Genomic DNA, 144,179 nt, shown 5'->3' with positions numbered 1-144,179 from the left:
AGTTACGCGGTTACGGTTGACTTTTTCTTATTCGAAATCTGATTCTCTATAAAATGCACCTAATGGTTTCCTTTTAGCTTGAAATTTTTTTTCTCGAAAATCCACAGTACCCTTCCTTGCAAAAATGACTCCGAAAAATCATGGAATTCGAAACAGATTTTTTCGATTTTTTTCTCACGGGTACGAGTTACGCGGTTACGGTTGACTTTTTCTTATTCGAAATCTGATTCTCTATAAAATGCACCTAATGGTTTCCTTTTAGCTTGAAATTTTTTTTTCTCGAAAATCCACAGTACCCTTCCTTGGAAAAATGACTCCGAAAAATCATGGAATTCGAAACAGATTTTTTCGATTTTTTTCTCACGGGTACGAGTTACGCGGTTACGGTTGACTTTTTCTTATTCGAAATCTGATTCTCTATAAAATGCACCTAATGGTTTCCTTTTAGCTTGAAATTTTTTTTTGTCGAAAATCCACAGTACCCTCCCTTGGAAAAATGACTAAGAAAAATCATGGCATTCGAAACAGATTTTTTCGATTTTTTTCTCGCGCGTACGAGTTAGGCGGTTACGGTTGACTTTTTCTTATTCGAAATCTGATTCTCTATAAAATGCACCTAATGATTTCCTTTTAGCTTGAAATTTTTTTTTGTCGAAAATCCACAGTACCCTCCCTTGGAAAAATGACTCAGAAAAATCATGGCATTCGAAACAGATTTTTTCGATTTTTTTCTCACGGGTACGAGTTACGCGGTTACGGTTGACTTTTTCTTATTCGAAATCTGATTCTCTATAAAATGCACCTAATGATTTCCTTTTAGCTTGAAATTTTTTTTGTCTAAAATCCACAGTAACCTCCCTTGGAAAAATGACTCCGAAAAATCATGGCATTCGAAACAGGTTTTTTCGATTTTTTTCTCACGGGTACGAGTTACGCGGTTACGGTTGAGTTTTTCTTATTCGAAATCTGATTCTCTATAAAATGCACCTAATGGTTTCCTTTTAGCTTGAAATTTTTTTTTGTCAAAAATCCACAGTACCCTTCCTTGGAAAAATGACTCCGAAAAATCATGGCATTCGAAACAGATTTTTTCGATTTTTTTCTCACGGGTACGAGTTACGCGGTTACGGTTGAGTTTTTCTTATTCGAAATCTGATTCTCTATAAAATGCACCTAATGATTTCCTTTTAGCTTGAAATTTTTTTTGTCTAAAATCCACAGTAAACTCCCTTGGAAAAATGACTCCGAAAAATCATGGCATTCGAAACAGATTTTTTCGATTTTTTTCTCACGGGTACGAGTTAGGCGGTTACGGTTGACTTTTTCTTATTCGAAATCTGATTCTCTATATAATGCACGTAATGGTTTCCTTTTAGCTTGAAATTTTTTTTTGTCGAAAATCCACAGTACCCTCCCTTGGAAAAATGACTCCGAAAAATCATGGCATTCGAAACAGATTTTTTCGATTTTTTTCTCACGGGTACGAGTTACGCGGTTACGGTTGACTTTTTCTTATTCGAAATCTGATTCTCTATAAAATGCACCTAATGGTTTCCTTTTAGCTTGAAATTTTTTTTTCTCGAAAATCCACAGTACCCTTCCTTGGAAAAATGACTCCGAAGAATCATGGAATTCGAAACAGATTTTTTCGATTTTTTTCTCACGGGTACGAGTTACGCGGTTACGGTTGACTTTTTCTTATTCGAAATCTGATTCTCTATAAAATGCACCTAATGGTTTCCTTTTAGCTTGAAATTTTTTTTCTCGAAAATCCACAGTACCCTTCCTTGGAAAAATGACTCCGAAAAATCATGGAATTCGAAACAGATTTTTTCGATTTTTTTCTCACGGGTACGAGTTACGCGGTTACGGTTGACTTTTTCTTATTCGAAATCTGATTCTCTATAAAATGCACCTAATGGTTTCCTTTTAGCTTGAAATTTTTTTTTGTCGAAAATCCACAGTACCCTCCCTTGGAAAAATGACTCCGAAAAATCATGGCATTCGAAACAGATTTTTTCGATTTTTTTCTCACGGGTACGAGTTACGCGGTTACGGTTGACTTTTTCTTATTCGAAATCTGATTCTCTATAAAATGCACCTAATGGTTTCCTTTTAGCTTGAAATTTTTTTTTGTCGAAAATACACAGTAAACTTCCTTGGAAAAATGACTCCGAAAAATCATGGCATTCGAAACAGATTTTTTCGATTTTTTTCTCACGGGTACGAGTTACGCGGTTACGGTTGACTTTTTCTTATTCGAAATCTGATTCTCTATAAAATGCACCTAATGGTTTCCTTTTAGCTTGAAGTTTTTTTTTGTCGAAAATCCACAGTACCTTGGAAAAATGACTAAGGAAAATCATGGCATTCGAAACAGATTTTTTCGATTTTTTTCTCACGGGTACGAGTTACGCGGTTACGGTTGACTTTTTCTTATTCGAAATCTGATTCTCTATAAAATGCACCTAATGGTTTCCTTTTAGCTTGAAATTTTTTTTCGTCGAAAATACACAGTAAACTTCCTTGGAAAAATGACTCCGAAAAATCATGGCATTCGAAACAGATTTTTTCGATTTTTTTCTCACGGGTACGAGTTACGCGGTTACGGTTGACTTTTTCTTATTCGAAATCTGATTCTCTATAAAATGCACCTAATGGTTTCCTTTTAGCTTGAAATTTTTTTTCTCGACAATCCACAGTACCCTTCCTTGGAAAAATGACTCCGAAAAATCATGGAATTCGAAACAGATTTTTTCGATTTTTTTCTCACGGGTACGAGTTACGCGGTTACGGTTGACTTTTTCTTATTCGAAATCTGATTCTCTATAAAATGCACCTAATGGTTTCCTTTTAGCTTGAAATTTTTTTTTCTCGAAAATCCACAGTACCCTTCCTTGGAAAAATGACTCCGAAAAATCATGGAATTCGAAACAGATTTTTTCGATTTTTTTCTCACGGGTACGAGTTACGCGGTAACGGTTGACTTTTTCTTATTCGAAATCTGATTCTGTATAAAATGCACCTAATGGTTTCCTTTTAGCTTGAAGTTTTTTTTTGTCGAAAATCCACAGTACCCTCCCTTGGAAAAATGACTAAGGAAAATCATGGCATTCGAAACAGATTTTTTCGATTTTTTTTCTCACGGGTACGAGTTACGCGGTTACGGTTGACTTTTTCTTATTCGAAATCTGATTCTCTATAAAATGCACCTAATGGTTTCCTTTTAGCTTGAAATTTTTTTTTGTCGAAAATACACAGTAAACTTCCTTGGAAAAATGACTCCGAAAAATCATGGCATTCGAAACAGATTTTTTCGATTTTTTTCTCACGGGTACGAGTTACGCGGTTACGGTTGACTTTTTCTTATTCGAAATCTGATTCTCTATAAAATGCACCTAATGGTTTCCTTTTAGCTTGAAATTTTTTTTTGTCGAAAATCCACAGTACCCTCCCTTGGAAAAATGACTCCGAAAAATCATGGCATTCGAAACAGATTTTTTCGATTTTTTTCTCACGGGTACGAGTTACGCGGTTACGGTTGACTTTTTCTTATTCGAAATCTGATTCTCTATAAAATGCACCTAATGGTTTCCTTTTAGCTTTAAATTTTTTTTTCTCGAAAATCCACAGTACCCTTCCTTGGAAAAATGACTCCGAAAAATCATGGAATTCGAAACAGATTTTTTCGAATTTTTTCTCACGGGTACGAGTTACGCGGTTACGGTTGACTTTTTCTTATTCGAAATCTGATTCTCTATAAAATGCACCTAATGGTTTTCTTTTAGCTTGAAATTTTTTTTTGTCGAAAATACACAGTAAACTTCCTTGGAAAAATGACTCCGAAAAATCATGTCATTCGAAACAGGTTTTTTCGATTTTTTTCTCACGGGTACGAGTTACGCGGTTAAGGTTGACTTTTTCTTATTCGAAATCTGATTCTCTATAAAATGCACCTAATGGTTTCCTTTTAGCTTGAAATTTTTTTTTCTCGACAATCCACAGTACCCTTCCTTGGAAAAATGACTCCGAAAAATCATGGCATTCGAAACAGATTTTTTCGATTTTTTTCTCACGGGTACGAGTTACGCGGTTACGGTTGACTTTTTCTTATTCGAAATCTGATTCTCTATAAAATGCACCTAATGGTTTCCTTTTAGCTTGAAATTTTTTTTTTGTCGAAAATACACAGTACCCTCCCTTGGAAAAATGACTCAGAAAAATCATGGCATTCGAAACAGATTTTTTCGATTTTTTTCTCACGGGTACGAGTTACGCGGTTACGGTTGACTTTTTCTTATTCGAAATCTGATTCTCTATAAAATGCACCTAATGATTTCCTTTTAGCTTGAAATTTTTTTTGTCTAAAATCCACAGTACCCTCCCTTGGAAAAATGACTCCGAAAAATCATGGCATTCGAAACAGGTTTTTTCGATTTTTTTCTCACGGGTACGAGTTACGCGGTTACGGTTGACTTTTTCTTATTCGAAATCTGATTCTCTATAAAATGCACCTAATGGTTTCCTTTTAGCTTGAAATTTTTTTTTCTCGAAAATCCACAGTACCCTTCCTTGGAAAAATGACTCCGAAAAATCATGGAATTCGAAACAGATTTTTTCGATTTTTTTCTCACGGGTACGAGTTACGCGGTTACGGTTGACTTTTTCTTATTCGAAATCTGATTCTCTATAAAATGCACCTAATGGTTTCCTTTTAGCTTGAAATTTTTTTTTGTCGAAAATCCACAGTACCCTCCCTTGGAAAAATGACTCCGAAAAATCATGGCATTCGAAACAGATTTTTTCGATTTTTTTCTCACGGGTACGAGTTACGCGGTTACGGTTGACTTTTTCTTATTCGAAATCTGATTCTCTATAAAATGCACCTAATGGTTTCCTTTTAGCTTGAAATTTTTTTTTGTCGAAAATACACAGTAAACTTCCTTGGAAAAATGACTCCGAAAAATCATGTCATTCGAAACAGATTTTTTCGATTTTTTTCTCACGGGTACGAGTTACGCGGTTAAGGTTGACTTTTTCTTATTCGAAATCTGATTCTCTATAAAATGCACCTAATGGTTTCCTTTTAGCTTGAAATTTTTTTTTCTCGACAATCCACAGTACCCTTCCTTGGAAAAATGACTCCGAAAAATCATGGAATTCGAAACAGATTTTTTCGATTTTTTTCTCACGGGTACGAGTTACGCGGTTACGGTTGACTTTTTCTTATTCGAAATCTGATTCTCTATAAAATGCACCTAATGGTTTCCTTTTAGCTTGAAATTTTTTTTTCTCGAAAATCCACAGTACCCTTCCTTGGAAAAATGACTCCGAAAAATCATGGCATTCGAAACAGATTTTTTCGATTTTTTTCTCACGGGTACGAGTTACGCGGTTACGGTTGACTTTTTCTTATTCGAAATCTGATTCTCTATAAAATGCACCTAATGGTTTCCTTTTAGCTTGAAATTTTTTTTTTGTCGAAAATACACAGTAAACTTCCTTGGAAAAATGACTCCGAAAAATCATGGCATTCGAAACAGATTTTTTCGATTTTTTTCTCACGGGTACGAGTTACGCGGTTACGGTTGACTTTTTCTTATTCGAAATCTGATTCTCTATAAAATGCACCTAATGGTTTCCTTTTAGCTTGGAATTTTTTTTTCTCGAAAATCCACAGTACCCTTCCTTGGAAAAATGACTCCGAAAAATCATGGAATTCGAAACAGATTTTTTCGAATTTTTTCTCACGGGTACGAGTTACGCGGTTACGGTTGACTTTTTCTTATTCGAAATCTGATTCTCTATAAAATGCACCTAATGGTTTTCTTTTAGCTTGAAATTTTTTTTTCTCGAAAATCCACAGTACCCTTCCTTGGAAAAATGACTCCGAAAAATCATGGAATTCGAAACAGATTTTTTCGATTTTTTTCTCACGGGTACGAGTTACGCGGTTACGGTTGACTTTTTCTTATTCGAAATCTGATTCTCTATAAAATGCACCTAATGATTTCCTTTTAGCTTGAAATTTTTTTTGTCTAAAATCCACAGTAACCTCCCTTGGAAAAATGACTCCGAAAAATCATGGCATTCGAAACAGGTTTTTTCGATTTTTTTCTCACGGGTACGAGTTACGCGGTTACGGTTGACTTTTTCTTATTCGAAATCTGATTCTCTATAAAATGCACCTAATGGTTTCCTTTTAGCTTGAAATTTTTTTTTCTCGAAAATCCACAGTACCCTTCCTTGGAAAAATGACTCCGAAAAATCATGGAATTCGAAACAGATTTTTTCGATTTTTTTCTCACGGGTACGAGTTACGCGGTTACGGTTGACTTTTTCTTATTCGAAATCTGATTCTCTATAAAATGCACCTAATGATTTCCTTTTAGCTTGAAATTTTTTTTGTCTAAAATCCACAGTAACCTCCCTTGGAAAAATGACTCCGAAAAATCATGGCATTCGAAACAGGTATTTTCGATTTTTTTCTCACGGGTACGAGTTACGCGGTTACGGTTGACTTTTTCTTATTCGAAATCTGATTCTCTATAAAATGCACCTAATGGTTTCCTTTTAGCTTGAAATTTTTTTTTCTCGAAAATCCACAGTACCCTTCCTTGGAAAAATGACTCCGAAAAATCATGGAATTCGAAACAGATTTTTTCGATTTTTTTCTCACGGGTACGAGTTACGCGGTTACGGTTGACTTTTTCTTATTCGAAATCTGATTCTCTATAAAATGCACCTAATGGTTTCCTTTTAGCTTGAAATTTTTTTTTGTCGAAAATCCACAGTACCCTCCCTTGGAAAAATGACTCCGAAAAATCATGGCATTCGAAACAGATTTTTTCGATTTTTTTCTCACGGGTACGAGTTACGCGGTTACGGTTGACTTTTTCTTATTCGAAATCTGATTCTCTATAAAATGCACCTAATGGTTTCCTTTTAGCTTGAAATTTTTTTTTGTCGAAAATACACAGTAAACTTCCTTGGAAAAATGACTCCGAAAAATCATGGCATTCGAAACAGATTTTTTCGATTTTTTTCTCACGGGTACGAGTTACGCGGTTAAGGTTGACTTTTTCTTATTCGAAATCTGATTCTCTATAAAATGCACCTAATGGTTTCCTTTTAGCTTGAAATTTTTTTTTCTCGACAATCCACAGTACCCTTCCTTGGAAAAATGACTCCAAAAAATCATGGAATTCGAAACAGATTTTTTCGATTTTTTTCTCACGGGTACGAGTTACGCGGTTACGGTTGACTTTTTCTTATTCGAAATCTGATTCTCTATAAAATGCACCTAATGGTTTCCTTTTAGCTTGAAATTTTTTTTTTGTCGAAAATACACAGTAAACTTCCTTGGAAAAATGACTCCGAAAAATCATGGCATTCGAAACAGATTTTTTCGATTTTTTTCTCACGGGTACGAGTTACGCGGTTACGGTTGACTTTTTCTTATTCGAAATCTGATTCTCTATAAAATGCACCTAATGGTTTCCTTTTAGCTTGGAATTTTTTTTTCTCGAAAATCCACAGTACCCTTCCTTGGAAAAATGACTCCGAAAAATCATGGAATTCGAAACAGATTTTTTCGAATTTTTTCTCACGGGTACGAGTTACGCGGTTACGGTTGACTTTTTCTTATTCGAAATCTGATTCTCTATAAAATGCACCTAATGGTTTCCTTTTAGCTTGAAATTTTTTTTTCTCGAAAATCCACAGTACCCTTCCTTGGAAAAATGACTCCGAAAAATCATGGAATTCGAAACAGATTTTTTCGATTTTTTTCTCACGGGTACGAGTTACGCGGTTACGGTTGACTTTTTCTTATTCGAAATCTGATTCTCTATAAAATGCACCTAATGATTTCCTTTTAGCTTGAAATTTTTTTTGTCTAAAATCCACAGTAACCTCCCTTGGAAAAATGACTCCGAAAAATCATGGCATTCGAAACAGGTTTTTTCGATTTTTTCCTCACGGGTACGAGTTACGCGGTTACGGTTGACTTTTTCTTATTCGAAATCTGATTCTCTATAAAATGCACCTAATGGTTTCCTTTTAGCTTGAAATTTTTTTTTGTCGAAAATACACAGTAAACTTCCTTGGAAAAATGACTCCGAAAAATCATGGCATTCGAAACAGATTTTTTCGATTTTTTTCTCACGGGTACGAGTTACGCGGTTACGGTTGACTTTTTCTTATTCGAAATCTGATTCTCTATAAAATGCACCTAATGGTTTCCTTTTAGCTTGAAATTTTTTTTTCTCGAAAATCCACAGTACCCTTCCTTGCAAAAATGACTCCGAAAAATCATGGAATTCGAAACAGATTTTTTCGATTTTTTTCTCACGGGTACGAGTTACGCGGTTACGGTTGACTTTTTCTTATTCGAAATCTGATTCTCTATAAAATGCACCTAATGGTTTCCTTTTAGCTTGAAATTTTTTTTTGTCGAAAATCCACAGTACCCTCCCTTGGAAAAATGACTCCGAAAAATCATGGCATTCGAAACAGATTTTTTCGATTTTTTTCTCACGGGTACGAGTTACGCGGTTACGGTTGACTTTTTCTTATTCGAAATCTGATTCTCTATAAAATGCACCTAATGGTTTCCTTTTAGCTTGAAATTTTTTTTTGTCGAAAATACACAGTAAACTTCCTTGGAAAAATGACTCCGAAAAATCATGGCATTCGAAACAGATTTTTTCGATTTTTTTCTCACGGGTACGAGTTACGCGGTTAAGGTTGACTTTTTCTTATTCGAAATCTGATTCTCTATAAAATGCACCTAATGGTTTCCTTTTAGCTTGAAATTTTTTTTTCTCGACAATCCACAGTACCCTTCCTTGGAAAAATGACTCCGAAAAATCATGGAATTCGAAACAGATTTTTTCGATTTTTTTCTCACGGGTACGAGTTACGCGGTTACGGTTGACTTTTTCTTATTCGAAATCTGATTCTCTATAAAATGCACCTAATGGTTTCCTTTTAGCTTGGAATTTTTTTTTCTCGAAAATCCACAGTACCCTTCCTTGGAAAAATGACTCCGAAAAATCATGGAATTCGAAACAGATTTTTTCGAATTTTTTCTCACGGGTACGAGTTACGCGGTTACGGTTGACTTTTTCTTATTCGAAATCTGATTCTCTATAAAATGCACCTAATGGTTTCCTTTTAGCTTGAAATTTTTTTTTCTCGAAAATCCACAGTACCCTTCCTTGGAAAAATGACTCCGAAAAATCATGGAATTCGAAACAGATTTTTTCGATTTTTTTCTCACGGGTACGAGTTACGCGGTTACGGTTGACTTTTTCTTATTCGAAATCTGATTCTCTATAAAATGCACCTAATGATTTCCTTTTAGCTTGAAATTTTTTTTGTCTAAAATCCACAGTAACCTCCCTTGGAAAAATGACTCCGAAAAATCATGGCATTCGAAACAGGTTTTTTCGATTTTTTTCTCACGGGTACGAGTTACGCGGTTACGGTTGACTTTTTCTTATTCGAAATCTGATTCTCTATAAAATGCACCTAATGGTTTCCTTTTAGCTTGAAATTTTTTTTTCTCGAAAATCCACAGTACCCTTCCTTGGAAAAATGACTCCGAAAAATCATGGAATTCGAAACAGATTTTTTCGATTTTTTTCTCACGGGTACGAGTTACGCGGTTACGGTTGACTTTTTCTTATTCGAAATCTGATTCTCTATAAAATGCACCTAATGGTTTCCTTTTAGCTTGAAATTTTTTTTTGTCGAAAATACACAGTAAACTTCCTTGGAAAAATGACTCCGAAAAATCATGGCATTCGAAACAGATTTTTTCGATTTTTTTCTCACGGGTACGAGTTACGCGGTTACGGTTGACTTTTTCTTATTCGAAATCTGATTCTCTATAAAATGCACCTAATGGTTTCCTTTTAGCTTGAAATTTTTTTTTGTCGAAAATACACAGTAAACTTCCTTGGAAAAATGACTCCGAAAAATCATGGCATTCGAAACAGATTTTTTCGATTTTTTTCTCACGGGTACGAGTTACGCGGTTAAGGTTGACTTTTTCTTATTCGAAATCTGATTCTCTATAAAATGCACCTAATGGTTTCCTTTTAGCTTGAAATTTTTTTTTCTCGAAAATCCACAGTACCCTTCCTTGGAAAAATGACTCCGAAAAATCATGGAATTCGAAACAGATTTTTTCGATTTTTTTCTCACGGGTACGAGTTACGCGGTAACGGTTGACTTTTTCTTATTCGAAATCTGATTCTGTATAAAATGCACCTAATGGTTTCCTTTTAGCTTGAAGTTTTTTTTTGTCGAAAATCCACAGTACCCTTCCTTGGAAAAATGACTCCGAAAAATCATGGAATTCGAAACAGATTTTTTCGATTTTTTTCTCACGGGTACGAGTTACGCGGTTACGGTTGACTTTTTCTTATTCGAAATCTGATTCTCTATAAAATGCACCTAATGGTTTCCTTTTAGCTTGAAATTTTTTTTTGTCGAAAATACACAGTAAACTTCCTTGGAAAAATGACTCCGAAAAATCATGGCATTCGAAACAGATTTTTTCGATTTTTTTCTCACGGGTACGAGTTACGCGGTTACGGTTGACTTTTTCTTATTCGAAATCTGATTCTGTATAAAATGCACCTAATGATTTCCTTTTAGCTTGAAATTTTTTTTGTCTAAAATCCACAGTAACCTCCCTTGGAAAAATGACTCCGAAAAATCATGGCATTCGAAACAGATTTTTTCGATTTTTTTCTCACGGGTACGAGTTACGCGGTTAAGGTTGACTTTTTCTTATTCGAAATCTGATTCTCTATAAAATGCACCTAATGGTTTCCTTTTAGCTTGAAATTTTTTTTTCTCGAAAATCCACAGTACCCTTCCTTGGAAAAATGACTCCGAAAAATCATGGAATTCGAAACAGATTTTTTCGAATTTTTTCTCACGGGTACGAGTTACGCGGTTACGGTTGACTTTTTCTTATTCGAAATCTGATTCTCTATAAAATGCACCTAATGGTTTCCTTTTAGCTTGAAATTTTTTTTTCTCGAAAATCCACAGTACCCTTCCTTGGAAAAATGACTCCGAAAAATCATGGAATTCGAAACAGATTTTTTCGATTTTTTTCTCACGGGTACGAGTTACGCGGTTACGGTTGACTTTTTCTTATTCGAAATCTGATTCTCTATAAAATGCACCTAATGGTTTCCTTTTAGCTTGGAATTTTTTTTTCTCGAAAATCCACAGTACCCTTCCTTGGAAAAATGACTCCGAAAAATCATGGAATTCGAAACAGATTTTTTCGAATTTTTTCTCACGGGTACGAGTTACGCGGTTACGGTTGACTTTTTCTTATTCGAAATCTGATTCTCTATAAAATGCACCTAATGGTTTCCTTTTAGCTTGAAATTTTTTTTTCTCGAAAATCCACAGTACCCTTCCTTGGAAAAATGACTCCGAAAAATCATGGAATTCGAAACAGATTTTTTCGATTTTTTTCTCACGGGTACGAGTTACGCGGTTACGGTTGACTTTTTCTTATTCGAAATCTGATTCTCTATAAAATGCACCTAATGATTTCCTTTTAGCTTGAAATTTTTTTTGTCTAAAATCCACAGTAACCTCCCTTGGAAAAATGACTCCGAAAAATCATGGCATTCGAAACAGTTTTTTTCGATTTTTTTCTCACGGGTACGAGTTACGCGGTTACGGTTGACTTTTTCTTATTCGAAATCTGATTCTCTATAAAATGCACCTAATGGTTTCCTTTTAGCTTGAAATTTTTTTTTCTCGAAAATCCACAGTACCCTTCCTTGGAAAAATGACTCCGAAAAATCATGGAATTCGAAACAGATTTTTTCGATTTTTTTCTCACGGGTACGAGTTACGCGGTTACGGTTGACTTTTTCTTATTCGAAATCTGATTCTCTATAAAATGCACCTAATGGTTTCCTTTTAGCTTGAAATTTTTTTTTGTCGAAAATACACAGTAAACTTCCTTGGAAAAATGACTCCGAAAAATCATGGCATTCGAAACAGATTTTTTCGATTTTTTTCTCACGGGTACGAGTTACGCGGTTACGGTTGACTTTTTCTTATTCGAAATCTGATTCTCTATAAAATGCACCTAATGGTTTCCTTTTAGCTTGAAATTTTTTTTTGTCGAAAATACACAGTAAACTTCCTTGGAAAAATGACTCCGAAAAATCATGGCATTCGAAACAGATTTTTTCGATTTTTTTCTCACGGGTACGAGTTACGCGGTTAAGGTTGACTTTTTCTTATTCGAAATCTGATTCTCTATAAAATGCACCTAATGGTTTCCTTTTAGCTTGAAATTTTTTTTTCTCGAAAATCCACAGTACCCTTCCTTGGAAAAATGACTCCGAAAAATCATGGAATTCGAAACAGATTTTTTCGATTTTTTTCTCACGGGTACGAGTTACGCGGTAACGGTTGACTTTTTCTTATTCGAAATCTGATTCTGTATAAAATGCACCTAATGGTTTCCTTTTAGCTTGAAGTTTTTTTTTGTCGAAAATCCACAGTACCCTTCCTTGGAAAAATGACTCCGAAAAATCATGGAATTCGAAACAGATTTTTTCGATTTTTTTCTCACGGGTACGAGTTACGCGGTTACGGTTGACTTTTTCTTATTCGAAATCTGATTCTCTATAAAATGCACCTAATGGTTTCCTTTTAGCTTGAAATTTTTTTTTGTCGAAAATACACAGTAAACTTCCTTGGAAAAATGACTCCGAAAAATCATGGCATTCGAAACAGATTTTTTCGATTTTTTTCTCACGGGTACGAGTTACGCGGTTACGGTTGACTTTTTCTTATTCGAAATCTGATTCTGTATAAAATGCACCTAATGATTTCCTTTTAGCTTGAAATTTTTTTTGTCTAAAATCCACAGTAACCTCCCTTGGAAAAATGACTCCGAAAAATCATGGCATTCGAAACAGATTTTTTCGATTTTTTTCTCACGGGTACGAGTTACGCGGTTAAGGTTGACTTTTTCTTATTCGAAATCTGATTCTCTATAAAATGCACCTAATGGTTTCCTTTTAGCTTGAAATTTTTTTTTCTCGAAAATCCACAGTACCCTTCCTTGGAAAAATGACTCCGAAAAATCATGGAATTCGAAACAGATTTTTTCGAATTTTTTCTCACGGGTACGAGTTACGCGGTTACGGTTGACTTTTTCTTATTCGAAATCTGATTCTCTATAAAATGCACCTAATGGTTTCCTTTTAGCTTGAAATTTTTTTTTCTCGAAAATCCACAGTACCCTTCCTTGGAAAAATGACTCCGAAAAATCATGGAATTCGAAACAGATTTTTTCGATTTTTTTCTCACGGGTACGAGTTACGCGGTTACGGTTGACTTTTTCTTATTCGAAATCTGATTCTCTATAAAATGCACCTAATGATTTCCTTTTAGCTTGAAATTTTTTTTGTCTAAAATCCACAGTAACCTCCCTTGGAAAAATGACTCCGAAAAATCATGGCATTCGAAACAGGTTTTTTCGATTTTTTTCTCACGGGTACGAGTTACGCGGTTACGGTTGACTTTTTCTTATTCGAAATCTGATTCTGTATAAAATGCACCTAATGATTTCCTTTTAGCTTGAAATTTTTTTTGTCTAAAATCCACAGTAACCTCCCTTGGAAAAATGACTCCGAAAAATCATGGCATTCGAAACAGATTTTTTCGATTTTTTTCTCACGGGTACGAGTTACGCGGTTAAGGTTGACTTTTTCTTATTCGAAATCTGATTCTCTATAAAATGCACCTAATGGTTTCCTTTTAGCTTGAAATTTTTTTTTCTCGAAAATCCACAGTACCCTTCCTTGGAAAAATGACTCCGAAAAATCATGGAATTCGAAACAGATTTTTTCGAATTTTTTCTCACGGGTACGAGTTACGCGGTTACGGTTGACTTTTTCTTATTCGAAATCTGATTCTCTATAAAATGCACCTAATGGTTTCCTTTTAGCTTGAAATTTTTTTTTCTCGAAAATCCACAGTACCCTTCCTTGGAAAAATGACTCCGAAAAATCATGGAATTCGAAACAGATTTTTTCGATTTTTTTCTCACGGGTACGAGTTACGCGGTTACGGTTGACTTTTTCTTATTCGAAATCTGATTCTCTATAAAATGCACCTAATGGTTTCCTTTTAGCTTGGAATTTTTTTTTCTCGAAAATCCACAGTACCCTTCCTTGGAAAAATGACTCCGAAAAATCATGGAATTCGAAACAGATTTTTTCGAATTTTTTCTCACGGGTACGAGTTACGCGGTTACGGTTGACTTTTTCTTATTCGAAATCTGATTCTCTATAAAATGCACCTAATGGTTTCCTTTTAGCTTGAAATTTTTTTTTCTCGAAAATCCACAGTACCCTTCCTTGGAAAAATGACTCCGAAAAATCATGGAATTCGAAACAGATTTTTTCGATTTTTTTCTCACGGGTACGAGTTACGCGGTTACGGTTGACTTTTTCTTATTCGAAATCTGATTCTCTATAAAATGCACCTAATGATTTCCTTTTAGCTTGAAATTTTTTTTGTCTAAAATCCACAGTAACCTCCCTTGGAAAAATGACTCCGAAAAATCATGGCATTCGAAACAGGTTTTTTCGATTTTTTTCTCACGGGTACGAGTTACGCGGTTACGGTTGACTTTTTCTTATTCGAAATCTGATTCTCTATAAAATGCACCTAATGGTTTCCTTTTAGCTTGAAATTTTTTTTTCTCGAAAATCCACAGTACCCTTCCTTGGAAAAATTACTCCGAAAAATCATGGAATTCGAAACAGATTTTTTCGATTTTTTTCTCACGGGTACGAGTTACGCGGTTACGGTTGACTTTTTCTTATTCGAAATCTGATTCTCTATAAAATGCACCTAATGGTTTCCTTTTAGCTTGAAATTTTTTTTTGTCGAAAATACACAGTAAACTTCCTTGGAAAAATGACTCCGAAAAATCATGGCATTCGAAACAGATTTTTTCGATTTTTTTCTCACGGGTACGAGTTACGCGGTTACGGTTGACTTTTTCTTATTCGAAATCTGATTCTCTATAAAATGCACCTAATGGTTTCCTTTTAGCTTGAAATTTTTTTTTGTCGAAAATACACAGTAAACTTCCTTGGAAAAATGACTCCGAAAAATCATGGCATTCGAAACAGATTTTTTCGATTTTTTTCTCACGGGTACGAGTTACGCGGTTAAGGTTGACTTTTTCTTATTCGAAATCTGATTCTCTATAAAATGCACCTAATGGTTTCCTTTTAGCTTGAAATTTTTTTTTCTCGAAAATCCACAGTACCCTTCCTTGGAAAAATGACTCCGAAAAATCATGGAATTCGAAACAGATTTTTTCGATTTTTTTCTCACGGGTACGAGTTACGCGGTAACGGTTGACTTTTTCTTATTCGAAATCTGATTCTGTATAAAATGCACCTAATGGTTTCCTTTTAGCTTGAAGTTTTTTTTTGTCGAAAATCCACAGTACCCTTCCTTGGAAAAATGACTCCGAAAAATCATGGAATTCGAAACAGATTTTTTCGATTTTTTTCTCACGGGTACGAGTTACGCGGTTACGGTTGACTTTTTCTTATTCGAAATCTGATTCTCTATAAAATGCACCTAATGGTTTCCTTTTAGCTTGAAATTTTTTTTTGTCGAAAATACACAGTAAACTTCCTTGGAAAAATGACTCCGAAAAATCATGGCATTCGAAACAGATTTTTTCGATTTTTTTCTCACGGGTACGAGTTACGCGGTTACGGTTGACTTTTTCTTATTCGAAATCTGATTCTGTATAAAATGCACCTAATGATTTCCTTTTAGCTTGAAATTTTTTTTGTCTAAAATCCACAGTAACCTCCCTTGGAAAAATGACTCCGAAAAATCATGGCATTCGAAACAGATTTTTTCGATTTTTTTCTCACGGGTACGAGTTACGCGGTTAAGGTTGACTTTTTCTTATTCGAAATCTGATTCTCTATAAAATGCACCTAATGGTTTCCTTTTAGCTTGAAATTTTTTTTTCTCGAAAATCCACAGTACCCTTCCTTGGAAAAATGACTCCGAAAAATCATGGAATTCGAAACAGATTTTTTCGAATTTTTTCTCACGGGTACGAGTTACGCGGTTACGGTTGACTTTTTCTTATTCGAAATCTGATTCTCTATAAAATGCACCTAATGGTTTCCTTTTAGCTTGAAATTTTTTTTTCTCGAAAATCCACAGTACCCTTCCTTGGAAAAATGACTCCGAAAAATCATGGAATTCGAAACAGATTTTTTCGATTTTTTTCTCACGGGTACGAGTTACGCGGTTACGGTTGACTTTTTCTTATTCGAAATCTGATTCTCTATAAAATGCACCTAATGATTTCCTTTTAGCTTGAAATTTTTTTTGTCTAAAATCCACAGTAACCTCCCTTGGAAAAATGACTCCGAAAAATCATGGCATTCGAAACAGGTTTTTTCGATTTTTTTCTCACGGGTACGAGTTACGCGGTTACGGTTGACTTTTTCTTATTCGAAATCTGATTCTCTATAAAATGCACCTAATGGTTTCCTTTTAGCTTGAAATTTTTTTTTCTCGAAAATCCACAGTACCCTTCCTTGGAAAAATGACTCCGAAAAATCATGGAATTCGAAACAGATTTTTTCGATTTTTTTCTCACGGGTACGAGTTACGCGGTTACGGTTGACTTTTTCTTATTCGAAATCTGATTCTCTATAAAATGCACCTAATGGTTTCCTTTTAGCTTGAAATTTTTTTTTGTCGAAAATACACAGTAAACTTCCTTGGAAAAATGACTCCGAAAAATCATGGCATTCGAAACAGATTTTTTCGATTTTTTTCTCACGGGTACGAGTTACGCGGTTACGGTTGACTTTTTCTTATTCGAAATCTGATTCTCTATAAAATGCACCTAATGGTTTCCTTTTAGCTTGAAATTTTTTTTTGTCGAAAATACACAGTAAACTTCCTTGGAAAAATGACTCCGAAAAATCATGGCATTCGAAACAGATTTTTTCGATTTTTTTCTCACGGGTACGAGTTACGCGGTTAAGGTTGACTTTTTCTTATTCGAAATCTGATTCTCTATAAAATGCACCTAATGGTTTCCTTTTAGCTTGAAATTTTTTTTTCTCGAAAATCCACAGTACCCTTCCTTGGAAAAATGACTCCGAAAAATCATGGAATTCGAAACAGATTTTTTCGATTTTTTTCTCACGGGTACGAGTTACGCGGTAACGGTTGACTTTTTCTTATTCGAAATCTGATTCTGTATAAAATGCACCTAATGGTTTCCTTTTAGCTTGAAGTTTTTTTTTGTCGAAAATCCACAGTACCCTTCCTTGGAAAAATGACTCCGAAAAATCATGGAATTCGAAACAGATTTTTTCGATTTTTTTCTCACGGGTACGAGTTACGCGGTTACGGTTGACTTTTTCTTATTCGAAATCTGATTCTCTATAAAATGCACCTAATGGTTTCCTTTTAGCTTGAAATTTTTTTTTGTCGAAAATACACAGTAAACTTCCTTGGAAAAATGACTCCGAAAAATCATGGCATTCGAAACAGATTTTTTCGATTTTTTTCTCACGGGTACGAGTTACGCGGTTACGGTTGACTTTTTCTTATTCGAAATCTGATTCTGTATAAAATGCACCTAATGATTTCCTTTTAGCTTGAAATTTTTTTTGTCTAAAATCCACAGTAACCTCCCTTGGAAAAATGACTCCGAAAAATCATGGCATTCGAAACAGATTTTTTCGATTTTTTTCTCACGGGTACGAGTTACGCGGTTAAGGTTGACTTTTTCTTATTCGAAATCTGATTCTCTATAAAATGCACCTAATGGTTTCCTTTTAGCTTGAAATTTTTTTTTCTCGAAAATCCACAGTACCCTTCCTTGGAAAAATGACTCCGAAAAATCATGGAATTCGAAACAGATTTTTTCGATTTTTTTCTCACGGGTACGAGTTACGCGGTTACGGTTGACTTTTTCTTATTCGAAATCTGATTCTCTATAAAATGCACCTAATGGTTTCCTTTTAGCTTGAAATTTTTTTTTGTCGAAAATACACAGTAAACTTCCTTGGAAAAATGACTCCGAAAAATCATGGCATTCGAAACAGATTTTTTCGATTTTTTTCTCACGGGTACGAGTTACGCGGTTACGGTTGACTTTTTCTTATTCGAAATCTGATTCTCTATAAAATGCACCTAATGGTTTCCTTTTAGCTTGAAATTTTTTTTTGTCGAAAATACACAGTAAACTTCCTTGGAAAAATGACTCCGAAAAATCATGGCATTCGAAACAGATTTTTTCGATTTTTTTCTCACGGGTACGAGTTACGCGGTTAAGGTTGACTTTTTCTTATTCGAAATCTGATTCTCTATAAAATGCACCTAATGGTTTCCTTTTAGCTTGAAATTTTTTTTTCTCGAAAATCCACAGTACCCTTCCTTGGAAAAATGACTCCGAAAAATCATGGAATTCGAAACAGATTTTTTCGATTTTTTTCTCACGGGTACGAGTTACGCGGTAACGGTTGACTTTTTCTTATTCGAAATCTGATTCTGTATAAAATGCACCTAATGGTTTCCTTTTAGCTTGAAGTTTTTTTTTGTCGAAAATCCACAGTACCCTTCCTTGGAAAAATGACTCCGAAAAATCATGGAATTCGAAACAGGTTTTTTCGATTTTTTTCTCACGGGTACGAGTTACGCGGTTACGGTTGACTTTTTCTTATTCGAAATCTGATTCTCTATAAAATGCACCTAATGGTTTCCTTTTAGCTTTAAATTTTTTTTTCTCGAAAATCCACAGTACCCTTCCTTGGAAAAATGACTCCGAAAAATCATGGCATTCGAAACAGATTTTTTCGATTTTTTTCTCACGGGTACGAGTTACGCGGTTACGGTTGACTTTTTCTTATTCGAAATCTGATTCTCTATAAAATGCACCTAATGGTTTCCTTTTAGCTTGAAATTTTTTTTTGTCGAAAATACACAGTAAACTTCCTTGGAAAAATGACTCCGAAAAATCATGGCATTCGAAACAGATTTTTTCGATTTTTTTCTCACGGGTACGAGTTACGCGGTTAAGGTTGACTTTTTCTTATTCGAAATCTGATTCTCTATAAAATGCACCTAATGGTTTCCTTTTAGCTTGAAATTTTTTTTTCTCGACAATCCACAGTACCCTTCCTTGGAAAAATGACTCCGAAAAATCATGGAATTCGAAACAGATTTTTTCGATTTTTTTCTCACGGGTACGAGTTACGCGGTTACGGTTGACTTTTTCTTATTCGAAATCTGATTCTCTATAAAATGCACCTAATGGTTTCCTTTTAGCTTGAAATTTTTTTTTTGTCGAAAATACACAGTAAACTTCCTTGGAAAAATGACTCCGAAAAATCATGGCATTCGAAACAGATTTTTTCGATTTTTTTCTCACGGGTACGAGTTACGCGGTTACGGTTGACTTTTTCTTATTCGAAATCTGATTCTCTATAAAATGCACCTAATGGTTTCCTTTTAGCTTGGAATTTTTTTTTCTCGAAAATCCACAGTACCCTTCCTTGGAAAAATGACTCCGAAAAATCATGGAATTCGAAACAGATTTTTTCGAATTTTTTCTCACGGGTACGAGTTACGCGGTTACGGTTGACTTTTTCTTATTCGAAATCTGATTCTCTATAAAATGCACCTAATGGTTTCCTTTTAGCTTGAAATTTTTTTTTCTCGAAAATCCACAGTACCCTTCCTTGGAAAAATGACTCCGAAAAATCATGGAATTCGAAACAGATTTTTTCGATTTTTTTCTCACGGGTACGAGTTACGCAGTTACGGTTGACTTTTTCTTATTCGAAATCTGATTCTCTATAAAATGCACCTAATGATTTCCTTTTAGCTTGAAATTTTTTTTGTCTAAAATCCACAGTAACCTCCCTTGGAAAAATGACTCCGAAAAATCATGGCATTCGAAACAGGTTTTTTCGATTTTTTCCTCACGGGTACGAGTTACGCGGTTACGGTTGACTTTTTCTTATTCGAAATCTGATTCTCTATAAAATGCACCTAATGGTTTCCTTTTAGCTTGAAATTTTTTTTTCTCGAAAATCCACAGTACCCTTCCTTGGAAAAATGACTCCGAAAAATCATGGAATTCGAAACAGATTTTTTCGATTTTTTTCTCACGGGTACGAGTTACGCGGATACGGTTGACTTTTTCTTATTCGAAATCTGATTCTCTATAAAATGCACCTAATGATTTCCTTTTAGCTTGAAATTTTTTTTGTCTAAAATCCACAGTAACCTCCCTTGGAAAAATGACTCCGAAAAATCATGGCATTCGAAACAGGTATTTTCGATTTTTTTCTCACGGGTACGAGTTACGCGGTTACGGTTGACTTTTTCTTATTCGAAATCTGATTCTCTATAAAATGCACCTAATGGTTTCCTTTTAGCTTGAAATTTTTTTTTCTCGAAAATCCACAGTACCCTTCCTTGCAAAAATGACTCCGAAAAATCATGGAATTCGAAACAGATTTTTTCGATTTTTTTCTCACGGGTACGAGTTACGCGGTTACGGTTGACTTTTTCTTATTCGAAATCTGATTCTCTATAAAATGCACCTAATGGTTTCCTTTTAGCTTGAAATTTTTTTTTGTCGAAAATCCACAGTACCCTCCCTTGGAAAAATGACTCCGAAAAATCATGGCATTCGAAACAGATTTTTTCGATTTTTTTCTCACGGGTACGAGTTACGCGGTTACGGTTGACTTTTTCTTATTCGAAATCTGATTCTCTATAAAATGCACCTAATGGTTTCCTTTTAGCTTGAAATTTTTTTTTGTCGAAAATACACAGTAAACTTCCTTGGAAAAATGACTCCGAAAAATCATGGCATTCGAAACAGATTTTTTCGATTTTTGTCTCACGGGTACGAGTTACGCGGTTAAGGTTGACTTTTTCTTATTCGAAATCTGATTCTCTATAAAATGCACCTAATGGTTTCCTTTTAGCTTGAAATTTTTTTTTCTCGACAATCCACAGTACCCTTCCTTGGAAAAATGACTCCGAAAAATCATGGAATTCGAAACAGATTTTTTCGATTTTTTTCTCACGGGTACGAGTTACGCGGTTACGGTTGACTTTTTCTTATTCGAAATCTGATTCTCTATAAAATGCACCTAATGGTTTCCTTTTAGCTTGGAATTTTTTTTTCTCGAAAATCCACAGTACCCTTCCTTGGAAAAATGACTCCGAAAAATCATGGAATTCGAAACAGATTTTTTCGAATTTTTTCTCACGGGTACGAGTTACGCGGTTACGGTTGACTTTTTCTTATTCGAAATCTGATTCTCTATAAAATGCACCTAATGGTTTCCTTTTAGCTTGAAATTTTTTTTTCTCGAAAATCCACAGTACCCTTCCTTGGAAAAATGACTCCGAAAAATCATGGAATTCGAAACAGATTTTTTCGATTTTTTTCTCACGGGTACGAGTTACGCGGTTACGGTTGACTTTTTCTTATTCGAAATCTGATTCTCTATAAAATGCACCTAATGATTTCCTTTTAGCTTGAAATTTTTTTTGTCTAAAATCCACAGTAACCTCCCTTGGAAAAATGACTCCGAAAAATCATGGCATTCGAAACAGGTTTTTTCGATTTTTTTCTCACGGGTACGAGTTACGCGGTTACGGTTGACTTTTTCTTATTCGAAATCTGATTCTCTATAAAATGCACCTAATGGTTTCCTTTTAGCTTGAAATTTTTTTTTCTCGAAAATCCACAGTACCCTTCCTTGGAAAAATGACTCCGAAAAATCATGGAATTCGAAACAGATTTTTTCGATTTTTTTCTCACGGGTACGAGTTACGCGGTTACGGTTGACTTTTTCTTATTCGAAATCTGATTCTCTATAAAATGCACCTAATGGTTTCCTTTTAGCTTGAAATTTTTTTTTGTCGAAAATACACAGTAAACTTCCTTGGAAAAATGACTCCGAAAAATCATGGCATTCGAAACAGATTTTTTCGATTTTTTTCTCACGGGTACGAGTTACGCGGTTACGGTTGACTTTTTCTTATTCGAAATCTGATTCTCTATAAAATGCACCTAATGGTTTCCTTTTAGCTTGAAATTTTTTTTTGTCGAAAATACACAGTAAACTTCCTTGGAAAAATGACTCCGAAAAATCATGGCATTCGAAACAGATTTTTTCGATTTTTTTCTCACGGGTACGAGTTACGCGGTTAAGGTTGACTTTTTCTTATTCGAAATCTGATTCTCTATAAAATGCACCTAATGGTTTCCTTTTAGCTTGAAATTTTTTTTTCTCGAAAATCCACAGTACCCTTCCTTGGAAAAATGACTCCGAAAAATCATGGAATTCGAAACAGATTTTTTCGATTTTTTTCTCACGGGTACGAGTTACGCGGTAACGGTTGACTTTTTCTTATTCGAAATCTGATTCTGTATAAAATGCACCTAATGGTTTCCTTTTAGCTTGAAGTTTTTTTTTGTCGAAAATCCACAGTACCCTTCCTTGGAAAAATGACTCCGAAAAATCATGGAATTCGAAACAGATTTTTTCGATTTTTTTCTCACGGGTACGAGTTACGCGGTTACGGTTGACTTTTTCTTATTCGAAATCTGATTCTCTATAAAATGCACCTAATGGTTTCCTTTTAGCTTGAAATTTTTTTTTGTCGAAAATACACAGTAAACTTCCTTGGAAAAATGACTCCGAAAAATCATGGCATTCGAAACAGATTTTTTCGATTTTTTTCTCACGGGTACGAGTTACGCGGTAACGGTTGACTTTTTCTTATTCGAAATCTGATTCTGTATAAAATGCACCTAATGGTTTCCTTTTAGCTTGAAGTTTTTTTTTGTCGAAAATCCACAGTACCCTCCCTTGGAAAAATGACTAAGGAAAATCATGGCATTCGAAACAGATTTTTTCGATTTTTTTCTCACGGGTACGAGTTACGCGGTTACGGTTGACTTTTTCTTATTCGAAATCTGATTCTCTATAAAATGCACCTAATGGTTTCCTTTTAGCTTGAAATTTTTTTTGTCGAAAATACACAGTAAACTTCCTTGGAAAAATGACTCCGAAAAATCATGGCATTCGAAACAGATTTTTTCGATTTTTTTCTCACGGGTACGAGTTACGCGGTTACGGTTGACTTTTTCTTATTCGAAATCTGATTCTCTATAAAATGCACCTAATGGTTTCCTTTTAGCTTGAAATTTTTTTTTGTCGAAAATCCACAGTACCCTCCCTTGGAAAAATGACTCCGAAAAATCATGGCATTCGAAACAGATTTTTTCGATTTTTTTCTCACGGGTACGAGTTACGCGGTTACGGTTGACTTTTTCTTATTCGAAATCTGATTCTCTATAAAATGCACCTAATGGTTTCCTTTTAGCTTTAAATTTTTTTTTCTCGAAAATCCACAGTACCCTTCCTTGGAAAAATGACTCCGAAAAATCATGGAATTCGAAACAGATTTTTTCGAATTTTTTCTCACGGGTACGAGTTACGCGGTTACGGTTGACTTTTTCTTATTCGAAATCTGATTCTCTATAAAATGCACCTAATGGTTTCCTTTTAGCTTGAAATTTTTTTTTCTCGAAAATCCACAGTACCCTTCCTTGGAAAAATGACTCCGAAAAATCATGGAATTCGAAACAGATTTTTTCGAATTTTTTCTCACGGGTACGAGTTACGCGGTTACGGTTGACTTTTTCTTATTCGAAATCTGATTCTCTATAAAATGCACCTAATGGTTTCCTTTTAGCTTGAAATTTTTTTTTCTCGAAAATCCACAGTACCCTTCCTTGGAAAAATGACTCCGAAAAATCATGGCATTCGAAACAGATTTTTTCGATTTTTTTCTCACGGGTACGAGTTACGCGGTTACGGTTGACTTTTTCTTATTCGAAATCTGATTCTCTATAAAATGCACCTAATGGTTTCCTTTTAGCTTGAAATTTTTTTTTGTCGAAAATACACAGTAAACTTCCTTGGAAAAATGACTCCGAAAAATCATGTCATTCGAAACAGGTTTTTTCGATTTTTTTCTCACGGGTACGAGTTACGCGGTTAAGGTTGACTTTTTCTTATTCGAAATCTGATTCTCTATAAAATGCACCTAATGGTTTCCTTTTAGCTTGAAATTTTTTTTTGTCGAAAATCCACAGTACCCTCCCTTGGAAAAATGACTCCGAAAAATCATGGCATTCGAAACAGATTTTTTCGATTTTTTTCTCACGGGTACGAGTTACGCGGTTACGGTTGACTTTTTCTTATTCGAAATCTGATTCTCTATAAAATGCACCTAATGGTTTCCTTTTAGCTTGAAATTTTTTTTTCTCGAAAATCCACAGTACCCTTCCTTGGAAAAATGACTCCGAAAAATCATGGAATTCGAAACAGATTTTTTCGATTTTTTTCTCACGGGTACGAGTTACGCGGTTACGGTTGACTTTTTCTTATTCGAAATCTGATTCTCTATAAAATGCACCTAATGGTTTCCTTTTAGCTTGAAATTTTTTTTTGTCGAAAATACACAGTAAACTTCCTTGGAAAAATGACTCCGAAAAATCATGGCATTCGAAACAGATTTTTTCGATTTTTTTCTCACGGGTACGAGTTACGCGGTTAAGGTTGACTTTTTCTTATTCGAAATCTGATTCTCTATAAAATGCACCTAATGGTTTCCTTTTAGCTTGAAATTTTTTTTTCTCGACAATCCACAGTACCCTTCCTTGGAAAAATGACTCCGAAAAATCATGGAATTCGAAACAGATTTTTTCGATTTTTTTCTCACGGGTACGAGTTACGCGGTTACGGTTGACTTTTTCTTATTCGAAATCTGATTCTCTATAAAATGCACCTAATGGTTTCCTTTTAGCTTGAAATTTTTTTTTTGTCGAAAATACACAGTAAACTTCCTTGGAAAAATGACTCCGAAAAATCATGGCATTCGAAACAGATTTTTTCGATTTTTTTCTCACGGGTACGAGTTACGCGGTTACGGTTGACTTTTTCTTATTCGAAATCTGATTCTCTATAAAATGCACCTAATGGTTTCCTTTTAGCTTGGAATTTTTTTTTCTCGAAAATCCACAGTACCCTTCCTTGGAAAAATGACTCCGAAAAATCATGGAATTCGAAACAGATTTTTTCGAATTTTTTCTCACGGGTACGAGTTACGCGGTTACGGTTGACTTTTTCTTATTCGAAATCTGATTCTCTATAAAATGCACCTAATGGTTTCCTTTTAGCTTGAAATTTTTTTTTCTCGAAAATCCACAGTACCCTTCCTTGGAAAAATGACTCCGAAAAATCATGGAATTCGAAACAGATTTTTTCGATTTTTTTCTCACGGGTACGAGTTACGCGGTTACGGTTGACTTTTTCTTATTCGAAATCTGATTCTCTATAAAATGCACCTAATGATTTCCTTTTAGCTTGAAATTTTTTTTGTCTAAAATCCACAGTAACCTCCCTTGGAAAAATGACTCCGAAAAATCATGGCATTCGAAACAGGTTTTTTCGATTTTTTTCTCACGGGTACGAGTTACGCGGTTACGGTTGACTTTTTCTTATTCGAAATCTGATTCTCTATAAAATGCACCTAATGGTTTCCTTTTAGCTTGAAATTTTTTTTTCTCGAAAATCCACAGTACCCTTCCTTGGAAAAATGACTCCGAAAAATCATGGAATTCGAAACAGATTTTTTCGATTTTTTTCTCACGGGTACGAGTTACGCGGTTACGGTTGACTTTTTCTTATTCGAAATCTGATTCTCTATAAAATGCACCTAATGGTTTCCTTTTAGCTTGAAATTTTTTTTTGTCGAAAATACACAGTAAACTTCCTTGGAAAAATGACTCCGAAAAATCATGGCATTCGAAACAGATTTTTTCGATTTTTTTCTCACGGGTACGAGTTACGCGGTTACGGTTGACTTTTTCTTATTCGAAATCTGATTCTCTATAAAATGCACCTAATGGTTTCCTTTTAGCTTGAAATTTTTTTTTGTCGAAAATACACAGTAAACTTCCTTGGAAAAATGACTCCGAAAAATCATGGCATTCGAAACAGATTTTTTCGATTTTTTTCTCACGGGTACGAGTTACGCGGTTAAGGTTGACTTTTTCTTATTCGAAATCTGATTCTCTATAAAATGCACCTAATGGTTTCCTTTTAGCTTGAAATTTTTTTTTGTCGAAAATCCACAGTACCCTCCCTTGGAAAAATGACTCCGAAAAATCATGGCATTCGAAACAGATTTTTTCGATTTTTTTCTCACGGGTACGAGTTACGCGGTTACGGTTGACTTTTTCTTATTCGAAATCTGATTCTCTATAAAATGCACCTAATGGTTTCCTTTTAGCTTGAAATTTTTTTTTCTCGAAAATCCACAGTACCCTTCCTTGGAAAAATGACTCCGAAAAATCATGGAATTCGAAACAGATTTTTTCGAATTTTTTCTCACGGGTACGAGTTACGCGGTTACGGTTGACTTTTTCTTATTCGAAATCTGATTCTCTATAAAATGCACCTAATGGTTTCCTTTTAGCTTGAAATTTTTTTTTGTCGAAAATCCACAGTACCCTCCCTTGGAAAAATGACTCCGAAAAATCATGGCATTCGAAACAGATTTTTTCGATTTTTTTCTCACGGGTACGAGTTACGCGGTTACGGTTGACTTTTTCTTATTCGAAATCTGATTCTCTATAAAATGCACCTAATGGTTTCCTTTTAGCTTGAAATTTTTTTTTCTCGAAAATCCACAGTACCCTTCCTTGGAAAAATGACTCCGAAAAATCATGGAATTCGAAACAGATTTTTTCGAATTTTTTCTCACGGGTACGAGTTACGCGGTTACGGTTGACTTTTTCTTATTCGAAATCTGATTCTCTATAAAATGCACCTAATGGTTTCCTTTTAGCTTGAAATTTTTTTTTCTCGAAAATCCACAGTACCCTTCCTTGGAAAAATGACTCCGAAAAATCATGGCATTCGAAACAGATTTTTTGGATTTTTTTCTCACGGGTACGAGTTACGCGGTGACGGTTGACTTTTTCTTATTCGAAATCTGATTCTGTATAAAATGCACCTAATGGTTTCCTTTTAGCTTGAAGTTTTTTTTTGTCGAAAATCCACAGTACCCTCCCTTGGAAAAATGACTAAGGAAAATCATGGCATTCGAAACAGATTTTTTCGATTTTTTTCTCACGGGTACGAGTTACGCGGTTACGGTTGACTTTTTCTTATTCGAAATCTGATTCTCTATAAAATGCACCTAATGGTTTCCTTTTAGCTTGAAATTTTTTTTTGTCGAAAATCCACAGTACCCTCCCTTGGAAAAATGACTCCGAAAAATCATGGCATTCGAAACAGATTTTTTCGATTTTTTTCTCACGGGTACGAGTTACGCGGTTACGGTTGACTTTTTCTTATTCGAAATCTGATTCTCTATAAAATGCACCTAATGGTTTCCTTTTAGCTTGAAATTTTTTTTTGTCGAAAATCCACAGTACCCTCCCTTGGAAAAATGACTCAGAAAAATCATGGCATTCGAAACAGATTTTTTCGATTTTTTTCTCACGGGTACGAGTTACGCGGTTACGGTTGACTTTTCCTTATTCGAAATCTGATTCTCTATAAAATGCACCTAATGGTTTCCTTTTAGCTTGAAATTTTTTTTTTCTCGAAAATCCACAGTACCCTTCCTTGGAAAAATGACTCCGAAAAATCATGGCATTCGAAACAGATTTTTTCGATTTTTTTCTCACGGGTACGAGTTACGCGGTGACGGTTGACTTTTTCTTATTCGAAATCTGATTCTGTATAAAATGCACCTAATGGTTTCCTTTTAGCTTGAAGTTTTTTTTTGTCGAAAATCCACAGTACCCTCCCTTGGAAAAATGACTAAGGAAAATCATGGCATTCGAAACAGATTTTTTCGATTTTTTTCTCACGGGTACGAGTTACGCGGTTACGGTTGACTTTTTCTTATTCGAAATCTGATTCTCTATAAAATGCACCTAATGGTTTCCTTTTAGCTTGAAATTTTTTTTTGTCGAAAATCCACAGTACCCTCCCTTGGAAAAATGACTCCGAAAAATCATGGCATTCGAAACAGATTTTTTCGATTTTTTTCTCACGGGTACGAGTTACGCGGTTACGGTTGACTTTTTCTTATTCGAAATCTGATTCTCTATAAAATGCACCTAATGGTTTCCTTTTAGCTTGAAATTTTTTTTTGTCGAAAATCCACAGTACCCTCCCTTGGAAAAATGACTCCGAAAAATCATGGCATTCGAAACAGATTTTTTCGATTTTTTTCTCACGGGTACGAGTTGCGCGGTTACGGTTGACTTTTTCTTATTCGAAATCTGATTCTCTATAAAATGCACCTAATGGTTTCCTTTTAGCTTGAAATTTTTTTTCGTCGAAAATCCACAGTACCCTCCCTTGGAAAAATGACTAAGAAAAATCATGGCATTCGAAACAGATTTTTTCGATTTTTTTCTCTTGGGTACGAGTTACGCGGTTACGGTTGACTTTTTCTTATTCGAAATCTGATTCTCTATAAAATGCACCTAATGGTTTCCTTTTAGCTTGAAGTTTTTTTTTGTCGAAAATCCACAGTACCCTCCCTTGGAAAAATGACTCAGAAAAATCATGGCATTCGAAACAGATTTTTTCGATTTTTTTCTCTTGGGTACGAGTTACGCGGTTACGGTTGACTTTTTCTTATTCGAAATCTGATTCTCTATAAAATGCACCTAATGGTTTCCTTTTAGCTTGAAGTTTTTTTTTGTCGAAAATCCACAGTACCCTCCCTTGGAAAAATGACTCCGCAAAATCATGGCATTCGAAACAGATTTTTTCGATTTTTTTCTCTCGGGTACGAGTTACGCGGTTACGGTTGACTTTTTCTTATTCGAAATCTGATTCTCTATAAAATGCACCTAATGGTTTCCTTTTAGCTTGAAATTTTTTTTTCTCGACAATCCATAGTACCCTTCCTTGGAAAAATGACTCCGAAAAATCATGGAATTCGAAACAGATTTTTTCGAATTTTTTCTCACGGGTACGAGTTACGCGGTTACGGTTGACTTTTTCTTATTCGAAATCTGATTCTCTATAAAATGCACCTAATGGTTTCCTTTTAGCTTGAAATTTTTTTTTCTCGAAAATCCACAGTACCCTTCCTTGGAAAAATGACTCCGAAAAATCATGGAATTCGAAACAGATTTTTTCGATTTTTTTCTCACGGGTACGAGTTACGCGGTTACGGTTGACTTTTTCTTATTCGAAATCTGATTCTCTATAAAATGCACCTAATGGTTTCCTTTTAGCTTAAAATTTTTTTTTCTCGAAAATCCACAGTACCCTTCCTTGGAAAAATGACTCCGAAAAATCATGGAATTCGAAACAGATTTTTTCGATTTTTTTCTCACGGGTACGAGTTACGCGGTTACGGTTGACTTTTTCTTATTCGAAATCTGATTCTCTATAAAATGCACCTAATGGTTTCCTTTTAGCTTGAAATTTTTTTTTGTCGAAAATACACAGTAAACTTCCTTGGAAAAATGACTCCGAAAAATCATGGCATTCGAAACAGATTTTTTCGATTTTTTTCTCACGGGTACGAGTTACGCGGTTAAGGTTGACTTTTTCTTATTCGAAATCTGATTCTCTATAAAATGCACCTAATGGTTTCCTTTTAGCTTGAAATTTTTTTTTCTCGACAATCCATAGTACCCTTCCTTGGAAAAATGACTCCGAAAAATCATGGAATTCGAAACAGATTTTTTCGATTTTTTTCTCACGGGTACGAGTTACGCGGTTACGGTTGACTTTTTCTTATTCGAAATCTGATTCTCTATAAAATGCACCTAATGGTTTCCTTTTAGCTTGAAATTTTTTTTTCTCGAAAATCCACAGTACCCTTCCTTGGAAAAATGACTCCGAAAAATCATGGAATTCGAAACAGATTTTTTCGATTTTTTTCTCACGGGTACGAGTTACGCGGTTACGGTTGACTTTTTCTTATTCGAAATCTGATTCTCTATAAAATGCACCTAATGGTTTCCTTTTAGCTTGAAATTTTTTTTTGTCGAAAATACACAGTAAACTTCCTTGGAAAAATGACTCCGAAAAATCATGGCATTCGAAACAGATTTTTTCGATTTTTTTCTCACGGGTACGAGTTACGCGGTTAAGGTTGACTTTTTCTTATTCGAAATCTGATTCTCTATAAAATGCACCTAATGGTTTCCTTTTAGCTTGGAATTTTTTTTTCTCGAAAATCCACAGTACCCTTCCTTGGAAAAATGACTCCGAAAAATCATGGAATTCGAAACAGATTTTTTCGAATTTTTTCTCACGGGTACGAGTTACGCGGTTACGGTCGACTTTTTCTTATTCGAAATCTGATTCTCTATAAAATGCACCTAATGGTTTCCTTTTAGCTTGAAATTTTTTTTTTGTCGAAAATCCACAGTACCCTTCCTTGGAAAAATGACTCCGAAAAATCATGGAATTCGAAACAGATTTTTCGATTTTTTTCTCACGGGTACGAGTTACGCGGTTACGGTTGACTTTTTCTTATTCGAAATCTGATTCTCTATAAAATGCACCTAATGATTTCCTTTTAGCTTGAAATTTTTTTTGTCTAAAATCCACAGTAACCTCCCTTGGAAAAATGACTCCGAAAAATCATGGAATTCGAAACAGATTTTTTCGATTTTTTTCTCACGGGTACGAGTTACGCGGTTACGGTTGACTTTTTCTTATTCGAAATCTGATTCTCTATAAAATGCACCTAATGGTTTCCTTTTAGCTTGAAATTTTTTTTTGTCGAAAATACACAGTAAACTTCCTTGGAAAAATGACTCCGAAAAATCATGGCATTCGAAACAGATTTTTTCGATTTTTTTCTCACGGGTACGAGTTACGCGGTTAAGGTTGACTTTTTCTTATTCGAAATCTGATTCTCTATAAAATGCACCTAATGGTTTCCTTTTAGCTTGAAATTTTTTTTTCTCGACAATCCACAGTACCCTTCCTTGGAAAAATGACTCCGAAAAATCATGGAATTCGAAACAGATTTTTTCGATTTTTTTCTCACGGGTACGAGTTACGCGGTTACGGTTGACTTTTTCTTATTCGAAATCTGATTCTCTATAAAATGCACCTAATGGTTTCCTTTTAGCTTGAAATTTTTTTTTCTCGACAATCCATAGTACCCTTCCTTGGAAAAATGACTCCGAAAAATCATGGAATTCGAAACAGATTTTTTCGATTTTTTTCTCACGGGTACGAGTTACGCGGTTACGGTTGACTTTTTCTTATTCGAAATCTGATTCTCTATAAAATGCACCTAATGGTTTCCTTTTAGCTTGAAATTTTTTTTTCTCGAAAATCCACAGTACCCTTCCTTGGAAAAATGACTCCGAAAAATCATGGAATTCGAAACAGATTTTTTCGAATTTTTTCTCACGGGTACGAGTTACGCGGTTACGGTTGACTTTTTCTTATTCGAAATCTGATTCTCTATAAAATGCACCTAATGGTTTCCTTTTAGCTTGAAATTTTTTTTTCTCGAAAATCCACAGTACCCTTCCTTGGAAAAATGACTCCGAAAAATCATGGCATTCGAAACAGATTTTTTCGATTTTTTTCTCACGGGTACGAGTTACGCGGTGACGGTTGACTTTTTCTTATTCGAAATCTGATTCTGTATAAAATGCACCTAATGGTTTCCTTTTAGCTTGAAGTTTTTTTTTGTCGAAAATCCACAGTACCCTCCCTTGGAAAAATGACTAAGGAAAATCATGGCATTCGAAACAGATTTTTTCGATTTTTTTCTCACGGGTACGAGTTACGCGGTTACGGTTGACTTTTTCTTATTCGAAATCTGATTCTCTATAAAATGCACCTAATGGTTTCCTTTTAGCTCGAAATTTTTTTTTGTCGAAAATCCACAGTACCCTCCCTTGGAAAAATGACTCCGAAAAATCATGGCATTCGAAACAGATTTTTTCGATTTTTTTCTCACGGGTACGAGTTACGCGGTTACGGTTGACTTTTTCTTATTCGAAATCTGATTCTCTATAAAATGCACCTAATGGTTTCCTTTTAGCTTGAAATTTTTTTTTGTCGAAAATCCACAGTACCCTCCCTTGGAAAAATGACTCCGAAAAATCATGGCATTCGAAACAGATTTTTTCGATTTTTTTCTCACGGGTACGAGTTGCGCGGTTACGGTTGACTTTTTCTTATTCGAAATCTGATTCTGTATAAAATGCACCTAATGGTTTCCTTTTAGCTTGAAATTTTTTTTCGTTGAAAATCCACAGTACCCTCCCTTGGAAAAATGACTAAGAAAAATCATGGCATTCGAAACAGATTTTTTCGATTTTTTTCTCTTGGGTACGAGTTACGCGGTTACGGTTGACTTTTTCTTATTCGAAATCTGATTCTCTATAAAATGCACCTAATGGTTTCCTTTTAGCTTGAAGTTTTTTTTTGTCGAAAATCCACAGTACCCTCCCTTGGAAAAATGACTCAGAAAAATCATGGCATTCGAAACAGATTTTTTCGATTTTTTTCTCTTGGGTACGAGTTACGCGGTTACGGTTGACTTTTTCTTATTCGAAATCTGATTCTCTATAAAATGCACCTAATGGTTTCCTTTTAGCTTGAAGTTTTTTTTTGTCGAAAATCCACAGTACCCTCCCTTGGAAAAATGACTCCGCAAAATCATGGCATTCGAAACAGATTTTTTCGATTTTTTTCTCTCGGGTACGAGTTACGCGGTTACGGTTGACTTTTTCTTATTCGAAATCTGATTCTCTATAAAATGCACCTAATGGTTTCCTTTTAGCTTGAAATTTTTTTTTCTCGACAATCCATAGTACCCTTCCTTGGAAAAATGACTCCGAAAAATCATGGAATTCGAAACAGATTTTTTCGAATTTTTTCTCACGGGTACGAGTTACGCGGTTACGGTTGACTTTTTCTTATTCGAAATCTGATTCTCTATAAAATGCACCTAATGGTTTCCTTTTAGCTTGAAATTTTTTTTTCTCGAAAATCCACAGTACCCTTCCTTGGAAAAATGACTCCGAAAAATCATGGAATTCGAAACAGATTTTTTCGATTTTTTTCTCACGGGTACGAGTTACGCGGTTACGGTTGACTTTTTCTTATTCGAAATCTGATTCTCTATAAAATGCACCTAATGGTTTCCTTTTAGCTTAAAATTTTTTTTTCTCGAAAATCCACAGTACCCTTCCTTGGAAAAATGACTCCGAAAAATCATGGAATTCGAAACAGATTTTTTCGATTTTTTTCTCACGGGTACGAGTTACGCGGTTACGGTTGACTTTTTCTTATTCGAAATCTGATTCTCTATAAAATGCACCTAATGGTTTCCTTTTAGCTTGAAATTTTTTTTTGTCGAAAATACACAGTAAACTTCCTTGGAAAAATGACTCCGAAAAATCATGGCATTCGAAACAGATTTTTTCGATTTTTTTCTCACGGGTACGAGTTACGCGGTTAAGGTTGACTTTTTCTTATTCGAAATCTGATTCTCTATAAAATGCACCTAATGGTTTCCTTTTAGCTTGAAATTTTTTTTTCTCGACAATCCATAGTACCCTTCCTTGGAAAAATGACTCCGAAAAATCATGGAATTCGAAACAGATTTTTTCGATTTTTTTCTCACGGGTACGAGTTACGCGGTTACGGTTGACTTTTTCTTATTCGAAATCTGATTCTCTATAAAATGCACCTAATGGTTTCCTTTTAGCTTGAAATTTTTTTTTCTCGAAAATCCACAGTACCCTTCCTTGGAAAAATGACTCCGAAAAATCATGGAATTCGAAACAGATTTTTTCGATTTTTTTCTCACGGGTACGAGTTACGCGGTTACGGTTGACTTTTTCTTATTCGAAATCTGATTCTCTATAAAATGCACCTAATGGTTTCCTTTTAGCTTGAAATTTTTTTTTGTCGAAAATACACAGTAAACTTCCTTGGAAAAATGACTCCGAAAAATCATGGCATTCGAAACAGATTTTTTCGATTTTTTTCTCACGGGTACGAGTTACGCGGTTAAGGTTGACTTTTTCTTATTCGAAATCTGATTCTCTATAAAATGCACCTAATGGTTTCCTTTTAGCTTGGAATTTTTTTTTCTCGAAAATCCACAGTACCCTTCCTTGGAAAAATGACTCCGAAAAATCATGGAATTCGAAACAGATTTTTTCGAATTTTTTCTCACGGGTACGAGTTACGCGGTTACGGTCGACTTTTTCTTATTCGAAATCTGATTCTCTATAAAATGCACCTAATGGTTTCCTTTTAGCTTGAAATTTTTTTTTTGTCGAAAATCCACAGTACCCTTCCTTGGAAAAATGACTCCGAAAAATCATGGAATTCGAAACAGATTTTTCGATTTTTTTCTCACGGGTACGAGTTACGCGGTTACGGTTGACTTTTTCTTATTCGAAATCTGATTCTCTATAAAATGCACCTAATGATTTCCTTTTAGCTTGAAATTTTTTTTGTCTAAAATCCACAGTAACCTCCCTTGGAAAAATGACTCCGAAAAATCATGGAATTCGAAACAGATTTTTTCGATTTTTTTCTCACGGGTACGAGTTACGCGGTTACGGTTGACTTTTTCTTATTCGAAATCTGATTCTCTATAAAATGCACCTAATGGTTTCCTTTTAGCTTGAAATTTTTTTTTGTCGAAAATACACAGTAAACTTCCTTGGAAAAATGACTCCGAAAAATCATGGCATTCGAAACAGATTTTTTCGATTTTTTTCTCACGGGTACGAGTTACGCGGTTAAGGTTGACTTTTTCTTATTCGAAATCTGATTCTCTATAAAATGCACCTAATGGTTTCCTTTTAGCTTGAAATTTTTTTTTCTCGACAATCCACAGTACCCTTCCTTGGAAAAATGACTCCGAAAAATCATGGAATTCGAAACAGATTTTTTCGATTTTTTTCTCACGGGTACGAGTTACGCGGTTACGGTTGACTTTTTCTTATTCGAAATCTGATTCTCTATAAAATGCACCTAATGGTTTCCTTTTAGCTTGAAATTTTTTTTTCTCGACAATCCATAGTACCCTTCCTTGGAAAAATGACTCCGAAAAATCATGGAATTCGAAACAGATTTTTTCGATTTTTTTCTCACGGGTACGAGTTACGCGGTTACGGTTGACTTTTTCTTATTCGAAATCTGATTCTCTATAAAATGCACCTAATGGTTTCCTTTTAGCTTGAAATTTTTTTTTCTCGAAAATCCACAGTACCCTTCCTTGGAAAAATGACTCCGAAAAATCATGGAATTCGAAACAGATTTTTTCGATTTTTTTCTCACGGGTACGAGTTACGCGGTTACGGTTGACTTTTTCTTATTCGAAATCTGATTCTCTATAAAATGCACCTAATGGTTTCCTTTTAGCTTGAAATTTTTTTTTGTCGAAAATACACAGTAAACTTCCTTGGAAAAATGACTCCGAAAAATCATGGCATTCGAAACAGATTTTTTCGATTTTTTTCTCACGGGTACGAGTTACGCGGTTAAGGTTGACTTTTTCTTATTCGAAATCTGATTCTCTATAAAATGCACCTAATGGTTTCCTTTTAGCTTGGAATTTGTTTTTCTCGAAAATCCACAGTACCCTTCCTTGGAAAAATGACTCCGAAAAATCATGGAATTCGAAACAGATTTTTTCGAATTTTTTCTCACGGGTACGAGTTACGCGGTTACGGTCGACTTTTTCTTATTCGAAATCTGATTCTCTATAAAATGCACCTAATGGTTTCCTTTTAGCTTGAAATTTTTTTTTTGTCGAAAATCCACAGTACCCTTCCTTGGAAAAATGACTCCGAAAAATCATGGAATTCGAAACAGATTTTTCGATTTTTTTCTCACGGGTACGAGTTACGCGGTTACGGTTGACTTTTTCTTATTCGAAATCTGATTCTCTATAAAATGCACCTAATGGTTTCCTTTTAGCTTGAAATTTTTTTTTGTCGAAAATACACAGTAAACTTCCTTGGAAAAATGACTCCGAAAAATCATGGCATTCGAAACAGATTTTTTCGATTTTTTTCTCACGGGTACGAGTTACGCGGTTAAGGTTGACTTTTTCTTATTCGAAATCTGATTCTCTATAAAATGCACCTAATGGTTTCCTTTTAGCTTGAAATTTTTTTTTCTCGACAATCCACAGTACCCTTCCTTGGAAAAATGACTCCGAAAAATCATGGCATTCGAAACAGATTTTTTCGATTTTTTTCTCACGGGTACGAGTTACGCGGTTAAGGTTGACTTTTTCTTATTCGAAATCTGATTCTCTATAAAATGCACCTAATGGTTTCCTTTTAGCTTGAAATTTTTTTTTCTCGACAATCCACAGTACCCTTCCTTGGAAAAATGACTCCGAAAAATCATGGAATTCGAAACAGATTTTTTCGATTTTTTTCTCACGGGTACGAGTTACGCGGTTACGGTTGACTTTTTCTTATTCGAAATCTGATTCTCTATAAAATGCACCTAATGGTTTCCTTTTAGCTTGAAATTTTTTTTTGTCGAAAATACACAGTAAACTTCCTTGGAAAAATGACTCCGAAAAATCATGGCATTCGAAACAGATTTTTTCGATTTTTTTCTCACGGGTACGAGTTACGCGGTTAAGGTTGACTTTTTCTTATTCGAAATCTGATTCTCTATAAAATGCACCTAATGGTTTCCTTTTAGCTTGGAATTTTTTTTTCTCGAAAATCCACAGTACCCTTCCTTGGAAAAATGACTCCGAAAAATCATGGAATTCGAAACAGATTTTTTCGAATTTTTTCTCACGGGTACGAGTTACGCGGTTACGGTCGACTTTTTCTTATTCGAAATCTGATTCTCTATAAAATGCACCTAATGGTTTCCTTTTAGCTTGAAATTTTTTTTTCGTCGAAAATCCACAGTACCCTTCCTTGGAAAAATGACTCCGAAAAATCATGGAATTCGAAACAGATTTTTCGATTTTTTTCTCACGGGTACGAGTTACGCGGTTACGGTTGACTTTTTCTTATTCGAAATCTGATTCTCTATAAAATGCACCTAATGATTTCCTTTTAGCTTGAAATTTTTTTTGTCTAAAATCCACAGTAACCTCCCTTGGAAAAATGACTCCGAAAAATCATGGAATTCGAAACAGATTTTTTCGATTTTTTTCTCACGGGTACGAGTTACGCGGTTACGGTTGACTTTTTCTTATTCGAAATCTGATTCTCTATAAAATGCACCTAATGGTTTCCTTTTAGCTTGAAATTTTTTTTTGTCGAAAATACACAGTAAACTTCCTTGGAAAAATGACTCCGAAAAATCATGGCATTCGAAACAGATTTTTTCGATTTTTTTCTCACGGGTACGAGTTACGCGGTTAAGGTTGACTTTTTCTTATTCGAAATCTGATTCTCTATAAAATGCACGTAATGGTTTCCTTTTAGCTTGAAATTTTTTTTTCTCGACAATCCACAGTACCCTTCCTTGGAAAAATGACTCCGAAAAATCATGGAATTCGAAACAGATTTTTTCGATTTTTTTCTCACGGGTACGAGTTACGCGGTTACGGTTGACTTTTTCTTATTCGAAATCTGATTCTCTATAAAATGCACCTAATGGTTTCCTTTTAGCTTGAAATTTTTTTTTCTCGAAAATCCACAGTACCCTTCCTTGGAAAAATGACTCCGAAAAATCATGGAATTCGAAACAGATTTTTTCGATTTTTTTCTCACGGGTACGAGTTACGCGGTGACGGTTGACTTTTTCTTATTCGAAATCTGATTCTGTATAAAATGCACCTAATGGTTTCCTTTTAGCTTGAAGTTTTTTTTTGTCGAAAATCCACAGTACCCTCCCTTGGAAAAATGACTAAGGAAAATCATGGCATTCGAAACAGATTTTTTCGATTTTTTTCTCACGGGTACGAGTTACGCGGTTACGGTTGACTTTTTCTTATTCGAAATCTGATTCTCTATAAAATGCACCTAATGGTTTCCTTTTAGCTTGAAATTTTTTTTTGTCGAAAATCCACAGTACCCTCCCTTGGAAAAATGACTCCCGAAAATCATGGCATTCGAAACAGATTTTTTCGATTTTTTTCTCACGGGTACGAGTTACGCGGTTACGGTTGACTTTTTCTTATTCGAAATCTGATTCTCTATAAAATGCACCTAATGGTTTCCTTTTAGCTTGAAATTTTTTTTTGTCGAAAATACACAGTAAACTTCCTTGGAAAAATGACTCCGAAAAATCATGGCATTCGAAACAGATTTTTTCGATTTTTTTCTCACGGGTACGAGTTACGCGGTTAAGGTTGACTTTTTCTTATTCGAAATCTGATTCTCTATAAAATGCACCTAATGGTTTCCTTTTAGCTTGGAATTTTTTTTTCTCGAAAATCCACAGTACCCTTCCTTGGAAAAATGACTCCGAAAAATCATGGAATTCGAAACAGATTTTTTCGAATTTTTTCTCACGGGTACGAGTTACGCGGTTACGGTCGACTTTTTCTTATTCGAAATCTGATTCTCTATAAAATGCACCTAATGGTTTCCTTTTAGCTTGAAATTTTTTTTTCGTCGAAAATCCACAGTACCCTTCCTTGGAAAAATGACTCCGAAAAATCATGGAATTCGAAACAGATTTTTCGATTTTTTTCTCACGGGTACGAGTTACGCGGTTACGGTTGACTTTTTCTTATTCGAAATCTGATTCTCTATAAAATGCACCTAATGATTTCCTTTTAGCTTGAAATTTTTTTTGTCTAAAATCCACAGTAACCTCCCTTGGAAAAATGACTCCGAAAAATCATGGAATTCGAAACAGATTTTTTCGATTTTTTTCTCACGGGTACGAGTTACGCGGTTACGGTTGACTTTTTCTTATTCGAAATCTGATTCTCTATAAAATGCACCTAATGGTTTCCTTTTAGCTTGAAATTTTTTTTTGTCGAAAATACACAGTAAACTTCCTTGGAAAAATGACTCCGAAAAATCATGGCATTCGAAACAGATTTTTTCGATTTTTTTCTCACGGGTACGAGTTACGCGGTTAAGGTTGACTTTTTCTTATTCGAAATCTGATTGTCTATAAAATGCACCTAATGGTTTCCTTTTAGCTTGAAATTTTTTTTTCTCGACAATCCACAGTACCCTTCCTTGGAAAAATGACTCCGAAAAATCATGGAATTCGAAACAGATTTTTTCGATTTTTTTCTCACGGGTACGAGTTACGCGGTTACGGTTGACTTTTTCTTATTCGAAATCTGATTCTCTATAAAATGCACCTAATGGTTTCCTTTTAGCTTGAAATTTTTTTTTCTCGAAAATCCACAGTACCCTTCCTTGGAAAAATGACTCCGAAAAATCATGGAATTCGAAACAGATTTTTTCGATTTTTTTCTCACGGGTACGAGTTACGCGGTGACGGTTGACTTTTTCTTATTCGAAATCTGATTCTGTATAAAATGCACCTAATGGTTTCCTTTTAGCTTGAAATTTTTTTTCGTCGAAAATCCACAGTACCCTCCCTTGGAAAAATGACTAAGAAAAATCATGGCATTCGAAACAGATTTTTTCGATTTTTTTCTCTTGGGTACGAGTTACGCGGTTACGGTTGACTTTTTCTTATTCGAAATCTGATTCTCTATAAAATGCACCTAATGGTTTCCTTTTAGCTTGAAGTTTTTTTTTGTCGAAAATCCACAGTACCCTCCCTTGGAAAAATGACTCAGAAAAATCATGGCATTCGAAACAGATTTTTTCGATTTTTTTCTCTTGGGTACGAGTTACGCGGTTACGGTTGACTTTTTCTTATTCGAAATCTGATTCTCTATAAAATGCACCTAATGGTTTCCTTTTAGCTTGAAGTTTTTTTTTGTCGAAAATCCACAGTACCCTCCCTTGGAAAAATGACTCCGCAAAATCATGGCATTCGAAACAGATTTTTTCGATTTTTTTCTCTCGGGTACGAGTTACGCGGTTACGGTTGACTTTTTCTTATTCGAAATCTGATTCTCTATAAAATGCACCTAATGGTTTCCTTTTAGCTTAAAATTTTTTTTTCTCGAAAATCCACAGTACCCTTCCTTGGAAAAATGACTCCGAAAAATCATGGAATTCCAAACAGATTTTTTCGATTTTTTTCTCACGGGTACGAGTTACGCGGTTACGGTTGACTTTTTCTTATTCGAAATCTGATTCTCTATAAAATGCACCTAATGGTTTCCTTTTAGCTTGAAATTTTTTTTTGTCGAAAATACACAGTAAACTTCCTTGGAAAAATGACTCCGAAAAATCATGGCATTCGAAACAGATTTTTTCGATTTTTTTCTCACGGGTACGAGTTACGCGGTTAAGGTTGACTTTTTCTTATTCGAAATCTGATTCTCTATAAAATGCACCTAATGGTTTCCTTTTAGCTTGAAATTTTTTTTTCTCGACAATCCATAGTACCCTTCCTTGGAAAAATGACTCCGAAAAATCATGGAATTCGAAACAGATTTTTTCGATTTTTTTCTCACGGGTACGAGTTACGCGGTTACGGTTGACTTTTTCTTATTCGAAATCTGATTCTCTATAAAATGCACCTAATGGTTTCCTTTTAGCTTGAAATTTTTTTTTCTCGAAAATCCACAGTACCCTTCCTTGGAAAAATGACTCCGAAAAATCATGGAATTCGAAACAGATTTTTTCGATTTTTTTCTCACGGGTACGAGTTACGCGGTTACGGTTGACTTTTTCTTATTCGAAATCTGATTCTCTATAAAATGCACCTAATGGTTTCCTTTTAGCTTGAAATTTTTTTTTGTCGAAAATACACAGTAAACTTCCTTGGAAAAATGACTCCGAAAAATCATGGCATTCGAAACAGATTTTTTCGATTTTTTTCTCACGGGTACGAGTTACGCGGTTAAGGTTGACTTTTTCTTATTCGAAATCTGATTCTCTATAAAATGCACCTAATGGTTTCCTTTTAGCTTGGAATTTTTTTTTCTCGAAAATCCACAGTACCCTTCCTTGGAAAAATGACTCCGAAAAATCATGGAATTCGAAACAGATTTTTTCGAATTTTTTCTCACGGGTACGAGTTACGCGGTTACGGTCGACTTTTTCTTATTCGAAATCTGATTCTCTATAAAATGCACCTAATGGTTTCCTTTTAGCTTGAAATTTTTTTTTCGTCGAAAATCCACAGTACCCTTCCTTGGAAAAATGACTCCGAAAAATCATGGAATTCGAAACAGATTTTTCGATTTTTTTCTCACGGGTACGAGTTACGCGGTTACGGTTGACTTTTTCTTATTCGAAATCTGATTCTCTATAAAATGCACCTAATGATTTCCTTTTAGCTTGAAATTTTTTTTGTCTAAAATCCACAGTAACCTCCCTTGGAAAAATGACTCCGAAAAATCATGGCATTCGAAACAGATTTTTTCGATTTTTTTCTCACGGGTACGAGTTACGCGGTTACGGTTGACTTTTTCTTATTCGAAATCTGATTCTCTATAAAATGCACCTAATGGTTTCCTTTTAGCTTGAAATTTTTTTTTGTCGAAAATACACAGTAAACTTCCTTGGAAAAATGACTCCGAAAAATCATGGCATTCGAAACAGATTTTTTCGATTTTTTTCTCACGGGTACGAGTTACGCGGTTAAGGTTGACTTTTTCTTATTCGAAATCTGATTGTCTATAAAATGCACCTAATGGTTTCCTTTTAGCTTGAAATTTTTTTTTCTCGACAATCCACAGTACCCTTCCTTGGAAAAATGACTCCGAAAAATCATGGAATTCGAAACAGATTTTTTCGATTTTTTTCTCACGGGTACGAGTTACGCGGTTACGGTTGACTTTTTCTTATTCGAAATCTGATTCTCTATAAAATGCACCTAATGGTTTCCTTTTAGCTTGAAATTTTTTTTTCTCGAAAATCCACAGTACCCTTCCTTGGAAAAATGACTCCGAAAAATCATGGAATTCGAAACAGATTTTTTCGATTTTTTTCTCACGGGTACGAGTTACGCGGTGACGGTTGACTTTTTCTTATTCGAAATCTGATTCTGTATAAAATGCACCTAATGGTTTCCTTTTAGCTTGAAATTTTTTTTCGTCGAAAATCCACAGTACCCTCCCTTGGAAAAATGACTAAGAAAAATCATGGCATTCGAAACAGATTTTTTCGATTTTTTTCTCTTGGGTACGAGTTACGCGGTTACGGTTGACTTTTTCTTATTCGAAATCTGATTCTCTATAAAATGCACCTAATGGTTTCCTTTTAGCTTGAAGTTTTTTTTTGTCGAAAATCCACAGTACCCTCCCTTGGAAAAATGACTCAGAAAAATCATGGCATTCGAAACAGATTTTTTCGATTTTTTTCTCTTGGGTACGAGTTACGCGGTTACGGTTGACTTTTTCTTATTCGAAATCTGATTCTCTATAAAATGCACCTAATGGTTTCCTTTTAGCTTGAAGTTTTTTTTTGTCGAAAATCCACAGTACCCTCCCTTGGAAAAATGACTCCGCAAAATCATGGCATTCGAAACAGATTTTTTCGATTTTTTTCTCTCGGGTACGAGTTACGCGGTTACGGTTGACTTTTTCTTATTCGAAATCTGATTCTCTATAAAATGCACCTAATGGTTTCCTTTTAGCTTAAAATTTTTTTTTCTCGAAAATCCACAGTACCCTTCCTTGGAAAAATGACTCCGAAAAATCATGGAATTCCAAACAGATTTTTTCGATTTTTTTCTCACGGGTACGAGTTACGCGGTTACGGTTGACTTTTTCTTATTCGAAATCTGATTCTCTATAAAATGCACCTAATGGTTTCCTTTTAGCTTGAAATTTTTTTTTGTCGAAAATACACAGTAAACTTCCTTGGAAAAATGACTCCGAAAAATCATGGCATTCGAAACAGATTTTTTCGATTTTTTTCTCACGGGTACGAGTTACGCGGTTAAGGTTGACTTTTTCTTATTCGAAATCTGATTCTCTATAAAATGCACCTAATGGTTTCCTTTTAGCTTGAAATTTTTTTTTCTCGACAATCCATAGTACCCTTCCTTGGAAAAATGACTCCGAAAAATCATGGAATTCGAAACAGATTTTTTCGATTTTTTTCTCACGGGTACGAGTTACGCGGTTACGGTTGACTTTTTCTTATTCGAAATCTGATTCTCTATAAAATGCACCTAATGGTTTCCTTTTAGCTTGAAATTTTTTTTTCTCGAAAATCCACAGTACCCTTCCTTGGAAAAATGACTCCGAAAAATCATGGAATTCGAAACAGATTTTTTCGATTTTTTTCTCACGGGTACGAGTTACGCGGTTACGGTTGACTTTTTCTTATTCGAAATCTGATTCTCTATAAAATGCACCTAATGGTTTCCTTTTAGCTTGAAATTTTTTTTTGTCGAAAATACACAGTAAACTTCCTTGGAAAAATGACTCCGAAAAATCATGGCATTCGAAACAGATTTTTTCGATTTTTTTCTCACGGGTACGAGTTACGCGGTTAAGGTTGACTTTTTCTTATTCGAAATCTGATTCTCTATAAAATGCACCTAATGGTTTCCTTTTAGCTTGGAATTTTTTTTTCTCGAAAATCCACAGTACCCTTCCTTGGAAAAATGACTCCGAAAAATCATGGAATTCGAAACAGATTTTTTCGAATTTTTTCTCACGGGTACGAGTTACGCGGTTACGGTCGACTTTTTCTTATTCGAAATCTGATTCTCTATAAAATGCACCTAATGGTTTCCTTTTAGCTTGAAATTTTTTTTTCGTCGAAAATCCACAGTACCCTTCCTTGGAAAAATGACTCCGAAAAATCATGGAATTCGAAACAGATTTTTCGATTTTTTTCTCACGGGTACGAGTTACGCGGTTACGGTTGACTTTTTCTTATTCGAAATCTGATTCTCTATAAAATGCACCTAATGATTTCCTTTTAGCTTGAAATTTTTTTTGTCTAAAATCCACAGTAACCTCCCTTGGAAAAATGACTCCGAAAAATCATGGAATTCGAAACAGATTTTTTCGATTTTTTTCTCACGGGTACGAGTTACGCGGTTACGGTTGACTTTTTCTTATTCGAAATCTGATTCTCTATAAAATGCACCTAATGGTTTCCTTTTAGCTTGAAATTTTTTTTTGTCGAAAATACACAGTAAACTTCCTTGGAAAAATGACTCCGAAAAATCATGGCATTCGAAACAGATTTTTTCGATTTTTTTCTCACGGGTACGAGTTACGCGGTTAAGGTTGACTTTTTCTTATTCGAAATCTGATTCTCTATAAAATGCACCTAATGGTTTCCTTTTAGCTTGAAATTTTTTTTTCTCGACGATCCACAGTACCCTTCCTTGGAAAAATGACTCCGAAAAATCATGGAATTCGAAACAGATTTTTTCGATTTTTTTCTCACGGGTACGAGTTACGCGGTTACGGTTGACTTTTTCTTATTCGAAATCTGATTCTCTATAAAATGCACCTAATGGTTTCCTTTTAGCTTGAAATTTTTTTTTCTCGAAAATAAACAGTACCCTTCCTTGGAAAAATGACTCCGAAAAATCATGGAATTCGAAACAGATTTTTTCGATTTTTTTCTCACGGGTACGAGTTACGCGGTGACGGTTGACTTTTTCTTATTCGAAATCTGATTCTGTATAAAATGCACCTAATGGTTTCCTTTTAGCTTGAAGTTTTTTTTTGTCGAAAATCCACAGTACCCTCCCTTGGAAAAATGACTAAGGAAAATCATGGCATTCGAAACAGATTTTTTCGATTTTTTTCTCACGGGTACGAGTTACGCGGTTACGGTTGACTTTTTCTTATTCGAAATCTGATTCTCTATAAAATGCACCTAATGGTTTCCTTTTAGCTTGAAATTTTTTTTTGTCGAAAATCCACAGTACCCTCCCTTGGAAAAATGACTCCGAAAAATCATGGCATTCGAAACAGATTTTTTCGATTTTTTTCTCACGGGTACGAGTTACGCGGTTACGGTTGACTTTTTCTTATTCGAAATCTGATTCTCTATAAAATGCACCTAATGGTTTCCTTTTAGCTTGAAATTTTTTTTTGTCGAAAATACACAGTAAACTTCCTTGGAAAAATGACTCCGAAAAATCATGGCATTCGAAACAGATTTTTTCGATTTTTTTCTCACGGGTACGAGTTACGCGGTTAAGGTTGACTTTTTCTTATTCGAAATCTGATTCTCTATAAAATGCACCTAATGGTTTCCTTTTAGCTTGGAATTTTTTTTTCTCGAAAATCCACAGTACCCTTCCTTGGAAAAATGACTCCGAAAAATCATGGAATTCGAAACAGATTTTTTCGAATTTTTTCTCACGGGTACGAGTTACGCGGTTACGGTCGACTTTTTCTTATTCGAAATCTGATTCTCTATAAAATGCACCTAATGGTTTCCTTTTAGCTTGAAATTTTTTTTTCTCGAAAATCCACAGTACCCTTCCTTGGAAAAATGACTCCGAAAAATCATGGAATTCGAAACAGATTTTTTCGAATTTTTTCTCACGGGTACGAGTTACGCGGTTACGGTTGACTTTTTCTTATTCGAAATCTGATTCTCTATAAAATGCACCTAATGATTTCCTTTTAGCTTGAAATTTTTTTTGTCTAAAATCCACAGTAACCTCCCTTGGAAAAATGACTCCGAAAAATCATGGAATTCGAAACAGATTTTTTCGATTTTTTTCTCACGGGTACGAGTTACGCGGTTACGGTTGACTTTTTCTTATTCGAAATCTGATTCTCTATAAAATGCACCTAATGGTTTCCTTTTAGCTTGAAATTTTTTTTTGTCGAAAATACACAGTAAACTTCCTTGGAAAAATGACTCCGAAAAATCATGGCATTCGAAACAGATTTTTTCGATTTTTTTCTCACGGGTACGAGTTACGCGGTTAAGGTTGACTTTTTCTTATTCGAAATCTGATTCTCTATAAAATGCACCTAATGGTTTCCTTTTAGCTTGAAATTTTTTTTTCTCGACAATCCACAGTACCCTTCCTTGGAAAAATGACTCCGAAAAATCATGGAATTCGAAACAGATTTTTTCGATTTTTTTCTCACGGGTACGAGTTACGCGGTTACGGTTGACTTTTTCTTATTCGAAATCTGATTCTCTATAAAATGCACCTAATGGTTTCCTTTTAGCTTGAAATTTTTTTTTCTCGAAAATAAACAGTACCCTTCCTTGGAAAAATGACTCCGAAAAATCATGGAATTCGAAACAGATTTTTTCGATTTTTTTCTCACGGGTACGAGTTACGCGGTGACGGTTGACTTTTTCTTATTCGAAATCTGATTCTGTATAAAATGCACCTAATGGTTTCCTTTTAGCTTGAAGTTTTTTTTTGTCGAAAATCCACAGTACCCTCCCTTGGAAAAATGACTAAGGAAAATCATGGCATTCGAAACAGATTTTTTCGATTTTTTTCTCACGGGTACGAGTTACGCGGTTACGGTTGACTTTTTCTTATTCGAAATCTGATTCTCTATAAAATGCACCTAATGGTTTCCTTTTAGCTTGAAATTTTTTTTTGTCGAAAATCCACAGTACCCTCCCTTGGAAAAATGACTCCGAAAAATCATGGCATTCGAAACAGATTTTTTCGATTTTTTTCTCACGGGTACGAGTTACGCGGTTACGGTTGACTTTTTCTTATTCGAAATCTGATTCTCTATAAAATGCACCTAATGGTTTCCTTTTAGCTTGAAATTTTTTTTTGTCGAAAATACACAGTAAACTTCCTTGGAAAAATGACTCCGAAAAATCATGGCATTCGAAACAGATTTTTTCGATTTTTTTCTCACGGGTACGAGTTACGCGGTTAAGGTTGACTTTTTCTTATTCGAAATCTGATTCTCTATAAAATGCACCTAATGGTTTCCTTTTAGCTTGGAATTTTTTTTTCTCGAAAATCCACAGTACCCTTCCTTGGAAAAATGACTCCGAAAAATCATGGAATTCGAAACAGATTTTTTCGAATTTTTTCTCACGGGTACGAGTTACGCGGTTACGGTCGACTTTTTCTTATTCGAAATCTGATTCTCTATAAAATGCACCTAATGGTTTCCTTTTAGCTTGAAATTTTTTTTTCGTCGAAAATCCACAGTACCCTTCCTTGGAAAAATGACTCCGAAAAATCATGGAATTCGAAACAGATTTTTCGATTTTTTTCTCACGGGTACGAGTTACGCGGTTACGGTTGACTTTTTCTTATTCGAAATCTGATTCTCTATAAAATGCACCTAATGATTTCCTTTTAGCTTGAAATTTTTTTTGTCTAAAATCCACAGTAACCTCCCTTGGAAAAATGACTCCGAAAAATCATGGAATTCGAAACAGATTTTTTCGATTTTTTTCTCACGGGTACGAGTTACGCGGTTACGGTTGACTTTTTCTTATTCGAAATCTGATTCTCTATAAAATGCACCTAATGGTTTCCTTTTAGCTTGAAATTTTTTTTTCTCGACAATCCACAGTACCCTTCCTTGGAAAAATGACTCCGAAAAATCATGGAATTCGAAACAGATTTTTTCGATTTTTTTCTCACGGGTACGAGTTACGCGGTTACGGTTGACTTTTTCTTATTCGAAATCTGATTCTCTATAAAATGCACCTAATGGTTTCCTTTTAGCTTGAAATTTTTTTTTCTCGAAAATCCACAGTACCCTTCCTTGGAAAAATGACTCCGAAAAATCATGGAATTCGAAACAGATTTTTTCGATTTTTTTCTCACGGGTACGAGTTACGCGGTGACGGTTGACTTTTTCTTATTCGAAATCTGATTCTGTATAAAATGCACCTAATGGTTTCCTTTTAGCTTGAAGTTTTTTTTTGTCGAAAATCCACAGTACCCTCCCTTGGAAAAATGACTAAGGAAAATCATGGCATTCGAAACAGATTTTTTCGATTTTTTTCTCACGGGTACGAGTTACGCGGTTACGGTTGACTTTTTCTTATTCGAAATCTGATTCTCTATAAAATGCACCTAATGGTTTCCTTTTAGCTTGAAATTTTTTTTTGTCGAAAATCCACAGTACCCTCCCTTGGAAAAATGACTCCGAAAAATCATGGCATTCGAAACAGATTTTTTCGATTTTTTTCTCACGGGTACGAGTTACGCGGTTACGGTTGACTTTTTCTTATTCGAAATCTGATTCTCTATAAAATGCACCTAATGGTTTCCTTTTAGCTTGAAATTTTTTTTTGTCGAAAATCCACAGTACCCTCCCTTGGAAAAATGACTCCGAAAAATCATGGCATTCGAAACAGATTTTTTCGATTTTTTTCTCACGGGTACGAGTTGCGCGGTTACGGTTGACTTTTTCTTATTCGAAATCTGATTCTGTATAAAATGCACCTAATGGTTTCCTTTTAGCTTGAAATTTTTTTTCGTCGAAAATCCACAGTACCCTCCCTTGGAAAAATGACTAAGAAAAATCATGGCATTCGAAACAGATTTTTTCGATTTTTTTCTCTTGGGTACGAGTTACGCGGTTACGGTTGACTTTTTCTTATTCGAAATCTGATTCTCTATAAAATGCACCTAATGGTTTCCTTTTAGCTTGAAGTTTTTTTTTGTCGAAAATCCACAGTACCCTCCCTTGGAAAAATGACTCAGAAAAATCATGGCATTCGAAACAGATTTTTTCGATTTTTTTCTCACGGGTACGAGTTACGCGGTTAAGGTTGACTTTTTCTTATTCGAAATCTGATTCTCTATAAAATGCACCTAATGGTTTCCTTTTAGCTTGAAGTTTTTTTTTGTCGAAAATCCACAGTACCCTCCCTTGGAAAAATGACTCCGAAAAATCATGGCATTCGAAACAGATTTTTTCGATTTTTTTCTCTCGGGTACGAGTTACGCGGTTACGGTTGACTTTTTCTTATTCGAAATCTGATTCTCTATAAAATGCACCTAATGGTTTCCTTTTAGCTTGAAATTTTTTTTTCTCGACAATCCATAGTACCCTTCCTTGGAAAAATGACTCCGAAAAATCATGGAATTCGAAACAGATTTTTTCGAATTTTTTCTCACGGGTACGAGTTACGCGGTTACGGTTGACTTTTTCTTATTCGAAATCTGATTCTCTATAAAATGCACCTAATGGTTTCCTTTTAGCTTGAAATTTTTTTTTCTCGACAATCCACAGTACCCTTCCTTGGAAAAATGACTCCGAAAAATCATGGAATTCGAAACAGATTTTTTCGATTTTTTTCTCACGGGTACGAGTTACGCGGTTACGGTTGACTTTCTCTTATTCGAAATCTGATTCTCTATAAAATGCACCTAATGGTTTCCTTTTAGCTTGAAATTTTTTTTTTTTGACAATCCATAGTACCCTTCCTTGGAAAAATGACTCCGAAAAATCATGGAATTCGAAACAGATTTTTTCGATTTTTTTCTCACGGGTACGAGTTACGCGGTTACGGTTGACTTTTTCTTATTCGAAATCTGATTCTCTATAAAATGCACCTAATGGTTTCCTTTTAGCTTGAAATTTTTTTTTCTCGAAAATCCACAGTACCCTTCCTTGGAAAAATGACTCCGAAAAATCATGGAATTCGAAACAGATTTTTTCGATTTTTTTCTCACGGGTACGAGTTACGCGGTTACGGTTGACTTTTTCTTATTCGAAATCTGATTCTCTATAAAATGCACCTAATGGTTTCCTTTTAGCTTGAAATTTTTTTTTGTCGAAAATACACAGTAAACTTCCTTGGAAAAATGACTCCGAAAAATCATGGAATTCGAAACAGATTTTTTCGAATTTTTTCTCACGGGTACGAGTTACGCGGTTACGGTCGACTTTTTCTTATTCGAAATCTGATTCTCTATAAAATGCACCTAATGGTTTCCTTTTAGCTTGGAATTTTTTTTTCTCGAAAATCCACAGTACCCTTCCTTGGAAAAATGACTCCGAAAAATCATGGAATTCGAAACAGATTTTTTCGAATTTTTTCTCACGGGTACGAGTTACGCGGTTACGGTCGACTTTTTCTTATTCGAAATCTGATTCTCTATAAAATGCACCTAATGGTTTCCTTTTAGCTTGAAATTTTTTTTTTGTCGAAAATCCACAGTACCCTTCCTTGGAAAAATGACTCCGAAAAATCATGGAATTCGAAACAGATTTTTCGATTTTTTTCTCACGGGTACGAGTTACGCGGTTACGGTTGACTTTTTCTTATTCGAAATCTGATTCTCTATAAAATGCACCTAATGATTTCCTTTTAGCTTGAAATTTTTTTTGTCTAAAATACACAGTAAACTTCCTTGGAAAAATGACTCCGAAAAATCATGGCATTCGAAACAGATTTTTTCGATTTTTTTCTCACGGGTACGAGTTACGCGGTTAAGGTTGACTTTTTCTTATTCGAAATCTGATTCTCTATAAAATGCACCTAATGGTTTCCTTTTAGCTTGAAATTTTTTTTTCTCGACAATCCACAGTACCCTTCCTTGGAAAAATGACTCCGAAAAATCATGGAATTCGAAACAGATTTTTTCGATTTTTTTCTCACGGGTACGAGTTACGCGGTTACGGTTGACTTTTTCTTATTCGAAATCTGATTCTCTATAAAATGCACCTAATGGTTTCCTTTTAGCTTGAAATTTTTTTTTCTCGAAAATAAACAGTACCCTTCCTTGGAAAAATGACTCCGAAAAATCATGGAATTCGAAACAGATTTTTTCGATTTTTTTCTCACGGGTACGAGTTACGCGGTGACGGTTGACTTTTTCTTATTCGAAATCTGATTCTGTATAAAATGCACCTAATGGTTTCCTTTTAGCTTGAAGTTTTTTTTTGTCGAAAATCCACAGTACCCTCCCTTGGAAAAATGACTAAGGAAAATCATGGCATTCGAAACAGATTTTTTCGATTTTTTTCTCACGGGTACGAGTTACGCGGTTACGGTTGACTTTTTCTTATTCGAAATCTGATTCTCTATAAAATGCACCTAATGGTTTCCTTTTAGCTTGAAATTTTTTTTTGTCGAAAATCCACAGTACCCTCCCTTGGAAAAATGACTCCGAAAAATCATGGCATTCGAAACAGATTTTTTCGATTTTTTTCTCACGGGTACGAGTTACGCGGTTACGGTTGACTTTTTCTTATTCGAAATCTGATTCTCTATAAAATGCACCTAATGGTTTCCTTTTAGCTTGAAATTTTTTTTTGTCGAAAATACACAGTAAACTTCCTTGGAAAAATGACTCCGAAAAATCATGGCATTCGAAACAGATTTTTTCGATTTTTTTCTCACGGGTACGAGTTACGCGGTTAAGGTTGACTTTTTCTTATTCGAAATCTGATTCTCTATAAAATGCACCTAATGGTTTCCTTTTAGCTTGGAATTTTTTTTTCTCGAAAATCCACAGTACCCTTCCTTGGAAAAATGACTCCGAAAAATCATGGAATTCGAAACAGATTTTTTCGAATTTTTTCTCACGGGTACGAGTTACGCGGTTACGGTCGACTTTTTCTTATTCGAAATCTGATTCTCTATAAAATGCACCTAATGGTTTCCTTTTAGCTTGAAATTTTTTTTTCGTCGAAAATCCACAGTACCCTTCCTTGGAAAAATGACTCCGAAAAATCATGGAATTCGAAACAGATTTTTCGATTTTTTTCTCACGGGTACGAGTTACGCGGTTACGGTTGACTTTTTCTTATTCGAAATCTGATTCTCTATAAAATGCACCTAATGATTTCCTTTTAGCTTGAAATTTTTTTTGTCTAAAATCCACAGTAACCTCCCTTGGAAAAATGACTCCGAAAAATCATGGAATTCGAAACAGATTTTTTCGATTTTTTTCTCACGGGTACGAGTTACGCGGTTACGGTTGACTTTTTCTTATTCGAAATCTGATTCTCTATAAAATGCACCTAATGGTTTCCTTTTAGCTTGAAATTTTTTTTTCTCGACAATCCACAGTACCCTTCCTTGGAAAAATGACTCCGAAAAATCATGGAATTCGAAACAGATTTTTTCGATTTTTTTCTCACGGGTACGAGTTACGCGGTTACGGTTGACTTTTTCTTATTCGAAATCTGATTCTCTATAAAATGCACCTAATGGTTTCCTTTTAGCTTGAAATTTTTTTTTCTCGAAAATCCACAGTACCCTTCCTTGGAAAAATGACTCCGAAAAATCATGGAATTCGAAACAGATTTTTTCGATTTTTTTCTCACGGGTACGAGTTACGCGGTGACGGTTGACTTTTTCTTATTCGAAATCTGATTCTGTATAAAATGCACCTAATGGTTTCCTTTTAGCTTGAAGTTTTTTTTTGTCGAAAATCCACAGTACCCTCCCTTGGAAAAATGACTAAGGAAAATCATGGCATTCGAAACAGATTTTTTCGATTTTTTTCTCACGGGTACGAGTTACGCGGTTACGGTTGACTTTTTCTTATTCGAAATCTGATTCTCTATAAAATGCACCTAATGGTTTCCTTTTAGCTTGAAATTTTTTTTTGTCGAAAATCCACAGTACCCTCCCTTGGAAAAATGACTCCGAAAAATCATGGCATTCGAAACAGATTTTTTCGATTTTTTTCTCACGGGTACGAGTTACGCGGTTACGGTTGACTTTTTCTTATTCGAAATCTGATTCTCTATAAAATGCACCTAATGGTTTCCTTTTAGCTTGAAATTTTTTTTTGTCGAAAATCCACAGTACCCTCCCTTGGAAAAATGACTCCGAAAAATCATGGCATTCGAAACAGATTTTTTCGATTTTTTTCTCACGGGTACGAGTTGCGCGGTTACGGTTGACTTTTTCTTATTCGAAATCTGATTCTGTATAAAATGCACCTAATGGTTTCCTTTTAGCTTGAAATTTTTTTTCGTCGAAAATCCACAGTACCCTCCCTTGGAAAAATGACTAAGAAAAATCATGGCATTCGAAACAGATTTTTTCGATTTTTTTCTCTTGGGTACGAGTTACGCGGTTACGGTTGACTTTTTCTTATTCGAAATCTGATTCTCTATAAAATGCACCTAATGGTTTCCTTTTAGCTTGAAGTTTTTTTTTGTCGAAAATCCACAGTACCCTCCCTTGGAAAAATGACTCAGAAAAATCATGGCATTCGAAACAGATTTTTTCGATTTTTTTCTCACGGGTACGAGTTACGCGGTTAAGGTTGACTTTTTCTTATTCGAAATCTGATTCTCTATAAAATGCACCTAATGGTTTCCTTTTAGCTTGAAGTTTTTTTTTGTCGAAAATCCACAGTACCCTCCCTTGGAAAAATGACTCCGAAAAATCATGGCATTCGAAACAGATTTTTTCGATTTTTTTCTCTCGGGTACGAGTTACGCGGTTACGGTTGACTTTTTCTTATTCGAAATCTGATTCTCTATAAAATGCACCTAATGGTTTCCTTTTAGCTTGAAATTTTTTTTTCTCGACAATCCATAGTACCCTTCCTTGGAAAAATGACTCCGAAAAATCATGGAATTCGAAACAGATTTTTTCGAATTTTTTCTCACGGGTACGAGTTACGCGGTTACGGTTGACTTTTTCTTATTCGAAATCTGATTCTCTATAAAATGCACCTAATGGTTTCCTTTTAGCTTGAAATTTTTTTTTCTCGACAATCCACAGTACCCTTCCTTGGAAAAATGACTCCGAAAAATCATGGAATTCGAAACAGATTTTTTCGATTTTTTTCTCACGGGTACGAGTTACGCGGTTACGGTTGACTTTCTCTTATTCGAAATCTGATTCTCTATAAAATGCACCTAATGGTTTCCTTTTAGCTTGAAATTTTTTTTTTTTGACAATCCATAGTACCCTTCCTTGGAAAAATGACTCCGAAAAATCATGGAATTCGAAACAGATTTTTTCGATTTTTTTCTCACGGGTACGAGTTACGCGGTTACGGTTGACTTTTTCTTATTCGAAATCTGATTCTCTATAAAATGCACCTAATGGTTTCCTTTTAGCTTGAAATTTTTTTTTCTCGAAAATCCACAGTACCCTTCCTTGGAAAAATGACTCCGAAAAATCATGGAATTCGAAACAGATTTTTTCGATTTTTTTCTCACGGGTACGAGTTACGCGGTTACGGTTGACTTTTTCTTATTCGAAATCTGATTCTCTATAAAATGCACCTAATGGTTTCCTTTTAGCTTGAAATTTTTTTTTGTCGAAAATACACAGTAAACTTCCTTGGAAAAATGACTCCGAAAAATCATGGAATTCGAAACAGATTTTTTCGAATTTTTTCTCACGGGTACGAGTTACGCGGTTACGGTCGACTTTTTCTTATTCGAAATCTGATTCTCTATAAAATGCACCTAATGGTTTCCTTTTAGCTTGGAATTTTTTTTTCTCGAAAATCCACAGTACCCTTCCTTGGAAAAATGACTCCGAAAAATCATGGAATTCGAAACAGATTTTTTCGAATTTTTTCTCACGGGTACGAGTTACGCGGTTACGGTCGACTTTTTCTTATTCGAAATCTGATTCTCTATAAAATGCACCTAATGGTTTCCTTTTAGCTTGAAATTTTTTTTTTGTCGAAAATCCACAGTACCCTTCCTTGGAAAAATGACTCCGAAAAATCATGGAATTCGAAACAGATTTTTCGATTTTTTTCTCACGGGTACGAGTTACGCGGTTACGGTTGACTTTTTCTTATTCGAAATCTGATTCTCTATAAAATGCACCTAATGGTTTCCTTTTAGCTTGAAATTTTTTTTTGTCGAAAATACACAGTAAACTTCCTTGGAAAAATGACTCCGAAAAATCATGGCATTCGAAACAGATTTTTTCGATTTTTTTCTCACGGGTACGAGTTACGCGGTTAAGGTTGACTTTTTCTTATTCGAAATCTGATTCTCTATAAAATGCACCTAATGGTTTCCTTTTAGCTTGAAATTTTTTTTTCTCGACAATCCACAGTACCCTTCCTTGGAAAAATGACTCCGAAAAATCATGGCATTCGAAACAGATTTTTTCGATTTTTTTCTCACGGGTACGAGTTACGCGGTTAAGGTTGACTTTTTCTTATTCGAAATCTGATTCTCTATAAAATGCACCTAATGGTTTCCTTTTAGCTTGAAATTTTTTTTTCTCGACAATCCACAGTACCCTTCCTTGGAAAAATGACTCCGAAAAATCATGGAATTCGAAACAGATTTTTTCGATTTTTTTCTCACGGGTACGAGTTACGCGGTTACGGTTGACTTTTTCTTATTCGAAATCTGATTCTCTATAAAATGCACCTAATGGTTTCCTTTTAGCTTGAAATTTTTTTTTCTCGACAATCCATAGTACCCTTCCTTGGAAAAATGACTCCGAAAAATCATGGAATTCGAAACAGATTTTTTCGATTTTTTTCTCACGGGTACGAGTTACGCGGTTACGGTTGACTTTTTCTTATTCGAAATCTGATTCTCTATAAAATGCACCTAATGGTTTCCTTTTAGCTTGAAATTTTTTTTTGTCGAAAATCCACAGTACCCTCCCTTGGAAAAATGACTCCGAAAAATCATGGCATTCGAAACAGATTTTTTCGATTTTTTTCTCACGGGTACGAGTTACGCGGTTACGGTTGACTTTTTCTTATTCGAAATCTGATTCTCTATAAAATGCACCTAATGGTTTCCTTTTAGCTTGAAATTTTTTTTTGTCGAAAATACACAGTAAACTTCCTTGGAAAAATGACTCCGAAAAATCATGGCATTCGAAACAGATTTTTTCGATTTTTTTCTCACGGGTACGAGTTACGCGGTTAAGGTTGACTTTTTCTTATTCGAAATCTGATTCTCTATAAAATGCACCTAATGGTTTCCTTTTAGCTTGGAATTTTTTTTTCTCGAAAATCCACAGTACCCTTCCTTGGAAAAATGACTCCGAAAAATCATGGAATTCGAAACAGATTTTTTCGAATTTTTTCTCACGGGTACGAGTTACGCGGTTACGGTCGACTTTTTCTTATTCGAAATCTGATTCTCTATAAAATGCACCTAATGGTTTCCTTTTAGCTTGAAATTTTTTTTTCGTCGAAAATCCACAGTACCCTTCCTTGGAAAAATGACTCCGAAAAATCATGGAATTCGAAACAGATTTTTCGATTTTTTTCTCACGGGTACGAGTTACGCGGTTACGGTTGACTTTTTCTTATTCGAAATCTGATTCTCTATAAAATGCACCTAATGATTTCCTTTTAGCTTGAAATTTTTTTTGTCTAAAATCCACAGTAACCTCCCTTGGAAAAATGACTCCGAAAAATCATGGAATTCGAAACAGATTTTTTCGATTTTTTTCTCACGGGTACGAGTTACGCGGTTACGGTTGACTTTTTCTTATTCGAAATCTGATTCTCTATAAAATGCACCTAATGGTTTCCTTTTAGCTTGAAATTTTTTTTTGTCGAAAATACACAGTAAACTTCCTTGGAAAAATGACTCCGAAAAATCATGGCATTCGAAACAGATTTTTTCGATTTTTTTCTCACGGGTACGAGTTACGCGGTTAAGGTTGACTTTTTCTTATTCGAAATCTGATTGTCTATAAAATGCACCTAATGGTTTCCTTTTAGCTTGAAATTTTTTTTTCTCGACAATCCACAGTACCCTTCCTTGGAAAAATGACTCCGAAAAATCATGGAATTCGAAACAGATTTTTTCGATTTTTTTCTCACGGGTACGAGTTACGCGGTTACGGTTGACTTTTTCTTATTCGAAATCTGATTCTCTATAAAATGCACCTAATGGTTTCCTTTTAGCTTGAAATTTTTTTTTCTCGAAAATCCACAGTACCCTTCCTTGGAAAAATGACTCCGAAAAATCATGGAATTCGAAACAGATTTTTTCGATTTTTTTCTCACGGGTACGAGTTACGCGGTGACGGTTGACTTTTTCTTATTCGAAATCTGATTCTGTATAAAATGCACCTAATGGTTTCCTTTTAGCTTGAAATTTTTTTTCGTCGAAAATCCACAGTACCCTCCCTTGGAAAAATGACTAAGAAAAATCATGGCATTCGAAACAGATTTTTTCGATTTTTTTCTCTTGGGTACGAGTTACGCGGTTACGGTTGACTTTTTCTTATTCGAAATCTGATTCTCTATAAAATGCACCTAATGGTTTCCTTTTAGCTTGAAGTTTTTTTTTGTCGAAAATCCACAGTACCCTCCCTTGGAAAAATGACTCAGAAAAATCATGGCATTCGAAACAGATTTTTTCGATTTTTTTCTCTTGGGTACGAGTTACGCGGTTACGGTTGACTTTTTCTTATTCGAAATCTGATTCTCTATAAAATGCACCTAATGGTTTCCTTTTAGCTTGAAGTTTTTTTTTGTCGAAAATCCACAGTACCCTCCCTTGGAAAAATGACTCCGCAAAATCATGGCATTCGAAACAGATTTTTTCGATTTTTTTCTCTCGGGTACGAGTTACGCGGTTACGGTTGACTTTTTCTTATTCGAAATCTGATTCTCTATAAAATGCACCTAATGGTTTCCTTTTAGCTTAAAATTTTTTTTTCTCGAAAATCCACAGTACCCTTCCTTGGAAAAATGACTCCGAAAAATCATGGAATTCGAAACAGATTTTTTCGATTTTTTTCTCACGGGTACGAGTTACGCGGTTACGGTTGACTTTTTCTTATTCGAAATCTGATTCTCTATAAAATGCACCTAATGGTTTCCTTTTAGCTTGAAATTTTTTTTTGTCGAAAATACACAGTAAACTTCCTTGGAAAAATGACTCCGAAAAATCATGGCATTCGAAACAGATTTTTTCGATTTTTTTCTCACGGGTACGAGTTACGCGGTTAAGGTTGACTTTTTCTTATTCGAAATCTGATTCTCTATAAAATGCACCTAATGGTTTCCTTTTAGCTTGAAATTTTTTTTTCTCGACAATCCATAGTACCCTTCCTTGGAAAAATGACTCCGAAAAATCATGGAATTCGAAACAGATTTTTTCGATTTTTTTCTCACGGGTACGAGTTACGCGGTTACGGTTGACTTTTTCTTATTCGAAATCTGATTCTCTATAAAATGCACCTAATGGTTTCCTTTTAGCTTGAAATTTTTTTTTCTCGAAAATCCACAGTACCCTTCCTTGGAAAAATGACTCCGAAAAATCATGGAATTCGAAACAGATTTTTTCGATTTTTTTCTCACGGGTACGAGTTACGCGGTTACGGTTGACTTTTTCTTATTCGAAATCTGATTCTCTATAAAATGCACCTAATGGTTTCCTTTTAGCTTGAAATTTTTTTTTGTCGAAAATACACAGTAAACTTCCTTGGAAAAATGACTCCGAAAAATCATGGCATTCGAAACAGATTTTTTCGATTTTTTTCTCACGGGTACGAGTTACGCGGTTAAGGTTGACTTTTTCTTATTCGAAATCTGATTCTCTATAAAATGCACCTAATGGTTTCCTTTTAGCTTGGAATTTTTTTTTCTCGAAAATCCACAGTACCCTTCCTTGGAAAAATGACTCCGAAAAATCATGGAATTCGAAACAGATTTTTTCGAATTTTTTCTCACGGGTACGAGTTACGCGGTTACGGTCGACTTTTTCTTATTCGAAATCTGATTCTCTATAAAATGCACCTAATGGTTTCCTTTTAGCTTGAAATTTTTTTTTCGTCGAAAATCCACAGTACCCTTCCTTGGAAAAATGACTCCGAAAAATCATGGAATTCGAAACAGATTTTTCGATTTTTTTCTCACGGGTACGAGTTACGCGGTTACGGTTGACTTTTTCTTATTCGAAATCTGATTCTCTATAAAATGCACCTAATGATTTCCTTTTAGCTTGAAATTTTTTTTGTCTAAAATCCACAGTAACCTCCCTTGGAAAAATGACTCCGAAAAATCATGGAATTCGAAACAGATTTTTTCGATTTTTTTCTCACGGGTACGAGTTACGCGGTTACGGTTGACTTTTTCTTATTCGAAATCTGATTCTCTATAAAATGCACCTAATGGTTTCCTTTTAGCTTGAAATTTTTTTTTCTCGACAATCCATAGTACCCTTCCTTGGAAAAATGACTCCGAAAAATCATGGAATTCGAAACAGATTTTTTCGATTTTTTTCTCACGGGTACGAGTTACGCGGTTACGGTTGACTTTTTCTTATTCGAAATCTGATTCTCTATAAAATGCACCTAATGGTTTCCTTTTAGCTTGAAATTTTTTTTTCTCGAAAATCCACAGTACCCTTCCTTGGAAAAATGACTCCGAAAAATCATGGAATTCGAAACAGATTTTTTCGATTTTTTTCTCACGGGTACGAGTTACGCGGTTACGGTTGACTTTTCTCTTATTCGAAATCTGATTCTCTATAAAATGCACCTAATGGTTTCCTTTTAGCTTGAAATTTTTTTTTGTCGAAAATACACAGTAAACTTCCTTGGAAAAATGACTCCGAAAAATCATGGCATTCGAAACAGATTTTTTCGATTTTTTTCTCACGGGTACGAGTTACGCGGTTAAGGTTGACTTTTTCTTATTCGAAATCTGATTCTCTATAAAATGCACCTAATGGTTTCCTTTTAGCTTGGAATTTTTTTTTCTCGAAAATCCACAGTACCCTTCCTTGGAAAAATGACTCCGAAAAATCATGGAATTCGAAACAGATTTTTTCGAATTTTTTCTCACGGGTACGAGTTACGCGGTTACGGTCGACTTTTTCTTATTCGAAATCTGATTCTCTATAAAATGCACCTAATGGTTTCCTTTTAGCTTGAAATTTTTTTTTCGTCGAAAATCCACAGTACCCTTCCTTGGAAAAATGACTCCGAAAAATCATGGAATTCGAAACAGATTTTTCGATTTTTTTCTCACGGGTACGAGTTACGCGGTTACGGTTGACTTTTTCTTATTCGAAATCTGATTCTCTATAAAATGCACCTAATGATTTCCTTTTAGCTTGAAATTTTTTTTGTCTAAAATCCACAGTAACCTCCCTTGGAAAAATGACTCCGAAAAATCATGGAATTCGAAACAGATTTTTTCGATTTTTTTCTCACGGGTACGAGTTACGCGGTTACGGTTGACTTTTTCTTATTCGAAATCTGATTCTCTATAAAATGCACCTAATGGTTTCCTTTTAGCTTGAAATTTTTTTTTGTCGAAAATACACAGTAAACTTCCTTGGAAAAATGACTCCGAAAAATCATGGCATTCGAAACAGATTTTTTCGATTTTTTTCTCACGGGTACGAGTTACGCGGTTAAGGTTGACTTTTTCTTATTCGAAATCTGATTCTCTATAAAATGCACCTAATGGTTTCCTTTTAGCTTGAAATTTTTTTTTCTCGACAATCCACAGTACCCTTCCTTGGAAAAATGACTCCGAAAAATCATGGAATTCGAAACAGATTTTTTCGATTTTTTTCTCACGGGTACGAGTTACGCGGTTACGGTTGACTTTTTCTTATTCGAAATCTGATTCTCTATAAAATGCACCTAATGGTTTCCTTTTAGCTTGAAATTTTTTTTTCTCGAAAATAAACAGTACCCTTCCTTGGAAAAATGACTCCGAAAAATCATGGAATTCGAAACAGATTTTTTCGATTTTTTTCTCACGGGTACGAGTTACGCGGTGACGGTTGACTTTTTCTTATTCGAAATCTGATTCTGTATAAAATGCACCTAATGGTTTCCTTTTAGCTTGAAGTTTTTTTTTGTCGAAAATCCACAGTACCCTCCCTTGGAAAAATGACTAAGGAAAATCATGGCATTCGAAACAGATTTTTTCGATTTTTTTCTCACGGGTACGAGTTACGCGGTTACGGTTGACTTTTTCTTATTCGAAATCTGATTCTCTATAAAATGCACCTAATGGTTTCCTTTTAGCTTGAAATTTTTTTTTGTCGAAAATCCACAGTACCCTCCCTTGGAAAAATGACTCCGAAAAATCATGGCATTCGAAACAGATTTTTTCGATTTTTTTCTCACGGGTACGAGTTACGCGGTTACGGTTGACTTTTTCTTATTCGAAATCTGATTCTCTATAAAATGCACCTAATGGTTTCCTTTTAGCTTGAAATTTTTTTTTGTCGAAAATACACAGTAAACTTCCTTGGAAAAATGACTCCGAAAAATCATGGCATTCGAAACAGATTTTTTCGATTTTTTTCTCACGGGTACGAGTTACGCGGTTAAGGTTGACTTTTTCTTATTCGAAATCTGATTCTCTATAAAATGCACCTAATGGTTTCCTTTTAGCTTGGAATTTTTTTTTCTCGAAAATCCACAGTACCCTTCCTTGGAAAAATGACTCCGAAAAATCATTTCATTCGAAACAGATTTTTTCGAATTTTTTCTCACGGGTACGAGTTACGCGGTTACGGTCGACTTTTTCTTATTCGAAATCTGATTCTCTATAAAATGCACCTAATGGTTTCCTTTTAGCTTGAAATTTTTTTTTCTCGAAAATCCACAGTACCCTTCCTTGGAAAAATGACTCCGAAAAATCATGGAATTCGAAACAGATTTTTTCGAATTTTTTCTCACGGGTACGAGTTACGCGGTTACGGTTGACTTTTTCTTATTCGAAATCTGATTCTCTATAAAATGCACCTAATGATTTCCTTTTAGCTTGAAATTTTTTTTGTCTAAAATCCACAGTAACCTCCCTTGGAAAAATGACTCCGAAAAATCATGGAATTCGAAACAGATTTTTTCGATTTTTTTCTCACGGGTACGAGTTACGCGGTTACGGTTGACTTTTTCTTATTCGAAATCTGATTCTCTATAAAATGCACCTAATGGTTTCCTTTTAGCTTGAAATTTTTTTTTGTCGAAAATACACAGTAAACTTCCTTGGAAAAATGACTCCGAAAAATCATGGCATTCGAAACAGATTTTTTCGATTTTTTTCTCACGGGTACGAGTTACGCGGTTAAGGTTGACTTTTTCTTATTCGAAATCTGATTCTCTATAAAATGCACCTAATGGTTTCCTTTTAGCTTGAAATTTTTTTTTCTCGACAATCCACAGTACCCTTCCTTGGAAAAATGACTCCGAAAAATCATGGAATTCGAAACAGATTTTTTCGATTTTTTTCTCACGGGTACGAGTTACGCGGTGACGGTTGACTTTTTCTTATTCGAAATCTGATTCTGTATAAAATGCACCTAATGGTTTCCTTTTAGCTTGAAGTTTTTTTTTGTCGAAAATCCACAGTACCCTCCCTTGGAAAAATGACTAAGGAAAATCATGGCATTCGAAACAGATTTTTTCGATTTTTTTCTCACGGGTACGAGTTACGCGGTTACGGTTGACTTTTTCTTATTCGAAATCTGATTCTCTATAAAATGCACCTAATGGTTTCCTTTTAGCTTGAAATTTTTTTTTGTCGAAAATCCACAGTACCCTCCCTTGGAAAAATGACTCCGAAAAATCATGGCATTCGAAACAGATTTTTTCGATTTTTTTCTCACGGGTACGAGTTACGCGGTTACGGTTGACTTTTTCTTATTCGAAATCTGATTCTCTATAAAATGCACCTAATGGTTTCCTTTTAGCTTGAAATTTTTTTTTGTCGAAAATACACAGTAAACTTCCTTGGAAAAATGACTCCGAAAAATCATGGCATTCGAAACAGATTTTTTCGATTTTTTTCTCACGGGTACGAGTTACGCGGTTAAGGTTGACTTTTTCTTATTCGAAATCTGATTCTCTATAAAATGCACCTAATGGTTTCCTTTTAGCTTGGAATTTTTTTTTCTCGAAAATCCACAGTACCCTTCCTTGGAAAAATGACTCCGAAAAATCATGGAATTCGAAACAGATTTTTTCGAATTTTTTCTCACGGGTACGAGTTACGCGGTTACGGTCGACTTTTTCTTATTCGAAATCTGATTCTCTATAAAATGCACCTAATGGTTTCCTTTTAGCTTGAAATTTTTTTTTCGTCGAAAATCCACAGTACCCTTCCTTGGAAAAATGACTCCGAAAAATCATGGAATTCGAAACAGATTTTTCGATTTTTTTCTCACGGGTACGAGTTACGCGGTTACGGTTGACTTTTTCTTATTCGAAATCTGATTCTCTATAAAATGCACCTAATGATTTCCTTTTAGCTTGAAATTTTTTTTGTCTAAAATCCACAGTAACCTCCCTTGGAAAAATGACTCCGAAAAATCATGGAATTCGAAACAGATTTTTTCGATTTTTTTCTCACGGGTACGAGTTACGCGGTTACGGTTGACTTTTTCTTATTCGAAATCTGATTCTCTATAAAATGCACCTAATGGTTTCCTTTTAGCTTGAAATTTTTTTTTCTCGACAATCCACAGTACCCTTCCTTGGAAAAATGACTCCGAAAAATCATGGAATTCGAAACAGATTTTTTCGATTTTTTTCTCACGGGAACGAGTTACGCGGTTACGGTTGACTTTTTCTTATTCGAAATCTGATTCTCTATAAAATGCACCTAATGGTTTCCTTTTAGCTTGAAATTTTTTTTTCTCGAAAATCCACAGTACCCTTCCTTGGAAAAATGACTCCGAAAAATCATGGAATTCGAAACAGATTTTTTCGATTTTTTTCTCACGGGTACGAGTTACGCGGTGACGGTTGACTTTTTCTTATTCCAAATCTGATTCTGTATAAAATGCACCTAATGGTTTCCTTTTAGCTTGAAGTTTTTTTTTGTCGAAAATCCACAGTACCCTCCCTTGGAAAAATGACTAAGGAAAATCATGGCATTCGAAACAGATTTTTTCGATTTTTTTCTCACGGGTACGAGTTACGCGGTTACGGTTGACTTTTTCTTATTCGAAATCTGATTCTCTATAAAATGCACCTAATGGTTTCCTTTTAGCTTGAAATTTTTTTTTGTCGAAAATCCACAGTACCCTCCCTTGGAAAAATGACTCCGAAAAATCATGGCATTCGAAACAGATTTTTTCGATTTTTTTCTCACGGGTACGAGTTACGCGGTTACGGTTGACTTTTTCTTATTCGAAATCTGATTCTCTATAAAATGCACCTAATGGTTTCCTTTTAGCTTGAAATTTTTTTTTGTCGAAAATCCACAGTACCCTCCCTTGGAAAAATGACTCCGAAAAATCATGGCATTCGAAACAGATTTTTTCGATTTTTTTCTCACGGGTACGAGTTGCGCGGTTACGGTTGACTTTTTCTTATTCGAAATCTGATTCTGTATAAAATGCACCTAATGGTTTCCTTTTAGCTTGAAATTTTTTTTTCTCGACAATCCATAGTACCCTTCCTTGGAAAAATGACTCCGAAAAATCATGGAATTCGAAACAGATTTTTTCGAATTTTTTCTCACGGGTACGAGTTACGCGGTTACGGTTGACTTTTTCTTATTCGAAATCTGATTCTCTATAAAATGCACCTAATGGTTTCCTTTTAGCTTGAAATTTTTTTTTCTCGAAAATCCACAGTACACTTCCTTGGAAAAATGACTCCGAAAAATCATGGAATTCGAAACAGATTTTTTCGATTTTTTTCTCACGGGTACGAGTTACGCGGTTACGGTTGACTTTTTCTTATTCGAAATCTGATTCTCTATAAAATGCACCTAATGGTTTCCTTTTAGCTTAAAATTTTTTTTTCTCGAAAATCCACAGTACCCTTCCTTGGAAAAATGACTCCGAAAAATCATGGAATTCGAAACAGATTTTTTCGATTTTTTTCTCACGGGTACGAGTTACGCGGTTACGGTTGACTTTTTCTTATTCGAAATCTGATTCTCTATAAAATGCACCTAATGGTTTCCTTTTAGCTTGAAATTTTTTTTTGTCGAAAATACACAGTAAACTTCCTTGGAAAAATGACTCCGAAAAATCATGGCATTCGAAACAGATTTTTTCGATTTTTTTCTCACGGGTACGAGTTACGCGGTTAAGGTTGACTTTTTCTTATTCGAAATCTGATTCTCTATAAAATGCACCTAATGGTTTCCTTTTAGCTTGAAATTTTTTTTTCTCGACAATCCATAGTACCCTTCCTTGGAAAAATGACTCCGAAAAATCATGGAATTCGAAACAGATTTTTTCGATTTTTTTCTCACGGGTACGAGTTACGCGGTTACGGTTGACTTTTTCTTATTCGAAATCTGATTCTCTATAAAATGCACCTAATGGTTTCCTTTTAGCTTGAAATTTTTTTTTCTCGAAAATCCACAGTACCCTTCCTTGGAAAAATGACTCCGAAAAATCATGGAATTCGAAACAGATTTTTTCGATTTTTTTCTCACGGGTACGAGTTACGCGGTTACGGTTGACTTTTTCTTATTCGAAATCTGATTCTCTATAAAATGCACCTAATGGTTTCCTTTTAGCTTGAAATTTTTTTTTGTCGAAAATACACAGTAAACTTCCTTGGAAAAATGACTCCGAAAAATCATGGCATTCGAAACAGATTTTTTCGATTTTTTTCTCACGGGTACGAGTTACGCGGTTAAGGTTGACTTTTTCTTATTCGAAATCTGATTCTCTATAAAATGCACCTAATGGTTTCCTTTTAGCTTGGAATTTTTTTTTCTCGAAAATCCACAGTACCCTTCCTTGGAAAAATGACTCCGAAAAATCATGGAATTCGAAACAGATTTTTTCGAATTTTTTCTCACGGGTACGAGTTACGCGGTTACGGTCGACTTTTTCTTATTCGAAATCTGATTCTCTATAAAATGCACCTAATGGTTTCCTTTTAGCTTGAAATTTTTTTTTCGTCGAAAATCCACAGTACCCTTCCTTGGAAAAATGACTCCGAAAAATCATGGAATTCGAAACAGATTTTTCGATTTTTTTCTCACGGGTACGAGTTACGCGGTTACGGTTGACTTTTTCTTATTCGAAATCTGATTCTCTATAAAATGCACCTAATGATTTCCTTTTAGCTTGAAATTTTTTTTGTCTAAAATCCACAGTAACCTCCCTTGGAAAAATGACTCCGAAAAATCATGGAATTCGAAACAGATTTTTTCGATTTTTTTCTCACGGGTACGAGTTACGCGGTTACGGTTGACTTTTTCTTATTCGAAATCTGATTCTCTATAAAATGCACCTAATGGTTTCCTTTTAGCTTGAAATTTTTTTTTGTCGAAAATACACAGTAAACTTCCTTGGAAAAATGACTCCGAAAAATCATGGCATTCGAAACAGATTTTTTCGATTTTTTTCTCACGGGTACGAGTTACGCGGTTAAGGTTGACTTTTTCTTATTCGAAATCTGATTCTCTATAAAATGCACCTAATGGTTTCCTTTTAGCTTGAAATTTTTTTTTCTCGACAATCCACAGTACCCTTCCTTGGAAAAATGACTCCGAAAAATCATGGAATTCGAAACAGATTTTTTCGATTTTTTTCTCACGGGTACGAGTTACGCGGTTACGGTTGACTTTTTCTTATTCGAAATCTGATTCTCTATAAAATGCACCTAATGGTTTCCTTTTAGCTTGAAATTTTTTTTTCTCGAAAATCCACAGTACCCTTCCTTGGAAAAATGACTCCGAAAAATCATGGAATTCGAAACAGATTTTTTCGATTTTTTTCTCACGGGTACGAGTTACGCGGTGACGGTTGACTTTTTCTTATTCGAAATCTGATTCTGTATAAAATGCACCTAATGGTTTCCTTTTAGCTTGAAGTTTTTTTTTGTCGAAAATCCACAGTACCCTCCCTTGGAAAAATGACTAAGGAAAATCATGGCATTCGAAACAGATTTTTTCGATTTTTTTCTCACGGGTACGAGTTACGCGGTTACGGTTGACTTTTTCTTATTCGAAATCTGATTCTCTATAAAATGCACCTAATGGTTTCCTTTTAGCTTGAAATTTTTTTTTGTCGAAAATCCACAGTACCCTCCCTTGGAAAAATGACTCCGAAAAATCATGGCATTCGAAACAGATTTTTTCGATTTTTTTCTCACGGGTACGAGTTACGCGGTTACGGTTGACTTTTTCTTATTCGAAATCTGATTCTCTATAAAATGCACCTAATGGTTTCCTTTTAGCTTGAAATTTTTTTTTGTCGAAAATACACAGTAAACTTCCTTGGAAAAATGACTCCGAAAAATCATGGCATTCGAAACAGATTTTTTCGATTTTTTTCTCACGGGTACGAGTTACGCGGTTAAGGTTGACTTTTTCTTATTCGAAATCTGATTCTCTATAAAATGCACCTAATGGTTTCCTTTTAGCTTGGAATTTTTTTTTCTCGAAAATCCACAGTACCCTTCCTTGGAAAAATGACTCCGAAAAATCATGGAATTCGAAACAGATTTTTTCGAATTTTTTCTCACGGGTACGAGTTACGCGGTTACGGTCGACTTTTTCTTATTCGAAATCTGATTCTCTATAAAATGCACCTAATGGTTTCCTTTTAGCTTGAAATTTTTTTTTCGTCGAAAATCCACAGTACCCTTCCTTGGAAAAATGACTCCGAAAAATCATGGAATTCGAAACAGATTTTTCGATTTTTTTCTTACGGGTACGAGTTACGCGGTTACGGTTGACTTTTTCTTATTCGAAATCTGATTCTCTATAAAATGCACCTAATGATTTCCTTTTAGCTTGAAATTTTTTTTGTCTAAAATCCACAGTAACCTCCCTTGGAAAAATGACTCCGAAAAATCATGGAATTCGAAACAGATTTTTTCGATTTTTTTCTCACGGGTACGAGTTACGCGGTTACGGTTGACTTTTTCTTATTCGAAATCTGATTCTCTATAAAATGCACCTAATGGTTTCCTTTTAGCTTGAAATTTTTTTTTGTCGAAAATACACAGTAAACTTCCTTGGAAAAATGACTCCGAAAAATCATGGCATTCGAAACAGATTTTTTCGATTTTTTTCTCACGGGTACGAGTTACGCGGTTAAGGTTGACTTTTTCTTATTCGAAATCTGATTCTCTATAAAATGCACCTAATGGTTTCCTTTTAGCTTGAAATTTTTTTTTCTCGACAATCCACAGTACCCTTCCTTGGAAAAATGACTCCGAAAAATCATGGAATTCGAAACAGATTTTTTCGATTTTTTTCTCACGGGTACGAGTTACGCGGTTACGGTTGACTTTTTCTTATTCGAAATCTGATTCTCTATAAAATGCACCTAATGGTTTCCTTTTAGCTTGAAATTTTTTTTTCTCGAAAATCCACAGTACCCTTCCTTGGAAAAATGACTCCGAAAAATCATGGAATTCGAAACAGATTTTTTCGATTTTTTTCTCACGGGTACGAGTTACGCGGTGACGGTTGACTTTTTCTTATTCGAAATCTGATTCTGTATAAAATGCACCTAATGGTTTCCTTTTAGCTTGAAGTTTTTTTTTGTCGAAAATCCACAGTACCCTCCCTTGGAAAAATGACTAAGGAAAATCATGGCATTCGAAACAGATTTTTTCGATTTTTTTCTCACGGGTACGAGTTACGCGGTTACGGTTGACTTTTTCTTATTCGAAATCTGATTCTCTATAAAATGCACCTAATGGTTTCCTTTTAGCTTGAAATTTTTTTTTGTCGAAAATCCACAGTACCCTCCCTTGGAAAAATGACTCCGAAAAATCATGGCATTCGAAACAGATTTTTTCGATTTTTTTCTCACGGGTACGAGTTACGCGGTTACGGTTGACTTTTTCTTATTCGAAATCTGATTCTCTATAAAATGCACCTAATGGTTTCCTTTTAGCTTGAAATTTTTTTTTGTCGAAAATCCACAGTACCCTCCCTTGGAAAAATGACTCCGAAAAATCATGGCATTCGAAACAGATTTTTTCGATTTTTTTCTCACGGGTACGAGTTGCGCGGTTACGGTTGACTTTTTCTTATTCGAAATCTGATTCTGTATAAAATGCACCTAATGGTTTCCTTTTAGCTTGAAATTTTTTTTCGTCGAAAATCCACAGTACCCTCCCTTGGAAAAATGACTAAGAAAAATCATGGCATTCGAAACAGATTTTTTCGATTTTTTTCTCTTGGGTACGAGTTACGCGGTTACGGTTGACTTTTTCTTATTCGAAATCTGATTCTCTATAAAATGCACCTAATGGTTTCCTTTTAGCTTGAAGTTTTTTTTTGTCGAAAATCCACAGTACCCTCCCTTGGAAAAATGACTCAGAAAAATCATGGCATTCGAAACAGATTTTTTCGATTTTTTTCTCTTGGGTACGAGTTACGCGGTTACGGTTGACTTTTTCTTATTCGAAATCTGATTCTCTATAAAATGCACCTAATGGTTTCCTTTTAGCTTGAAGTTTTTTTTTGTCGAAAATCCACAGTACCCTCCCTTGGAAAAATGACTCCGCAAAATCATGGCATTCGAAACAGATTTTTTCGATTTTTTTCTCTCGGGTACGAGTTACGCGGTTACGGTTGACTTTTTCTTATTCGAAATCTGATTCTCTATAAAATGCACCTAATGGTTTCCTTTTAGCTTGAAATTTTTTTTTCTCGACAATCCATAGTACCCTTCCTTGGAAAAATGACTCCGAAAAATCATGGAATTCGAAACAGATTTTTTCGAATTTTTTCTCACGGGTACGAGTTACGCGGTTACGGTTGACTTTTTCTTATTCGAAATCTGATTCTCTATAAAATGCACCTAATGGTTTCCTTTTAGCTTGAAATTTTTTTTTCTCGAAAATCCACAGTACCCTTCCTTGGAAAAATGACTCCGAAAAATCATGGAATTCGAAACAGATTTTTTCGATTTTTTTCTCACGGGTACGAGTTACGCGGTTACGGTTGACTTTTTCTTATTCGAAATCTGATTCTCTATAAAATGCACCTAATGGTTTCCTTTTAGCTTAAAATTTTTTTTTCTCGAAAATCCACAGTACCCTTCCTTGGAAAAATGACTCCGAAAAATCATGGAATTCGAAACAGATTTTTTCGATTTTTTTCTCACGGGTACGAGTTGCGCGGTTACGGTTGACTTTTTCTTATTCGAAATCTGATTCTGTATAAAATGCACCTAATGGTTTCCTTTTAGCTTGAAATTTTTTTTCGTCGAAAATCCACAGTACCCTCCCTTGGAAAAATGACTAAGAAAAATCATGGCATTCGAAACAGATTTTTTCGATTTTTTTCTCTTGGGTACGAGTTACGCGGTTACGGTTGACTTTTTCTTATTCGAAATCTGATTCTCTATAAAATGCACCTAATGGTTTCCTTTTAGCTTGAAGTTTTTTTTTGTCGAAAATCCACAGTACCCTCCCTTGGAAAAATGACTCAGAAAAATCATGGCATTCGAAACAGATTTTTTCGATTTTTTTCTCTTGGGTACGAGTTACGCGGTTACGGTTGACTTTTTCTTATTCGAAATCTGATTCTCTATAAAATGCACCTAATGGTTTCCTTTTAGCTTGAAGTTTTTTTTTGTCGAAAATCCACAGTACCCTCCCTTGGAAAAATGACTCCGCAAAATCATGGCATTCGAAACAGATTTTTTCGATTTTTTTCTCTCGGGTACGAGTTACGCGGTTACGGTTGACTTTTTCTTATTCGAAATCTGATTCTCTATAAAATGCACCTAATGGTTTCCTTTTAGCTTGAAATTTTTTTTTCTCGACAATCCATAGTACCCTTCCTTGGAAAAATGACTCCGAAAAATCATGGAATTCGAAACAGATTTTTTCGAATTTTTTCTCACGGGTACGAGTTACGCGGTTACGGTTGACTTTTTCTTATTCGAAATCTGATTCTCTATAAAATGCACCTAATGGTTTCCTTTTAGCTTGAAATTTTTTTTTCTCGAAAATCCACAGTACCCTTCCTTGGAAAAATGACTCCGAAAAATCATGGAATTCGAAACAGATTTTTTCGATTTTTTTCTCACGGGTACGAGTTACGCGGTTACGGTTGACTTTTTCTTATTCGAAATCTGATTCTCTATAAAATGCACCTAATGGTTTCCTTTTAGCTTAAAATTTTTTTTTCTCGAAAATCCACAGTACCCTTCCTTGGAAAAATGACTCCGAAAAATCATGGAATTCGAAACAGATTTTTTCGATTTTTTTCTCACGGGTACGAGTTACGCGGTTACGGTTGACTTTTTCTTATTCGAAATCTGATTCTCTATAAAATGCACCTAATGGTTTCCTTTTAGCTTGAAATTTTTTTTTGTCGAAAATACACAGTAAACTTCCTTGGAAAAATGACTCCGAAAAATCATGGCATTCGAAACAGATTTTTTCGATTTTTTTCTCACGGGTACGAGTTACGCGGTTAAGGTTGACTTTTTCTTATTCGAAATCTGATTCTCTATAAAATGCACCTAATGGTTTCCTTTTAGCTTGGAATTTTTTTTTCTCGAAAATCCACAGTACCCTTCCTTGGAAAAATGACTCCGAAAAATCATGGAATTCGAAACAGATTTTTTCGAATTTTTTCTCACGGGTACGAGTTACGCGGTTACGGTTGACTTTTTCTTATTCGAAATCTGATTCTCTATAAAATGCACCTAATGGTTTCCTTTTAGCTTGAAATTTTTTTTTCTCGAAAATCCACAGTACCCTTCCTTGGAAAAATGACTCCGAAAAATCATGGAATTCGAAACAGATTTTTTCGATTTTTTTCTCACGGGTACGAGTTACGCGGTTACGGTTGACTTTTTCTTATTCGAAATCTGATTCTCTATAAAATGCACCTAATGATTTCCTTTTAGCTTGAAATTTTTTTTGTCTAAAATCCACAGTAACCTCCCTTGGAAAAATGACTCCGAAAAATCATGGAATTCGAAACAGATTTTTTCGATTTTTTTCTCACGGGTACGAGTTACGCGGTTACGGTTGACTTTTTCTTATTCGAAATCTGATTCTCTATAAAATGCACCTAATGGTTTCCTTTTAGCTTGAAATTTTTTTTTGTCGAAAATACACAGTAAACTTCCTTGGAAAAATGACTCCGATAAAAACATGGCTTTCGAAACAGATTTTTTCGATTTTTTTCTCACGGGTACGAGTTACGCGGTTAAGGTTGACTTTTTCTTATTCGAAATCTGATTCTCTATAAAATGCACCTAATGGTTTCCTTTTAGCTCGAAATTTTTTTTTCTCGACAATCCACAGTACCCTTCCTTGGAAAAATGACTCCGAAAAATCATGGAATTCGAAACAGATTTTTTCGATTTTTTTCTCACGGGTACGAGTTACGCGGTTACGGTTGACTTTTTCTTATTCGAAATCTGATTCTCTATAAAATGCACCTAATGGTTTCCTTTTAGCTTGAAATTTTTTTTTCTCGAAAATCCACAGTACCCTTCCTTGGAAAAATGACTCCGAAAAATCATGGAATTCGAAACAGATTTTTTCGATTTTTTTCTCACGGGTACGAGTTACGCGGTGACGGTTGACTTTTTCTTATTCGAAATCTGATTCTGTATAAAATGCACCTAATGGTTTCCTTTTAGCTTGAAGTTTTTTTTTGTCGAAAATCCACAGTACCCTCCCTTGGAAAAATGACTAAGGAAAATCATGGCATTCGAAACAGATTTTTTCGATTTTTTTCTCACGGGTACGAGTTACGCGGTTACGGTTGACTTTTTCTTATTCGAAATCTGATTCTCTATAAAATGCACCTAATGGTTTCCTTTTAGCTTGAAATTTTTTTTTGTCGAAAATCCACAGTACCCTCCCTTGGAAAAATGACTCCGAAAAATCATGGCATTCGAAACAGATTTTTTCGATTTTTTTCTCACGGGTACGAGTTACGCGGTTACGGTTGACTTTTTCTTATTCGAAATCTGATTCTCTATAAAATGCACCTAATGGTTTCCTTTTAGCTTGAAATTTTTTTTTGTCGAAAATCCACAGTACCCTCCCTTGGAAAAATGACTCCGAAAAATCATGGCATTCGAAACAGATTTTTTCGATTTTTTTCTCACGGGTACGAGTTGCGCGGTTACGGTTGACTTTTTCTTATTCGAAATCTGATTCTGTATAAAATGCACCTAATGGTTTCCTTTTAGCTTGAAATTTTTTTTCGTCGAAAATCCACAGTACCCTCCCTTGGAAAAATGACTAAGAAAAATCATGGCATTCGAAACAGATTTTTTCGATTTTTTTCTCTTGGGTACGAGTTACGCGGTTACGGTTGACTTTTTCTTATTCGAAATCTGATTCTCTATAAAATGCACCTAATGGTTTCCTTTTAGCTTGAAGTTTTTTTTTGTCGAAAATCCACAGTACCCTCCCTTGGAAAAATGTCTCAGAAAAATCATGGCATTCGAAACAGATTTTTTCGATTTTTTTCTCTTGGGTACGAGTTACGCGGTTACGGTTGACTTTTTCTTATTCGAAATCTGATTCTCTATAAAATGCACCTAATGGTTTCCTTTTAGCTTGAAGTTTTTTTTTGTCGAAAATCCACAGTACCCTCCCTTGGAAAAATGACTCCGCAAAATCATGGCATTCGAAACAGATTTTTTCGATTTTTTTCTCTCGGGTACGAGTTACGCGGTTACGGTTGACTTTTTCTTATTCGAAATCTGATTCTCTATAAAATGCACCTAATGGTTTCCTTTTAGCTTGAAATTTTTTTTTCTCGAAAATCCACAGTACCCTTCCTTGGAAAAATGACTCCGAAAAATCATGGAATTCGAAACAGATTTTTTCGATTTTTTTCTCACGGGTACGAGTTACGCGGTTACGGTTGACTTTTTCTTATTCGAAATCTGATTCTGTATAAAATGCACCTAATGGTTTCCTTTTAGCTTGAAGTTTTTTTTTGTCGAAAATCCACAGTAAACTTCCTTGGAAAAATGACTCCGAAAAATCATGGCATTGGAAACAGATTTTTTCGATTTTTTTCTCACGGGTACGAGTTACGCGGTTACGGTTGACTTTTTCTTATTCGAAATCTGATTCTCTATAAAATGCACCTAATGGTTTCCTTTTAGCTTGAAATTTTTTTTTTGTCGAAAATACACAGTAAACTTCCTTGGAAAAATGACTCCGAAAAATCATGGCATTCGAAACAGATTTTTTCGATTTTTTTCTCACGGGTACGAGTTACGCGGTTACGGTTGACTTTTTCTTATTCGAAATCTGATTCTCTATAAAATGCACCTAATGGTTTCCTTTTAGCTTGAAATTTTTTTTTCTCGAAAATCCACAGTACCCTTCCTTGGAAAAATAACTCCGAAAAATCATGGAATTCGAAACAGATTTTTTCGAATTTTTTCTCACGGGTACGAGTTACGCGGTTACGGTTGACTTTTTCTTATTCGAAATCTGATTCTCTATAAAATGCACCTAATGGTTTCCTTTTAGCTTGAAATTTTTTTTTCTCGAAAATCCACAGTACCCTTCCTTGGAAAAATGACTCCGAAAAATCATGGAATTCGAAACAGATTTTTTCGATTTTTTTCTCACGGGTACGAGTTACGCGGTTACGGTTGACTTTTTCTTATTCGAAATCTGATTCTCTATAAAATGCACCTAATGATTTCCTTTTAGCTTGAAATTTTTTTTGTCTAAAATCCACAGTAACCTCCCTTGGAAAAATGACTCCGAAAAATCATGGCATTCGAAACAGGTTTTTTCGATTTTTTTCTCACGGGTACGAATTACGCGGTTACGGTTGACTTTTTCTTATTCGAAATCTGATTCTCTATAAAATGCACCTAATGGTTTCCTTTTAGCTTGAAATTTTTTTTTCTCGAAAATCCACAGTACCCTTCCTTGGAAAAATGACTCCGAAAGATCATGGAATTCGAAACAGATTTTTTCGATTTTTTTCTCACGGGTACGAGTTACGCGGTTACGGTTGACTTTTTCTTATTCGAAATCTGATTCTCTATAAAATGCACCTAATGGTTTCCTTTTAGCTTGAAATTTTTTTTTGTCGAAAATCCACAGTACCCTCCCTTGGAAAAATGACTCCGAAAAATCATGGCATTCGAAACAGATTTTTTCGATTTTTTTCTCACGGGTACGAGTTACGCGGTTACGGTTGACTTTTTCTTATTCGAAATCTGATTCTCTATAAAATGCACCTAATGGTTTCCTTTTAGCTTGAAATTTTTTTTTGTCGAAAATACACAGTAAACTTCCTTGGAAAAATGACTCCGAAAAATCATGGCATTCGAAACAGATTTTTTCGATTTTTTTCTCACGGGTACGAGTTACGCGGTTACGGTTGCCTTTTTCTTATTCGAAATCTGATTCTCTATAAAATGCACCTAATGGTTTCCTTTTAGCTTGAAATTTTTTTTTCTCGAAAATCCACAGTACCCTTCCTTGGAAAAATGACTCCGAAAAATCATGGAATTCGAAACAGATTTTTTCGATTTTTTTCTCACGGGTACGAGTTACGCGGTTACGGTTGACTTTTTCTTATTCGAAATCTGATTCTCTATAAAATGCACCTAATGGTTTCCTTTTAGCTTGAAATTTTTTTTTGTCGAAAATACACAGTAAACTTCCTTGGAAAAATGACTCCGAAAAATCATGGCATTCGAAACAGATTTTTTCGATTTTTTTCTCACGGGTACGAGTTACGCGGTTACGGTTGACTTTTTCTTATTCGAAATCTGATTCTCTATAAAATGCACCTAATGGTTTCCTTTTAGCTTGAAATTTTTTTTTGTCGAAAATCCACAGTACCCTCCCTTGGAAAAATGACTCCGAAAAATCATGGCATTCGAAACAGATTTTTTCGATTTTTTTCTCACGGGTACGAGTTACGCGGTTACGGTTGACTTTTTCTTATTCGAAATCTGATTCTCTATAAAATGCACCTAATGGTTTCCTTTTAGCTTGAAATTTTTTTTTCTCGAAAATCCACAGTACCCTTCCTTGGAAAAATGACTCCGAAAAATCATGGAATTCGAAACAGATTTTTTCGATTTTTTTCTCACGGGTACGAGTTACGCGGTTACGGTTGACTTTTTCTTATTCGAAATCTGATTCTCTATAAAATGCACCTAATGATTTCCTTTTAGCTTGAAATTTTTTTTGTCTAAAATCCACAGTAACCTCCCTTGGAAAAATGACTCCGAAAAATCATGGAATTCGAAACAGATTTTTTCGATTTTTTTCTCACGGGTACGAGTTACGCGGTTACGGTTGACTTTTTCTTATTCGAAATCTGATTCTCTATAAAATGCACCTAATGGTTTCCTTTTAGCTTGAAATTTTTTTTTGTCGAAAATACACAGTAAACTTCCTTGGAAAAATGACTCCGATAAAAACATGGCATTCGAAACAGATTTTTTCGATTTTTTTCTCACGGGTACGAGTTACGCGGTTAAGGTTGACTTTTTCTTATTCGAAATCTGATTCTCTATAAAATGCACCTAATGGTTTCCTTTTAGCTCGAAATTTTTTTTTCTCGACAATCCACAGTACCCTTCCTTGGAAAAATGACTCCGAAAAATCATGGAATTCGAAACAGATTTTTTCGATTTTTTTCTCACGGGTACGAGTTACGCGGTTACGGTTGACTTTTTCTTATTCGAAATCTGATTCTCTATAAAATGCACCTAATGGTTTCCTTTTAGCTTGAAATTTTTTTTTCTCGAAAATCCACAGTACCCTTCCTTGGAAAAATGACTCCGAAAAATCATGGAATTCGAAACAGATTTTTTCGATTTTTTTCTCACGGGTACGAGTTACGCGGTGACGGTTGACTTTTTCTTATTCGAAATCTGATTCTGTATAAAATGCACCTAATGGTTTCCTTTTAGCTTGAAGTTTTTTTTTGTCGAAAATCCACAGTACCCTCCCTTGGAAAAATGACTAAGGAAAATCATGGCATTCGAAACAGATTTTTTCGATTTTTTTCTCACGGGTACGAGTTACGCGGTTACGGTTGACTTTTTCTTATTCGAAATCTGATTCTCTATAAAATGCACCTAATGGTTTCCTTTTAGCTTGAAATTTTTTTTTGTCGAAAATCCACAGTACCCTCCCTTGGAAAAATGACTCCGAAAAATCATGGCATTCGAAACAGATTTTTTCGATTTTTTTCTCACGGGTACGAGTTACGCGGTTACGGTTGACTTTTTCTTATTCGAAATCTGATTCTCTATAAAATGCACCTAATGGTTTCCTTTTAGCTTGAAATTTTTTTTTGTCGAAAATCCACAGTACCCTCCCTTGGAAAAATGACTCCGAAAAATCATGGCATTCGAAACAGATTTTTTCGATTTTTTTCTCACGGGTACGAGTTGCGCGGTTACGGTTGACTTTTTCTTATTCGAAATCTGATTCTGTATAAAATGCACCTAATGGTTTCCTTTTAGCTTGAAATTTTTTTTCGTCGAAAATCCACAGTACCCTTCCTTGGAAAAATGACTCCGAAAAATCATGGAATTCGAAACAGATTTTTTCGAATTTTTTCTCACGGGTACGAGTTACGCGGTTACGGTTGACTTTTTCTTATTCGAAATCTGATTCTCTATAAAATGCACCTAATGGTTTCCTTTTAGCTTGAAGTTTTTTTTTGTCGAAAATCCACAGTACCCTCCCTTGGAAAAATGACTCAGAAAAATCATGGCATTCGAAACAGATTTTTTCGATTTTTTTCTCTTGGGTACGAGTTACGCGGTTACGGTTGACTTTTTCTTATTCGAAATCTGATTCTCTATAAAATACACCTAATGGTTTCCTTTTAGCTTGAAGTTTTTTTTTGTCGAAAATCCACAGTACCCTCCCTTGGAAAAATGACTCCGCAAAATCATGGCATTCGAAACAGATTTTTTCGATTTTTTTCTCTCGGGTACGAGTTACGCGGTTACGGTTGACTTTTTCTTATTCGAAATCTGATTCTCTATAAAATGCACCTAATGGTTTCCTTTTAGCTTGAAATTTTTTTTTTGTCGAAAATACACAGTAAACTTCTTTGGAAAAATGACTCCGAAAAATCATGGCATTCGAAACAGATTTTTTCGATTTTTTTCTCACGGGTACGAGTTACGCGGTTACGGTTGACTTTTTCTTATTCGAAATCTGATTCTCTATAAAATGCACCTAATGGTTTCCTTTTAGCTTGAAATTTTTTTTTCTCGAAAATCCACAGTACCCTTCCTTGGAAAAATGACTCCGAAAAATCATGGAATTCGAAACAGATTTTTTCGATTTTTTTCTCACGGGTACGAGTTACGCGGTTACGGTTGACTTTTTCTTATTCGAAATCTGATTCTGTATAAAATGCACCTAATGGTTTCCTTTCAGCTTGAAGTTTTTTTTTGTCGAAAATCCACAGTAAACTTCCTTGGAAAAATGACTCCGAAAAATCATGGCATTGGAAACAGATTTTTTCGATTTTTTTCTCACGGGTACGAGTTACGCGGTTACGGTTGACTTTTTCTTATTCGAAATCTGATTCTCTATAAAATGCACCTAATGGTTTCCTTTTAGCTTGAAATTTTTTTTTTGTCGAAAATACACAGTAAACTTCCTTGGAAAAATGACTCCGAAAAATCATGGCATTCGAAACAGATTTTTTCGATTTTTTTCTCACGGGTACGAGTTACGCGGTTACGGTTGACTTTTTCTTATTCGAAATCTGATTCTCTATAAAATGCACCTAATGGTTTCCTTTTAGCTTGAAATTTTTTTTTCTCGAAAATCCACAGTACCCTTCCTTGGAAAAATAACTCCGAAAAATCATGGAATTCGAAACAGATTTTTTCGAATTTTTTCTCACGGGTACGAGTTACGCGGTTACGGTTGACTTTTTCTTATTCGAAATCTGATTCTCTATAAAATGCACCTAATGGTTTCCTTTTAGCTTGAAATTTTTTTTTCTCGAAAATCCACAGTACCCTTCCTTGGAAAAATGACTCCGAAAAATCATGGAATTCGAAACAGATTTTTTCGATTTTTTTCTCACGGGTACGAGTTACGCGGTTACGGTTGACTTTTTCTTATTCGAAATCTGATTCTCTATAAAATGCACCTAATGATTTCCTTTTAGCTTGAAATTTTTTTTGTCTAAAATCCACAGTAACCTCCCTTGGAAAAATGACTCCGAAAAATCATGGCATTCGAAACAGGTTTTTTCGATTTTTTTCTCACGGGTACGAATTACGCGGTTACGGTTGACTTTTTCTTATTCGAAATCTGATTCTCTATAAAATGCACCTAATGGTTTCCTTTTAGCTTGAAATTTTTTTTTCTCGAAAATCCACAGTACCCTTCCTTGGAAAAATGACTCCGAAAGATCATGGAATTCGAAACAGATTTTTTCGATTTTTTTCTCACGGGTACGAGTTACGCGGTTACGGTTGACTTTTTCTTATTCGAAATCTGATTCTCTATAAAATGCACCTAATGGTTTCCTTTTAGCTTGAAATTTTTTTTTGTCGAAAATCCACAGTACCCTCCCTTGGAAAAATGACTCCGAAAAATCATGGCATTCGAAACAGATTTTTTCGATTTTTTTCTCACGGGTACGAGTTACGCGGTTACGGTTGACTTTTTCTTATTCGAAATCTGATTCTCTATAAAATGCACCTAATGGTTTCCTTTTAGCTTGAAATTTTTTTTTGTCGAAAATACACAGTAAACTTCCTTGGAAAAATGACTCCGAAAAATCATGGCATTCGAAACAGATTTTTTCGATTTTTTTCTCACGGGTACGAGTTACGCGGTTACGGTTGACTTTTTCTTATTCGAAATCTGATTCTCTATAAAATGCACCTAATGGTTTCCTTTTAGCTTGAAATTTTTTTTTCTCGAAAATCCACAGTACCCTTCCTTGGAAAAATGACTCCGAAAAATCATGGAATTCGAAACAGATTTTTTCGATTTTTTTCTCACGGGTACGAGTTACGCGGTTACGGTTGACTTTTTCTTATTCGAAATCTGATTCTCTATAAAATGCACCTAATGGTTTCCTTTTAGCTTGAAATTTTTTTTTGTCGAAAATACACAGTAAACTTCCTTGGAAAAATGACTCCGAAAAATCATGGCATTCGAAACAGATTTTTTCGATTTTTTTCTCACGGGTACGAGTTACGCGGTTACGGTTGACTTTTTCTTATTCGAAATCTGATTCTCTATAAAATGCACCTAATGGTTTCCTTTTAGCTTGAAATTTTTTTTTGTCGAAAATCCACAGTACCCTCCCTTGGAAAAATGACTCCGAAAAATCATGGCATTCGAAACAGATTTTTTCGATTTTTTTCTCACGGGTACGAGTTACGCGGTTACGGTTGACTTTTTCTTATTCGAAATCTGATTCTCTATAAAATGCACCTAATGGTTTCCTTTTAGCTTGAAATTTTTTTTTGTCGAAAATACACAGTAAACTTCCTTGGAAAAATGACTCCGAAAAATCATGGCATTCGAAACAGATTTTTTCGATTTTTTTCTCACGGGTACGAGTTACGCGGTTACGGTTGACTTTTTCTTATTCGAAATCTGATTCTCTATAAAATGCACCTAATGGTTTCCTTTTAGCTTGAAATTTTTTTTTCTCGAAAATCCACAGTACCCTTCCTTGGAAAAATGACTCCGAAAAATCATGGAATTCGAAACAGATTTTTTCGATTTTTTTCTCACGGGTACGAGTTACGCGGTTACGGTTGACTTTTTGTTATTCGAAATCTGATTCTCTATAAAATGCACCTAATGGTTTCCTTTTAGCTTGAAATTTTTTTTTGTCGAAAATACACAGTAAACTTCCTTGGAAAAATGACTCCGAAAAATCATGGCATTCGAAACAGATTTTTTCGATTTTTTTCTCACGGGTACGAGTTACGCGGTTACGGTTGACTTTTTCTTATTCGAAATCTGATTCTCTATAAAATGCACCTAATGGTTTCCTTTTAGCTTGAAATTTTTTTTGTCGAAAATCCACAGTACCCTCCCTTGGAAAAATGACTCCGAAAAATCATGGCATTCGAAACAGATTTTTTCGATTTTTTTCTCACGGGTACGAGTTACGCGGTTACGGTTGACTTTTTCTTATTCGAAATCTGATTCTCTATAAAATGCACCTAATGGTTTCCTTTTAGCTTGAAATTTTTTTTTGTCGAAAATCCACAGTACCCTCCCTTGGAAAAATGACTCCGAAAAATCATGGCATTCGAAACAGATTTTTTCGATTTTTTTCTCACGGGTACGAGTTGCGCGGTTACGGTTGACTTTTTCTTATTCGAAATCTGATTCTGTATAAAATGCACCTAATGGTTTCCTTTTAGCTTGAAATTTTTTTTCGTCGAAAATCCACAGTACCCTCCCTTGGAAAAATGACTAAGAAAAATCATGGCATTCGAAACAGATTTTTTCGATTTTTTTCTCTTGGGTACGGGTTACGCGGTTACGGTTGACTTTTTCTTATTCGAAATCTGATTCTCTATAAAATGCACCTAATGGTTTCCTTTTTGCTTGAAGTTTTTTTTTGTCGAAAATCCACAGTACCCTCCCTATGGAAAAATGACTCAGAAAAATCATGGCATTCGAAACAGATTTTTTCGATTTTTTTCTCTTGGGTACGAGTTACGCGGTTACGGTTGACTTTTTCTTATTCGAAATCTGATTCTCTATAAAATGCACCTAATGGTTTCCTTTTAGCTTGAAATTTTTTTTTCTCGAAAATCCACAGTACCCTCCCTTGGAAAAATGACTCAGAAAAATCATGGCATTCGAAACAGATTTTTTCGATTTTTTTCTCACGGGTACGTGTTACGCGGTTACGGTTGACTTTTTCTTATTCGAAATCTGATTCTCTATAAAATGCACCTAATGGTTTCCTTTTAGCTTGAAATTTTTTTTTGTCGAAAATACACAGTAAACTTCCTTGGAAAAATGACTCCGAAAAATCATGGCATTCGAAACAGATTTTTTCGATTTTTTTCTCACGGGTACGAGTTACGCGGTTACGGTTGACTTTTTCTTATTCGAAATCTGATTCTCTATAAAATGCACCTAATGGTTTCCTTTTAGCTTGAAATTTTTTTTTGTCGAAAATCCACAGTACCCTCCCTTGGAAAAATGACTCCGAAAAATCATGGCATTCGAAACAGATTTTTTCGATTTTTTTCTCACGGGTACGAGTTACGCGGTTACGGTTGACTTTTTCTTATTCGAAATCTGATTCTCTATAAAATGCACCTAATGGTTTCCTTTTAGCTTGAAATTTTTTTTTGTCGAAAATACACAGTAAACTTCCTTGGAAAAATGACTCCGAAAAATCATGGCATTCGAAACAGATTTTTTCGATTTTTTTCTCACGGGTACGAGTTACGCGGTTACGGTTGACTTTTTCTTATTCGAAATCTGATTCTCTATAAAATGCACCTAATGGTTTCCTTTTAGCTTGAAATTTTTTTTTCTCGAAAATCCACAGTACCCTTCCTTGGAAAAATGACTCCGAAAAATCATGGAATTCGAAACAGATTTTTTCTATTTTTTTCTCACGGGTACGAGTTACGCGGTTACGGTTGACTTTTTCTTATTCGAAATCTGATTCTCTATAAAATGCACCTAATGGTTTCCTTTTAGCTTGAAATTTTTTTTTGTCGAAAATACACAGTAAACTTCCTTGGAAAAATGACTCCGAAAAATCATGGCATTCGAAACAGATTTTTTCGATTTTTTTCTCACGGGTACGAGTTACGCGGTTACGGTTGACTTTTTCTTATTCGAAATCTGATTCTCTATAAAATGCACCTAATGGTTTCCTTTTAGCTTGAAATTTTTTTTTGTCGAAAATCCACAGTACCCTCCCTTGGAAAAATGACTCCGAAAAATCATGGCATTCGAAACAGATTTTTTCGATTTTTTTCTCACGGGTACGAGTTACGCGGTTACGGTTGACTTTTTCTTATTCGAAATCTGATTCTCTATAAAATGCACCTAATGGTTTCCTTTTAGCTTGAAATTTTTTTTTGTCGAAAATCCACAGTACCCTCCCTTGGAAAAATGACTCCGAAAAATCATGGCATTCGAAACACATTTTTTCGATTTTTTTCTCACGGGTACGAGTTGCGCGGTTACGGTTGACTTTTTCTTATTCGAAATCTGATTCTGTATAAAATGCACCTAATGGTTTCCTTTTAGCTTGAAATTTTTTTTTTTTCGTCGAAAATCCACAGTACCCTCCCTTGGAAAAATGACTAAGAAAAATCATGGCATTCGAAACAGATTTTTTCGATTTTTTTCTCTTGGGTACGGGTTACGCGGTTACGGTTGACTTTTTCTTATTCGAAATCTGATTCTCTATAAAATGCACCTAATGGTTTCCTTTTAGCTTGAAGTTTTTTTTTGTCGAAAATCCACAGTACCCTCCCTATGGAAAAATGACTCAGAAAAATCATGGCATTCGAAACAGATTTTTTCGATTTTTTTCTCTTGGGTACGAGTTACGCGGTTACGGTTGACTTTTTCTTATTCGAAATCTGATTCTCTATAAAATGCACCTAATGGTTTCCTTTTAGCTTGAAATTTTTTTTTCTCGAAAATCCACAGTACCCTCCCTTGCAAAAATGACTCAGAAAAATCATGGCATTCGAAACAGATTTTTTCGATTTTTTTCTCACGGGTACGTGTTACGCGGTTACGGTTGACTTTTTCTTATTCGAAATCTGATTCTCTATAAAATGCACCTAATGGTTTCCTTTTAGCTTGAAATTTTTTTTTCTCGAAAATCCACAGTACCCTCCCTTGGAAAAATGACTCAGAAAAATCATGGCATTCGAAACAGAATTTTTCGATTTTTTTCTCACGGGTACGAGTTACGCGGTTACGGTTGACTTTTTCTTATTCGAAATCTGATTCTCTATAAAATGCACCTAATGGTTTCCTTTTAGCTTGAAGTTTTTTTTTGTCGAAAATCCACAGTACCCTCCCTATGGAAAAATGACTCAGAAAAATCATGGCATTCGAAACAGATTTTTTCGATTTTTTTCTCTTGGGTACGAGTTACGCGGTTACGGTTGACTTTTTCTTATTCGAAATCTGATTCTCTATAAAATGCACCTAATGGTTTCCTTTTAGCTTGAAATTTTTTTTTCTCGAAAATCCACAGTACCCTCCCTTGGAAAAATGACTCAGAAAAATCATGGCATTCGAAACAGATTTTTTCGATTTTTTTCTCACGGGTACGTGTTACGCGGTTACGGTTGACTTTTTCTTATTCGAAATCTGATTCTCTATAAAATGCACCTAATGGTTTCCTTTTAGCTTGAAATTTTTTTTTGTCGAAAATACACAGTAAACTTCCTTGGAAAAATGACTCCGAAAAATCATGGCATTCGAAACAGATTTTTTCGATTTTTTTCTCACGGGTACGAGTTACGCGGTTACGGTTGACTTTTTCTTATTCGAAATCTGATTCTCTATAAAATGCACCTAATGGTTTCCTTTTAGCTTGAAATTTTTTTTTGTCGAAAATCCACAGTACCCTCCCTTGGAAAAATGACTCCGAAAAATCATGGCATTCGAAACAGATTTTTTCGATTTTTTTCTCACGGGTACGAGTTACGCGGTTACGGTTGACTTTTTCTTATTCGAAATCTGATTCTCTATAAAATGCACCTAATGGTTTCCTTTTAGCTTGAAATTTTTTTTTGTCGAAAATACACAGTAAACTTCCTTGGAAAAATGACTCCGAAAAATCATGGCATTCGAAACAGATTTTTTCGATTTTTTTCTCACGGGTACGAGTTACGCGGTTACGGTTGACTTTTTCTTATTCGAAATCTGATTCTCTATAAAATGCACCTAATGGTTTCCTTTTAGCTTGAAATTTTTTTTTCTCGAAAATCCACAGTACCCTTCCTTGGAAAAATGACTCCGAAAAATCATGGAATTCGAAACAGATTTTTTCGATTTTTTTCTCACGGGTACGAGTTACGCGGTTACGGTTGACTTTTTCTTATTCGAAATCTGATTCTCTATAAAATGCACCTAATGGTTTCCTTTTAGCTTGAAATTTTTTTTTGTCGAAAATCCACAGTACCCTCCCTTGGAAAAATGACTCCGAAAAATCATGGCATTCGAAACAGATTTTTTCGATTTTTTTCTCACGGGTACGAGTTACGCGGTTACGGTTGACTTTTTCTTATTCGAAATCTGATTCTCTATAAAATGCACCTAATGGTTTCCTTTTAGCTTGAAATTTTTTTTTGTCGAAAATCCACAGTACCCTCCCTTGGAAAAATGACTCCGAAAAATCATGGCATTCGAAACAGATTTTTTCGATTTTTTTCTCACGGGTACGAGTTGCGCGGTTACGGTTGACTTTTTCTTATTCGAAATCTGATTCTGTATAAAATGCACCTAATGGTTTCCTTTTAGCTTGAAATTTTTTTTCGTCGAAAATCCACAGTACCCTCCCTTGGAAAAATGACTAAGAAAAATCATGGCATTCGAAACAGATTTTTTCGATTTTTTTCTCTTGGGTACGGGTTACGCGGTTACGGTTGACTTTTTCTTATTCGAAATCTGATTCTCTATAAAATGCACCTAATGGTTTCCTTTTAGCTTGAAGTTTTTTTTTGTCGAAAATCCACAGTACCCTCCCTATGGAAAAATGACTCAGAAAAATCATGGCATTCGAAACAGATTTTTTCGATTTTTTTCTCTTGGGTACGAGTTACGCGGTTACGGTTGACTTTTTCTTATTCGAAATCTGATTCTCTATAAAATGCACCTAATGGTTTCCTTTTAGCTTGAAATTTTTTTTTCTCGAAAATCCACAGTACCCTCCCTTGGAAAAATGACTCAGAAAAATCATGGCATTCGAAACAGATTTTTTCGATTTTTTTCTCACGGGTACGTGTTACGCGGTTACGGTTGACTTTTTCTTATTCGAAATCTGATTCTCTATAAAATGCACCTAATGGTTTCCTTTTAGCTTGAAATTTTTTTTTCTCGAAAATCCACAGTACCCTCCCTTGGAAAAATGACTCAGAAAAATCATGGCATTCGAAACAGAATTTTTCGATTTTTTTCTCACGGGTACGAGTTACGCGGTTACGGTTGACTTTTTCTTATTCGAAATCTGATTCTCTATAAAATGCACCTAATGGTTTTCTTTTAGCTTGAAGTTTTTTTTGTCGAAAATCCACAGTACCCTCCCTTGGAAAAATGACTAAGAAAAATCATGGCATTCGAAACAGATTTTTTTCGATTTTTTTCGATTTTTTTCTCACGGGTACGAGTTACGCGGTTACGGTTGACTTTTTCTTATTCGAAATCTGATTCTGTATAAAATGCACCTAATGGTTTCCTTTTAGCTTGAAGTTTTTTTTTGTCGAAAATCCACAGTACCCTCCCTTGGAAAAATGACTAAGGAAAATCATGGCATTCGAAACAGATTTTTTCGATTTTTTTCTCACGGGTACGAGTTACGCGGTTACGGTTGACTTTTTCTTATTCGAAATCTGATTCTCTATAAAATGCACCTAATGGTTTCCTTTTAGCTTGAAATTTTTTTTTGTCGAAAATACACAGTAAATTTCCTTGGAAAAATGACTCCGAAAAATCATGGCATTCGAAACAGATTTTTTCGATTTTTTTCTCACGGGTACGAGTTACGCGGTTACGGTTGACTTTTTCTTATTCGAAATCTGATTCTCTATAAAATGCACCTAATGGTTTCCTTTTAGCTTGAAATTTTTTTTTGTCGAAAATCCACAGTACCCTCCCTTGGAAAAATGACTCCGAAAAATCATGGCATTCGAAACAGATTTTTTTGATTTTTTTCTCACGGGTACGAGTTGCGCGGTTACGGTTGACTTTTTCTTATTCGAAATCTGATTCTGTATAAAATGCACCTAATGGTTTCCTTTTAGCTTGAAATTTTTTTTCGTCGAAAATCCACAGTACCCTCCCTTGGAAAAATGACTAAGAAAAATCATGGCATTCGAAACAGATTTTTTCGATTTTTTTCTCTTGGGTACGAGTTACGCGGTTACGGTTGACTTTTTCTTATTCGAAATCTGATTCTCTATAAAATGCACCTAATGGTTTCCTTTTAGCTTGAAGTTTTTTTTTGTCAAAAATCCACAGTACCCTCCCTTGGAAAAATGACTCCGCAAAATCATGGCATTCGAAACAGATTTTTTCGATTTTTTTCTCACGGGTACGAGTTACGCGGTTACGGTTGACTTTTTCTTATTCGAAATCTGATTCTCTATAAAATGCACCTAATGGTTTCCTTTTAGCTTGAAATTTTTTTTTGTCGAAAATACACAGTAAACTTCCTTGGAAAAATGACTCCGAAAAATCATGGCATTCGAAACAGATTTTTTCGATTTTTTTCTCACGGGTACGAGTTACGCGGTTACGGTTGACTTTTTCTTATTCGAAATCTGATTCTCTATAAAATGCACCTAATGGTTTCCTTTTAGCTTGAAATTTTTTTTCCTCGAAAATCCACAGTACCCTTCCTTGGAAAAATGACTCCGAAAAATCATGGAATTCGAAACAGATTTTTTCGATTTTTTTCTCACGGGTACGAGTTACGCGGTTACGGTTGACTTTTTCTTATTCGAAATCTGATTCTCTATAAAATGCACCTAATGGTTTCCTTTTAGCTTGAAATTTTTTTTTGTCGAAAATACACAGTAAACTTCCTTGGAAAAATGACTCCGAAAAATCATGGCATTCGAAACAGATTTTTTCGATTTTTTTCTCACGGGTACGAGTTACGCGGTTACGGTTGACTTTTTCTTATTCGAAATCTGATTCTCTATAAAATGCACCTAATGGTTTCCTTTTAGCTTGAAATTTTTTTTTGTCGAAAATCCACAGTACCCTCCCTTGGAAAAATGACTCCGAAAAATCATGGCATTCGAAACAGATTTTTTCGATTTTTTTCTCACGGGTACGAGTTGCGCGGTTACGGTTGACTTTTTCTTATTCGAAATCTGATTCTGTATAAAATGCACCTAATGGTTTCCTTTTAGCTTGAAATTTTTTTTTTTTCGTCGAAAATCCACAGTACCCTCCCTTGGAAAAATGACTAAGAAAAATCATGGCATTCGAAACAGATTTTTTCGATTTTTTTCTCTTGGGTACGGGTTACGCGGTTACGGTTGACTTTTTCTTATTCGAAATCTGATTCTCTATAAAATGCACCTAATGGTTTCCTTTTAGCTTGAAGTTTTTTTTTGTCGAAAATCCACAGTACCCTCCCTATGGAAAAATGACTCAGAAAAATCATGGCATTCGAAACAGATTTTTTCGATTTTTTTCTCTTGGGTACGAGTTACGCGGTTACGGTTGACTTTTTCTTATTCGAAATCTGATTCTCTATAAAATGCACCTAATGGTTTCCTTTTAGCTTGAAATTTTTTTTTCTCGAAAATCCACAGTACCCTCCCTTGGAAAAATGACTCAGAAAAATCATGGCATTCGAAACAGATTTTTTCGATTTTTTTCTCACGGGTACGTGTTACGCGGTTACGGTTGACTTTTTCTTATTCGAAATCTGATTCTCTATAAAATGCACCTAATGGTTTCCTTTTAGCTTGAAATTTTTTTTTCTCGAAAATCCACAGTACCCTCCCTTGGAAAAATGACTCAGAAAAATCATGGCATTCGAAACAGAATTTTTCGATTTTTTTCTCACGGGTACGAGTTACGCGGTTACGGTTGACTTTTTCTTATTCGAAATCTGATTCTCTATAAAATGCACCTAATGGTTTCCTTTTAGCTTGAAGTTTTTTTTTGTCGAAAATCCACAGTACCCTCCCTATGGAAAAATGACTCAGAAAAATCATGGCATTCGAAACAGATTTTTTCGATTTTTTTCTCTTGGGTACGAGTTACGCGGTTACGGTTGACTTTTTCTTATTCGAAATCTGATTCTCTATAAAATGCACCTAATGGTTTCCTTTTAGCTTGAAATTTTTTTTTGTCGAAAATACACAGTAAACTTCCTTGGAAAAATGACTCCGAAAAATCATGGCATTCGAAACAGATTTTTTCGATTTTTTTCTCACGGGTACGAGTTACGCGGTTACGGTTGACTTTTTCTTATTCGAAATCTGATTCTCTATAAAATGCACCTAATGGTTTCCTTTTAGCTTGAAATTTTTTTTTCTCGAAAATCCACAGTACCCTTCCTTGGAAAAATGACTCCGAAAAATCATGGAATTCGAAACAGATTTTTTCGATTTTTTTCTCACGGGTACGAGTTACGCGGTTACGGTTGACTTTTTCTTATTCGAAATCTGATTCTCTATAAAATGCACCTAATGGTTTCCTTTTAGCTTGAAATTTTTTTTTGTCGAAAATCCACAGTACCCTCCCTTGGAAAAATGACTCCGAAAAATCATGGCATTCGAAACAGATTTTTTCGATTTTTTTCTCACGGGTACGAGTTACGCGGTTACGGTTGACTTTTTCTTATTCGAAATCTGATTCTCTATAAAATGCACCTAATGGTTTCCTTTTAGCTTGAAATTTTTTTTTGTCGAAAATCCACAGTACCCTCCCTTGGAAAAATGACTCCGAAAAATCATGGCATTCGAAACAGATTTTTTCGATTTTTTTCTCACGGGTACGAGTTGCGCGGTTACGGTTGACTTTTTCTTATTCGAAATCTGATTCTGTATAAAATGCACCTAATGGTTTCCTTTTAGCTTGAAATTTTTTTTCGTCGAAAATCCACAGTACCCTCCCTTGGAAAAATGACTAAGAAAAATCATGGCATTCGAAACAGATTTTTTCGATTTTTTTCTCTTGGGTACGGGTTACGCGGTTACGGTTGACTTTTTCTTATTCGAAATCTGATTCTCTATAAAATGCACCTAATGGTTTCCTTTTAGCTTGAAGTTTTTTTTTGTCGAAAATCCACAGTACCCTCCCTATGGAAAAATGACTCAGAAAAATCATGGCATTCGAAACAGATTTTTTCGGTTTTTTTCTCTTGGGTACGAGTTACGCGGTTACGGTTGACTTTTTCTTATTCGAAATCTGATTCTCTATAAAATGCACCTAATGGTTTCCTTTTAGCTTGAAATTTTTTTTTCTCGAAAATCCACAGTACCCTCCCTTGGAAAAATGACTCAGAAAAATCATGGCATTCGAAACAGATTTTTTCGATTTTTTTCTCACGGGTACGTGTTACGCGGTTACGGTTGACTTTTTCTTATTCGAAATCTGATTCTCTATAAAATGCACCTAATGGTTTCCTTTTAGCTTGAAATTTTTTTTTCTCGAAAATCCACAGTACCCTCCCTTGGAAAAATGACTCAGAAAAATCATGGCATTCGAAACAGAATTTTTCGATTTTTTTCTCACGGGTACGAGTTACGCGGTTACGGTTGACTTTTTCTTATTCGAAATCTGATTCTCTATAAAATGCACCTAATGGTTTCCTTTTAGCTTGAAGTTTTTTTTGTCGAAAATCCACAGTACCCTCCCTTGGAAAAATGACTAAGAAAAATCATGGCATTCGAAACAGATTTTTTTCGATTTTTTTCGATTTTTTTCTCACGGGTACGAGTTACGCGGTTACGGTTGACTTTTTCTTATTCGAAATCTGATTCTGTATAAAATGCACCTAATGGTTTCCTTTTAGCTTGAAGTTTTTTTTTGTCGAAAATCCACAGTACCCTCCCTTGGAAAAATGACTAAGGAAAATCATGGCATTCGAAACAGATTTTTTCGATTTTTTTCTCACGGGTACGAGTTACGCGGTTACGGTTGACTTTTTCTTATTCGAAATCTGATTCTCTATAAAATGCACCTAATGGTTTCCTTTTAGCTTGAAATTTTTTTTTGTCGAAAATACACAGTAAATTTCCTTGGAAAAATGACTCCGAAAAATCATGGCATTCGAAACAGATTTTTTCGATTTTTTTCTCACGGGTACGAGTTACGCGGTTACGGTTGACTTTTTCTTATTCGAAATCTGATTCTCTATAAAATGCACCTAATGGTTTCCTTTTAGCTTGAAATTTTTTTTTGTCGAAAATCCACAGTACCCTCCCTTGGAAAAATGACTCCGAAAAATCATGGCATTCGAAACAGATTTTTTTGATTTTTTTCTCACGGGTACGAGTTGCGCGGTTACGGTTGACTTTTTCTTATTCGAAATCTGATTCTGTATAAAATGCACCTAATGGTTTCCTTTTAGCTTGAAATTTTTTTTCGTCGAAAATCCACAGTACCCTCCCTTGGAAAAATGACTAAGAAAAATCATGGCATTCGAAACAGATTTTTTCGATTTTTTTCTCTTGGGTACGAGTTACGCGGTTACGGTTGACTTTTTCTTATTCGAAATCTGATTCTCTATAAAATGCACCTAATGGTTTCCTTTTAGCTTGAAGTTTTTTTTTGTCAAAAATCCACAGTACCCTCCCTTGGAAAAATGACTCCGCAAAATCATGGCATTCGAAACAGATTTTTTCGATTTTTTTCTCACGGGTACGAGTTACGCGGTTACGGTTGACTTTTTCTTATTCGAAATCTGATTCTCTATAAAATGCACCTAATGGTTTCCTTTTAGCTTGAAATTTTTTTTTGTCGAAAATACACAGTAAACTTCCTTGGAAAAATGACTCCGAAAAATCATGGCATTCGAAACAGATTTTTTCGATTTTTTTCTCACGGGTACGAGTTACGCGGTTACGGTTGACTTTTTCTTATTCGAAATCTGATTCTCTATAAAATGCACCTAATGGTTTCCTTTTAGCTTGAAATTTTTTTTTCTCGAAAATCCACAGTACCCTTCCTTGGAAAAATGACTCCGAAAAATCATGGAATTCGAAACAGATTTTTTCGATTTTTTTCTCACGGGTACGAGTTACGCGGTTACGGTTGACTTTTTCTTATTCGAAATCTGATTCTCTATAAAATGCACCTAATGGTTTCCTTTTAGCTTGAAATTTTTTTTTGTCGAAAATACACAGTAAACTTCCTTGGAAAAATGACTCCGAAAAATCATGGCATTCGAAACAGATTTTTTCGATTTTTTTCTCACGGGTACGAGTTACGCGGTTACGGTTGACTTTTTCTTATTCGAAATCTGATTCTCTATAAAATGCACCTAATGGTTTCCTTTTAGCTTGAAATTTTTTTTTGTCGAAAATCCACAGTACCCTCCCTTGGAAAAATGACTCCGAAAAATCATGGCATTCGAAACAGATTTTTTCGATTTTTTTCTCACGGGTACGAGTTACGCGGTTACGGTTGACTTTTTCTTATTCGAAATCTGATTCTCTATAAAATGCACCTAATGGTTTCCTTTTAGCTTGAAATTTTTTTTTGTCGAAAATCCACAGTACCCTCCCTTGGAAAAATGACTCCGAAAAATCATGGCATTCGAAACAGATTTTTTCGATTTTTTTCTCACGGGTACGAGTTGCGCGGTTACGGTTGACTTTTTCTTATTCGAAATCTGATTCTGTATAAAATGCACCTAATGGTTTCCTTTTAGCTTGAAATTTTTTTTTTTTCGTCGAAAATCCACAGTACCCTCCCTTGGAAAAATGACTAAGAAAAATCATGGCATTCGAAACAGATTTTTTCGATTTTTTTCTCTTGGGTACGGGTTACGCGGTTACGGTTGACTTTTTCTTATTCGAAATCTGATTCTCTATAAAATGCACCTAATGGTTTCCTTTTAGCTTGAAGTTTTTTTTTGTCGAAAATCCACAGTACCCTCCCTATGGAAAAATGACTCAGAAAAATCATGGCATTCGAAACAGATTTTTTCGATTTTTTTCTCTTGGGTACGAGTTACGCGGTTACGGTTGACTTTTTCTTATTCGAAATCTGATTCTCTATAAAATGCACCTAATGGTTTCCTTTTAGCTTGAAATTTTTTTTTCTCGAAAATCCACAGTACCCTCCCTTGGAAAAATGACTCAGAAAAATCATGGCATTCGAAACAGATTTTTTCGATTTTTTTCTCACGGGTACGTGTTACGCGGTTACGGTTGACTTTTTCTTATTCGAAATCTGATTCTCTATAAAATGCACCTAATGGTTTCCTTTTAGCTTGAAATTTTTTTTTCTCGAAAATCCACAGTACCCTCCCTTGGAAAAATGACTCAGAAAAATCATGGCATTCGAAACAGAATTTTTCGATTTTTTTCTCACGGGTACGAGTTACGCGGTTACGGTTGACTTTTTCTTATTCGAAATCTGATTCTCTATAAAATGCACCTAATGGTTTCCTTTTAGCTTGAAGTTTTTTTTTGTCGAAAATCCACAGTACCCTCCCTATGGAAAAATGACTCAGAAAAATCATGGCATTCGAAACAGATTTTTTCGATTTTTTTCTCTTGGGTACGAGTTACGCGGTTACGGTTGACTTTTTCTTATTCGAAATCTGATTCTCTATAAAATGCACCTAATGGTTTCCTTTTAGCTTGAAATTTTTTTTTGTCGAAAATACACAGTAAACTTCCTTGGAAAAATGACTCCGAAAAATCATGGCATTCGAAACAGATTTTTTCGATTTTTTTCTCACGGGTACGAGTTACGCGGTTACGGTTGACTTTTTCTTATTCGAAATCTGATTCTCTATAAAATGCACCTAATGGTTTCCTTTTAGCTTGAAATTTTTTTTTGTCGAAAATCCACAGTACCCTCCCTTGGAAAAATGACTCCGAAAAATCATGGCATTCGAAACAGATTTTTTCGATTTTTTTCTCACGGGTACGAGTTACGCGGTTACGGTTGACTTTTTCTTATTCGAAATCTGATTCTCTATAAAATGCACCTAATGGTTTCCTTTTAGCTTGAAATTTTTTTTTGTCGAAAATACACAGTAAACTTCCTTGGAAAAATGACTCCGAAAAATCATGGCATTCGAAACAGATTTTTTCGATTTTTTTCTCACGGGTACGAGTTACGCGGTTACGGTTGACTTTTTCTTATTCGAAATCTGATTCTCTATAAAATGCACCTAATGGTTTCCTTTTAGCTTGAAATTTTTTTTTCTCGAAAATCCACAGTAGCCTTCCTTGGAAAAATGACTCCGAAAAATCATGGAATTCGAAACAGATTTTTTCGATTTTTTTCTCACGGGTACGAGTTACGCGGTTACGGTTGACTTTTTCTTATTCGAAATCTGATTCTCTATAAAATGCACCTAATGGTTTCCTTTTAGCTTGAAATTTTTTTTTGTCGAAAATACACAGTAAACTTCCTTGGAAAAATGACTCCGAAAAATCATGGCATTCGAAACAGATTTTTTCGATTTTTTTCTCACGGGTACGAGTTACGCGGTTACGGTTGACTTTTTCTTATTCGAAATCTGATTCTCTATAAAATGCACCTAATGGTTTCCTTTTAGCTTGAAATTTTTTTTTGTCGAAAATCCACAGTACCCTCCCTTGGAAAAATGACTCCGAAAAATCATGGCATTCGAAACAGATTTTTTCGATTTTTTTCTCACGGGTACGAGTTACGCGGTTACGGTTGACTTTTTCTTATTCGAAATCTGATTCTCTATAAAATGCACCTAATGGTTTCCTTTTAGCTTGAAATTTTTTTTGTCGAAAATCCACAGTACCCTCCCTTGGAAAAATGACTCCGAAAAATCATGGCATTCGAAACAGATTTTTTCGATTTTTTTCTCACGGGTACGAGTTGCGCGGTTACGGTTGACTTTTTCTTATTCGAAATCTGATTCTGTATAAAATGCACCTAATTGTTTCCTTTTAGCTTGAAATTTTTTTTCGTCGAAAATCCACAGTACCCTCCCTTGGAAAAATGACTAAGAAAAATCATGGCATTCGAAACAGATTTTTTCGATTTTTTTCTCTTGGGTACGGGTTACGCGGTTACGGTTGACTTTTTCTTATTCGAAATCTGATTCTCTATAAAATGCACCTAATGGTTTCCTTTTAGCTTGAAGTTTTTTTTTGTCGAAAATCCACAGTACCCTCCCTATGGAAAAATGACTCAGAAAAATCATGGCATTCGAAACAGATTTTTTCGATTTTTTTCTCTTGGGTACGAGTTACGCGGTTACGGTTGACTTTTTCTTATTCGAAATCTGATTCTCTATAAAATGCACCTAATGGTTTCCTTTTAGCTTGAAATTTTTTTTTCTCGAAAATCCACAGTACCCTCCCTTGGAAAAATGACTCAGAAAAATCATGGCATTCGAAACAGAATTTTTCGATTTTTTTCTCACGGGTACGAGTTACGCGGTTACGGTTGACTTTTTCTTATTCGAAATCTGATTCTCTATAAAATGCACCTAATGGTTTCCTTTTAGCTTGAAGTTTTTTTTGTCGAAAATCCACAGTACCCTCCCTTGGAAAAATGACTAAGAAAAATCATGGCATTCGAAACAGATTTTTTTCGATTTTTTTCGATTTTTTTCTCACGGGTACGAGTTACGCGGTTACGGTTGACTTTTTCTTATTCGAAATCTGATTCTGTATAAAATGCACCTAATGGTTTCCTTTTAGCTTGAAGTTTTTTTTTGTCGAAAATCCACAGTACCCTCCCTTGGAAAAATGACTAAGGAAAATCATGGCATTCGAAACAGATTTTTTCGATTTTTTTCTCACGGGTACGAGTTACGCGGTTACGGTTGACTTTTTCTTATTCGAAATCTGATTCTCTATAAAATGCACCTAATGGTTTCCTTTTAGCTTGAAATTTTTTTTTGTCGAAAATACACAGTAAATTTCCTTGGAAAAATGACTCCGAAAAATCATGGCATTCGAAACAGATTTTTTCGATTTTTTTCTCACGGGTACGAGTTACGCGGTTACGGTTGACTTTTTCTTATTCGAAATCTGATTCTCTATAAAATGCACCTAATGGTTTCCTTTTAGCTTGAAATTTTTTTTTGTCGAAAATCCACAGTACCCTCCCTTGGAAAAATGACTCCGAAAAATCATGGCATTCGAAACAGATTTTTTTGATTTTTTTCTCACGGGTACGAGTTGCGCGGTTACGGTTGACTTTTTCTTATTCGAAATCTGATTCTGTATAAAATGCACCTAATGGTTTCCTTTTAGCTTGAAATTTTTTTTCGTCGAAAATCCACAGTACCCTCCCTTGGAAAAATGACTAAGAAAAATCATGGCATTCGAAACAGATTTTTTCGATTTTTTTCTCTTGGGTACGAGTTACGCGGTTACGGTTGACTTTTTCTTATTCGAAATCTGATTCTCTATAAAATGCACCTAATGGTTTCCTTTTAGCTTGAAGTTTTTTTTTGTCAAAAATCCACAGTACCCTCCCTTGGAAAAATGACTCCGCAAAATCATGGCATTCGAAACAGATTTTTTCGATTTTTTTCTCACGGGTACGAGTTACGCGGTTACGGTTGACTTTTTCTTATTCGAAATCTGATTCTCTATAAAATGCACCTAATGGTTTCCTTTTAGCTTGAAATTTTTTTTTGTGGAAAATCCACAGTACCCTCCCTTGGAAAAATAACTCCGAAAAATCATGGCATTCGAAACAGATTTTTTCGATTTTTTTCTCACGGGTACGAGTTACGCGGTTACGGTTGACTTTTTCTTATTCGAAATCTGATTCTCTATAAAATGCACCTAATGGTTTCCTTTTAGCTTGAAATTTTTTTTTGTCGAAAATCCACAGTACCCTCCCTTGGAAAAATGACTAAGAAAAATCATGGCATTCGAAACAGATTTTTTCGATTTTTTTCTCACGGGTACGAGTTAGGCGGTTACGGTTGACTTTTTCTTATTCGAAATCTGATTCTCTATAAAATGCACCTAATGGTTTCCTTTTAGCTCGAAATTTTTTTTTTGTCGAAAATACACAGTAAACTTCGTTGGAAAAATGACTCCGAAAAATCATGGCATTCGAAACAGATTTTTTCGATTTTTTTCTCACGGGTACGAGTTACGCGGTTACGGTTGACTTTTTCTTATTCGAAATCTGATTCTCTATAAAATGCACCTAATGATTTCCTTTTAGCTTGAAATTTCTTTTGTCTAAAATCCACAGTAACCTCCCTTGGAAAAATGACTCCGAAAAATCATGGCATTCGAAACAGGTTTTTTCGATTTTTTTCTCACGGGTACGAGTTACGCGGTTACGGTTGACTTTTTCTTATTCGAAATCTGATTCTCTATAAAATGCACCTAATGGTTTCCTTTTAGCTTGAAATTTTTTTTTCTCGAAAATCCACAGTACCCTCCCTTGGAAAAATGACTCAGAAAAATCATGGCATTCGAAACAGATTTTTTCGATTTTTTTCTCACGGGTACGAGTTACGCGGTTACGGTTGACTTTTTCTTATTCGAAATCTGATTCTCTATAAAATGCACCTAATGGTTTCCTTTTAGCTTGAAGTTTTTTTTGTCGAAAATCCACAGTACCCTCCCTTGGAAAAATGACTAAGAAAAATCATGGCATTCGAAACAGATTTTTTTCGATTTTTTTCTCACGGGTACGAGTTACGATGTTACGGTTGACTTTTTCTTATTCGAAATCTGATTCTCTATAAAATGCACCTAATGATTTCCTTTTAGCTTGAAATTTTTTTTGTCTAAAATCCACAGTAACCTCCCTTGGAAAAATGACTCCGAAAAATTATGGCATTCGAAACAGATTTTTTCGATTTTTTTCTCACGGGTACGAGTTACGCGGTTACGGTTGACTTTTTCTTATTCGAAATCTGATTCTCTATAAAATGGAACCTAATGGTTTCCTTTTAGCTTGAAATTTTTTTTTGTCGAAAATCCACAGTACCCTCCCTTGGAAAAATGACTCCGAAAAATCATGGCATTCGAAACAGATTTTTTCGATTTTTTTCTCACGGGTACGAGTTACGCGGTTACGGTTGACTTTTTCTTATTCGAAATCTGATTCTCTATAAAATGCACCTAATGGTTTCCTTTTAGCTTGAAATTTTTTTTGTCGAAAATCCACAGTGCCCTCCCTTGGAAAAATGACTCAGAAAAATCATGGCATTCGAAACAGATTTTTTCGATTTTTTTCTCACGGGTACGAGTTAGGCGGTTACGGTTGACTTTTTCTTATTCGAAATCTGATTCTCTATAAAATGCACCTAATGGTTTCCTTTTAGCTTGAAGTTTTTTTTTGTCGAAAATCCACAGTACCCTCCCTTGGAAAAATGACTAAGGAAAATCATGGCATTCGAAACAGATTTTTTCGATTTTTTTCTCACGGGTACGAGTTACGCGGTTACGGTTGACTTTTTCTTATTCGAAATCTGATTCTCTATAAAATGCACCTAATGGTTTCCTTTTAGCTTGAAATTTTTTTTTGTCGAAAATACACAGTAAACTTCCTTGGAAAAATGACTCCGAAAAATCATGGCATTCGAAACAGATTTTTTCGATTTTTTTCTCACGGGTACGAGTTACGCGGTTACGGTTGACTTTTTCTTATTCGAAATCTGATTCTCTATAAAATGCACCTAATGGTTTCCTTTTAGCTTGAAATTTTTTTTTGTGGAAAATCCACAGTACCCTCCCTTGGAAAAATGACTCCGAAAAATCATGGCATTCGAAACAGATTTTTTCGATTTTTTTCTCACGGGTACGAGTTACGCGGTTACGGTTGACTTTTTCTTATTCGAAATCTGATTCTCTATAAAATGCACCTAATGGTTTCCTTTTAGCTTGAAATTTTTTTTTGTCGAAAATCCACAGTACCCTCCCTTGGAAAAATGACTCCGAAAAATCATGGCATTCGAAACAGATTTTTTTGATTTTTTTCTCACGGGTACGAGTTGCGCGGTTACGGTTGACTTTTTCTTATTCGAAATCTGATTCTGTATAAAATGCACCTAATGGTTTCCTTTTAGCTTGAAATTTTTTTTCGTCGAAAATCCACAGTACCCTCCCTTGGAAAAATGACTAAGAAAAATCATGGCATTCGAAACAGATTTTTTCGATTTTTTTCTCTTGGGTACGAGTTACGCGGTTACGGTTGACTTTTTCTTATTCGAAATCTGATTCTCTATAAAATGCACCTAATGGTTTCCTTTTAGCTTGAAGTTTTTTTTTGTCGAAAATCCACAGTACCCTCCCTTGGAAAAATGACTCCGCAAAATCATGGCATTCGAAACAGATTTTTTCGATTTTTTTCTCACGGGTACGAGTTACGCGGTTACGGTTGACTTTTTCTTATTCGAAATCTGATTCTCTATAAAATGCACCTAATGGTTTCCTTTTAGCTTGAAATTTTTTTTTGTGGAAAATCCACAGTACCCTCCCTTGGAAAAATAACTCCGAAAAATCATGGCATTCGAAACAGATTTTTTCGATTTTTTTCTCACGGGTACGAGTTACGCGGTTACGGTTGACTTTTTCTTATTCGAAATCTGATTCTCTATAAAATGCACCTAATGGTTTCCTTTTAGCTTGAAATTTTTTTTTGTCGAAAATCCACAGTACCCTCCCTTGGAAAAATGACTAAGAAAAATCATGGCATTCGAAACAGATTTTTTCGATTTTTTTCTCACGGGTACGAGTTAGGCGGTTACGGTTGACTTTTTCTTATTCGAAATCTGATTCTCTATAAAATGCACCTAATGGTTTCCTTTTAGCTTGAAATTTTTTTTTGTCGAAAATACACAGTAAACTTCCTTGGAAAAATGACTCCGAAAAATCATGGCATTCGAAACAGATTTTTTCGATTTTTTTCTCACGGGTACGAGTTACGCGGTTACGGTTGACTTTTTCTTATTCGAAATCTGATTCTCTATAAAATGCACCTAATGGTTTCCTTTTAGCTTGAAATTTTTTTTTGTGGAAAATCCACAGTACCCTCCCTTGGAAAAATGACTCCGAAAAATCATGGCATTCGAAACAGATTTTTTCGATTTTTTTCTCACGGGTACGAGTTACGCGGTTACGGTTGACTTTTTCTTATTCGAAATCTGATTCTCTATAAAATGCACCTAATGGTTTCCTTTTAGCTTGAAATTTTTTTTTGTCGAAAATCCACAGTACCCTCCCTTGGAAAAATGACTCCGAAAAATCATGGCATTCGAAACAGATTTTTTTGATTTTTTTCTCACGGGTACGAGTTGCGCGGTTACGGTTGACTTTTTCTTATTCGAAATCTGATTCTGTATAAAATGCACCTAATGGTTTCCTTTTAGCTTGAAATTTTTTTTCGTCGAAAATCCACAGTACCCTCCCTTGGAAAAATGACTAAGAAAAATCATGGCATTCGAAACAGATTTTTTCGATTTTTTTCTCTTGGGTACGAGTTACGCGGTTACGGTTGACTTTTTCTTATTCGAAATCTGATTCTCTATAAAATGCACCTAATGGTTTCCTTTTAGCTTGAAGTTTTTTTTTGTCGAAAATCCACAGTACCCTCCCTTGGAAAAATGACTCCGCAAAATCATGGCATTCGAAACAGATTTTTTCGATTTTTTTCTCACGGGTACGAGTTACGCGGTTACGGTTGACTTTTTCTTATTCGAAATCTGATTCTCTATAAAATGCACCTAATGGTTTCCTTTTAGCTTGAAATTTTTTTTTGTGGAAAATCCACAGTACCCTCCCTTGGAAAAATAACTCCGAAAAATCATGGCATTCGAAACAGATTTTTTCGATTTTTTTCTCACGGGTACGAGTTACGCGGTTACGGTTGACTTTTTCTTATTCGAAATCTGATTCTCTATAAAATGCACCTAATGGTTTCCTTTTAGCTTGAAATTTTTTTTTGTCGAAAATCCACAGTACCCTCCCTTGGAAAAATGACTAAGAAAAATCATGGCATTCGAAACAGATTTTTTCGATTTTTTTCTCACGGGTACGAGTTAGGCGGTTACGGTTGACTTTTTCTTATTCGAAATCTGATTCTCTATAAAATGCACCTAATGGTTTCCTTTTAGCTTGAAATTTTTTTTTTGTCGAAAATACACAGTAAACTTCCTTGGAAAAATGACTCCGAAAAATCATGGCATTCGAAACAGATTTTTTCGATTTTTTTCTCACGGGTACGAGTTACGCGGTTACGGTTGACTTTTTCTTATTCGAAATCTGATTCTCTATAAAATGCACCTAATGATTTCCTTTTAGCTTGAAATTTTTTTTGTCTAAAATCCACAGTAACCTCCCTTGGAAAAATGACTAAAGGAAAATCATGGCATTCGAAACAGATTTTTTCGATTTTTTTCTCACGGGTACGAGTTACGCGGTTACGGTTGACTTTTTCTTATTCGAAATCTGATTCTCTATAAAATGCACCTAATGGTTTCCTTTTAGCTTGAAATTTTTTTTTGTCGAAAATACACAGTAAATTTCCTTGGAAAAATGACTCCGAAAAATCATGGCATTCGAAACAGATTTTTTCGATTTTTTTCTCACGGGTACGAGTTACGCGGTTACGGTTGACTTTTTCTTATTCGAAATCTGATTCTCTATAAAATGCACCTAATGGTTTCCTTTTAGCTTGAAATTTTTTTTTGTCGAAAATCCACAGTACCCTCCCTTGGAAAAATGACTCCGAAAAATCATGGCATTCGAAACAGATTTTTTTGATTTTTTTCTCACGGGTACGAGTTGCGCGGTTACGGTTGACTTTTTCTTATTCGAAATCTGATTCTGTATAAAATGCACCTAATGGTTTCCTTTTAGCTTGAAATTTTTTTTTGTGGAAAATCCACAGTACCCTCCCTTGGAAAAATAACTCCGAAAAATCATGGCATTCGAAACAGATTTTTTCGATTTTTTTCTCACGGGTACGAGTTACGCGGTTACGGTTGACTTTTTCTTATTCGAAATCTGATTCTCTATAAAATGCACCTAATGGTTTCCTTTTAGCTTGAAATTTTTTTTTGTGGAAAATCCACAGTACCCTCCCTTGGAAAAATAACTCCGAAAAATCATGGCATTCGAAACAGATTTTTTCGATTTTTTTCTCACGGGTACGAGTTACGCGGTTACGGTTGACTTTTTCTTATTCGAAATCTGATTCTCTATAAAATGCACCTAATGGTTTCCTTTTAGCTTGAAATTTTTTTTTGTCGAAAATCCACAGTACCCTCCCTTGGAAAAATGACTAAGAAAAATCATGGCATTCGAAACAGATTTTTTCGATTTTTTTCTCACGGGTACGAGTTAGGCGGTTACGGTTGACTTTTTCTTATTCGAAATCTGATTCTCTATAAAATGCACCTAATGGTTTCCTTTTAGCTCGAAATTTTTTTTTTGTCGAAAATACACAGTAAACTTCGTTGGAAAAATGACTCCGAAAAATCATGGCATTCGAAACAGATTTTTTCGATTTTTTTCTCACGGGTACGAGTTACGCGGTTACGGTTGACTTTTTCTTATTCGAAATCTGATTCTCTATAAAATGCACCTAATGGTTTCCTTTTAGCTTGAAATTTTTTTTTCTCGAAAATCCACAGTACCCTTCCTTGGAAAAATGACTCCGAAAAATCATGGAATTCGAAACAGATTTTTTCGATTTTTTTCTCACGGGTACGAGTTACGCGGTTACGGTTGACTTTTTCTTATTCGAAATCTGATTCTCTATAAAATGCACCTAATGATTTCCTTTTAGCTTGAAATTTCTTTTGTCTAAAATCCACAGTAACCTCCCTTGGAAAAATGACTCCGAAAAATCATGGCATTCGAAACAGGTTTTTTCGATTTTTTTCTCACGGGTACGAGTTACGCGGTTACGGTTGACTTTTTCTTATTCGAAATCTGATTCTCTATAAAATGCACCTAATGGTTTCCTTTTAGCTTGAAATTTTTTTTTCTCGAAAATCCACAGTACCCTCCCTTGGAAAAATGACTCAGAAAAATCATGGCATTCGAAACAGATTTTTTCGATTTTTTTCTCACGGGTACGAGTTACGCGGTTACGGTTGACTTTTTCTTATTCGAAATCTGATTCTCTATAAAATGCACCTAATGGTTTCCTTTTAGCTTGAAGTTTTTTTTGTCGAAAATCCACAGTACCCTCCCTTGGAAAAATGACTAAGAAAAATCATGGCATTCGAAACAGATTTTTTTCGATTTTTTTCTCACGGGTACGAGTTACGATGTTACGGTTGACTTTTTCTTATTCGAAATCTGATTCTCTATAAAATGCACCTAATGATTTCCTTTTAGCTTGAAATTTTTTTTGTCTAAAATCCACAGTAACCTCCCTTGGAAAAATGACTCCGAAAAATTATGGCATTCGAAACAGATTTTTTCGATTTTTTTCTCACGGGTACGAGTTACGCGGTTACGGTTGACTTTTTCTTATTCGAAATCTGATTCTCTATAAAATGGAACCTAATGGTTTCCTTTTAGCTTGAAATTTTTTTTTGTCGAAAATCCACAGTACCCTCCCTTGGAAAAATGACTCCGAAAAATCATGGCATTCGAAACAGATTTTTTCGATTTTTTTCTCACGGGTACGAGTTACGCGGTTACGGTTGACTTTTTCTTATTCGAAATCTGATTCTCTATAAAATGCACCTAATGGTTTCCTTTTAGCTTGAAATTTTTTTTGTCGAAAATCCACAGTGCCCTCCCTTGGAAAAATGACTCAGAAAAATCATGGCATTCGAAACAGATTTTTTCGATTTTTTTCTCACGGGTACGAGTTAGGCGGTTACGGTTGACTTTTTCTTATTCGAAATCTGATTCTCTATAAAATGCACCTAATGGTTTCCTTTTAGCTTGAAGTTTTTTTTTGTCGAAAATCCACAGTACCCTCCCTTGGAAAAATGACTAAGGAAAATCATGGCATTCGAAACAGATTTTTTCGATTTTTTTCTCACGGGTACGAGTTACGCGGTTACGGTTGACTTTTTCTTATTCGAAATCTGATTCTCTATAAAATGCACCTAATGGTTTCCTTTTAGCTTGAAATTTTTTTTTGTCGAAAATACACAGTAAACTTCCTTGGAAAAATGACTCCGAAAAATCATGGCATTCGAAACAGATTTTTTCGATTTTTTTCTCACGAGTACGAGTTACGCGGTTACGGTTGACTTTTTCTTATTCGAAATCTGATTCTCTATAAAATGCACCTAATGGTTTCCTTTTAGCTTGAAGTTTTTTTTTGTCAAAAATCCACAGTACCCTCCCTTGGAAAAATGACTCCGCAAAATCATGGCATTCGAAACAGATTTTTTCGATTTTTTTCTCACGGGTACGAGTTACGCGGTTACGGTTGACTTTTTCTTATTCGAAATCTGATTCTCTATAAAATGCACCTAATGGTTTCCTTTTAGCTTGAAATTTTTTTTTGTGGAAAATCCACAGTACCCTCCCTTGGAAAAATAACTCCGAAAAATCATGGCATTCGAAACAGATTTTTTCGATTTTTTTCTCACGGGTACGAGTTACGCGGTTACGGTTGACTTTTTCTTATTCGAAATCTGATTCTCTATAAAATGCACCTAATGGTTTCCTTTTAGCTTGAAATTTTTTTTTGTCGAAAATCCACAGTACCCTCCCTTGGAAAAATGACTAAGAAAAATCATGGCATTCGAAACAGATTTTTTCGATTTTTTTCTCACGGGTACGAGTTAGGCGGTTACGGTTGACTTTTTCTTATTCGAAATCTGATTCTCTATAAAATGCACCTAATGGTTTCCTTTTAGCTCGAAATTTTTTTTTTGTCGAAAATACACAGTAAACTTCGTTGGAAAAATGACTCCGAAAAATCATGGCATTCGAAACAGATTTTTTCGATTTTTTTCTCACGGGTACGAGTTACGCGGTTACGGTTGACTTTTTCTTATTCGAAATCTGATTCTCTATAAAATGCACCTAATGGTTTCCTTTTAGCTTGAAATTTTTTTTTCTCGAAAATCCACAGTACCCTTCCTTGGAAAAATGACTCCGAAAAATCATGGAATTCGAAACAGATTTTTTCGATTTTTTTCTCACGGGTACGAGTTACGCGGTTACGGTTGACTTTTTCTTATTCGAAATCTGATTCTCTATAAAATGCACCTAATGATTTCCTTTTAGCTTGAAATTTCTTTTGTCTAAAATCCACAGTAACCTCCCTTGGAAAAATGACTCCGAAAAATCATGGCATTCGAAACAGGTTTTTTCGATTTTTTTCTCACGGGTACGAGTTACGCGGTTACGGTTGACTTTTTCTTATTCGAAATCTGATTCTCTATAAAATGCACCTAATGGTTTCCTTTTAGCTTGAAATTTTTTTTTCTCGAAAATCCACAGTACCCTCCCTTGGAAAAATGACTCAGAAAAATCATGGCATTCGAAACAGATTTTTTCGATTTTTTTCTCACGGGTACGAGTTACGCGGTTACGGTTGACTTTTTCTTATTCGAAATCTGATTCTCTATAAAATGCACCTAATGGTTTCCTTTTAGCTTGAAGTTTTTTTTGTCGAAAATCCACAGTACCCTCCCTTGGAAAAATGACTAAGAAAAATCATGGCATTCGAAACAGATTTTTTTCGATTTTTTTCTCACGGGTACGAGTTACGATGTTACGGTTGACTTTTTCTTATTCGAAATCTGATTCTCTATAAAATGCACCTAATGATTTCCTTTTAGCTTGAAATTTTTTTTGTCTAAAATCCACAGTAACCTCCCTTGGAAAAATGACTCCGAAAAATTATGGCATTCGAAACAGATTTTTTCGATTTTTTTCTCACGGGTACGAGTTACGCGGTTACGGTTGACTTTTTCTTATTCGAAATCTGATTCTCTATAAAATGGAACCTAATGGTTTCCTTTTAGCTTGAAATTTTTTTTTGTCGAAAATCCACAGTACCCTCCCTTGGAAAAATGACTCCGAAAAATCATGGCATTCGAAACAGATTTTTTCGATTTTTTTCTCACGGGTACGAGTTACGCGGTTACGGTTGACTTTTTCTTATTCGAAATCTGATTCTCTATAAAATGCACCTAATGGTTTCCTTTTAGCTTGAAATTTTTTTTGTCGAAAATCCACAGTGCCCTCCCTTGGAAAAATGACTCAGAAAAATCATGGCATTCGAAACAGATTTTTTCGATTTTTTTCTCACGGGTACGAGTTAGGCGGTTACGGTTGACTTTTTCTTATTCGAAATCTGATTCTCTATAAAATGCACCTAATGGTTTCCTTTTAGCTTGAAGTTTTTTTTTGTCGAAAATCCACAGTACCCTCCCTTGGAAAAATGACTAAGGAAAATCATGGCATTCGAAACAGATTTTTTCGATTTTTTTCTCACGGGTACGAGTTACGCGGTTACGGTTGACTTTTTCTTATTCGAAATCTGATTCTCTATAAAATGCACCTAATGGTTTCCTTTTAGCTTGAAATTTTTTTTTGTCGAAAATACACAGTAAACTTCCTTGGAAAAATGACTCCGAAAAATCATGGCATTCGAAACAGATTTTTTCGATTTTTTTCTCACGGGTACGAGTTACGCGGTTACGGTTGACTTTTTCTTATTCGAAATCTGATTCTCTATAAAATGCACCTAATGGTTTCCTTTTAGCTTGAAATTTTTTTTTGTGGAAAATCCACAGTACCCTCCCTTGGAAAAATAACTCCGAAAAATCATGGCATTCGAAACAGATTTTTTCGATTTTTTTCTCACGGGTACGAGTTACGCGGTTACGGTTGACTTTTTCTTATTCGAAATCTGATTCTCTATAAAATGCACCTAATGGTTTCCTTTTAGCTTGAAATTTTTTTTTGTCGAAAATCCACAGTACCCTCCCTTGGAAAAATGACTAAGAAAAATCATGGCATTCGAAACAGATTTTTTCGATTTTTTTCTCACGGGTACGAGTTAGGCGGTTACGGTTGACTTTTTCTTATTCGAAATCTGATTCTCTATAAAATGCACCTAATGGTTTCCTTTTAGCTTGAAATTTTTTTTTTGTCGAAAATACACAGTAAACTTCCTTGGAAAAATGACTCCGAAAAATCATGGCATTCGAAACAGATTTTTTCGATTTTTTTCTCACGGGTACGAGTTACGCGGTTACGGTTGACTTTTTCTTATTCGAAATCTGATTCTCTATAAAATGCACCTAATGATTTCCTTTTAGCTTGAAATTTTTTTTGTCTAAAATCCACAGTAACCTCCCTTGGAAAAATGACTAAAGGAAAATCATGGCATTCGAAACAGATTTTTTCGATTTTTTTCTCACGGGTACGAGTTACGCGGTTACGGTTGACTTTTTCTTATTCGAAATCTGATTCTCTATAAAATGCACCTAATGGTTTCCTTTTAGCTTGAAATTTTTTTTTGTCGAAAATACACAGTAAATTTCCTTGGAAAAATGACTCCGAAAAATCATGGCATTCGAAACAGATTTTTTCGATTTTTTTCTCACGGGTACGAGTTACGCGGTTACGGTTGACTTTTTCTTATTCGAAATCTGATTCTCTATAAAATGCACCTAATGGTTTCCTTTTAGCTTGAAATTTTTTTTTGTCGAAAATCCACAGTACCCTCCCTTGGAAAAATGACTCCGAAAAATCATGGCATTCGAAACAGATTTTTTTGATTTTTTTCTCACGGGTACGAGTTGCGCGGTTACGGTTGACTTTTTCTTATTCGAAATCTGATTCTGTATAAAATGCACCTAATGGTTTCCTTTTAGCTTGAAATTTTTTTTTGTGGAAAATCCACAGTACCCTCCCTTGGAAAAATAACTCCGAAAAATCATGGCATTCGAAACAGATTTTTTCGATTTTTTTCTCACGGGTACGAGTTACGCGGTTACGGTTGACTTTTTCTTATTCGAAATCTGATTCTCTATAAAATGCACCTAATGGTTTCCTTTTAGCTTGAAATTTTTTTTTGTGGAAAATCCACAGTACCCTCCCTTGGAAAAATAACTCCGAAAAATCATGGCATTCGAAACAGATTTTTTCGATTTTTTTCTCACGGGTACGAGTTACGCGGTTACGGTTGACTTTTTCTTATTCGAAATCTGATTCTCTATAAAATGCACCTAATGGTTTCCTTTTAGCTTGAAATTTTTTTTTGTCGAAAATCCACAGTACCCTCCCTTGGAAAAATGACTAAGAAAAATCATGGCATTCGAAACAGATTTTTTCGATTTTTTTCTCACGGGTACGAGTTAGGCGGTTACGGTTGACTTTTTCTTATTCGAAATCTGATTCTCTATAAAATGCACCTAATGGTTTCCTTTTAGCTCGAAATTTTTTTTTTGTCGAAAATACACAGTAAACTTCGTTGGAAAAATGACTCCGAAAAATCATGGCATTCGAAACAGATTTTTTCGATTTTTTTCTCACGGGTACGAGTTACGCGGTTACGGTTGACTTTTTCTTATTCGAAATCTGATTCTCTATAAAATGCACCTAATGGTTTCCTTTTAGCTTGAAATTTTTTTTTCTCGAAAATCCACAGTACCCTTCCTTGGAAAAATGACTCCGAAAAATCATGGAATTCGAAACAGATTTTTTCGATTTTTTTCTCACGGGTACGAGTTACGCGGTTACGGTTGACTTTTTCTTATTCGAAATCTGATTCTCTATAAAATGCACCTAATGATTTCCTTTTAGCTTGAAATTTCTTTTGTCTAAAATCCACAGTAACCTCCCTTGGAAAAATGACTCCGAAAAATCATGGCATTCGAAACAGGTTTTTTCGATTTTTTTCTCACGGGTACGAGTTACGCGGTTACGGTTGACTTTTTCTTATTCGAAATCTGATTCTCTATAAAATGCACCTAATGGTTTCCTTTTAGCTTGAAATTTTTTTTTCTCGAAAATCCACAGTACCCTCCCTTGGAAAAATGACTCAGAAAAATCATGGCATTCGAAACAGATTTTTTCGATTTTTTTCTCACGGGTACGAGTTACGCGGTTACGGTTGACTTTTTCTTATTCGAAATCTGATTCTCTATAAAATGCACCTAATGGTTTCCTTTTAGCTTGAAGTTTTTTTTGTCGAAAATCCACAGTACCCTCCCTTGGAAAAATGACTAAGAAAAATCATGGCATTCGAAACAGATTTTTTTCGATTTTTTTCTCACGGGTACGAGTTACGATGTTACGGTTGACTTTTTCTTATTCGAAATCTGATTCTCTATAAAATGCACCTAATGATTTCCTTTTAGCTTGAAATTTTTTTTGTCTAAAATCCACAGTAACCTCCCTTGGAAAAATGACTCCGAAAAATTATGGCATTCGAAACAGATTTTTTCGATTTTTTTCTCACGGGTACGAGTTACGCGGTTACGGTTGACTTTTTCTTATTCGAAATCTGATTCTCTATAAAATGGAACCTAATGGTTTCCTTTTAGCTTGAAATTTTTTTTTGTCGAAAATCCACAGTACCCTCCCTTGGAAAAATGACTCCGAAAAATCATGGCATTCGAAACAGATTTTTTCGATTTTTTTCTCACGGGTACGAGTTACGCGGTTACGGTTGACTTTTTCTTATTCGAAATCTGATTCTCTATAAAATGCACCTAATGGTTTCCTTTTAGCTTGAAATTTTTTTTGTCGAAAATCCACAGTGCCCTCCCTTGGAAAAATGACTCAGAAAAATCATGGCATTCGAAACAGATTTTTTCGATTTTTTTCTCACGGGTACGAGTTAGGCGGTTACGGTTGACTTTTTCTTATTCGAAATCTGATTCTCTATAAAATGCACCTAATGGTTTCCTTTTAGCTTGAAGTTTTTTTTTGTCGAAAATCCACAGTACCCTCCCTTGGAAAAATGACTAAGGAAAATCATGGCATTCGAAACAGATTTTTTCGATTTTTTTCTCACGGGTACGAGTTACGCGGTTACGGTTGACTTTTTCTTATTCGAAATCTGATTCTCTATAAAATGCACCTAATGGTTTCCTTTTAGCTTGAAATTTTTTTTTGTCGAAAATACACAGTAAACTTCCTTGGAAAAATGACTCCGAAAAATCATGGCATTCGAAACAGATTTTTTCGATTTTTTTCTCACGAGTACGAGTTACGCGGTTACGGTTGACTTTTTCTTATTCGAAATCTGATTCTCTATAAAATGCACCTAATGGTTTCCTTTTAGCTTGAAGTTTTTTTTTGTCAAAAATCCACAGTACCCTCCCTTGGAAAAATGACTCCGCAAAATCATGGCATTCGAAACAGATTTTTTCGATTTTTTTCTCACGGGTACGAGTTACGCGGTTACGGTTGACTTTTTCTTATTCGAAATCTGATTCTCTATAAAATGCACCTAATGGTTTCCTTTTAGCTTGAAATTTTTTTTTGTGGAAAATCCACAGTACCCTCCCTTGGAAAAATAACTCCGAAAAATCATGGCATTCGAAACAGATTTTTTCGATTTTTTTCTCACGGGTACGAGTTACGCGGTTACGGTTGACTTTTTCTTATTCGAAATCTGATTCTCTATAAAATGCACCTAATGGTTTCCTTTTAGCTTGAAATTTTTTTTTGTCGAAAATCCACAGTACCCTCCCTTGGAAAAATGACTAAGAAAAATCATGGCATTCGAAACAGATTTTTTCGATTTTTTTCTCACGGGTACGAGTTAGGCGGTTACGGTTGACTTTTTCTTATTCGAAATCTGATTCTCTATAAAATGCACCTAATGGTTTCCTTTTAGCTCGAAATTTTTTTTTTGTCGAAAATACACAGTAAACTTCGTTGGAAAAATGACTCCGAAAAATCATGGCATTCGAAACAGATTTTTTCGATTTTTTTCTCACGGGTACGAGTTACGCGGTTACGGTTGACTTTTTCTTATTCGAAATCTGATTCTCTATAAAATGCACCTAATGGTTTCCTTTTAGCTTGAAATTTTTTTTTCTCGAAAATCCACAGTACCCTTCCTTGGAAAAATGACTCCGAAAAATCATGGAATTCGAAACAGATTTTTTCGATTTTTTTCTCACGGGTACGAGTTACGCGGTTACGGTTGACTTTTTCTTATTCGAAATCTGATTCTCTATAAAATGCACCTAATGATTTCCTTTTAGCTTGAAATTTCTTTTGTCTAAAATCCACAGTAACCTCCCTTGGAAAAATGACTCCGAAAAATCATGGCATTCGAAACAGGTTTTTTCGATTTTTTTCTCACGGGTACGAGTTACGCGGTTACGGTTGACTTTTTCTTATTCGAAATCTGATTCTCTATAAAATGCACCTAATGGTTTCCTTTTAGCTTGAAATTTTTTTTTCTCGAAAATCCACAGTACCCTCCCTTGGAAAAATGACTCAGAAAAATCATGGCATTCGAAACAGATTTTTTCGATTTTTTTCTCACGGGTACGAGTTACGCGGTTACGGTTGACTTTTTCTTATTCGAAATCTGATTCTCTATAAAATGCACCTAATGGTTTCCTTTTAGCTTGAAGTTTTTTTTGTCGAAAATCCACAGTACCCTCCCTTGGAAAAATGACTAAGAAAAATCATGGCATTCGAAACAGATTTTTTTCGATTTTTTTCTCACGGGTACGAGTTACGATGTTACGGTTGACTTTTTCTTATTCGAAATCTGATTCTCTATAAAATGCACCTAATGATTTCCTTTTAGCTTGAAATTTTTTTTGTCTAAAATCCACAGTAACCTCCCTTGGAAAAATGACTCCGAAAAATTATGGCATTCGAAACAGATTTTTTCGATTTTTTTCTCACGGGTACGAGTTACGCGGTTACGGTTGACTTTTTCTTATTCGAAATCTGATTCTCTATAAAATGGAACCTAATGGTTTCCTTTTAGCTTGAAATTTTTTTTTGTCGAAAATCCACAGTACCCTCCCTTGGAAAAATGACTCCGAAAAATCATGGCATTCGAAACAGATTTTTTCGATTTTTTTCTCACGGGTACGAGTTACGCGGTTACGGTTGACTTTTTCTTATTCGAAATCTGATTCTCTATAAAATGCACCTAATGGTTTCCTTTTAGCTTGAAATTTTTTTTGTCGAAAATCCACAGTGCCCTCCCTTGGAAAAATGACTCAGAAAAATCATGGCATTCGAAACAGATTTTTTCGATTTTTTTCTCACGGGTACGAGTTAGGCGGTTACGGTTGACTTTTTCTTATTCGAAATCTGATTCTCTATAAAATGCACCTAATGGTTTCCTTTTAGCTTGAAGTTTTTTTTTGTCGAAAATCCACAGTACCCTCCCTTGGAAAAATGACTAAGGAAAATCATGGCATTCGAAACAGATTTTTTCGATTTTTTTCTCACGGGTACGAGTTACGCGGTTACGGTTGACTTTTTCTTATTCGAAATCTGATTCTCTATAAAATGCACCTAATGGTTTCCTTTTAGCTTGAAATTTTTTTTTGTCGAAAATACACAGTAAACTTCCTTGGAAAAATGACTCCGAAAAATCATGGCATTCGAAACAGATTTTTTCGATTTTTTTCTCACGGGTACGAGTTACGCGGTTACGGTTGACTTTTTCTTATTCGAAATCTGATTCTCTATAAAATGCACCTAATGGTTTCCTTTTAGCTTGAAATTTTTTTTTGTGGAAAATCCACAGTACCCTCCCTTGGAAAAATGACTCCGAAAAATCATGGCATTCGAAACAGATTTTTTCGATTTTTTTCTCACGGGTACGAGTTACGCGGTTACGGTTGACTTTTTCTTATTCGAAATCTGATTCTCTATAAAATGCACCTAATGGTTTCCTTTTAGCTTGAAATTTTTTTTTGTCGAAAATCCACAGTACCCTCCCTTGGAAAAATGACTCCGAAAAATCATGGCATTCGAAACAGATTTTTTTGATTTTTTTCTCACGGGTACGAGTTGCGCGGTTACGGTTGACTTTTTCTTATTCGAAATCTGATTCTGTATAAAATGCACCTAATGGTTTCCTTTTAGCTTGAAATTTTTTTTCGTCGAAAATCCACAGTACCCTCCCTTGGAAAAATGACTAAGAAAAATCATGGCATTCGAAACAGATTTTTTCGATTTTTTTCTCTTGGGTACGAGTTACGCGGTTACGGTTGACTTTTTCTTATTCGAAATCTGATTCTCTATAAAATGCACCTAATGGTTTCCTTTTAGCTTGAAGTTTTTTTTTGTCGAAAATCCACAGTACCCTCCCTTGGAAAAATGACTCCGCAAAATCATGGCATTCGAAACAGATTTTTTCGATTTTTTTCTCACGGGTACGAGTTACGCGGTTACGGTTGACTTTTTCTTATTCGAAATCTGATTCTCTATAAAATGCACCTAATGGTTTCCTTTTAGCTTGAAATTTTTTTTTGTGGAAAATCCACAGTACCCTCCCTTGGAAAAATAACTCCGAAAAATCATGGCATTCGAAACAGATTTTTTCGATTTTTTTCTCACGGGTACGAGTTACGCGGTTACGGTTGACTTTTTCTTATTCGAAATCTGATTCTCTATAAAATGCACCTAATGGTTTCCTTTTAGCTTGAAATTTTTTTTTGTCGAAAATCCACAGTACCCTCCCTTGGAAAAATGACTAAGAAAAATCATGGCATTCGAAACAGATTTTTTCGATTTTTTTCTCACGGGTACGAGTTAGGCGGTTACGGTTGACTTTTTCTTATTCGAAATCTGATTCTCTATAAAATGCACCTAATGGTTTCCTTTTAGCTTGAAATTTTTTTTTTGTCGAAAATACACAGTAAACTTCCTTGGAAAAATGACTCCGAAAAATCATGGCATTCGAAACAGATTTTTTCGATTTTTTTCTCACGGGTACGAGTTACGCGGTTACGGTTGACTTTTTCTTATTCGAAATCTGATTCTCTATAAAATGCACCTAATGATTTCCTTTTAGCTTGAAATTTTTTTTGTCTAAAATCCACAGTAACCTCCCTTGGAAAAATGACTAAAGGAAAATCATGGCATTCGAAACAGATTTTTTCGATTTTTTTCTCACGGGTACGAGTTACGCGGTTACGGTTGACTTTTTCTTATTCGAAATCTGATTCTCTATAAAATGCACCTAATGGTTTCCTTTTAGCTTGAAATTTTTTTTTGTCGAAAATACACAGTAAATTTCCTTGGAAAAATGACTCCGAAAAATCATGGCATTCGAAACAGATTTTTTCGATTTTTTTCTCACGGGTACGAGTTACGCGGTTACGGTTGACTTTTTCTTATTCGAAATCTGATTCTCTATAAAATGCACCTAATGGTTTCCTTTTAGCTTGAAATTTTTTTTTGTCGAAAATCCACAGTACCCTCCCTTGGAAAAATGACTCCGAAAAATCATGGCATTCGAAACAGATTTTTTTGATTTTTTTCTCACGGGTACGAGTTGCGCGGTTACGGTTGACTTTTTCTTATTCGAAATCTGATTCTGTATAAAATGCACCTAATGGTTTCCTTTTAGCTTGAAATTTTTTTTCGTCGAAAATCCACAGTACCCTCCCTTGGAAAAATGACTAAGAAAAATCATGGCATTCGAAACAGATTTTTTCGATTTTTTTCTCTTGGGTACGAGTTACGCGGTTACGGTTGACTTTTTCTTATTCGAAATCTGATTCTCTATAAAATGCACCTAATGGTTTCCTTTTAGCTTGAAGTTTTTTTTTGTCAAAAATCCACAGTACCCTCCCTTGGAAAAATGACTCCGCAAAATCATGGCATTCGAAACAGATTTTTTCGATTTTTTTCTCACGGGTACGAGTTACGCGGTTACGGTTGACTTTTTCTTATTCGAAATCTGATTCTCTATAAAATGCACCTAATGGTTTCCTTTTAGCTTGAAATTTTTTTTTGTGGAAAATCCACAGTACCCTCCCTTGGAAAAATAACTCCGAAAAATCATGGCATTCGAAACAGATTTTTTCGATTTTTTTCTCACGGGTACGAGTTACGCGGTTACGGTTGACTTTTTCTTATTCGAAATCTGATTCTCTATAAAATGCACCTAATGGTTTCCTTTTAGCTTGAAATTTTTTTTTGTCGAAAATCCACAGTACCCTCCCTTGGAAAAATGACTAAGAAAAATCATGGCATTCGAAACAGATTTTTTCGATTTTTTTCTCACGGGTACGAGTTAGGCGGTTACGGTTGACTTTTTCTTATTCGAAATCTGATTCTCTATAAAATGCACCTAATGGTTTCCTTTTAGCTCGAAATTTTTTTTTTGTCGAAAATACACAGTAAACTTCGTTGGAAAAATGACTCCGAAAAATCATGGCATTCGAAACAGATTTTTTCGATTTTTTTCTCACGGGTACGAGTTACGCGGTTACGGTTGACTTTTTCTTATTCGAAATCTGATTCTCTATAAAATGCACCTAATGGTTTCCTTTTAGCTTGAAATTTTTTTTTCTCGAAAATCCACAGTACCCTTCCTTGGAAAAATGACTCCGAAAAATCATGGAATTCGAAACAGATTTTTTCGATTTTTTTCTCACGGGTACGAGTTACGCGGTTACGGTTGACTTTTTCTTATTCGAAATCTGATTCTCTATAAAATGCACCTAATGATTTCCTTTTAGCTTGAAATTTCTTTTGTCTAAAATCCACAGTAACCTCCCTTGGAAAAATGACTCCGAAAAATCATGGCATTCGAAACAGGTTTTTTCGATTTTTTTCTCACGGGTACGAGTTACGCGGTTACGGTTGACTTTTTCTTATTCGAAATCTGATTCTCTATAAAATGCACCTAATGGTTTCCTTTTAGCTTGAAATTTTTTTTTCTCGAAAATCCACAGTACCCTCCCTTGGAAAAATGACTCAGAAAAATCATGGCATTCGAAACAGATTTTTTCGATTTTTTTCTCACGGGTACGAGTTACGCGGTTACGGTTGACTTTTTCTTATTCGAAATCTGATTCTCTATAAAATGCACCTAATGGTTTCCTTTTAGCTTGAAGTTTTTTTTGTCGAAAATCCACAGTACCCTCCCTTGGAAAAATGACTAAGAAAAATCATGGCATTCGAAACAGATTTTTTTCGATTTTTTTCTCACGGGTACGAGTTACGATGTTACGGTTGACTTTTTCTTATTCGAAATCTGATTCTCTATAAAATGCACCTAATGATTTCCTTTTAGCTTGAAATTTTTTTTGTCTAAAATCCACAGTAACCTCCCTTGGAAAAATGACTCCGAAAAATTATGGCATTCGAAACAGATTTTTTCGATTTTTTTCTCACGGGTACGAGTTACGCGGTTACGGTTGACTTTTTCTTATTCGAAATCTGATTCTCTATAAAATGGAACCTAATGGTTTCCTTTTAGCTTGAAATTTTTTTTTGTCGAAAATCCACAGTACCCTCCCTTGGAAAAATGACTCCGAAAAATCATGGCATTCGAAACAGATTTTTTCGATTTTTTTCTCACGGGTACGAGTTACGCGGTTACGGTTGACTTTTTCTTATTCGAAATCTGATTCTCTATAAAATGCACCTAATGGTTTCCTTTTAGCTTGAAATTTTTTTTGTCGAAAATCCACAGTGCCCTCCCTTGGAAAAATGACTCAGAAAAATCATGGCATTCGAAACAGATTTTTTCGATTTTTTTCTCACGGGTACGAGTTAGGCGGTTACGGTTGACTTTTTCTTATTCGAAATCTGATTCTCTATAAAATGCACCTAATGGTTTCCTTTTAGCTTGAAGTTTTTTTTTGTCGAAAATCCACAGTACCCTCCCTTGGAAAAATGACTAAGGAAAATCATGGCATTCGAAACAGATTTTTTCGATTTTTTTCTCACGGGTACGAGTTACGCGGTTACGGTTGACTTTTTCTTATTCGAAATCTGATTCTCTATAAAATGCACCTAATGGTTTCCTTTTAGCTTGAAATTTTTTTTTGTCGAAAATACACAGTAAACTTCCTTGGAAAAATGACTCCGAAAAATCATGGCATTCGAAACAGATTTTTTCGATTTTTTTCTCACGGGTACGAGTTACGCGGTTACGGTTGACTTTTTCTTATTCGAAATCTGATTCTCTATAAAATGCACCTAATGGTTTCCTTTTAGCTTGAAGTTTTTTTTTGTCAAAAATCCACAGTACCCTCCCTTGGAAAAATGACTCCGCAAAATCATGGCATTCGAAACAGATTTTTTCGATTTTTTTCTCACGGGTACGAGTTACGCGGTTACGGTTGACTTTTTCTTATTCGAAATCTGATTCTCTATAAAATGCACCTAATGGTTTCCTTTTAGCTTGAAATTTTTTTTTGTGGAAAATCCACAGTACCCTCCCTTGGAAAAATAACTCCGAAAAATCATGGCATTCGAAACAGATTTTTTCGATTTTTTTCTCACGGGTACGAGTTACGCGGTTACGGTTGACTTTTTCTTATTCGAAATCTGATTCTCTATAAAATGCACCTAATGGTTTCCTTTTAGCTTGAAATTTTTTTTTGTCGAAAATCCACAGTACCCTCCCTTGGAAAAATGACTAAGAAAAATCATGGCATTCGAAACAGATTTTTTCGATTTTTTTCTCACGGGTACGAGTTAGGCGGTTACGGTTGACTTTTTCTTATTCGAAATCTGATTCTCTATAAAATGCACCTAATGGTTTCCTTTTAGCTCGAAATTTTTTTTTTGTCGAAAATACACAGTAAACTTCGTTGGAAAAATGACTCCGAAAAATCATGGCATTCGAAACAGATTTTTTCGATTTTTTTCTCACGGGTACGAGTTACGCGGTTACGGTTGACTTTTTCTTATTCGAAATCTGATTCTCTATAAAATGCACCTAATGGTTTCCTTTTAGCTCGAAATTTTTTTTTCTCGAAAATCCACAGTACCCTTCCTTGGAAAAATGACTCCGAAAAATCATGGAATTCGAAACAGATTTTTTCGATTTTTTTCTCACGGGTACGAGTTACGCGGTTACGGTTGACTTTTTCTTATTCGAAATCTGATTCTCTATAAAATGCACCTAATGATTTCCTTTTAGCTTGAAATTTCTTTTGTCTAAAATCCACAGTAACCTCCCTTGGAAAAATGACTCCGAAAAATCATGGCATTCGAAACAGGTTTTTTCGATTTTTTTCTCACGGGTACGAGTTACGCGGTTACGGTTGACTTTTTCTTATTCGAAATCTGATTCTCTATAAAATGCACCTAATGGTTTCCTTTTAGCTTGAAATTTTTTTTTCTCGAAAATCCACAGTACCCTCCCTTGGAAAAATGACTCAGAAAAATCATGGCATTCGAAACAGATTTTTTCGATTTTTTTCTCACGGGTACGAGTTACGCGGTTACGGTTGACTTTTTCTTATTCGAAATCTGATTCTCTATAAAATGCACCTAATGGTTTCCTTTTAGCTTGAAGTTTTTTTTGTCGAAAATCCTCAGTACCCTCCCTTGGAAAAATGACTAAGAAAAATCATGGCATTCGAAACAGATTTTTTTCGATTTTTTTCTCACGGGTACGAGTTACGATGTTACGGTTGACTTTTTCTTATTCGAAATCTGATTCTCTATAAAATGCACCTAATGATTTCCTTTTAGCTTGAAATTTTTTTTGTCTAAAATCCACAGTAACCTCCCTTGGAAAAATGACTCCGAAAAATTATGGCATTCGAAACAGATTTTTTCGATTTTTTTCTCACGGGTACGAGTTACGCGGTTACGGTTGACTTTTTCTTATTCGAAATCTGATTCTCTATAAAATGGAACCTAATGGTTTCCTTTTAGCTTGAAATTTTTTTTTGTCGAAAATCCACAGTACCCTCCCTTGGAAAAATGACTCCGAAAAATCATGGCATTCGAAACAGATTTTTTCGATTTTTTTCTCACGGGTACGAGTTACGCGGTTACGGTTGACTTTTTCTTATTCGAAATCTGATTCTCTATAAAATGCACCTAATGGTTTCCTTTTAGCTTGAAATTTTTTTTGTCGAAAATCCACAGTGCCCTCCCTTGGAAAAATGACTCAGAAAAATCATGGCATTCGAAACAGATTTTTTCGATTTTTTTCTCACGGGTACGAGTTAGGCGGTTACGGTTGACTTTTTCTTATTCGAAATCTGATTCTCTATAAAATGCACCTAATGGTTTCCTTTTAGCTTGAAGTTTTTTTTTGTCGAAAATCCACAGTACCCTCCCTTGGAAAAATGACTAAGGAAAATCATGGCATTCGAAACAGATTTTTTCGATTTTTTTCTCACGGGTACGAGTTACGCGGTTACGGTTGACTTTTTCTTATTCGAAATCTGATTCTCTATAAAATGCACCTAATGGTTTCCTTTTAGCTTGAAATTTTTTTTTGTCGAAAATACACAGTAAACTTCCTTGGAAAAATGACTCCGAAAAATCATGGCATTCGAAACAGATTTTTTCGATTTTTTTCTCACGGGTACGAGTTACGCGGTTACGGTTGACTTTTTCTTATTCGAAATCTGATTCTCTATAAAATGCACCTAATGGTTTCCTTTTAGCTTGAAATTTTTTTTTGTGGAAAATCCACAGTACCCTCCCTTGGAAAAATGACTCCGAAAAATCATGGCATTCGAAACAGATTTTTTCGATTTTTTTCTCACGGGTACGAGTTACGCGGTTACGGTTGACTTTTTCTTATTCGAAATCTGATTCTCTATAAAATGCACCTAATGGTTTCCTTTTAGCTTGAAATTTTTTTTTGTCGAAAATCCACAGTACCCTCCCTTGGAAAAATGACTCCGAAAAATCATGGCATTCGAAACAGATTTTTTTGATTTTTTTCTCACGGGTACGAGTTGCGCGGTTACGGTTGACTTTTTCTTATTCGAAATCTGATTCTGTATAAAATGCACCTAATGGTTTCCTTTTAGCTTGAAATTTTTTTTCGTCGAAAATCCACAGTACCCTCCCTTGGAAAAATGACTAAGAAAAATCATGGCATTCGAAACAGATTTTTTCGATTTTTTTCTCTTGGGTACGAGTTACGCGGTTACGGTTGACTTTTTCTTATTCGAAATCTGATTCTCTATAAAATGCACCTAATGGTTTCCTTTTAGCTTGAAGTTTTTTTTTGTCGAAAATCCACAGTACCCTCCCTTGGAAAAATGACTCCGCAAAATCATGGCATTCGAAACAGATTTTTTCGATTTTTTTCTCACGGGTACGAGTTACGCGGTTACGGTTGACTTTTTCTTATTCGAAATCTGATTCTCTATAAAATGCACCTAATGGTTTCCTTTTAGCTTGAAATTTTTTTTTGTGGAAAATCCACAGTACCCTCCCTTGGAAAAATAACTCCGAAAAATCATGGCATTCGAAACAGATTTTTTCGATTTTTTTCTCACGGGTACGAGTTACGCGGTTACGGTTGACTTTTTCTTATTCGAAATCTGATTCTCTATAAAATGCACCTAATGGTTTCCTTTTAGCTTGAAATTTTTTTTTGTCGAAAATCCACAGTACCCTCCCTTGGAAAAATGACTAAGAAAAATCATGGCATTCGAAACAGATTTTTTCGATTTTTTTCTCACGGGTACGAGTTAGGCGGTTACGGTTGACTTTTTCTTATTCGAAATCTGATTCTCTATAAAATGCACCTAATGGTTTCCTTTTAGCTTGAAATTTTTTTTTTGTCGAAAATACACAGTAAACTTCCTTGGAAAAATGACTCCGAAAAATCATGGCATTCGAAACAGATTTTTTCGATTTTTTTCTCACGGGTACGAGTTACGCGGTTACGGTTGACTTTTTCTTATTCGAAATCTGATTCTCTATAAAATGCACCTAATGGTTTCCTTTTAGCTTGAAATTTTTTTTTCTCGAAAATCCACAGTACCCTTCCTTGGAAAAATGACTCCGAAAAATCATGGAATTCGAAACAGATTTTTTCGATTTTTTTCTCACGGGTACGAGTTACGCGGTTACGGTTGACTTTTTCTTATTCGAAATCTGATTCTCTATAAAATGCACCTAATGATTTCCTTTTAGCTTGAAATTTTTTTTGTCTAAAATCCACAGTAACCTCCCTTGGAAAAATGACTCCGAAAAATCATGGCATTCGAAACAGGTTTTTTCGATTTTTTTCTCACGGGTACGAGTTACGCGGTTACGGTTGACTTTTTCTTATTCGAAATCTGATTCTCTATAAAATGCACCTAATGGTTTCCTTTTAGCTTGAAATTTTTTTTTGTCGAAAATCCACAGTACCCTTCCTTGGAAAAATGACTCCGAAAAATCATGGCATTCGAAACAGATTTTTTCGATTTTTTTCTCACGGGTACGAGTTACGCGGTTACGGTTGACTTTTTCTTATTCGAAATCTGATTCTCTATAAAATGCACCTAATGGTTTCCTTTGGGCGCGGTAGCCCGGTCGATAAGATGCTCGCCTAAAGTACCAAAGGATGTTTAGAGGTGTCGCGAGTTCGATACCCAGTTTGTCCTTGTCAGAAAATTTTCCTGACACAGGGGTACAACAAAAAACGGCGACTTGACCGCAGCAAAAATTGCTACCGCAGGGAGTCCCCCATCGAGGGGTTAGCGCACCAACCCCTCGACGAGTATAAAAAACAAGCCTGCCGTTCGGAATCGGCAATAAATTGTAGGTTCCGGTCTAATTAGCCCTCGTGTGCAGAAAATGACCGTGGTGCGACAAAAAAATGAATGGTTTCCTTTTAGCTTGAAGTTTTTTTTTGTCGAAAATCCACAGTACCCTCCCTTGGAAAAATGAATAAGAAAAATCATGGCATTCGAAACAGATTTTTTTCGATTTTTTTCTCACGGGTACGAGTTGCGCGGTTACGGTTGACTTTTTCTTATTCGAAATCTGATTCTGTATAAAATGCACCTAATGGTTTCCTTTTAGCTTGAAATTTTTTTTCGTCGAAAATCCACAGTACCCTCCCTTGGAAAAATGACTAAGAAAAATCATGGCATTCGAAACAGATTTTTTCGATTTTTTTCTCTTGGGTACGAGTGACGCGGTTACGGTTGACTTTTTCTTATTCGAAATCTGATTCTCTATAAAATGCACCTAATGGTTTCCTTTTAGCTTGAAATTTTTTTTCGTCGAAAATCCACAGTACCCTCCCTTGGAAAAATGACTAAGAAAAATCATGGCATTCGAAACAGATTTTTTCGATTTTTTTCTCTTGGGTACGAGTTACGCGGTTACGGTTGACTTTTTCTTATTCGAAATCTGATTCTCTATAAAATGCACCTAATGGTTTCCTTTTAGCTTGAAGTTTTTTTTTGTCGAAAATCCACAGTACCCTCCCTTGGAAAAATGACTCCGCAAAATCATGGCATTCGAAACAGATTTTTTCGATTTTTTTCTCACGGGTACGAGTTACGCGGTTACGGTTGACTTTTTCTTATTCGAAATCTGATTCTCTATAAAATGCACCTAATGGTTTCCTTTTAGCTTGAAATTTTTTTTTGTGGAAAATCCACAGTACCCTCCCTTGGAAAAATAACTCCGAAAAATCATGGCATTCGAAACAGATTTTTTCGATTTTTTTCTCACGGGTACGAGTTACGCGGTTACGGTTGACTTTTTCTTATTCGAAATCTGATTCTCTATAAAATGCACCTAATGGTTTCCTTTTAGCTTGAAATTTTTTTTTGTCGAAAATCCACAGTACCCTCCCTTGGAAAAATGACTAAGAAAAATCATGGCATTCGAAACAGATTTTTTCGATTTTTTTCTCACGGGTACGAGTTAGGCGGTTACGGTTGACTTTTTCTTATTCGAAATCTGATTCTCTATAAAATGCACCTAATGGTTTCCTTTTAGCTTGAAATTTTTTTTTTGTCGAAAATACACAGTAAACTTCCTTGGAAAAATGACTCCGAAAAATCATGGCATTCGAAACAGATTTTTTCGATTTTTTTCTCACGGGTACGAGTTACGCGGTTACGGTTGACTTTTTCTTATTCGAAATCTGATTCTCTATAAAATGCACCTAATGGTTTCCTTTTAGCTTGAAATTTTTTTTTCTCGAAAATCCACAGTACCCTTCCTTGGAAAAATGACTCCGAAAAATCATGGAATTCGAAACAGATTTTTTCGATTTTTTTCTCACGGGTACGAGTTACGCGGTTACGGTTGACTTTTTCTTATTCGAAATCTGATTCTCTATAAAATGCACCTAATGATTTCCTTTTAGCTTGAAATTTTTTTTGTCTAAAATCCACAGTAACCTCCCTTGGAAAAATGACTCCGAAAAATCATGGCATTCGAAACAGGTTTTTTCGATTTTTTTCTCACGGGTACGAGTTACGCGGTTACGGTTGACTTTTTCTTATTCGAAATCTGATTCTCTATAAAATGCACCTAATGGTTTCCTTTTAGCTTGAAATTTTTTTTTGTCGAAAATCCACAGTACCCTTCCTTGGAAAAATGACTCCGAAAAATCATGGCATTCGAAACAGATTTTTTCGATTTTTTTCTCACGGGTACGAGTTACGCGGTTACGGTTGACTTTTTCTTATTCGAAATCTGATTCTCTATAAAATGCACCTAATGGTTTCCTTTGGGCGCGGTAGCCCGGTCGATAAGATGCTCGCCTAAAGTACCAAAGGATGTTTAGAGGTGTCGCGAGTTCGATACCCAGTTTGTCCTTGTCAGAAAATTTTCCTGACACAGGGGTACAACAAAAAACGGCGACTTGACCGCAGCAAAAATTGCTACCGCAGGGAGTCCCCCATCGAGGGGTTAGCGCACCAACCCCTCGACGAGTATAAAAAACAAGCCTGCCGTTCGGAATCGGCAATAAATTGTAGGTTCCGGTCTAATTAGCCCTCGTGTGCAGAAAATGACCGTGGTGCGACAAAAAAATGAATGGTTTCCTTTTAGCTTGAAGTTTTTTTTTGTCGAAAATCCACAGTACCCTCCCTTGGAAAAATGAATAAGAAAAATCATGGCATTCGAAACAGATTTTTTTCGATTTTTTTCTCACGGGTACGAGTTGCGCGGTTACGGTTGACTTTTTCTTATTCGAAATCTGATTCTGTATAAAATGCACCTAATGGTTTCCTTTTAGCTTGAAATTTTTTTTCGTCGAAAATCCACAGTACCCTCCCTTGGAAAAATGACTAAGAAAAATCATGGCATTCGAAACAGATTTTTTCGATTTTTTTCTCTTGGGTACGAGTGACGCGGTTACGGTTGACTTTTTCTTATTCGAAATCTGATTCTCTATAAAATGCACCTAATGGTTTCCTTTTAGCTTGAAGTTTTTTTTTGTCGAAAATCCACAGTACCCTCCCTTGGAAAAATGACTCCGAAAAATCATGGCATTCGAAACAGATTTTTTCGATTTTTTTCTCACGGGTACGAGTTACGCGGTTACGGTTGACTTTTTCTTATTCGAAATCTGATTCTCTATAAAATGCACCTAATGGTTTCCTTTTAGCTTGAAATTTTTTTTTGTGGAAAATCCACAGTACCCTCCCTTGGAAAAATGACTCCGAAAAATCATGGCATTCGAAACAGATTTTTTCGATTTTTTTCTCACGGGTACGAGTTACGCGGTTACGGTTGACTTTTTCTTATTCGAAATCTGATTCTCTATAAAATGCACCTAATGGTTTCCTTTTAGCTTGAAATTTTTTTTTGTCGAAAATCCACAGTACCCTCCCTTGGAAAAATGACTATGAAAAATCATGGCATTCGAAACAGATTTTTTTGATTTTTTTCTCACGGGTACGAGTTGCGCGGTTACGGTTGACTTTTTCTTATTCGAAATCTGATTCTGTATAAAATGCACCTAATGGTTTGCTTTTAGCTTGAAATTTTTTTTCGTCGAAAATCCACAGTACCCTCCCTTGGAAAAATGACTAAGAAAAATCATGGCATTCGAAACAGATTTTTTCGATTTTTTTCTCTTGGGTACGAGTTACGCGGTTACGGTTGACTTTTTCTTATTCGAAATCTGATTCTCTATAAAATGCACCTAATGGTTTCCTTTTAGCTTGAAGTTTTTTTTTGTCGAAAATCCACAGTACCCTCCCTTGGAAAAATGACTCCGCAAAATCATGGCATTCGAAACAGATTTTTTCGATTTTTTCTCACGGGTACGAGTTACGCGGTTACGGTTGACTTTTTCTTATTCGAAATCTGATTCTCTATAAAATGCACCTAATGGTTTCCTTTTAGCTTGAAATTTTTTTTTGTGGAAAATCCACAGTACCCTCCCTTGGAAAAATAACTCCGAAAAATCATGGCATTCGAAACAGATTTTTTCGATTTTTTTCTCACGGGTACGAGTTACGCGGTTACGGTTGACTTTTTCTTATTCGAAATCTGATTCTCTATAAAATGCACCTAATGGTTTCCTTTTAGCTTGAAATTTTTTTTTGTCGAAAATCCACAGTACCCTTCCTTGGAAAAATGACTCCGAAAAATCATGGCATTCGAAACAGATTTTTTCGATTTTTTTCTCACGGGTACGAGTTACGCGGTTACGGTTGACTTTTTCTTATTCGAAATCTGATTCTCTATAAAATGCACCTAATGATTTCCTTTTAGCTTGAAATTTTTTTTGTCTAAAATCCACAGTAACCTCCCTTGGAAAAATGACTAAGAAAAATCATGGCATTCGAAACAGATTTTTTCGATTTTTTTCTCACGGGTACGAGTTACGCGGTTACGGTTGACTTTTTCTTATTCGAAATCTGATTCTCTATAAAATGCACCTAATGGTTTCCTTTTAGCTTGAAGTTTTTTTTTGTCGAAAATCCACAGTACCCTCCCTTGGAAAAATGACTAAGAAAAATCATGGCATTCGAAACAGATTTTTTTCGATTTTTTTCTCACGGGTACGAGTTGCGCGGTTACGGTTGACTTTTTCTTATTCGAAATCTGATTCTGTATAAAATGCACCTAATGGTTTCCTTTTAGCTTGAAATTTTTTTTCGTCGAAAATCCACAGTACCCTCCCTTGGAAAAATGACTAAGAAAAATCATGGCATTCGAAACAGATTTTTTCGATTTTTTTCTCTTGGGTACGAGTGACGCGGTTACGGTTGACTTTTTCTTATTCGAAATCTGATTCTCTATAAAATGCACCTAATGGTTTCCTTTTAGCTTGAAGTTTTTTTTTGTCGAAAATCCACAGTACCCTCCCTTGGAAAAATGACTCCGAAAAATCATGGCATTCGAAACAGATTTTTTCGATTTTTTTCTCACGGGTACGAGTTACGCGGTTACGGTTGACTTTTTCTTATTCGAAATCTGATTCTCTATAAAATGCACCTAATGGTTTCCTTTTAGCTTGAAGTTTTTTTTGTCGAAAATCCACAGTACCCTCCCTTGGAAAAATGACTCCGCAAAATCATGGCATTCGAAACAGATTTTTTCGATTTTTTTCTCTCGGGTACGAGTTACGCGGTTACGGTTGACTTTTTCTTATTCGAAATCTGATTCTCTATAAAATGCACCTAATGGTTTCCTTTTAGCTTGAAATTTTTTTTTCTTGAAAATCCACAGTACCCTCCCTTGGAAAAATGACTCAGAAAAATCATGGCATTCGAAACAGATTTTTTCGATTTTTTTCTCACGGGTACGTGTTACGCGGTTACGGTTGACTTTTTCTTATTCGAAATCTGATTCTCTATAAAATGCACCTAATGGTTTCCTTTTAGCTTGAAGTTTTTTTTTGTCGAAAATCCACAGTACCCTCCCTTGGAAAAATGACTAAGAAAAATCATGGCATTCGAAACAGATTTTTTCGATTTTTTTCTCTTGGGTACGAGTTACGCGGTTACGGTTGACTTTTTCTTATTCGAAATCTGATTCTCTATAAAATGCACCTAATGGTTTCCTTTTAGCTTGAAGTTTTTTTTTGTCGAAAATCCACAGTACCCTCCCTTGGAAAAATGACTCAGAAAAATCATGGCATTCGAAACAGATTTTTTCGATTTTTTTCTCTTGGGTACGAGTTACGCGGTTACGGTTGACTTTTTCTTATTCGAAATCTGATTCTCTATAAAATGCACCTAATGGTTTCCTTTTAGCTTGAAGTTTTTTTTTGTCGAAAATCCACAGTACCCTCCCTTGGAAAAATGACTCCGCAAAATCATGGCATTCGAAACAGATTTTTTCGATTTTTTTCTCTCGGGTACGAGTTACGCGGTTACGGTTGACATTTTCTTATTCGAAATCTGATTCTCTATAAAATGCACCTTATTGTTTCCTTTTAGCTTGAAATTTTTTTTTGTCGAAAATCCACAGTACCCTCCCTTGGAAAAATGACTCAGAAAAATCATGGCATTCGAAACAGATTTTTTCGATTTTTTTCTCTCGGGTACGAGTTACGCGGTTACGGTTGACTTTTTCTTATTCGAAATCTGATTCTCTATAAAATGCACCTAATGGTTTCCTTTTAGCTTGAAATTTTTTTTTCTTGAAAATCCACAGTACCCTCCCTTGGAAAAATGACTCAGAAAAATCATGGCATTCGAAACAGATTTTTTCGATTTTTTTCTCACGGGTACGTGTTACGCGGTTACGGTTGACTTTTTCTTATTCGAAATCTGATTCTCTATAAAATGCACCTAATGGTTTCCTTTTAGCTTGAAGTTTTTTTTTGTCGAAAATCCACAGTACCCTCCCTTGGAAAAATGACTCCGAAAAATCATGGCATTCGAAACAGATTTTTTCGATTTTTTTCTCACGGGTACGAGTTACGCGGTTACGGTTGACTTTTTCTTATTCGAAATCTGATTCTCTATAAAATGCACCTAATGGTTTCCTTTTAGCTTGAAATATTTTTTTCTCGACAATCCACAGTACCCTTCCTTGGAAAAATGACTCCGAAAAATCATGGCATTCGAAACAGATTTTTTCAATTTTTTTCTCACGGGTACGAGTTACGCGGTTACGGTTGACTTTTTCTTATTCGAAATCTGATTCTCTATAAAATGCACCTAATGGTTTCCTTTTAGCTTGAAGTTTTTTTTTGTCGAAAATCCACAGTACCCTCCCTTGGAAAAATGACTCAGAAAAATCATGGCATTCGAAACAGATTTTTTCGATTTTTTTCTCACGGGTACGAGTTACGCGGTTACGGTTGACTTTTTCTTATTCGAAATCTGATTCTCTATAAAATGCACCTAATGATTTCCTTTTAGCTTGAAATTTTTTTTGTCTAAAATCCACAGTAACCTCCCTTGGAAAAATGACTCCGAAAAATCATGGCATTCGAAACAGATTTTTTCGATTTTTTTCTCACGGGTACGAGTTACGCGGTTACGGTTGACTTTTTCTTATTCGAAATCTGATTCTCTATAAAATGCACCTAATGGTTTCCTTTTAGCTTGAAATTTTTTTTTCTTGAAAATCCACAGTACCCTCCCTTGGAAAAATGACTCAGAAAAATCATGGCATTCGAAACAGATTTTTTCGATTTTTTTCTCACGGGTACGTGTTACGCGGTTACGGTTGACTTTTTCTTATTCGAAATCTGATTCTCTATAAAATGCACCTAATGGTTTCCTTTTAGCTTGAAGTTTTTTTTTGTCGAAAATCCACAGTACCCTCCCTTGGAAAAATGACTCCGAAAAATCATGGCATTCGAAACAGATTTTTTCGATTTTTTTCTCACGGGTACGAGTTACGCGGTTACGGTTGACTTTTTCTTATTCGAAATCTGATTCTCTATAAAATGCACCTAATGGTTTCCTTTTAGCTTGAAATATTTTTTTCTCGACAATCCACAGTACCCTTCCTTGGAAAAATGACTCCGAAAAATCATGGCATTCGAAACAGATTTTTTCAATTTTTTTCTCACGGGTACGAGTTACGCGGTTACGGTTGACTTTTTCTTATTCGAAATCTGATTCTCTATAAAATGCACCTAATGGTTTCCTTTTAGCTTGAAGTTTTTTTTTGTCGAAAATCCACAGTACCCTCCCTTGGAAAAATGACTCAGAAAAATCATGGCATTCGAAACAGATTTTTTCGATTTTTTTCTCACGGGTACGAGTTACGCGGTTACGGTTGACTTTTTCTTATTCGAAATCTGATTCTCTATAAAATGCACCTAATGATTTCCTTTTAGCTTGAAATTTTTTTTGTCTAAAATCCACAGTAACCTCCCTTGGAAAAATGACTCCGAAAAATCATGGCATTCGAAACAGATTTTTTCGATTTTTTTCTCACGGGTACGAGTTACGCGGTTACGGTTGACTTTTTCTTATTCGAAATCTGATTCTCTATAAAATGCACCTAATGGTTTCCTTTTAGCTTGAAATTTTTTTTTCTTGAAAATCCACAGTACCCTCCCTTGGAAAAATGACTCAGAAAAATCATGGCATTCGAAACAGATTTTTTCGATTTTTTTCTCACGGGTACGTGTTACGCGGTTACGGTTGACTTTTTCTTATTCGAAATCTGATTCTCTATAAAATGCACCTAATGATTTCCTTTTAGCTTGAAATTTTTTTTGTCTAAAATCCACAGTAACCTCCCTTGGAAAAATGACTCCGAAAAATCATGGCATTCGAAACAGATTTTTTCGATTTTTTTCTCACGGGTACGAGTTACGCGGTTACGGTTGACTTTTTCTTATTCGAAATCTGATTCTCTATAAAATGCACCTAATGGTTTCCTTTTAGCTTGAAATTTTTTTTTCTTGAAAATCCACAGTACCCTCCCTTGGAAAAATGACTCAGAAAAATCATGGCATTCGAAACAGATTTTTTCGATTTTTTTCTCACGGGTACGTGTTACGCGGTTACGGTTGACTTTTTCTTATTCGAAATCTGATTCTCTATAAAATGCACCTAATGGTTTCCTTTTAGCTTGAAGTTTTTTTTTGTCGAAAATCCACAGTACCCTCCCTTGGAAAAATGACTCCGAAAAATCATGGCATTCGAAACAGATTTTTTCGATTTTTTTCTCACGGGTACGAGTTACGCGGTTACGGTTGACTTTTTCTTATTCGAAATCTGATTCTCTATAAAATGCACCTAATGGTTTCCTTTTAGCTTGAAATATTTTTTTCTCGAAAATCCACAGTACCCTTCCTTGGAAAAATGACTCCGAAAAATCATGGAATTCGAAACAGGTTTTTTCGATTTTTTTCTCACGGGTACGAGTTACGCGGTTACGGTTGACTTTTTCTTATTCGAAATCTGATTCTCTATAAAATGCACCTAATGGTTTCCTTTTAGCTTGAAATTTTTTTTCGTCGAAAATCCACAGTACCCTCCCTTGGAAAAATGACTAAGAAAAATCATGGCATTCGAAACAGATTTTTTCGATTTTTTTCTCTTGGGTACGAGTTACGCGGTTACGGTTGACTTTTTCTTATTCGAAATCTGATTCTCTATAAAATGCACCTAATGGTTTCCTTTTAGCTTGAAGTTTTTTTTTGTCGAAAATCCACAGTACCCTCCCTTGGAAAAATGACTCCGCAAAATCATGGCATTCGAAACAGATTTTTTCGATTTTTTTCTCACGGGTACGAGTTACGCGGTTACGGTTGACTTTTTCTTATTCGAAATCTGATTCTCTATAAAATGCACCTAATGGTTTCCTTTTAGCTTGAAATTTTTTTTTGTGGAAAATCCACAGTACCCTCCCTTGGAAAAATAACTCCGAAAAATCATGGCATTCGAAACAGATTTTTTCGATTTTTTTCTCACGGGTACGAGTTACGCGGTTACGGTTGACTTTTTCTTATTCGAAATCTGATTCTCTATAAAATGCACCTAATGGTTTCCTTTTAGCTTGAAATTTTTTTTTGTCGAAAATCCACAGTACCCTCCCTTGGAAAAATGACTAAGAAAAATCATGGCATTCGAAACAGATTTTTTCGATTTTTTTCTCACGGGTACGAGTTAGGCGGTTACGGTTGACTTTTTCTTATTCGAAATCTGATTCTCTATAAAATGCACCTAATGGTTTCCTTTTAGCTTGAAATTTTTTTTTTGTCGAAAATACACAGTAAACTTCCTTGGAAAAATGACTCCGAAAAATCATGGCATTCGAAACAGATTTTTTCGATTTTTTTCTCACGGGTACGAGTTACGCGGTTACGGTTGACTTTTTCTTATTCGAAATCTGATTCTCTATAAAATGCACCTAATGGTTTCCTTTTAGCTTGAAATTTTTTTTTCTCGAAAATCCACAGTACCCTTCCTTGGAAAAATGACTCCGAAAAATCATGGAATTCGAAATAGATTTTTTCGATTTTTTTCTCACGGGTACGAGTTACGCGGTTACGGTTGACTTTTTCTTATTCGAAATCTGATTCTCTATAAAATGCACCTAATGATTTCCTTTTAGCTTGAAATTTTTTTTGTCTAAAATCCACAGTAACCTCCCTTGGAAAAATGACTCCGAAAAATCATGGCATTCGAAACAGGTTTTTTCGATTTTTTTCTCACGGGTACGAGTTACGCGGTTACGGTTGACTTTTTCTTATTCGAAATCTGATTCTCTATAAAATGCACCTAATGGTTTCCTTTTAGCTTGAAATTTTTTTTTGTCGAAAATCCACAGTACCCTTCCTTGGAAAAATGACTCCGAAAAATCATGGCATTCGAAACAGATTTTTTCGATTTTTTTCTCACGGGTACGAGTTACGCGGTTACGGTTGACTTTTTCTTATTCGAAATCTGATTCTCTATAAAATGCACCTAATGATTTCCTTTTAGCTTGAAATTTTTTTTGTCTAAAATCCACAGTAACCTCCCTTGGAAAAATGACTCCGAAAAATCATGGCATTCGAAACAGATTTTTTCGATTTTTTTCTCACGGGTACGAGTTACGCGGTTACGGTTGACTTTTTCTTATTCGAAATCTGATTCTCTATAAAATGCACCTAATGGTTTCCTTTTAGCTTGAAATTTTTTTTTGTCGAAAATACACAGTAAACTTCCTTGGAAAAATGACTCCGAAAAATCATGGCATTCGAAACAGATTTTTTCGATTTTTTTCTCACGGGTACGAGTTACGCGGTTACGGTTGACTTTTTCTTATTCGAAATCTGATTCTCTATAAAATGCACCTAATGGTTTCCTTTTAGCTTGAAGTTTTTTTTTGTCGAAAATCCACAGTACCCTCCCTTGGAAAAATGACTCCGCAAAATCATGGCATTCGAAACAGATTTTTTCGATTTTTTTCTCTCGGGTACGAGTTACGCGGTTACGGTTGACTTTTTCTTATTCGAAATCTGATTCTCTATAAAATGCACCTAATGGTTTCCTTTTAGCTTGAAATTTTTTTTTCTTGAAAATCCACAGTACCCTCCCTTGGAAAAATGACTCAGAAAAATCATGGCATTCGAAACAGATTTTTTCGATTTTTTTCTCACGGGTACGTGTTACGCGGTTACGGTTGACTTTTTCTTATTCGAAATCTGATTCTCTATAAAATGCACCTAATGGTTTCCTTTTAGCTTGAAGTTTTTTTTTGTCGAAAATCCACAGTACCCTCCCTTGGAAAAATGACTCCGAAAAATCATGGCATTCGAAACAGATTTTTTCGATTTTTTTCTCACGGGTACGAGTTACGCGGTTACGGTTGACTTTTTCTTATTCGAAATCTGATTCTCTATAAAATGCACCTAATGGTTTCCTTTTAGCTTGAAATTTTTTTTTCTCGAAAATCCACAGTACCCTTCCTTGGAAAAATGACTCCGAAAAATCATGGAATTCGAAACAGATTTTTTCGATTTTTTTCTCACGGGTACGAGTTACGCGGTTACGGTTGACTTTTTCTTATTCGAAATCTGATTCTCTATAAAATGCACCTAATGATTTCCTTTTAGCTTGAAATTTTTTTTGTCTAAAATCCACAGTACCCTCCCTTGGAAAAATGACTCAGAAAAATCATGGCATTCGAAACAGATTTTTTCGATTTTTTTCTCACGGGTACGAGTTACGCGGTTACGGTTGACTTTTTCTTATTCGAAATCTGATTCTCTATAAAATGCACCTAATGATTTCCTTTTAGCTTGAAATTTTTTTTGTCTAAAATCCACAGTAACCTCCCTTGGAAAAATGACTCCGAAAAATCATGGCATTCGAAACAGATTTTTTCGATTTTTTTCTCACGGGTACGAGTTACGCGGTTACGGTTGACTTTTTCTTATTCGAAATCTGATTCTCTATAAAATGCACCTAATGGTTTCCTTTTAGCTTGAAATTTTTTTTTCTTGAAAATCCACAGTACCCTCCCTTGGAAAAATGACTCAGAAAAATCATGGCATTCGAAACAGATTTTTTCGATTTTTTTCTCACGGGTACGTGTTACGCGGTTACGGTTGACTTTTTCTTATTCGAAATCTGATTCTCTATAAAATGCACCTAATGATTTCCTTTTAGCTTGAAATTTTTTTTGTCTAAAATCCACAGTAACCTCCCTTGGAAAAATGACTCCGAAAAATCATGGCATTCGAAACAGATTTTTTCGATTTTTTTCTCACGGGTACGAGTTACGCGGTTACGGTTGACTTTTTCTTATTCGAAATCTGATTCTCTATAAAATGCACCTAATGGTTTCCTTTTAGCTTGAAATTTTTTTTTCTTGAAAATCCACAGTACCCTCCCTTGGAAAAATGACTCAGAAAAATCATGGCATTCGAAACAGATTTTTTCGATTTTTTTCTCACGGGTACGTGTTACGCGGTTACGGTTGACTTTTTCTTATTCGAAATCTGATTCTCTATAAAATGCACCTAATGGTTTCCTTTTAGCTTGAAGTTTTTTTTTGTCGAAAATCCACAGTACCCTCCCTTGGAAAAATGACTCCGAAAAATCATGGCATTCGAAACAGATTTTTTCGATTTTTTTCTCACGGGTACGAGTTACGCGGTTACGGTTGACTTTTTCTTATTCGAAATCTGATTCTCTATAAAATGCACCTAATGGTTTCCTTTTAGCTTGAAATATTTTTTTCTCGAAAATCCACAGTACCCTTCCTTGGAAAAATGACTCCGAAAAATCATGGAATTCGAAACAGGTTTTTTCGATTTTTTTCTCACGGGTACGAGTTACGCGGTTACGGTTGACTTTTTCTTATTCGAAATCTGATTCTCTATAAAATGCACCTAATGGTTTCCTTTTAGCTTGAAATTTTTTTTCGTCGAAAATCCACAGTACCCTCCCTTGGAAAAATGACTAAGAAAAATCATGGCATTCGAAACAGATTTTTTCGATTTTTTTCTCTTGGGTACGAGTTACGCGGTTACGGTTGACTTTTTCTTATTCGAAATCTGATTCTCTATAAAATGCACCTAATGGTTTCCTTTTAGCTTGAAGTTTTTTTTTGTCGAAAATCCACAGTACCCTCCCTTGGAAAAATGACTCCGCAAAATCATGGCATTCGAAACAGATTTTTTCGATTTTTTTCTCACGGGTACGAGTTACGCGGTTACGGTTGACTTTTTCTTATTCGAAATCTGATTCTCTATAAAATGCACCTAATGGTTTCCTTTTAGCTTGAAATTTTTTTTTGTGGAAAATCCACAGTACCCTCCCTTGGAAAAATAACTCCGAAAAATCATGGCATTCGAAACAGATTTTTTCGATTTTTTTCTCACGGGTACGAGTTACGCGGTTACGGTTGACTTTTTCTTATTCGAAATCTGATTCTCTATAAAATGCACCTAATGGTTTCCTTTTAGCTTGAAATTTTTTTTTGTCGAAAATCCACAGTACCCTCCCTTGGAAAAATGACTAAGAAAAATCATGGCATTCGAAACAGATTTTTTCGATTTTTTTCTCACGGGTACGAGTTAGGCGGTTACGGTTGACTTTTTCTTATTCGAAATCTGATTCTCTATAAAATGCACCTAATGGTTTCCTTTTAGCTTGAAATTTTTTTTTTGTCGAAAATACACAGTAAACTTCCTTGGAAAAATGACTCCGAAAAATCATGGCATTCGAAACAGATTTTTTCGATTTTTTTCTCACGGGTACGAGTTACGCGGTTACGGTTGACTTTTTCTTATTCGAAATCTGATTCTCTATAAAATGCACCTAATGGTTTCCTTTTAGCTTGAAATTTTTTTTTCTCGAAAATCCACAGTACCCTTCCTTGGAAAAATGACTCCGAAAAATCATGGAATTCGAAATAGATTTTTTCGATTTTTTTCTCACGGGTACGAGTTACGCGGTTACGGTTGACTTTTTCTTATTCGAAATCTGATTCTCTATAAAATGCACCTAATGATTTCCTTTTAGCTTGAAATTTTTTTTGTCTAAAATCCACAGTAACCTCCCTTGGAAAAATGACTCCGAAAAATCATGGCATTCGAAACAGGTTTTTTCGATTTTTTTCTCACGGGTACGAGTTACGCGGTTACGGTTGACTTTTTCTTATTCGAAATCTGATTCTCTATAAAATGCACCTAATGGTTTCCTTTTAGCTTGAAATTTTTTTTTGTCGAAAATCCACAGTACCCTTCCTTGGAAAAATGACTCCGAAAAATCATGGCATTCGAAACAGATTTTTTCGATTTTTTTCTCACGGGTACGAGTTACGCGGTTACGGTTGACTTTTTCTTATTCGAAATCTGATTCTCTATAAAATGCACCTAATGATTTCCTTTTAGCTTGAAATTTTTTTTGTCTAAAATCCACAGTAACCTCCCTTGGAAAAATGACTCCGAAAAATCATGGCATTCGAAACAGATTTTTTCGATTTTTTTCTCACGGGTACGTGTTACGCGGTTACGGTTGACTTTTTCTTATTCGAAATCTGATTCTCTATAAAATGCACCTAATGGTTTCCTTTTAGCTTGAAATTTTTTTTTGTCGAAAATACACAGTAAACTTCCTTGGAAAAATGACTCCGAAAAATCATGGCATTCGAAACAGATTTTTTCGATTTTTTTCTCACGGGTACGAGTTACGCGGTTACGGTTGACTTTTTCTTATTCGAAATCTGATTCTCTATAAAATGCACCTAATGGTTTCCTTTTAGCTTGAAGTTTTTTTTTGTCGAAAATCCACAGTACCCTCCCTTGGAAAAATGACTCCGCAAAATCATGGCATTCGAAACAGATTTTTTCGATTTTTTTCTCTCGGGTACGAGTTACGCGGTTACGGTTGACTTTTTCTTATTCGAAATCTGATTCTCTATAAAATGCACCTAATGGTTTCCTTTTAGCTTGAAATTTTTTTTTCTTGAAAATCCACAGTACCCTCCCTTGGAAAAATGACTCAGAAAAATCATGGCATTCGAAACAGATTTTTTCGATTTTTTTCTCACGGGTACGTGTTACGCGGTTACGGTTGACTTTTTCTTATTCGAAATCTGATTCTCTATAAAATGCACCTAATGGTTTCCTTTTAGCTTGAAGTTTTTTTTTGTCGAAAATCCACAGTACCCTCCCTTGGAAAAATGACTCCGAAAAATCATGGCATTCGAAACAGATTTTTTCGATTTTTTTCTCACGGGTACGAGTTACGCGGTTACGGTTGACTTTTTCTTATTCGAAATCTGATTCTCTATAAAATGCACCTAATGGTTTCCTTTTAGCTTGAAATTTTTTTTTCTCGAAAATCCACAGTACCCTTCCTTGGAAAAATGACTCCGAAAAATCATGGAATTCGAAACAGATTTTTTCGATTTTTTTCTCACGGGTACGAGTTACGCGGTTACGGTTGACTTTTTCTTATTCGAAATCTGATTCTCTATAAAATGCACCTAATGATTTCCTTTTAGCTTGAAATTTTTTTTGTCTAAAATCCACAGTAACCTCCCTTGGAAAAATGACTCCGAAAAATCATGGCATTCGAAACAGGTTTTTTCGATTTTTTTCTCACGGGTACGAGTTACGCGGTTACGGTTGACTTTTTCTTATTCGAAATCTGATTCTCTATAAAATGCACCTAATGGTTTCCTTTTAGCTTGAAATTTTTTTCGTCGAAAATCCACAGTACCCTCCCTTGAAAAAATGACTAAGAAAAATCATGGCATTCGAAACAGATTTTTTCGATTATTTTCTCTTGGGTACGAGTTACGCGGTTACGGTTGACTTTTTCTTATTCGAAATCTGATTCTCTATAAAATACACCTAATGGTTTCCTTTTAGCTTGAAGTTTTTTTTTGTCGAAAATCCACAGTACCCTCCCTTGGAAAAATGACTCAGAAAAATCATGGCATTCGAAACAGATTTTTTCGATTTTTTTCTCTTGGGTACGAGTTACGCGGTTACGGTTGACTTTTTCTTATTCGAAATCTGATTCTCTATAAAATGCACCTAATGGTTTCCTTTTAGCTTGAAGTTTTTTTTTGTCGAAAATCCACAGTACCCTCCCTTGGAAAAATGACTCCGCAAAATCATGGCATTCGAAACAGATTTTTTCGATTTTTTTCTCTCGGGTACGAGTTACGCGGTTACGGTTGACATTTTCTTATTCGAAATCTGATTCTCTATAAAATGCACCTAATGGTTTCCTTTTAGCTTGAAATATTTTTTTCTCGACAATCCACAGTACCCTTCCTTGGAAAAATGACTCCGAAAAATCATGGAATTCGAAACAGGTTTTTTCGATTTTTTTCTCACGGGTACGAGTTACGCGGTTACGGTTGACTTTTTCTTATTCGAAATCTGATTCTCTATAAAATGCACCTAATGGTTTCCTTTTAGCTTGAAATATTTTTTTCTCGACAATCCACAGTACCCTTCCTTGGAAAAATGACTCCGAAAAATCATGGAATTCGAAACAGGTTTTTTCGATTTTTTTCTCACGGGTACGAGTTACGCGGTTACGGTTGACTTTTTCTTATTCGAAATCTGATTCTCTATAAAATGCACCTAATGGTTTCCTTTTAGCTTGAAATTTTTTTTCGTCGAAAATCCACAGTACCCTCCCTTGGAAAAATGACTAAGAAAAATCATGGCATTCGAAACAGATTTTTTCGATTTTTTTCTCTTGGGTACGAGTTACGCGGTTACGGTTGACTTTTTCTTATTCGAAATCTGATTCTCTATAAAATGCACCTAATGGTTTCCTTTTAGCTTGAAGTTTTTTTTTGTCGAAAATCCACAGTACCCTCCCTTGGAAAAATGACTCAGAAAAATCATGGCATTCGAAACAGATTTTTTCGATTTTTTTCTCTTGGGTACGAGTTACGCGGTTACGGTTGACTTTTTCTTATTCGAAATCTGATTCTCTATAAAATGCACCTAATGGTTTCCTTTTAGCTTGAAGTTTTTTTTTGTCGAAAATCCACAGTACCCTCCCTTGGAAAAATGACTCAGAAAAATCATGGCATTCGAAACAGATTTTTTCGATTTTTTTCTCTTGGGTACGAGTTACGCGGTTACGGTTGACTTTTTCTTATTCGAAATCTGATTCTCTATAAAATGCACCTAATGGTTTCCTTTTAGCTTGAAGTTTTTTTTTGTCGAAAATCCACAGTACCCTCCCTTGGAAAAATGACTCCGCAAAATCATGGCATTCGAAACAGATTTTTTCGATTTTTTTCTCTCGGGTACGAGTTACGCGGTTACGGTTGACTTTTTCTTATTCGAAATCTGATTCTCTATAAAATGCACCTAATGGTTTCCTTTTAGCTTGAAATTTTTTTTTCTTGAAAATCCACAGTACCCTCCCTTGGAAAAATGACTCAGAAAAATCATGGCATTCGAAACAGATTTTTTCGATTTTTTTCTCACGGGTACGTGTTACGCGGTTACGGTTGACTTTTTCTTATTCGAAATCTGATTCTCTATAAAATGCACCTAATGGTTTCCTTTTAGCTTGAAGTTTTTTTTTGTCGAAAATCCACAGTACCCTCCCTTGGAAAAATGACTCCGAAAAATCATGGCATTCGAAACAGATTTTTTCGATTTTTTTCTCACGGGTACGAGTTACGCGGTTACGGTTGACTTTTTCTTATTCGAAATCTGATTCTCTATAAAATGCACCTAATGGTTTCCTTTTAGCTTGAAATATTTTTTTCTCGAAAATCCACAGTACCCTTCCTTGGAAAAATGACTCCGAAAAATCATGGAATTCGAAACAGGTTTTTTCGATTTTTTTCTCACGGGTACGAGTTACGCGGTTACGGTTGACTTTTTCTTATTCGAAATCTGATTCTCTATAAAATGCACCTAATGGTTTCCTTTTAGCTTGAAATTTTTTTTCGTCGAAAATCCACAGTACCCTTCCTTGGAAAAATGACTCCGAAAAATCATGGAATTCGAAACAGGTTTTTTCGATTTTTTTCTCACGGGTACGAGTTACGCGGTTACGGTTGACTTTTTCTTATTCGAAATCTGATTCTCTATAAAATGCACCTAATGGTTTCCTTTTAGCTTGAAATTTTTTTTCGTCGAAAATCCACAGTACCCTCCCTTGGAAAAATGACTCAGAAAAATCATGGCATTCGAAACAGATTTTTTCGATTTTTTTCTCACGGGTACGTGTTACGCGGTTACGGTTGACTTTTTCTTATTCGAAATCTGATTCTCTATAAAATGCACCTAATGGTTTCCTTTTAGCTTGAAGTTTTTTTTGTCGAAAATCCACAGTACCCTCCCTTGGAAAAATGACTCCGAAAAATCATGGCATTCGAAACAGATTTTTTCGATTTTTTTCTCACGGGTACGAGTTACGCGGTTACGGTTGACTTTTTCTTATTCGAAATCTGATTCTCTATAAAATGCACCTAATGGTTTCCTTTTAGCTTGAAATTTTTTTTTCTCGAAAATCCACAGTACCCTTCCTTGGAAAAATGACTCCGAAAAATCATGGAATTCGAAACAGATTTTTTCGATTTTTTTCTCACGGGTACGAGTTACGCGGTTACGGTTGACTTTTTCTTATTCGAAATCTGATTCTCTATAAAATGCACCTAATGATTTCCTTTTAGCTTGAAATTTTTTTTGTCTAAAATCCACAGTAACCTCCCTTGGAAAAATGACTCCGAAAAATCATGGCATTCGAAACAGGTTTTTTCGATTTTTTTCTCACGGGTACGAGTTACGCGGTTACGGTTGACTTTTTCTTATTCGAAATCTGATTCTCTATAAAATGCACCTAATGGTTTCCTTTTAGCTTGAAATTTTTTTTGTCTAAAATCCACAGTAACCTCCCTTGGAAAAATGACTCCGAAAAATCATGGCATTCGAAACAGATTTTTTCGATTTTTTTCTCACGGGTACGAGTTACGCGGTTACGGTTGACTTTTTCTTATTCGAAATCTGATTCTCTATAAAATGCACCTAATGGTTTCCTTTTAGCTTGAAATTTTTTTTTGTCGAAAATACACAGTAAACTTCCTTGGAAAAATGACTCCGAAAAATCATGGCATTCGAAACAGATTTTTTCGATTTTTTTCTCACGGGTACGAGTTACGCGGTTACGGTTGACTTTTTCTTATTCGAAATCTGATTCTCTATAAAATGCACCTAATGGTTTCCTTTTAGCTTGAAGTTTTTTTTTGTCGAAAATCCACAGTACCCTCCCTTGGAAAAATGACTAAGAAAAATCATGGCATTCGAAACAGATTTTTTTCGATTTTTTTCTCACGGGTACGAGTTGCGCGGTTACGGTTGACTTTTTCTTATTCGAAATCTGATTCTGTATAAAATGCACCTAATGGTTTCCTTTTAGCTTGAAATTTTTTTTCGTCGAAAATCCACAGTACCCTCCCTTGGAAAAATGACTAAGAAAAATCATGGCATTCGAAACAGATTTTTTCGATTTTTTTCTCTTGGGTACGAGTTACGCGGTTACGGTTGACTTTTTCTTATTCGAAATCTGATTCTCTATAAAATGCACCTAATGGTTTCCTTTTAGCTTGAAGTTTTTTTTTGTCGAAAATCCACAGTACCCTCCCTTGGAAAAATGACTCCGCAAAATCATGGCATTCGAAACAGATTTTTTCGATTTTTTTCTCTCGGGTACGAGTTACGCGGTTACGGTTGACTTTTTCTTATTCGAAATCTGATTCTCTATAAAATGCACCTAATGGTTTCCTTTTAGCTTGAAATTTTTTTTTCTCGAAAATCCACAGTACCCTCCCTTGGAAAAATGACTCAGAAAAATCATGGCATTCGAAACAGATTTTTTCGATTTTTTTCTCACGGGTACGTGTTACGCGGTTACGGTTGACTTTTTCTTATTCGAAATCTGATTCTCTATAAAATGCACCTAATGGTTTCCTTTTAGCTTGAAATTTTTTTTTCTCGAAAATCCACAGTACCCTCCCTTGGAAAAATGACTCAGAAAAATCATGGCATTCGAAACAGATTTTTTCGATTTTTTTCTCACGGGTACGAGTTACGCGGTTACGGTTGACTTTTTCTTATTCGAAATCTGATTCTCTATAAAATGCACCTAATGGTTTCCTTTTAGCTTGAAGTTTTTTTTGTCGAAAATCCACAGTACCCTCCCTTGGAAAAATGACTAAGAAAAATCATGGCATTCGAAACAGATTTTTTTCGATTTTTTTCTCACGGGTACGAGTTGCGCGGTTACGGTTGACTTTTTCTTATTCGAAATCTGATTCTGTATAAAATGCACCTAATGGTTTCCTTTTAGCTTGAAATTTTTTTTCGTCGAAAATCCACAGTACCCTCCCTTGGAAAAATGACTAAGAAAAATCATGGCATTCGAAACAGATTTTTTCGATTTTTTTCTCTTGGGTACGAGTTACGCGGTTACGGTTGACTTTTTCTTATTCGAAATCTGATTCTCTATAAAATGCACCTAATGGTTTCCTTTTAGCTTGAAGTTTTTTTTTGTCGAAAATCCACAGTACCCTCCCTTGGAAAAATGACTCAGAAAAATCATGGCATTCGAAACAGATTTTTTCGATTTTTTTCTCTTGGGTACGAGTTACGCGGTTACGGTTGACTTTTTCTTATTCGAAATCTGATTCTCTATAAAATGCACCTAATGGTTTCCTTTTAGCTTGAAGTTTTTTTTTGTCGAAAATCCACAGTACCCTCCCTTGGAAAAATGACTCCGCAAAATCATGGCATTCGAAACAGATTTTTTCGATTTTTTTCTCTCGGGTACGAGTTACGCGGTTACGGTTGACTTTTTCTTATTCGAAATCTGATTCTCTATAAAATGCACCTAATGGTTTCCTTTTAGCTTGAAATTTTTTTTTCTCGAAAATCCACAGTACCCTCCCTTGGAAAAATGACTCAGAAAAATCATGGCATTCGAAACAGATTTTTTCGATTTTTTTCTCACGGGTACGTGTTACGCGGTTACGGTTGACTTTTTCTTATTCGAAATCTGATTCTCTATAAAATGCACCTAATGGTTTCCTTTTAGCTTGAAATTTTTTTTTCTCGAAAATCCACAGTACCCTCCCTTGGAAAAATGACTCAGAAAAATCATGGCATTCGAAACAGATTTTTTCGATTTTTTTCTCACGGGTACGAGTTACGCGGTTACGGTTGACTTTTTCTTATTCGAAATCTGATTCTCTATAAAATGCACCTAATGGTTTCCTTTTAGCTTGAAGTTTTTTTTGTCGAAAATCCACAGTACCCTCCCTTGGAAAAATGACTAAGAAAAATCATGGCATTCGAAACAGATTTTTTTCGATTTTTTTCTCACGGGTACGAGTTACGCGGTTACGGTTGACTTTTTCTTATTCGAAATCTGATTCTCTATAAAATGCACCTAATGATTTCCTTTTAGCTTGAAATTTTTTTTGTCTAAAATCCACAGTAACCTCCCTTGGAAAAATGACTCCGAAAAATTATGGCATTCGAAACAGATTTTTTCGATTTTTTTCTCACGGGTACGAGTTACGCGGTTACGGTTGACTTTTTCTTATTCGAAATCTGATTCTCTATAAAATGGAACCTAATGGTTTCCTTTTAGCTTGAAATTTTTTTTTGTCGAAAATCCACAGTACCCTCCCTTGGAAAAATGACTCCGAAAAATCATGGCATTCGAAACAGATTTTTTCGATTTTTTTCTCACGGGTACGAGTTACGCGGTTACGGTTGACTTTTTCTTATTCGAAATCTGATTCTCTATAAAATGCACCTAATGGTTTCCTTTTAGCTTGAAATTTTTTTTTGTCGAAAATCCACAGTGCCCTCCCTTGGAAAAATGACTCAGAAAAATCATGGCATTCGAAACAGATTTTTTCGATTTTTTTCTCACGGGTACGAGTTAGGCGGTTACGGTTGACTTTTTCTTATTCGAAATCTGATTCTCTATAAAATGCACCTAATGGTTTCCTTTTAGCTTGAAATTTTTTTTTTGTCGAAAATACACAGTAAACTTCCTTGGAAAAATGACTCCGAAAAATCATGGCATTCGAAACAGATTTTTTCGATTTTTTTCTCACGGGTACGAGTTACGCGGTTACGGTTGACTTTTTCTTATTCGAAATCTGATTCTCTATAAAATGCACCTAATGGTTTCCTTTTAGCTTGAAATTTTTTTTCGTCGAAAATCCACAGTACCCTCCCTTGGAAAAATGACTCAGAAAAATCATGGCATTCGAAACAGATTTTTTCGATTTTTTTCTCTTGGGTACGAGTTACGCGGTTACGGTTGACTTTTTCTTATTCGAAATCTGATTCTCTATAAAATGCACCTAATGGTTTCCTTTTAGCTTGAAGTTTTTTTTTGTCGAAAATCCACAGTACCCTGCCTTGGAAAAATGACTCCGCAAAATCATGGCATTCGAAACAGATTTTTTCGATTTTTTTCTCTCGGGTACGAGTTACGCGGTTACGGTTGACTTTTTCTTATTCGAAATCTGATTCTCTATAAAATGCACCTAATGGTTTCCTTTTAGCTTGAAATTTTTTTTCGTCGAAAATACACAGTAAACTTCCTTGGAAAAATGACTCCGAAAAATCATGGCATTCGAAACAGATTTTTTCGATTTTTTTCTCACGGGTACGAGTTACGCGGTTACGGTTGACTTTTTCTTATTCGAAATCTGATTCTCTATAAAATGCACCTAATGGTTTCCTTTTAGCTTGAAATTTTTTTTTGTCGAAAATCCACAGTACCCTTCCTTGGAAAAATGACTCCGAAAAATCATGGCATTCGAAACAGATTTTTTCGATTTTTTTCTCACGGGTACGAGTTACGCGGTTACGGTTGACTTTTTCTTATTCGAAATCTGATTCTCTATAAAATGCACCTAATGGTTTCCTTTTTGCTTGAAATTTTTTTTTGTCGAAAATACACAGTAAACTTCCTTGGAAAAATGACTCCGAAAAATCATGGCATTCGAAACAGATTTTTTCGATTTTTTTCTCACGGGTACGAGTTACGCGGTTACGGTTGACTTTTTCTTATTCGAAATCTGATTCTCTATAAAATGCACCTAATGGTTTCCTTTTAGCTTGAAGTTTTTTTTTGTCGAAAATCCACAGTACCCTCCCTTGGAAAAATGACTAAGAAAAA

The sequence above is a fragment of the Pholcus phalangioides genome, unplaced genomic scaffold, assembly GCF_987345545.1.
Source record: "Pholcus phalangioides strain wild (caught in Gottingen) unplaced genomic scaffold, Ppha-v1.0 ptg000010l_1, whole genome shotgun sequence".
Classification (NCBI taxonomy): domain Eukaryota; kingdom Metazoa; phylum Arthropoda; class Arachnida; order Araneae; family Pholcidae; genus Pholcus; species Pholcus phalangioides.
This window is presented reverse-complemented; position numbering follows the sequence as displayed.